At 33.7% G+C, this 115460-nt stretch overlaps 4 protein-coding genes, 2 long non-coding RNA genes and 4 pseudogenes across 8 annotated transcripts; 6 read left to right on the top strand and 4 right to left on the bottom strand.

Annotated features, from left to right (window-relative positions):
• Positions 1-4650: 4650 nt before the first annotated feature.
• LOC124833774 (pumilio homolog 2-like) lies at positions 4651-11819 on the bottom strand. Its single transcript, XM_047308314.2, has 9 exons — positions 10610-11819; positions 7602-9130; positions 7381-7522; positions 7031-7138; positions 6692-6904; positions 6502-6612; positions 5764-5958; positions 5237-5411; positions 4651-5145 (listed from the first exon to the last, which is right to left on the bottom strand). Exons 1-9 carry the CDS (start codon positions 11252-11254, stop codon positions 5108-5110), a joined length of 3156 nt encoding a protein of 1051 aa, XP_047164270.2. The 5' UTR covers positions 11255-11819; the 3' UTR covers positions 4651-5107.
• A 5603-nt stretch (positions 11820-17422) lies between these two features.
• LOC124833775 (pumilio homolog 2-like) lies at positions 17423-24352 on the bottom strand. Its single transcript, XM_047308315.2, has 9 exons — positions 23122-24352; positions 20349-21871; positions 20128-20269; positions 19771-19878; positions 19454-19666; positions 19264-19374; positions 18511-18705; positions 18011-18185; positions 17423-17919 (listed from the first exon to the last, which is right to left on the bottom strand). Exons 1-9 carry the CDS (start codon positions 23758-23760, stop codon positions 17882-17884), a joined length of 3144 nt encoding a protein of 1047 aa, XP_047164271.2. The 5' UTR covers positions 23761-24352; the 3' UTR covers positions 17423-17881.
• Positions 24353-41761: 17409 nt separating this feature from the next.
• Positions 41762-43243, top strand: LOC124844409 (E3 ubiquitin-protein ligase RDUF2 pseudogene; annotated as a pseudogene).
• A 3762-nt stretch (positions 43244-47005) lies between these two features.
• On the top strand, positions 47006-55556 carry LOC148201776 (mediator of RNA polymerase II transcription subunit 4 pseudogene; annotated as a pseudogene). The gene is made up of 2 exons (XR_015784864.1): positions 47006-48537; positions 55125-55556. The product of XR_015784864.1 is annotated as a mediator of RNA polymerase II transcription subunit 4 pseudogene (transcript).
• Positions 55557-59634: 4078 nt separating this feature from the next.
• Positions 59635-63851, top strand: LOC148201775 (TSL-kinase interacting protein 1-like). Its single transcript, XM_088108876.1, has 10 exons — positions 59635-59856; positions 60338-60509; positions 60620-60705; positions 60798-60845; positions 60972-61081; positions 62309-62393; positions 62486-62765; positions 62919-63053; positions 63142-63290; positions 63385-63851. The coding sequence occupies exons 2-10, from the start codon at positions 60380-60382 to the stop codon at positions 63664-63666; spliced, it is 1305 nt and encodes a 434-aa protein (XP_087965002.1). The 5' UTR covers positions 59635-59856; positions 60338-60379; the 3' UTR covers positions 63667-63851.
• A 7283-nt stretch (positions 63852-71134) lies between these two features.
• On the bottom strand, positions 71135-72356 carry LOC148201774 (uncharacterized). Its single transcript, XR_015785148.1, has 2 exons — positions 71946-72356; positions 71135-71844 (listed from the first exon to the last, which is right to left on the bottom strand). It is a non-coding gene; the product is annotated as an uncharacterized LOC148201774 (long non-coding RNA).
• A 1634-nt stretch (positions 72357-73990) lies between these two features.
• Positions 73991-84119, top strand: LOC148201773 (mediator of RNA polymerase II transcription subunit 4 pseudogene; annotated as a pseudogene). The gene is made up of 3 exons (XR_015784863.1): positions 73991-74102; positions 74337-75771; positions 83688-84119. The product of XR_015784863.1 is annotated as a mediator of RNA polymerase II transcription subunit 4 pseudogene (transcript).
• Positions 84120-88195: 4076 nt separating this feature from the next.
• LOC148201772 (TSL-kinase interacting protein 1-like) lies at positions 88196-92410 on the top strand. The gene is made up of 10 exons (XM_088108873.1): positions 88196-88417; positions 88899-89070; positions 89181-89266; positions 89359-89406; positions 89533-89642; positions 90870-90954; positions 91047-91322; positions 91476-91614; positions 91703-91851; positions 91944-92410. The coding sequence occupies exons 2-10, from the start codon at positions 88941-88943 to the stop codon at positions 92223-92225; spliced, it is 1305 nt and encodes a 434-aa protein (XP_087964999.1). The 5' UTR covers positions 88196-88417; positions 88899-88940; the 3' UTR covers positions 92226-92410.
• A 6700-nt stretch (positions 92411-99110) lies between these two features.
• On the bottom strand, positions 99111-100192 carry LOC148201771 (uncharacterized). Its single transcript, XR_015785159.1, has 2 exons — positions 99805-100192; positions 99111-99703 (listed from the first exon to the last, which is right to left on the bottom strand). It is a non-coding gene; the product is annotated as an uncharacterized LOC148201771 (long non-coding RNA).
• Positions 100193-102192: 2000 nt separating this feature from the next.
• Positions 102193-111972, top strand: LOC148201770 (mediator of RNA polymerase II transcription subunit 4 pseudogene; annotated as a pseudogene).
• The last annotated feature ends 3488 nt before the right edge of the window (positions 111973-115460 follow it).

Raw genomic sequence — 115460 nt, 5'->3', positions numbered from 1 at the left:
ATTTAACCTCGCTTCAAATGAAACCACACAAATGAAACCACACACACGTGCCTCCGCCTTCACCAAAGTGCCCTCCTCCTCGTGCTGCCATTGCCACCACTCACAGCCCACGTCATATATAAATAAATAAATAAATAAATATTCTTCATTTCTCCCGTATTTGAAGGCATTGTACTTAACAAAGTTATACACATCAATACGAATGTGTTAATTGAAAAAATTAATATAATATAAACTACAATTCATCCTTCATCTTCGTTTACAACATAATTATAACTTGAATTTATCTTTAAAATTGTAACTTTATATAGTTTTTGATTCCGTTAATCGTAATTTAATGGGGTTAAGAATAAATTAAATCACGCACGTAGTTTAACTTTACGTGCAAGAGTTTGAAATGGCAAGGCGTATTTAATGTAAATCCAAATCCTAAAAGTTATAAATATTAGATTTCAAAATAAATAGAAGTGTAGTGTAGTGTATATTTTAATTATTATTATTATTATGACAAGTTTTTTCCTTAAAAAATTTATATATTCAATGACAATCTGTTTTTTATATTATAAATATATTGACTTTTTTTCTGCAAAATATTTACTTATTTACTTCAAACTTTAAAATTATCTTTTGATTCTAATAAAAGTATTTATTAACATTTATCTAAAGTATAAAGCTAAAATAAAATTAGACCTAATACACTAATTAAAGTTTAGGCATGATGAGATGGACGGTTGGCTTATCCACAACCTTAAATATAGTGACGATAACAAGAAACCGACATTAACTATAAATTTGAAGTGACGGAAATTAAGAAAACACAACTGCGGTATAAAATAATCTCCAGAGGTCTCATTGAAAGAGTATTTTACTTTTTGGCTGTTCTTCAATATAAAGATTATTACATTAATTTTTAATTTGCCTTTTTTAAGATTTTATTTTTTTACATCATTGTAAAATTTCATTACTCACGTTCTAACAGTCGCCTTTTACGTTCAATAGAAAAAGATACTGTTGAAATAAATAAATAAATAATTATAAACTAATATGATATTCCATAAATACAAGTTTATATCACGGTACTGTGAAAGTAGAATTTAGAAAATTTTGAGTTTCTTTTGGTGTATATTAGTATTTTAATAAATAAAGCAGACTAATTTATATTTTTATGTATTAAATTTCCAAATATTTTGAAGATAGTATAACAAAATTAACCTTAGGCTCTTAATTAAACTACTAACCACTTAAGTTTAGTATAGTACCTAGTAAAGGTCGAACGATTAACAATCAGCATCGTTCGGTCCATCTACTCAGTTCAAAGATTGGGTCGTAATTGGGTCAGTACTTAAGCTATTGTTAGATCAACAGTCTAGTAGATGATAAAATAATCAAAGAATATCTAATTAAAGATATTGATAAAGCAGGTTATAAACAACCAACCGGATTTTCAGATAATCTATTTATATTTTATTCTGTTTATATTTTATTGGACTTGTATCAGCTCAGGATCCATCAGGTAAATTATAAATACAAAACCGAAAGCCAAGTATGTTCCGACTCACACTTCTAAATACTCAATAGTGATAATTATTAACTAAATATTCAACTAAGAACCAAAATTCTTCAAATTCACCACAAAATATCTACCAACAAAATATCTACCAAAACAAATTTAAATATTAATCAACGTATTTAAATTATATAGTAACTGCCTAGGATTTTAACAAATAATGTGTCTCCTCAACATGATAACAAGGGCTTTCAATAAATATTTAACATACAAAGTAAATTACTATAATAACTAAATTATTTAATTATGCATCCATGTATTTATGATAATAATGGTAACTAAATTAATGTAATAAATATTTTTATTTTCCTTTTCTTAATAAATAGAAAAGGGCATTTGCGCAGCAAAATTTTGTGCTGTTGGTGAGAGCATGTCACGTCAAGAAAGTAAGTAGGTTTATGAACTTTTTTTTCTTTCATGGCAAATGAGAATGAGAATGCGTAAAGTTTCCAAAAGCGTGGTGGCAAACAGCTGGAAGGGTGATTCAACGGACGGTGTGATTGGTTTCGATTTTTTTTCAGACGTGCTTTTTTCTATAATGAAACTGCGGTGATTGGTTTTATTTTTTCAGAACGCGCTTTTTTCTATGATGAAATGGACCGTGATGATTGAGATTCATGGAACACGACTAGGACAGCCTATGCCGCCTTTTACGCAGAAGGTAACTAGACAAATTCAATCTTGTTAAACCTTACCTATATATATATATATATATATATATATATATATATATATATATATATATATATATATATATATATATATATAATAAATAAATATTTATATAATAAATATTAAAATAGCTATTGCTGTTTAATATTATTTTAAAAAATCCTTTACTTAGTTAGTGTGTATTTTCAAACCATTTAAAGTAAAATTTAAATTCAATTATTCGTTAAAATATTAATATGATATAAATTTAAATGAGTTGTATTAAAATATATATTTTAAAAGATTAATTTTTAAAAAATAATTTTAATTTTATAACTTAAATAAAAAAGAAATATACGAAATTAAATTTTAAATAATTATTTAATAATTAATATTTTTCTTACTAATAAATTTATTTTGATTATTTGTTTTGAAAAAAATATTAAAACAAAAATAATTAATAATTATTATCTAGAAAATAATATAAAAATAATAAGTATAAACGGTATTGTACCATAATATTTATTTTCTTTCCATCAACAAATAAAATATTCATATTTATTATATACAAGTATTAATTAAAAATTTTATTTAGTATTCATTACGAATTTTACATACGAATTGACTTACTTTCTTTCATCACGATGTATGTACTAGTAATTCGATAAGAATATTTAAAGAACTTACTGAATGTTATGTATGAATTATTTTAAAAATAGAATGGTTTTCTTAAGAAAATGCACACTCATACTTTTTAATAATTTATCAGCATCGTTACTCCTTTTATTGTCTAACCTTTATTATTTTTCAATCTAATATCTTTGTATTAATAATACGGGTTAAATATGTTTTTAGTCCCTAAACTATTGGCCGTTTTTGGTTTTCGTCCTTCTTCCAAAGTAAACTCTGGTCCTCATTCTTTTCGAAACGTTCGTTTTAGTCATCGAAAACTAAACACTGTTTAAAATTTTGATCCTCATTTAGCAAGAAATGAGGACTAAAACCAAAATTACGAGGACTAAAACGAACGTTTCGAAAAGAATGGGGACCGAATTGTACCTTACTTTGAAAGAGGGACGAAAACCAGAAACGACCAATAGTTTAGAAACTAAAAACATATTTAACCCTAATAATACATCCAATCGATCTCCTTAATTTTGAAAATACAATTATTTAACTTTTATACTTTAATTTAAAAGCATAACAATATAATTTTTGTGGAATGTTAAAATTATCGTCATTTATTTTAAAACTTAACACTTTTATCAGTTATGCATGTAAAAATTATATTATGTGTAAATAAAGGCGGTTTATATTTGTTCCTTAATCATTGAACGAAAAACATTACTTTTTTACACGTTAACAAATTAAAAGGTTAATTATTAATAGGTTAAATTAAATTAAAATTGTCTTAGCATATTGTAATGAATTTTCAAGACCCTTCTTAGTATAAAATATTATTGCAACAATTTATTTGAGACATTAATTAATATATAAATATTTTGAGGGTGATGAAGGAAATGCGTGGAAAACAATGAGTGGTTAGTCAGTGTGAAAGACTTGCATTATTGTATGCGCAATGCCACCAAGTATGGCCATTATAAAACTAATCAAATCTGAAATAAATAAATAAATAAAAAGTAGTAGATAACGTTGTTTATTTGATGATGCGTGGAAGATGCAACTGCCACAAATAAAAATACCTCGCACATATAATTTCAAATCTTTTACTGAAAGGGAATAGGATACCAACTTTTAATCTCATACCATCAAATATATTCTACTCAAACCAATCTATCTTAAATCTTCCATCAACACAAGATCTACGGTCGAGTACAATCTTCCAAGGTAACCACATCCAACACTTTCTCCACCTACATTATTAATGTATATGGGTTTTACAATCATCATGTTTCAATCTATTTTTACAAAAACTAAAATTAATTTTAATTAACTGTTTTAAATTAAATATCTTGATTACATTTTAAATTTAATTAGATAGCCGAATGAAGGTCAACACAAAATACACTAAACATGCCACGTTCAAACCAAGCAACCTTAAAGTCATACCTTACAATACTTTCGACGTGTTCTTTTAAAACTAAAACTTTATTTAGTTTAGCTCTACGTTTTTTATAGAAAACTTATAACAAAAGAAAGTGAATAAAGACTTGAATTTTATCCTTTGGCTTAAAATCAGCTTAAAAGGGACAAAACTTACGCCAGGAAAGTTGAAAACGAACTTAAAAGTTTTTAAAAGTACATTCGACAATTTTATAATCACTTTGTAGCACTCCTATCATGCGGATGTTTATCCTACTTTTGGAGATCCTTTATGCAAGTGCTCGTTTCTTTTCCCATTTTGGACGTGATTGAGTAAAAACATAAAGAGTGAGGAGTGATCATCGAAATGAGAGGAGAAAAGAGAAAGGTAAAGTTTGAAGAAAAACTATACTCCTTGAAAGGGAAAAGAAAGTGAATAACCATACATAACTAAAAGAGAGAAGGAAAAAAGCTGTCCTCGTCTACACAAGAACAGGTCTCCACATGGCATGATTTTGTACAGTCACGTCAACTTATAAACTACCTCACCATCTTATAATCTTTACACCATAAAAAGGCTTGTATAGTCATAATTTCATTTTATCTCCTCTGCAGGGGCCTCAGGTCATGAGCCTCGTCTCACCTTAAATTCTTTGTATAGACTTAAAGCTACAAAATGTACAGTTCTGCAGTACAACCGACAACTTTATTTCCAACTGGCTACAACCCATCTTCATAGATAGGAACCATAACCTCTTCATTTGGAAAAAGGAACAAGAACAAGAAGCAGCAGCAGCAGCTCACACTAGCCTCAGTTAGCTGTACAATATTATTTTTCTAAGCCACCTAAACAGGTTGGGGAGACTGAGCTGCAATTCTCCTTTCTGCAACAAATTATACACGTAACCTTTCATAAACTATCTAACATTTTGGATGAAACGTAAAATACAAATATACGAAGGAATCACATGGTACCTCCAGCAGCAACAAGTTTCTCTACACGTGCAACGATGTGCTTCCCATAGGTGTACTTCTTCAATGCATTTAAATGAACCTTAATTCGTGAAAGAATCAGTTCGCGCTGCTGATCATCACACGTTTCCAGCACCTTTTGTACAACGTAATTTGCAAACTGATCTTTCATCATGGCCTGTACATAGAACAATATCATTACAATTTTACTGAAAGAATTATTGAGCAGATATAAACTGCCTTGTCCCAGAACAGAAGCAGTTATGTGACCAAAGTCCAAGACTGGAAATGTGAAAACTTTTCTGTTCGATCACATTAAGGAGACGTTGAATAGAAAAAAGGTCTACAGATGTCGTGAGCCAAGTTCATGCAATTGCACTAAAAATCATGAAAATAATTTCTGATCACTTATCATGGTATTGAACCTAAAAGTAGGCTACACTGGCCTAACAGGATGCATTGGCATTGCCTTATAATTTTGCATCAAATAGTGGTAGAGGGATATATAAGAAAGAGAAAGTTCAACAAACCTGAAGAGGCTCATTTTCATCTGTGGAGCCAAGCATCTCGTGTACTAGTAATTGGCGCTCAGAAGGACCTCCAAAGGTCAAACATTTCTCCACAACATTGGACGCAAACTTCTGTTGACTCATCTGAACAATCTTGCCTGCTAATTCCTTTATTATAGAAGAGCGCTCATGAGGCTTCCCATGCTCCAGAACATGCTGTTTTCAGGGAGGGAAGAAATCATAAGCAAGAAATCAACCCATATACATGCTAAATTGTTACACTAGAGAAGAAGTATTATGGACAGAAAGCCTCTATCACATGTGAAAAAGAACCAACCTTCACGGCATTTCAGAAACATAAATAAGCAGGGCAAGAAGCTATTAAATAAAGTCACAGTTTCACAAACAAAGAATTATAAGTGAAAACAATTGTCACTGATGTGTTATTCGAAAAAAATACACATAAAATTAGGTTGATAATCATAAACAAGAAAAAGCAAAAAGTTTCTGGTTAAAAAGGTTCATTGTAAAACCTATTGATCACAACACTGTAGGCAAAGGTAAGAAGCCTGCCCAAGGAAATTACAATTTTTGGGACTACAGTCAAAGGTCATATACTATTTCAACTATCAGACTTGCAGCCAAGGGTCAGAGCATGCTAAAGTAAACCAAACAATCATGAGAGCCATAAAAATACACTTCAAGTAACCATGACAACAAGAAGCCAACCTGTCTAAAAAAAAGAAAAAAAGTATAAACCTGAACAACGTAGTTGCCATACTGGTCCTGAGCTAACATACTAACTGCCCCTAAAATTTCGTCCATAACTTTCTGCTGTGTTGTAGGATCTTTGCAGTGCTCCAGTACTCTCTGTTGCATAAAAGGCATCTTATATGACAAATGATCTTAGATACAAACAAGAGTGACGTAACCAGTGAAGAGGCCTAACCTGTATCACACGGCAACCATATGGATGGGTTGAGAGCGTAACGACTTGATCAAAGAAAGTTGAGACAATAAAATGGATTGCATCTTCAGGGACGCATTCAATACACTTCTGAATGACATGGTTACCATTCTGATCACGTACACAGCGCATGACATTACCATCAAGCTCTTGCACCATCTCTATCTTCTGGTCCAGATCAACAACTTCGATGGCCTAAACAGGGATACATAATTGAACAAACAAAATTGATAATTGAACAAAAACAATTATAACACACTCAGAAAATTAGATAGACAAACATATACGCGTAGACTAAATGCCACCTTTCATTGTCCATACCTTCTGGATGACTCGGCAACCATACATTTGAAGGCTCAGTGTCAGAACATGCCCAAGAAGTTTGTTGGCCAATTCTCTTCTCTGGGCTGCAAGTCCATGCTCAAAAAACTGCAATATAGCATACAGTACTACACTTTTAGTTATGAGAAAAATGCTTAAGAGATTCATTTCCCTCAGCCCATTCATGTATCTAAATGAGTTCTTACATCATAGATACAAAGAAGGTAATCTGAAAAACATTACACTAGGTGTCAGATAGACATCATAAAAACAGCTTTTCTATCATTTACAAACCATTACTCAAAAAACATTCATCAAAGACAATAACAAATTAAAAGATTAACGATTACCTTTTGAACCACATAATTACCAAAGACATCAGTCATCAAAGCAAGGGCATGTGGCATGATTTCCTGATAAACCATGTTTTTTTCTTCAGTATTAGCTGTTTCAAGCTTTTGTTGAATAAATCGGCTCCCATATTGATCAGCACTGTCAATGATAATAGAGCAATCAACATTATTATTTTCGGGATGGAAGCATAAGAATAAGATCAATAGGAAAAAAATACCTGAATTCAACAACGTGACCAGCAATTTCAGAAAGCTCAAAACACTTTGTTTTGTTGCTTTTAAACTCCTCCAACAGAGAAGAAGCAAAACTTTCATCAATGTTCCCAGTATCTACATGCCAAGGTCCCATTACCCCAGCTAAATTCCTCATTCCAGAAGCAAAACGCATATTCAGTTCATTGTGCCTAACAGGACTTCCAGGTCCTACTGGAGAAGTCGACACAACAGAGTTTGCCATTGGACTTCCTGGATAAGACAACCCAACACCATATGCAGGATTTCCATAATAACCATGAGGAGTGGAGCTTCCTGATTTACCACCCAGTGGTACATTGTATTGAGATTTCTGAGGTGAGAGAATAGACCCAAGATAAGCTTTCTGAAGCTCAAGTAAGTTCATGTATGAATTACCTAAGTAGGTCCTGTCGACAGAGGGGTCACTAAGAGCACCAAGTTGTGCTGCATACTCAGATGTTCTCAGGTACTGATAATACATGGGATCAACAAAAGGGGCCTGGAGAGCAGTGCCTGGAATTTGATTTCCCATCCTACCAAGATTGTGCACATCAGATGGAGCAGTAGCTCCAGAAGCCAAACCACTTCCAAGAATTCTCGTGTCCATTCCGGGGACTGCCATTGCCGATGCTGCAGCAACCGTTTCAAACAATGGAGGCAGATTACCAGTGCCCAGTTGATTAGTCATCAAGGATGCCAATGCTGGATTTCCAGCATATCCACTCATACCGTAGTTACTAAATGACGAATTTGTACCATCTAAAGGCTGGTACTGAGGAGGCAAACTACCTCCTCTACTAAAATGGGAGGTAGGTGATCCTTTGAAATATGAGTTATTGGAAGGAACATTAGACTTTTGTAGCTCAACCTGCCTGTCCAAGGATGCATTGTTAGGATTAGGATCAGATACGCTCCTGCTCTTACTTGAATTTTGAAAGTGAGCTGATTCAGATTTCTTTAAATAAGCATGTTGCTTCCCATGATCTTGACCTCCTTGCCTACCAAAAAGATATCTCCGGTGATTATCAACATCTGATTCAACCTGTGATGGCAAATGATTATCACCATCTAACATGTCATCTGCTGACAAATTCATCGCTGACAATGCTGCCATAAGATCTGATGACCCATTGATTCCAGATGAAACACCATCAAATCCATCTGGACTGGAAACACCTCTCTTGTCAGAAGCATTGGCTCTGCCACCACCAATAGGTGTGATGCAGGGACTGGGAGCCCTAGCAACGTGCTGTGGATCAGGAGTAGTGCTTCGCGATAAGGAAGACCCCACTGCAGCAGCATAAGAATATGAAGCTGGCAGACCAGTATTTTGGGAAGCAGATGATCCTTGAACATTCGTTCCTGGCCTTGGTGCATCTGTGGTCGTAGACTCCCGGCGTACGTGAGGCAACTCCGCTTCAGCAGAACTAATGATATCATTGTCATCAAATGCATTACGACTGGCTGGACGAGAAGGAGGGCCCGTAACAGAGGTATTACGTACCAAATCATCCTGCACAGTTACTCTTTTTAAATGACGAGCAGAAGAAAAAAGGATATGAAAATAAAGAAACCCAAGAAAGGGATCATAGAAAATATAATTTAAATTCAATACAGAAATGTCAACAATTGATATTAGCCAGAGAAACAAATATTATTACACAAACTTTTAAAATGCCAAGAAATACAAATAATTATCAGCATATACAAAATAATCAAAGTTATAGCAAAAATCACAGACTACGAGATGAAAATCAACACAAGTCATGTAAATACTCTGGGTACGGGCAGAAGAAAGAAGCATATGAAAATAAAGAAATCCAAGAAAGTGGTCAAAACAAATATAATATGAATTCAATACAGAAATGTCAAGAATTGATATTACCAAGAAAAACAAAAGCTATGACACAAAAACTCTTTAAATGCAAAGGCATGCAAATAATTATCTGAATATAAGATAAATTCAAAGTTATAGCAAAAAAATTCAAAATGCAAGATCAAAATCAACACGAGTCACTAAATACTCTGCATCATATAACGATCTATCAAAATTAATGGGTGTAAGTCAAGCTTGAGCACGAAACTGTAACTGTCAGAGAAAAGAAGGGCTCATAGAACAAAGTTTAGCAACAAAGACTTTCCACAAATTTGGTTGTAACAAAAACAGATATAGGTAATGCAGTTACATAATCTGTTAGCTGCACTAACAGGCTGATGATGAATCCTTTGCAACTGAAAATCTGACTGTCACTTTGATTAAAATCTATTTTAATATATTTTATAGAATTTTAATGGTAATGATGTCATCATGTGATAAACTGGCTGGAGACTGTAAGGTATGTCAACACCGAACATGCTACAGTTGACAATATAGTACTACAGTTTACAGTACAGAGATACACAGTCTATGCAATACAGCATGCCTTATGACATACATGTCCACAGCTGAACATTAGAAAACTAAACACAAATGTGGTTCAAGAGGCTATAATGTGCCTAAAAAATGTATTGGTGAAAGCAACAAGTCAACCAGATGTGGCTAAACAATCAGTTCAAATAATTAGAACCAGTATACAACTAAAAGGATAACAATGATAAAGGATTGTCAGAACTCTGAAATATTTTTTTTTATGAATTCACAGTGTTATGCCGTCATCTTCCATCACAATAAGCACTATAAATAATGAAATAGGAACTAAAATCCAAAGACCGGAGCATGTCATCATTTAGCATTCCCTTCATCAAACTTGGCTTCCCTCAAAAATTACAATCATTAATCAGAACTTGTAAACAATACCACACATCAGAATATAAAAATTTATACTCAGCATAAAATAAACTATCAGAGATTATACCTAACCTCACAACAAGGCATCAATTAATCACATGTCAAAGATGATAACTCAAAATACCAAAATTACAAAATCCAGAAAATAGAAACAGATGCAACACGGAATCAATTAGTCAACCAATGGCAGAAGAAGCAAGCCACCTGGAAAATTTCTGCAAAACTCTTTTGTTTGCTCAGCCCTATTCCAGGCAAACCAATGAGTCCATCACCACCCCACTCTGCAGTACCTCTTGTTTTTTCATTATCCACTTCACTCTCTTGTTTCCTCATGTTAAAACCCGGGGGTGTAGAAAAGAAGGATCTACCACCAGTATCGTCAGCCCTGTTCACTTTCCTCCTATCTCCGATTCCACCCACAACTGACGAACCACCTTTAAGTCTTTGTTGAAACCTCCAATCCTCCTTTGACAGCAAAGGAGGTGGCAGCCTAGGATTCAAATTCACATTGGAGTAATAGTATGTAAGATAAGCTGGATCAGACCTTAGTTCTTCCTCGGAAACAATCCCATTCACATCCTTGGCCCCATGAAACTCCGAAAAGGCACCAGCACCACCAGCAGCACCGGCAACACCAGCACCACCAAACAACCCTCCCACAGCACTTAAAGAACCCTCCACGGTTGGAGGCGCTGATCCACTCCTAAATATATTAAGCTCTCTCTCACGATCATCAGCCTCTTGTCGGCGTTGCTCACGAAGCAACATCCCTATCTCCTTCTCCAGGTCATCTCCAAACGAACCCTCGTTACTACCCAGCATCGGTCTTCTTTCCAATTCAGACAACATTTTTCAAAGTCCCAACATGATCACCAACCTCATCGCACAGCTAAACTATAACACAACCCACCACCAGAAATCAAACCCTAACTTAAGAAAACCCAAAAACTCACACGTTCTCCACCGCATACCGTAAGCCGCCACGCTCCATATTAACAACTTCACACAATTATAACTGTCAGTTACTGGGAAGAAATGGGAAAAAGAAAAAAAATCAAGCTTTCTGTTAAAACTGCACCGAAAGCTGAAACCCAATAATCAAACACAAAAACAGACTGCAAAATTCACTCTATGTTCTCCGTAACTAGTTTCCATAATTATAGACAAGAAATTCCTAAAGGAACATGTTTCCCCAGTGGATAGTATATACAGAAAAGATAAAAGAAAGGTGTGAAAGAACAGGAGAGAATAGATAAGAAGTAGTGGGAAATGGTCCAGTGAGATCAAGAGAGGAAACAGCGAGAGAAATCAATCCGGCGGCTATTGGTTCTTACAAGAACCCTTAGGGTTTTGTTCCATTTAGAGGAGGATTAAATACAGTTGATGATAGGAGCAAAGCAAAGCCAAACCAAACTAAATATTTCTATTTTTTGCTTTTTTGCTTTTGTATTTTAAGTTATAAAGTTTCCATTTATTTGTGAATCTGAGAAATATCCAGAATATAATTTATGTATTTCCTAAACATTAGGGGTAATTGACCAAGTGATAACCGACTAATGCCATTGCCAAAAGAAAGAGAAATGGTGTTTATTTGTTTTTTGCTCCTGTTCCCATACCAGAAGCTTTCACACACTGACACGTTAGTGTATTAGATTCTCTGCATCAGTAAAATATAGCCCAAAATACAGTAAATTTCGAACCACTTACCCCTATTTCTTCACTTCAGTTAAACTCTTTCAATATGTGTTATTAAGAGTAGTATCATCATTTTAATTTTCACATTCTTACTTTCCTCTGTAACATATATTACTTCTAACACTCCTCTTTCCTGCTTTACATGCAATGGAACTAACGACACTGTTTGGTTTTTAAGCATGTTTGAGTCTTCCTACTATATTCCAAACACCTGTTAGTAAGTACTAATAAGTCCAGTTATTGGTTTATCAAACACTTTTGTTCTTCAGATTTACTTTCAAATACTAAATTCATGTACAAATAACCTAGTTTACATCGAAACAGAGGTTACTAAAAGTAGCATTCAGAGTCTTTTCCATGTTATCAAAATGTTACTCACTTTTAGCGGCGGAAAATGCTACATGTATTCTTTTTATTTTTCTTTACTATCTATTCAACAGTTAATAAAAGACTAATATTTTTGTTTTTTTATTCAATGTTTCTTATAAATAAAAATATTATTCTATTAGTGTTGAGTGGTTGTAGAAATAAAAAATAAAATATATTGCTTTTTTTTTTATAGATTTGAGATAAATTGAATGATGAATTTGAGAGGACAGATAGAAAATTGTATGTTTTTAAATGATACATAGATAAAAGTTAAATAATTTAAAGATAAAGTTTGTAAATGATTTTATGAATATGATAGTAAAATAAAATATTTTAATAGATAAAATTTTTAGATTACAATTTTATTCTATAGTTAAAATAATAAAATATTTTATTATCAATATTATTATCACTAATATTATTTTTATTTTTATAATGATTATTATTGATTAATAATGATAATAATAATACTTATTATCATTATTAATTATTAACAGTAATTATAAGTATTGATTTTTTTAATATTTTTTATTTCACAATTAATATTATTTCTATTTATGATCATATTATTATTTTATATTATTATTAAATTAATTATTATTAGTAAGATTATTATTAATAACTATTAACTATTATTAATAATAATAATTATTATTATTATTATGAAAACGCATGTCTATTATTTTTTTATGATAATAAAAAATAATGAAATTATAATTAAAAATATATAAATAACTTTTATATTTTAATCATAGATAATTTTTATTCAATTTAAAAAATTATTAAATCAAAAAGTTAAATTTTAAAAAAGTAAGAGTAAAATTAAAAATAATATGGGAAAAAAAATTAATCTTCTTTGTATAATAATATAGATTATTATTAAAGTTTAAATAATGTCTATTTTACAATTAATATTATTATTATAATTGATAGTAACACATCATAACATACTAGTGCAATTACATTAATCATGAGAAAAAAATGGAAAATTTTATTGAAAAAATCTATGAATTCTTCTGTTTGTTCCTTAAGTTGGTTAACATTTACATTCACATGGTGGAAACTTCTCTTCATATTTAGGGTCAAATTTGATAAATCATATTTTGCACATTTACTTTCACAACTTTCATCCCATGCATTTGTATGGCTTGTACACTCCACTAAATTTGTGAAAGAATTTATGCTTGTGACTACATGGAACCTTCGTACATAAGACATTCATCCTCGTATACATGTCCATGTTGCCTACATAGTTGATATTGATCATATTAAGTTTTTAACAATTTTGTAGAAAAATAGTGTGTCGATCCTATAGTAGTGTGTATTGAAAGAAATATCAACTCTATAATATTGCATGATGCAAGTGATTAGAATACGGTAAGGAAGTGATATCTTATTCGTCATGCATTTAAGCATGTGTTGCATAATATGATGTGACCAATCAATCAATATGCTAGAATATAATTGCATGATATGATGCATTGATCTAAGGACATTTACCCATACATGAGTTCCATTAAGACTCCTAAACAATCCTATTTCATAAAAAATAGTAGTGTAAAGCAAAATCGTGTGGTTCTTACATCTTCTAAACATATAGTATAATTGATGATATTGTTACCTTAAAGTATGGATAAACTTGACTATTCTTTAGGATATATAGATCAATCTCCGTCCATGATGACTGAACTAAAAACTCTTACTCCAACATTAAAACTGTGTTCATCATATTGTGAAAATGTCAACTAACACTTTGTATGGATCGATGAAAAAAAAGTATACACTTTGAGTATTGATGTTATGTCTCATGATGTATAGAAATTTAACAACTTGTTCCTCTACTGTTGATCGAAATGCATCATTAATTAACATAAATACAATAGGCAAATTACTTTTTCAATTCAATAAATACAGGATTTATTATGTGATCCTAATATTTCATAACTATATAACCCCTAATATTCCATAATTCTGCATTCCAATTAAATTCGCACTCCAATTAAGTTCCCGTATCAAAATACAAACATAAACAAATATATAGTGTAATAAATTTGTGAGTCTTTGTCATTATAAGATGTTTAGCTTTCTCCTATCCATCAAATATAAAGTTTAAACTCATACTTGACTCTCTGATAATTATTTATTACCAAAGTATTATTATCACCATAAAATTCACATAAACTAAATTAAGATCTCAACATGACTCTTAATAGTTTTAAATATCTTAAAAATACTCAGAAAACTATTTTTATGCATTTAATATATTTTTACAAATTTATACATTTAATAGAGACACCTAGAAAGCATCTAACAAGGACTTTGAAGAAAAATCAAGAAACCACATTTCCTCTCTTTTTTCAATAGGATTAGCTTCGTGTATACATAATTTTTTTATATAACTTTAAAGATTTATTCCCGTACAAGTTCCATGAAATAAATTTGGGGTTCTAGTAAGTAAATCCATCTTTTGAACTCCATTAATATATTTTTTGTGATGCATTGACATTTAATATATTTCATAATCATATCTCATAAAATAAATTGTTTATCTTATTAAAATTGGTGTCTAAACCATAGATATATGACATATAAGACTTGATACAATAATATTTATTTTACTCCTTTCATTCTTAATTTTTTAAAATGCTTTGATTAGGAGTTTCACTTTCCTCTTTCCTTACTAATCCTTCCTAAAAAAACATAGTAGAGTGAAATAAATAAATTAATTAAAAATCACAATAATTACTTCATATCATAAAATGGAAATATGATACAACACACCCCCTTCACGCCGAGGTATAGACATCTCGTGCGTGATAGTAGAAATTGGGTGGTCCGATAACGGCCCAATAGCGGGTGGAATAGAAGAATAGAATGCACACTTAGAACTCGCTAGGATAGGCTCTAACCATGGCTCTAATACCATGTTAGTAGTGGACTTTAAGCCTAACTCAACCCCAAAAAACCGGCTTGTAAGGTGAGGTTTGCACCTCATTTATATATTATAATTTGGCTTTATCTCTATTCGATGTGGGACTTCCAACACACCCCCTTCATGCCGAGGCATAGACATCTCGTGCGTGATAGTAGAAATTGGGTGGTCCGATAACGGCCCAATAGCGGGTGAAATAGAAGAATAGAATATCCACTTAGAACTCGCTGGGACAGACTCCAACTATGACTCTGATACCACATTAGAAGGTGGGTTTTAAGCCTAACTCAACCCCACAAAATCGGCTTGTAAGGTGAGGTTTGCAAGAAATGGGAGACATTTCAAGAACCAAGAGTAACCTATTGCCCCCAACATGTTTTGGATGTGGTAAAACTGGTCACATCAAGCCTAATTGTCAAATCTTCAAGCTAAAACAAAAATTAAAGGAAAAGAGTGAAGCCATAAGCTCAAGAAGAAAAATAATGCTTACATGTTCTAGGAGGACATGACTTTGAAGAAGAGACAATTTTTTGTCTAATGATTGATGCAGAATCAGAATCTTCTAAGAGCATTGTAAAGCTCTAAAACTATTGATGAAAATAACTATTATTAATTGCTTGATGTATTCAATGAATGAGAAAGCTAGAAAATTGTAATATTCAAATATTAGATATAAAGAGGAAAACAAATGATTGGATCATATATTAAAATAACTGGAGGATGAAATAAAAATTTGAAAACTAACTTAGAAGTTTTAGAAAAACTTCATAAAAACTGTCTTTAATTGTAAGAAAAGTGCACTTAGTTATGGGAATTTCCCAAAATAAATAGAAAGAATTAAGTGGTTGAAAAAATGTGAAACCTGACAATTTTAATGGATTAAATTACTTACATAATCGAGTAATCCTAATTGATTAATCTAGCAAGTTTAAAAAAATATGGCTAATGCATACTTTTTCTTTTACATCTTGTATCTTTCATTTTAACACTTTGAAATTCTAAAATAAATAGAACGTTTTTGAGAGAGTTTTGAGCATTTCATCTTTGCAGAAAATATTTTTATTGAAAAAGATTAGTGGAGTTTTCTTAACTATAAGTTTTGATTGTAATATCTTTATCTTTCATTCTGTATTGTATTTCACCTTTGTGTAAAAGGTTATGGTGATTGTGTGAAGCATCATTTAATTTTTTTGTTTCTTAAATAAAACTTCAAGGTTTTGTTTAGATCTTACTTTTAGATTATGTAAATGTACTTATAATCTAAATTTTTTATTTTAGTGAAATTTTTACCTAAAGCTGATAAAAAAACTAGATATAAATTTGTTAAAATCAAAGTGTAAAAATCTTTATGATATACTCTTTTTTTTATAACAAATTTCCTTTTAGTCTTTTTTTTTATTAATTTGAATCATAATAATCCATCTCATAATAATCTTGTTAATTAATTAAAATAGAATTTTCAAAATTATTTTAAAACATCAAAAGAAACCAGTGGAAAAGAAACAATTCACTCTCTCTTAGCTGTTCCTATTTTCACAAAAAAAGCTTCAGAGAAAATCAACAAGACTTCATTGAGTTTAAGAAAGGTCAACTAAAACAACCAAACACAGTGTATTGGACCGAGTCCGCTATAAAACTCAGATCTCAGTCAGACAAAAGAGTCAGATTTTTAAAACAATATTGAAGGCCATGCTTTAAATGCTTTCAATATTTTTCAATTAAGAAGAAAACCTCATTTGCCAACACCGAAAAAAAGTCAAACTACCATCAAATCTTGATTTCAGTAGATATTTACACCAAAATAATACAAAGCTACAGTTAAACTTTATCATTTCATTTAAAGAGCTTTAAGATGGAGCATATATCTGCACCAGGAACGTTGAAACTCTACAATCATTTTATATCACTCTTTCCTATATGCTTGTCCAACTTTTGGAGAACCATAATGATTTTTAGACGTGATTGATTGAAAACATAAAGAGTAGGAGTGATCATCGAAATGAGAGGAGAAAAAGGAAAGGTAAAGTTTGAAGAAAAACTATACTCCTTGAAAGGGGAAAGAAAGTAAATAACCATACATGACTAAAAGAGTGAGAAGGAAAAAAGCTGTCCTCGTCTACACAAGAACAGGTCTCCACATGGCATGATTTTGTACAGTCACGTCAACTTATAAACTACCTCACCATCTTATAATCTTTACACCATAAAAAGGCTTGTATAGTCATAATTTCATTTTATCTCCTCTGCAGGGGCCTCAGGTCATGAGCCTCGTCTCACCTTAAATTCTTTGTATAGACTTAAAGCTACAAAATGTACAGTTCTGCAGTACAACCGACAACTTTATTTCCAACTGGCTACAACCCATCTTCATAGATAGGAACCATAACCTCTTCATTTGGAAAAAGGAACAAGAACAAGAAGCAGCAACAGCAGCTCACACTAGCCTCAGTTAGCTGTACAATATTAATTTTCTAAGCCACCTAAGCAGGTTGGGGAGACTGAGCTGCAATTCTCCTTTCTGCAACAAATTATACACGTAACCTTTCATAAACTATCTAACATTTTGGATGAAACGTAAAATACAAATACACGAAGGAATCACATGGTACCTCCAGCAGCAACAAGTTTCTCTACACGTGCAACGATGTGCTTCCCATAGGTGTACTTCTTCAATGCATTTAAATGAACCTTAATTCGTGAAAGAATCAGTTCGCGCTGCTGATCATCACACGTTTCCAGCACCTTTTGTACAACGTAATTTGCAAACTGATCTTTCATCATGGCCTGTACATAGAACAATATCATTACAATTTTACTGAAAGAATTATTGAGCAGATATAAACTGCATTGTCCCAGAATAGAAGCAGTTATGTGACTTAAGTTCAAGACTGGAAATGTGAAAACTTTTCTGTTCGATCACATTAAGGAGACGTTGGATAGAAAAAAAGGTCTACAGATGTCGTTAGCCGAGTTCATGCAATTGCATTAGAAATCATGAAAATAATTTCTGATCACTTATCATGGTATTGAACCTAAAAGTAGCATTGCCTTGTAATTATGCATCAAATAGTGGTAGAGGCATATATAAGAAAGAGAAAGTTCAACAAACCTGAAGAGGCTCATTTTCATCTGTGGAGCCAAGCATCTCGTGTACTAGTAATTGGCGCTCAGAAGGACCTCCAAAGGTCAAACATTTCTCCACAACATTGGACGCAAACTTCTGTTGACTCATCTGAACAATCTTGCCTGCTAATTCCTTTATTATAGAAGAACGCTCATGAGGCTTCCCATGCTCCAGAACATGCTGTTTTCAGGGAGGGAAGAAATCATAAGCAAGAAATCAACCCACATACATGCTAAACAGTTACACTAGAGACGAAGTATTATGGACAAAAATCCTCTATCACATGTGAAAAAGAACCAATCTTGACGGCATTTCAGAAACATAAATAAGCAGGGCAGGAAGCTATAAAATAAAGTCAGTTTCAAAAACAAAGAATTATAAGTGAAAACAATTGTCACTGATGTGTTATATGTGTTCGAGAAAAATACACATAAAATTAAGTTGAAAATCATAAACAAGAAAAAACAAAATGTTTCTGGTTAAAAAGGTTCATCGTTAAACCTATTGATCACAACACTGTAGGCAAAGTTAGGAAGCCTGACCAAGGAAATTACAATTTTTGGGACTACAGTCAAAGGTCATTACTATTTCTCTAAAATAAAAGTAAACTATCAGGCTTGCAGCCAAGGGTAAGAGCATGCTAAAGTAAACCAAACAATCATGAGAGCCATAAAAATACACTTCAAGTATCATGACAACAAGAAGCCCAAACTGTCTAAAAAGAAAAAAAGTATAAACCTGAACAACGTAGTTGCCATACTGGTCCTGAGCTAACATACTAACTGCCCCTAAAATTTCATCCATAACTTTCTGCTGTGTTGTAGGATCTTTGCAGTGCTCCAGTACTCTCTGTTGCATAAAAGGCATCTTATATGACAAATGATCTTAGATACAAACAAGAGTGACATAACCAGTGAAGAGGCCTAACCTGTATCACACGGCAACCATATGGATGGGTTGAGAGCGTAACGACTTGATCAAAAAAAGTTGAGACAATAAAATGGATTGCATCTTCAGGGACGCATTCAATACACTTCTGAATGACATGGTTACCATTCTGATCACGTACACAGCGCATGACATTACCATCAAGCTCTTGCACCATCTCTATCTTCTGATCCAGATCAACAACTTCGATGGCCTAAAGAGGGATCGTAATTCAACAAAAACAATTATAACACACTCGGAAAATTAGATAGACAAACATATACACATAGACTAAATGCCACCTTTCATTGTCCATACCTTCTGGATGACTCGGCAACCATACATTTGAAGGCTCAGTGTCAGAACATGCCCAAGAAGTTTGTTGGCCAATTCTCTTCTCTGGGCTGCAAGTCCATGCTCAAAAAACTGCAATATTCCATATGGTACTACACTTTTAGAATAAAAATAGAAAAATGCTTAAGAGATTGATTTCCCTCAGCCCATCCATGTATCTATATATGAGTTCTTACATCAGAGATACAGAGAAGCCAATCTGAAAAACGTTACACTTAGATGTCAAATAGACATCATAAAAACAGCTTTTGAATCAATTACAAACAATTCCTCAAAAAACATTCATCAAAGACAATAACAAATTAAAAGATTAACGATTACCTTTTGAACCACATAATTACCAAAGACATCAGTCATCAAAGCAAGGGCATGTGGCATGATTTCCTGATAAACCATGTTTTTTTCTTCAGTAGTAGCTGTTTCAAGCTTTTGTTGAATAAATCGGCTCCCATATTGATCAGCACTGTCAATGATAATAGAGCTATCAACATTATTATTTTCGGGATGGAAGCATAAGAATAAGATCAATAGGAAAAAAATACCTGAATTCCACAACGTGACCAGCAATTTCAGAAAGCTCAAAACACTTTGTTTTGTTGCTTTTAAACTCCTCCAACAGAGAAGAAGCAAAACTTTCATCAATGTTCCCAGTATCTACATGCCAAGGTCCCATTACCCCAGCTAAATTCCTCATTCCAGAAGCAAAACGCATATTCAGTTCATTGTGCCTAACAGGACTTCCAGGTGCTGCTGGGGAAGTGGATACAACAGAGTTTGCCATTGGACTTCCTGGATAAGACAACCCAACACCATATGCAGGATTTCCATAATAACCATGAGGAGTGGAGCTTCCTGATTTACCACCCAGTGGTACATTGTATTGAGATTTCTGAGGTGAGAGAATAGACCCAAGATAAGCTTTCTGAAGCTCAAGTAAGTTCATGTATGAATTACCTAAGTAGGTCCTGTCGACAGAGGGGTCACTAAGAGCACCAAGTTGTGCTGCATACTCAGATGTTCTCAGGTACTGATGATACATGGGATCAACAAAAGGGGCCTGGAGAGCAGTGCCTGGAATTTGATTTCCCATCCTACCAAGATTGTGCACATCAGATGGAGCAGTAGCTCCAGAAGCCAAACCACTTCCAAGAATTCTTGAGTCCATTCCAGGGGATGCCATTGCTGATGCTGCAGCAACCGTTTCAAACAATGGAGGCAGATTACCAGTGCCCAGTTGATTAGTCATCAAGGATGCCAATGCTGGATTTCCAGCATATCCACTCATACCATAGTTACTAAATGACGAATTTGTACCATCTAAAGGCTGGTACTGAGTAGGTAAACTACCTCCTCTACTAAAATGGGAGGTAGGTGATCCTTTGAAATATGAGTTATTAGAAGGAATATTAGACTTTTGTAGCTCAACCTGCCTGTCCAAGGATGTATTTTTAGGTTCAGATCCGCTCCTGCTCTTACTTGAATTTTGCAAGTGAGCTAATTCAGATTTATTTAAATAAGCATGTTGCTTTCCATGATCTTGACCACCTTGCCTACCAAAAAGATATCTCCGGTGATTATCAACTTCTGATTCAACCTGCGATGGCAAATGATTATCACCATCTAACATGTCATCTGCTGACAAATTCATCACTGACAATGCTGCCATAAGATCTGATGACCCGTTGATTCCAGATGAAACACCATCAAATCCATCTGGACTGGAAACACCTCTCTTATCAGAAGCAATGGCTCTGCCACCACCAATAGGTGTGATGCAGGGACTGGGAGCCCTAGCAACATGCTGTGGATCAGGAGTAGTGCTTCTCGACAAGGAAGACCCCACTGCAGCAGCATAAGAATATGAAGCTGGCAGACCAGTATTTTGGGAAGCAGATGATCCTTGCACATTCGTTCCTGGCCTTGGTGCATCTATGGTCGTAGACTCACGGCGTAAATGAGCCAACTCTGCTTCAGCAGAACTAATGATATCATTGTCATCAAATGCATTACGGCTGGCTGGACGAGAAGGAGGGCCCGTGACAGAGGTATTACCCCCCAAATCATCCTGCACAATAACTGTTTGTAAATGACGAGCAGAAGAAAAATATATATGAAAATAAAGAAACCCAAGAAAGATATCATAGAAAAAATATGCTAAATTCACATCAGAAATGTCAACAATTGCTACAAAATACTTTCAAAATACAAAGGCAAACAAATAATGATTTAGATGTACTTTATGTAGATCAAGCAAAAAACATAGACTGCAAGATTGAAATCAACATGTATTCCACTTCAATACTGTGATATATCACATCGATCAAAAGTACAGGGTGCAAAGCCAATTCAATCTCCAATTGTTAAAAATCTATAGCAATTATGTAAAATATTGTAACTAGTGGAGAAACATAACCCAATACTGAGAGAATGACAGAGAAAAGGAAGGACACCGAGAGAAAATTTAGCCAGGAAGAGTATCTAAAAATTCTGAACATAAAATGAATGGCACACTGTATTCTGAGTATGTAAAGTGAATAGCATAGAAGAGACTGTTGTAACTGAATTACTTCAGTTTAATATATTATATTATAATTTGGTTATAACAGACATGTAGATTATATTTCCTAAAATAACTTAAACTTTAATTCCCATAATGCTATCCAATGATAAATTGAACGGAGACTGGAAGGTACCTGAACCACAAACATGCTAAAATTTACAAATAGTACTACAGTAAGAGTACTGATATGCACTATGTATGCAGTATTACAAAAACTAAAACACAAATTTGTTTCGAATACGTGCCTAAAAGATTTTACGATGAATGTAACAAATCAATTAGATGTAGCAAAACAATCAGTATAAAAATTTAGAGCCAGTATGAAACACAGGATAACTACTACAGGACAATCCTTAAGGATTGACAGAAGTGTATGAAAATAGAAAATAAAAAACTCTGATGAATTCACTGTGTTAAGCTGCCGCCTTCCCATCACAAAAAAGCACTATAAACAACGAATTAGAATCCAAAACTCAAACAGATTCATGACATCATTTAGCATAATTGATCAATACTTCACTTTCCTCAAGAATAACATGAATTAATCAAAACGTTTGAACAATACCACACATCAGAACATGAAAAACACACTTAAAATAAACGACCAAAGATCAGACCCGACCTCACAACATTAGCATAAATTGATCATATTGTCACGGATGAAAGTGAAAATACAAAATGCCAAACCACACAATCCAGGAAAAATAGAAATAGATGCAGCGTGGAGTCAATCAATGGCAGAAGAGGCAATCCACCTGGAAAATTTCTGCAAAGCTCTTTTGTTTGCTCAGCCCTAGTCCAGGCAAACCAATTAGTCCGTCACCACCCCACTCGGCAGTACCTCTTGTTTTTTCATTGTCCACCTCACTCTCTTGTTTCCTCATGTTAAAACCCGGTGGGGTAGAAAACATCGACCTACCACCATTTTCTTCAGTCCTGTTCACTTTCCTTCTATCTCCTATTCCACCAAGAACTGAAGCTCCACCTTTAAGTCTCTGCTGAAACCTCCAATCCTCCTTTGACATCAAAGGAGGTGGCAGCCTAGGATTCAAATTCACATTGGAGTAATAGTATGTAAGATAAGCTGGATCAGACCTAAGCTCTTCCTCAGAAACAATCCCATTAACATCTCTAGTCCCTTGAAACTCAGAAAAGGCACCACTAGCACCAGCAGCGCCACCGCCACCACCAAACAACCCTCCAACAGCACTCAAAGAACCCTCCACAGTTGGAGGCGCTGATCCACTCCTAAAGATATTAAGCTCTCTCTCACGATCATCAGCCTCTTGTCTGCGTTGCTCACGAAGCAACATCCCTATCTCCTTCTCCAGTTCATCTCCAAAAGAACCCTCGTTACTCCCAATCATCGGTCTTCTTTCAAATTCAGACAGCATTTTTCAAAATCCCAATTTGATCACCACTCTCCAATCACCAACCTCATACAGTTAAACCATATCACTACCCACCAGCAGAAATTAAACCCTAACCCGACAAACCCAAAAACTCAACCTTTTCCACCATAAAACGTAAACCTCCACGCCCCATGTTAACAACTTCACAAAAATATAACTGGCAGTTACTGGAAGAAAAAAAAAAATCAAGCTTTCCTCATCGAAGCGATTTCTGAAGCTGAAACAAAACCACCCAAGAATCAAACACAAAACAAGACAGCAAAATTCACTCTATGTTTCCCATAATTAGTTCCCATAATTATAGACAGGAAATTCCTAGGAAGACATGTTTTCTGAGGGATAATATATACAGAAGAATAAAATGAAGGTGGGAAAAACAGGGGGAGAAGGGAGAGAAGGGAGTGAGAAAATGGTGCAGTGAGATCAAAAAAAGAAAACAGTGACAGAGATCAATCCGGCGGCGATTGGTTCTTACAAGAACCCTTAGGGTTTTGTTCCATTTAGAGGCAGATTAAATACAGATGAAGGTAGGAAGCAAACCAAGCTAAACATATTTGGTTTCTACTTTTTTTTTAGCTTATGTTTTTATCTGTGAATCTGAGAAATATCCAAAATATATTTTATGTATTTCCTAAACATTAGGGGTAATTGACCAAGTGATAACCGACTGATGTCATTACAAAGAAAGAGAATTGGAGTTTATTTTCCTTTTTTTGCTGCACTTCCCAAACCAGAAGCTGTCAATGACTGACACGTTATTGTATTAGATTCGCTACATAGTAAAATATAGCCCAAAGTACAGTAAATTTCGCACCACTTACCTTTCTCTCTCTTCAGTTCAGTTAAACTCTTCTTCTATGTCTCTTATTATGAGTAAGAATCATCATTTTAATTTTTGCATTGTTTCTTTTCTCCACTACACAACACACACAGTACTACTTCTTCCAGTTATTGTTAGTTTCTTAGTGGCTCTTGTTATATTCTATTTACTTTTTATTATGATGTACAAATACTGTATCCTGAAATTTAGTGTACATTGTAACAGATTTCCTTAATAGTAGTTTACTTACAACGTTGCTTATGACTCTGATTTTTAGTTTTTTTCTGTCATTACACAGATTATTCTGCAAAGTAGTTCAAAGTATGTTTTTAGAACTAAATAAGGAAATCTGTTTCAAAAACAATGTGTATTAAGATACATAAAAAATAGAGAATTCAGTTTAACATACTCACCATTTAGTTAAGAAAAATCAATATCGTATTAGTTATATTGAAGGGAAAAAAATTTAAGAATATTTTTACTAAATATGTCAGTTTTAAAATAGTAAGGATACGACTAAATGATTCATATTACAAATTTGAAGCAAATGATCTTTTTAAAAGATCATGTAAGATAAATATAATCCTGATGCAAAATATATAATGAGTGTAATCGATTTAACATTTTATATGAGAGACATGTATAATAGATAATTAATAACTATATTTTAAATTTTCTTTTAATAATCCATATTAATTAAACATCTTAGCCAAAATGACAAATTAATTTATATAATTGCTTGTGATGGAACTATGATGTATGAAACAATTTAGTAATTTAAATACTAAATATTATGTCAATTTATTTAAGATTATAAAGGTGTTTTTTTTTTTAATTTAGAATGTTAAGATTATAAACGCATTTAAAAATATTTATAGTATATACTTATTTTTTACAAACATTTAGTAGAGATTTAAACATCTATTACTATCTTATTCACGTGACAGTAAAATTCGCTTCTGGTTTCTACCTGTATAAAATATAAACTTATACCAACAATGTACCTAAATTAAACTTAAATAGATATAACATGCAAAAGTTCTCACTTGTAAATTCCAAATATAACTAAATGGAAAATAATGTTTTAGAGGAAACTAATCAAACTATTTTGTTTCACATTTTTTAATATGAAATACTGCTAGTAAATAACTGGCACATAAATATCACACTTTTTAAATCTGAAATACAGCTAATAAATAACCAAGCCTGGCACGTAAATATCACATTTTTTTAATATGAATGAAATAAAGCTAGTAAATAACCAAGCTTGGCACATGACTAATCAAGATAAATGTGACTCGTGAAAATAAAGACAATTTTAAAGATTTATTAACTATGTTTTCTTTTCTAAATATAAAATTATCAAATTATTAAATTTTAAAATAATGGCAACAAATTACAGTTCTCACAAAATTAAATTAAACATGATAATAAGGAAATTATCTTAAAAATCAAATTAAATATTGTTAACATCCTAAGATACATCAACTCAGGTATACTCTTCTCCTCACACTATAAAGTGATCATTGCAAGAAGAAAACAAGCATAACAAATAATAAAATACATAACATGATAAGATAGCTAAAAAAGAGTAAGTAGCTAAAAAATAGTTATAGATAACATATCATGCTTAAATTCATTTAACTTTTACATTGAATATAACTATAACGATCAAACATTCACACATGTATAATTAAAACTTCTAGACTCGATTTATTTGAATACATGCACTTGAGTAAAAATTGTGAAGTCATGCACCTGTGATGGTATATATTACTCTACCGAGCTACTCTACCGAGTTGTCACATACAAGGTTTTCACATGAGTATGAATGATTATCAGAGTTCAGGATATCTTAACAAAATAAAAAGTCATCCCCTTAAGGCACAACTTAGTGAAACACACATTCAATGGGATTTTCTCCCAAAAATTGTCCTATAGTTCCTTCATTCATACCTTTGTTTCACTTTACAAATCAAATATGACATCAAGATCACAATTGATATCATGAAGTTAAAGATAGCAACAAAGAAAAGATACATAACAGATGGCGCCCAACAACATCAGAGGTACACCCAGAGTTGAGGCTCGAGGGGATTGGCGCCCAGTGACAAAAGTTAGTGCCCAGCGACAAAACACCTGGAACACCTTTGGAAAAAAATTTAAAAATTAACGTCTAGTGATATAGAGTGACACCTAATGACAAATTTAGTGAGCTCAACAAGAATTGAGTCAAAGAACCACTATTAAAGTGACGTCTAACAATGTCATACTACACCCAACACCCTATAGCAAAAATGTTCCAGACATTGAAATTTTTAACTGGCACCCAATGCCTTCTTCTTTCGCTTAGTGCCATGACAAAAACCAAAAATTGAATGTGGATAATTTGGCTTCATCAATTGACTCTAATTGGTATATATACTATTTTCTTTAATTCAAACAAATGTAAACCAACATTTAACTATTTTCAATCAAGTCATTTTTTTCAATTTAGAATCCTCTTACTCAATTTCGATATCAAACCCCAATTCATCAAAAACTCATACATTTTGCACTCAATTAATAGATTATCACATCAATTTTCACATGTCAAACTAGATTAAGCAAAAATTGTATTGTTTAAATTCATTTTAACATTAGCATACAGTAACACAATTAGTCAAAACTCACAAATTTATAGACTAAGGCTAGCTTCCTTTACCTATTCAACTTTTCAACAAGCTTTAAGACACCAAAATTCCTTTCACACCATGATGCCTATCTACATATAGAAATATCACAAAGATGATCAAATCACATAATTGTGATCATTGATTAATAGAGAATCACATAGAATACTGAGAAGTCACATGCAAACCAAGAGTGGCCACATGCAGATAGAAAAAGATTTGGACTGAGAAAAGATGGAAAAATGTTTTACTCAAATGGAGAAACTGGTTGGATGGTTAGGAAGATTTTTCCACTAAGATTATTCTAGCGGTCTCAAATCTTTGAACAGTAAACAAAAGGTAAGACTACTTAGAGAGAAGTCAGATGACTTCAGAAAAATGGATTCTAGAAAGATAATATATTTTTAAGTAATGAAATTCGTTTATAATTTTTTTAATTTATACTTAAACATTTTAATATTAAAATAAATTTCACTATTTTAAAACATTATCAATTCTATAATATCATTTCATAAGTCCTTACAATAATCATATTAGCTTCATCACCTAACTAATAGAAAAATTTAATTACAAATATTTAATTAAAAATATAAATTTATTGAATATTCAAAAGATAAGCAAAATTTATTAGAGACTCAATTGAAAGTTTTCAAAGGTATGAGATACTTAAAACTTAATCAAATAAATTTTTTATTTTTAAAATATAAATTAAGTATGAATTTATCATTTTCCAACTTCAAATGAACATATTGTTTCTACTAAATGGTCTAAACAAAATCATGGCGCGTATGATTTTAAAGTATTATTACATAACATTAGATTTAATTATTTATTTGATAGTGACGTATATAAAATTTATCTTACAATCTTTACATTTAAAAATTGTCTATTTATTTCTTATGTAACATATTTGATTTCATTTAATTCCTATGAATTTCGAATATGGAGATTAATATATAGGTTCAAAATTATAAGTACTAATTTGCAATAGAAATAAATTAATAAAAAAATATTTGAATTTATAGTCATATGTGATAATCATATCACCAAGAGGATTATGTGATTGTCATGGATACAATTATATCCACATACATGGATGTAAGAGGTTGGGAGGCAATGAACATATTCTCTTTTTTAAATAGCTATTGTAAATGATTATATTGTTATCAACAATATTGTATAGATTTTGTGTGCAATGGAACACGTATAACTTTTACTAGTGTATAATTATTCATGTACTATATTATTCAGATTTATTTTGAAAATATGTATCTGAGAATTGTTCATATTATCTGTTATATAAGTATAAAAATGATTAAATTATTTCATTAATACATTTTATATGACAATGTGTAATTTTAACTAACATAAAAAGTAATATATATGGTTAAAACTATCGTTGTCATATCTATGACAGTTATTACTACAACTACAATAAAAAAATGGATATGGTTAGAACTACAGTTGTCATATCTACTGTAGTTATTACTACAATTGTCCTAGAAAGTGATCGGAAAACGTCATAATGACATATTTTAACAATTTTCCTATGTTGGGTTTTTGAAATTAATATGAAAATTGAATTTTCTATAATGGTCGTTCAAGTGACATAAAAAAGCTTTACTTTTTCTAAATGAATTATATTGTGTTAGTTACAATAATATAAAAAATATTTATTGCAACAGTGAATTGGGAATATATTTGACAATAATATATGAATTGCTATAAAATAGATGAAATTATTTATTTTATAGTACTAGGACCATGTGTAAAGATTAACTAATTCTTTGTTATTAGAAGTCATGAAATTGCCAAATGTGATCAACAACTAGTGAACTATAAGACTTGTAGAGTGATTGAATCAAGCCTACCATTAAAGACTATTTTTTATAAAGCACCAATATGGAATGAATGTATTATGAATACTCCAAACAAAAACAAATTAAATTAGGAAATATATGATTTTCTTTATGTAACATAGTATATAATAGAACTCTCATTTGAGTTTTCAACTATTTAACTTTTTTCTATAACTCTCATTTGACAATTAAACTTGGTCCAACTACATTAAATAACTGATCATGCTCGTAGCAAAGGTCTTTTATGTGAAAAGGGAAAGAAAGATTTATCAAATGTAAGATTCCCAGAAATGATGATTTACCATTTGTGCAAAACAACAAAGAAATGTAGCACACTTTATTGTATTTGATCTCTTTTTTTTTCTTTTTCTTTTTTCCATCTAAACAATATTAAAAAGGTAATATTAGTATATAATTACATTTAAAGTTTAACATAATTATAATAGTTAAATAATATTAAGAATATTACATCATAACTTTATAACAATATAAATAATAAATGGAATACCATCTTAATAGGTTCTTAACGATCAAAATAAAACTTTTTTTTATCACAATACATAACTATGAGTTTTAACAATAAATGAAATAAAGATTTTGTATTTTATTTTAGTGAAAAAAAGGTAACATGGAATTTATTTAGAAGAATAAATAAATGATTGTATGTTCAAAAAAAAGTTATCTACTTAGAGATAACATGAATATTTGAAAAATTCATTAGAAAAACATTCTTTACTTCTAATAATGATTAATCAACTCTCAACAAATACAATTTGACTATCATCTCGATAATAACTCTCCAAAAGTATCTCTTTATAACATTTTAATGTAACTTTTTAAGGATAGAAAATGATTGTTTTTAATGATACTATATATAGACCAAACTTAAAATTAATGAATTGGTTATTGGGAAATTATTCACAATGTGTCTGATGTGTAATGCCACGAGGGTTGATGACACTGATGGACTGACATTGAGAGTGAATTTACATTTCATTTGTGGCAAGAGCAGTTAAAACAAATTTGTTTGCAAATTTTCATACATTATTAAAAGAGGAGTGTGGCTGGGTATAGGTTGGAATTCCATTTTTCGACAACCGAGTTCCAAACTTATATTTCTTTTTTAGGTCAGATTTTGGTTTTTGGAGAATCAAATTCTAAATTTAAATTTCGTGAATCTTGGCCGGGTTAGTTGAAACTCGGTTTATAAGAAACCGATTTTCAAACTGAGTTTTTATTTTATTTTTGTTCATTACAAGTAGGAATTCGATTATTAGATAGCCAAATTTTGAGGTGGGGTTCGTAAATCTTGGTCAAGCTACCAAGCTACCAGTAGGAAAACGGTTCCTAGAGACCGAGTTTTAAGTTAGTTTTTGTGTTTTTTTTAATGATTACATGTCTAAATTCAGTATATGCGAAGTCGAATTCTGACATTTTTCTTAAACATTCGCCATCCTATTGCTATGAACTCGATTATCAAGCAATTGATTTCCAAGTTGTTGTTTTTTTCTTTTTTATTTCATTCAAATGAAGAAGGGGAAAGAAAAAGATGTGTGTTTTGTAATGAGAAAATATTTATAGTTTTAAATTTTGATAAATTATTGTTTTCAAATACTTTTTTTGACTTTCTTTTATTAAACAATAAGATATCAGAATAAAAATTAAAAAATGAAAAATACATAAGTACATGAAACAAATAAAAAATTCATTACTATTATTTAAACTATTATAAGTCTGTGATAAAACACAAATACAAATTCTATTATTCTAACTTAAATCATTACAAAGTTGTCATAAAATACAAATACACAAGAAAACATATTACATTAACTTGCTTACAAAACATCCAAAAGATTAACATTAATCTCTCCATCATATTACATTAACTTACTTACAAAACATCCAAAAGATTAACATTAGTCTCTCCATCATCATCACTGATGATGAATCACAAACATAGTTAGACTTCTCAACCTTCATGAAATTCATACAAAAAGATATTGTCTCCCAATGGATCATCACTAAATGTCAGTTAATCACATATTGAACATTTTTCGTCATAACTTAAGAAAACAAAGTCAGAAGCTCATTCTTCAACAAATCAGGGAGGGACATGATATCATAAATGACTTAACTCTGCCTCTCATGGTCCTAACAAAGCAAACATTCCATCTTCAAGATGTATATTAGTATTAGAGGAATTGAAAGCATTTATAATTTTTATCGGGTGAGCATGAGAGTGCTCTAACATTTGTAGATGTTTTAATGACTCAATATGTCAGTAAATGCTACTTGACAACAACTTTGTTGGATAAACGTGTCAAAAACATTTTTTCTTTTAATATAGTTTAATCTGACATTACTTAGGAGATGTTCCAATAATCCAACTTTTCAATGAATGTTCTCACATGCATTCTAACGCAAAGACAATACTTAAACACCTTTATTGGTTAAGTGTCTACTTAGAAATCTTCGACAAAGTGCAACAAGGTGGTTAGTGTACTTATTTCAGTAACAAAACAACTATTTTTATATATATATATATATATATATATATATATATATATATATATATATATATATATATATATATATATATAGACGTATATATTTGTAATAATGAAATTGAAAATGTACAAATGAATAGAAACTTTTTATATTGAATCCAAACAAATTATACATAAAAGATTTGACATAATTGAACATAATATTAAACAAAAAATTTGACTGCTCGAGGACTTAATTCCAACTTATAATGAACAAAAAGAAAATAGAAACTCAACTTGGAAACCTGTTTCTCAAGAATCGAATTTCGACTAGTCCGATTGACAAAATTGAAGTTTGAAATTTAGCTTTCCAAAGACCGAATTCTAACCTGGAACACAAATACAAAGTTGTTTTTCAGATAACCAAATTCCAATATTTGAGAAATTGAAGATCGAAATTTAGCTTTCTAAAAATCAAATTTTGACTTATAAAAAAGCATGCTATCTCAATAAATATGATATACATTATGCTATACAGAGAATTTAAAAAAGGAAACATCAGAAAAAGAAAAAAAGAAAAATCTTCCAATCTCTGTTATTTGACAACACACACCACCACCATCACCTACGGTGACAACGTCCACTACTACCCACCCTCCTCCTGCCTTCCACCACTGACACAGTTCTCCAACCCACCAAATTTCCCCATAATAAATTCGCAAACAGACCATATCATGGACAAAATAAGACAAGAATGACAGAAGACCCACTTAAGTGGGGATTAAGAGTAAACATGTTATAAATCAGGATTAAACCATACTTGGGTCCTGTTTAACTACATCGATAGTGTCAAGCCTGATACTGAGTAGTATAAATCGGTAAATTCCTTAAAGTAAATGTTAGTTTCTAAAATATAAGGAGCATTGACCTCTGAAATTGAACCCAGATTGGTTGAATGTCGAAGTATTTTTACAAGTACCTTATTTCGAACCAACAACTCAGACGATCTCAGTTCAAGAAAACCTCAGTCTGAAAAGATAAAATATAGCACAAAGTTTGAAATATTTATGATGTAATTAAGAATAACGGTAAGAATTCAAAATTTAAAGAGACTTTTATTACATAGCATACTAGTTAGTATACAAAACCTAAATAAACTATCGCTGAAAGAATAATTGGAAAGTGAGTATTGAGTCATTGTGCAAAGTAATTTAGAGAATTTTGTTAGAAAAAATACGTAAAAAGAAAAAGAGTTGGATGTAAGTCATAAGGTCAATTGAGGAATAACATTGGTAAATATGTTAGTCACCAAGACAAAATCTTTAATCTTTCTTTTTTCTCTTTTTACCTAAATTCTTTTACTTTGAAACATTTATAGAAGTGACAAACTAAGTATAAAACTTTTCTAGAAACATAATTTAACCACCGTTCTTAATAGTTTTACCCTAAAAGAAGAGAGTTGAGTGATATAGATGGTTGGAAAATAGTACTATTAAAGAGAAAAAGGAACAACAAAAATTAACTAAGTTAATTTAAAACTGAAAAAAGAATAATTTTGAATTATTTCGTAAACAAAAATGACCCATTTAAACTTTTTTTTTAAAGATTAGATACTAAAGTAAATAAAGCATAAAAATCAATAAACTATAGTTATAAATAAGTCTCTTTTAAATTAAAATATATTAATTGATTTTGTCATTCTATAAGTTCAAATAATGTCATATTAGATATCATTATATGAAATTTGATATATAAGTTATATTAATTCTTCAAAATTTATCAATTATTTGTCATTACATAAAATTTATTAAAAAAAATAAAATATAAAACATACTCATGATAAAAATTACATTTTCAAAATATAGACTAACTATTTCTATTATAAAAAGGTTAAATAAATTCATGAAGATAAATAAATATGTTAATTGATAATCTATAAGTCAAGCAATATAATATTTAAATAAAACGGTAATAATAGATTACTGAGACGAGACCGAGTGCTTTGTTTAAGACAGAGTACTGTAGAAATCGAACACTATTGAACGAGAGCTGGTCTAAGACCGAATACTACTAAACTTAAATAAAATGAAGGAATATATATATATATATATATATATATATATATATATATATATATATATATATATATAATTACGCCGCACTTATTTTTAATGAAAAATAACGATAACATCTACAACTTTAAGTAGTATAGAATACATTAACTAAATTCTTTAAGAAACCTAAAGAAGAACTATACTTAGACCGAACGCTCATTTACATATATCTAATAATATAAAACGATCGTCATTAACTAAATTCTCTCCAGAAGAAGAATTTATTTTAGACGGACGCTCAAAGGAAAACCGAATGGTCAACACTGACTCTTGGTTACAGTTTACATAATTCTACAAAGTATTACAGAATGACTCTCACACAAGATCCCTAAAGCATGAGAATTCAGTTAAGACCATACACTTTCATGAAGAAGCTCGACCACACTTACAGAATTTACTCAGAATACTGCAGTTTGAAGATCAAACCCTATTTCAACTCAGTTCACACCATTTATCAATCATCCATCCACACATCCAAACATGCAGTAACACGAATATTTCATATTCATCAAATAATCAAACAAAGTATCATACAAACATACAACCATTCAAAACAGAATCTTAATCAAATTATATAAGCTTCCCTTACCTCTAAACGTAACCGAACGCTCACAGATGCAGAATATAGCTCACCACTGCCAAAGACCTTAATGTTCGACATTCACACTTTAAGAAACTAAACCAAACTGAAGACCATAAATACTCAGAATAAGATGGTCCACTCATGCAACCAGAAATATGAGTTTGCATGTGAAAAGAAACGAATGTACTAAGGAGAAAGTAACTCACCGGCTTAGAACCACAGCTCAATCGGTTTAAATGAAAGCCCTTGACGCCAGGGAAGTTCAAACGGTGCCTGAGGGGTGATCGGAAGAAGGAAAGATGAGATTTTCTTAGAGAGAAGGTGGAGATGGTAGAGAGAAGGAGGAGATTCAGAAGGTTGAAGATGAATGGTGCATGCAGAGAAGTGACACGAAAATTTGAAAGTTTTAGTTTTACTCCTACCGTCAAAACCGTTCGTCCAATCTGCATCACACACCCGTCTTCCACTTTCTAAATTTCAAACACCCATTTCGCTTACACATATATTTCACTAAGTTGGGATTTTAAGGGTTCTGACAATAGATTATTGGAAAATAGTACTATTAAAGAAAAAAAAGAAAAAAAAATTAACTAAGTTAATTTAAAACTGAAAAAAGAATAATTTTGAATTATTTCTTATATTTAAACTTTTTTCTAAAGATTAGAGACTAAAGTAATAAATCATAAAAATCGATAAACTATAGTTATAAATAAGTCTCTTTTAAATTAAAATATATTAATTGATTTTGTCCTTCTATAAGTTCAAATAATGTATATTAGATATCATCATATGAAATTTGATATATAAGTTATATTAATTCTTCAAAATTTATCAATTATTTGTCATTACATAAAATTTATTAAAAAAAATAAAATATAAAACATACTCATGATAAAAATTACATTTTCAAAATAAAGACTAACTATTTCTATTATAAAAAAGTTAAATAAATGCATGAAGATAAATAAATATGTTAATTGATTTTATCAATCTATAAGTCAAGCAATATAATATTTTTTTCTTTCTTCTGAGTGCTTAATTCTACATATTATTTCAGTTAGTAGTATACAATAGTCTTCCTTCTATTTATATTTTATGTAAATACTTTCAATTTATAATAATCTCTGAATTAAATTTCAGCACATGTTTTTTAAAAATATTAATAATTAAAAATATATATCATAATTTAAACTATTTATTAAAAATTTAAAATATTTATTTATTGTAACTTTTCTAAATAAATTCATATTAGATATCATTTGTGACACTTCAAAATTAGTTTATTATTTATTATCACATAAAAATCTATTAAAATAATAAGAGAAAAATACAAATCATAGAAAACCACACAATAAAAAATCACACTTCACAAAAATATAATCACACTTCATACAAATATATAGACAAATTATACATTTTTAAAAAAAAATGAAATAAATACACGAGTAAAATATTAAATCACTCGTAAGATTCTCTATAAATAAAAATCAAATTAATCAACTTATTAGCATAATAATTTTTTTTATAGAAAATGTAAAAAACTTTTAACTTACAAAATTACAAGTGTGTACAGTGTCACCTTTTTTAAGACTAAAAAATCACGTAATACAAATTTTTTGACAAACTAAAACAAATTACTTTTCCATCAAAAATCTTGAAACCACTATTTTTAAGTGTGCTCCAAATTATAAATTATCCTATAAACTCATCATAATATGTTTGCACAACTAAAGAAAACAAAAAAGTTATTTACATATTTATTTCAATTTTCTCTAAAACTTCCAACACATATTGTCAATATTAATCTTAATCCAATTAACATATAAAAGTTATCATATAACTTCCGTAATTTTGAATATTGAAATTTTTTTACACACCAAAAAATAGACTATACTGTTCATGTTCACATGCTTCTTATTTATTTCCACATCCAACTCCTTATTTCTAACTATACTATATTTTATGCATTGAAACATATATATTTAATACAAATTTAGATATATAAAAATCACTTGCCATGTATAATATATCAGTAAATCACAAATTACAAAATATATTTATTCTGTTCTATTGTTACCAGAACGATTTGAACAAATATACAGAATAGTCCATTACCCGCTATGTTCTACCAATACAAAATCTTGGTAGAGACAAGTATCTCTCTGGCTTTAGTGATTGATGACGTTATTATATTATTATATATTTTAAATCAGTCTTTGAGATTTTCGATAGATTATTTTACGTTTCAATAAAGGCGGAGAAAAATCCAATAATGAATAGTATGAGTACGAGAGACTTAAATATCCATCAAAACAATTCTGATAATGTATTAAACATGTGATGATAGTGAATTTAAGTAAAATTTATTTTAAAAAAAATTGCTTAATGTTTCGGTAGATACTTTTAGGGACCGAGAGACTAACCTGCTGACGCGTCTGGGCCGCTCGCTCGCTTCCAAACTCCTCCTGTTGGCCGATCGGTGTTGGCGCAAACCGATCGGTCTCCTTCTTGACGAGGGGATGTACCTGCAAAAGGTACTCCGACGCCCAAGTTAGGCGTGTGATTTGAAGAGCCTCGGCTCTTGGTTGAATATCTAGTGAATGGTTATCACTATTGAGTATTTTAGAGTAGCGTAGAGTGAATAATGCGTAAGTAGAACGTACCTGGCCTTTGACCCTGGCTTTGTATTTATAATTTACCTCATGGATCCTAAGCTGATATAAGCCCAATAAAATATAAACAGAATAAGATATAAACAGATTACCTGAATATCCGGTTGGTTGTTTGTAACCGCTCGGTTAATATTTTATACTATACATTATGCCCCCCAAGTCCGAGTTAAGCGGTCGGCTTTAGCCGTGGTTAACTATAGGACTGATGAGTTTGAGGGAGGATGCGTTGGCGGAACTGAAAGCGTTTTACCGCTCGACCTTCAATAGTAACCGACCGGAATTTACCGCTCGGTCTTCGACATTTGTCGAGAGGGTTTTACCTCTCGACCTTCTACAGTAACCGAGCGGGATTTACCGCTCGTCCTTCAACAGGAACCGAGAGGAATTTACCTCTCGGTCTTCGACATTTGTCGAGAGGGTTTTGCCTCTCGACCTTCGACATTAACCGAGCGGGATTTACCGCTCGTCCTTCAATAGGAACCGAGAGGAATTTACCTCTCGGTCTTCGACATTTATCGAGAGGGTTTTACCTCTCGACCTTCGACAGTAACCGAGCGGGATTTACCGCTCGTCCTTCAACAGGAACCGAGAGGAATTTACCTCTCGGTCTTCGACATTTAACCGAGCGGGATTTACCGCTCGTCCTTCAACAGGAACCGAGAGGAATTTACCTCTCGGTCTTCGACATTTATCGAGAGGGTTTTACCTCTCGACCTTCGACATAAACCGAGCGGGATTTACCGCTCGTCCTTCAACAGGAACCGAGAGGAATTTACCTCTCGGTCTTCGACATTTATCGAGAGGGTTTTACCTATCGACCTTCGACATTAACCGAGCGGGATTTACCGCTCGTCCTTCAACAGGAACCGAGAGGAATTTACCTCTCGGTCTTCGACATTTATCGAGAGGGTTTTACCTCTCGACCCTCGACATTAACCGAGAGGGATTTACCTCTCGACCTTCAATTTTAACCGAGAGGGATTTACCTCTCGACCTTCGACTTTAACCGAGAGGGATTTACCTCTCGACCTTCGACATTAATCGAGAGGGATTTACCTCTCGACCTTCAATTTTAACCGAGAGGGATTTACCTCTCGACCTTCGACTTTAACCGAGAGGGATTTACTTCTCGACCTTCTACATTACCCGAGAGGGATTTACCTCTCGACCTTCAACTTTAACCGAGAGGGAGTTACCTCTCGACCTTCGACATTAATCGAGAGGGATTTACCTCTCGACCCTCGACATTAACCGAGAGGGATTTACCTCTCGACCTTCGACTTTAACCGAGAGGGATTTACCTCTCGAGCTTCGACATTAATCGAGAGGGATTTACCTCTCGACCCTCGACATTAACCGAGAGGGATTTACCTCTCGACCTTCAATTTTAACCGAGAGGGATTTACCTCTCGACCTTCGACATTAATCGAGAGGGATTTACCTCTCGACCTTCAATTTTAACCGAGAGGGATTTACCTCTCGACCTTCGACTTTAACCGAGAGGGGTTTACCTCTCGACCTTCGACTTTAACCGAGAGGGGTTTACCTCTCGACCTTCGACCTAGGAGTGCTTCCTAGGGAACGGGCTTTACCGTTCGGCTTGGAGAGGGTTTTACCTCTGCTTTGAGCTAGGAGTGTTTCCTAGTGAACGGGATTTACCGTTCGTCTGAGGGTTTTACCTCTCTTCCGAGGGGGATTTACCGCTCGGTCTTCGACCTAGGAGTGCTTCCTAGGGAACGGGCTTTACCGTTCGGCTTTGAGAGGGTTTTACCTCTACTTTGGGCTAGGAGTGTTTCCTAGTGAACGGGATTTACCGTTCGTCGTTGAGAGGGCTTTACCTCTCTCCCGAGGGGGATTTACCGCTCGGTCTTCGACCTAGGAGTGCTTCCTAGGGAACGGGCTTTACCGTTCGACTTTGAGAGGGTTTTACCTCTCTCCCGAGAGGGATTTACCGCTCGGTCTTGGACGATTGTTAATTATGAACTTTGCTGACGAAATTGGCAATCAGTGTTTGCAATAGGAGACTTCCCCTTCGTTAATTGAATTTCATGAAGTCCGTTTATGACTAGATCTTAGTCTGCACTTGCATAGTTGATGGCGTAGATTTTGATATATATTTTTTCAAGATGTTGTCTTGTTAAAATTCTCATGATGATATATATTATGGTATATAACCGTATAATAAATGATTCGGTTACCAGATATTATGAATTGCACCGAAAAAATAATACAGATAATAAACAAGGTATCAAAACCGTCTTGAGATTTTATAATATTGTTGTTGATAGTTATCTCTAACACAACAATTTCTTTGACTATTTTAATCATGCCAGAAAATGTTTCGGTTATAATAATTAAATAACTATATTTATAGTTATATACTATATTATATATCATATATCATATAATATATTATGGATTATACTATATATTTAACATAAAAATAGTTGTTATAATATCTATTATCAATTAGATATTTTATGAAATATTCATATTTCAAAAAATACTTATCTTGTTGACGACGCTTCACGTAGAGATGATGATTCATGTAGAGTGCTTCATAGGGAATGGGCTTTACCGTTCAGCTTTGTTGTTCCTCCATGCTCCTCGTGGTCGCCGTTGGGTTTGACGCTCGGCCCCACGGTGGGCGCCAAAATGTTTCGGTAGATACTTTTAGGGACCGAGAGACTAACCTGCTGACGCGTCTGGGCCGCTCGCTCGCTTCCAAACTCCTCCTGTTGGCCGATCGGTGTTGGCGCAAACCGATCGGTCTCCTTCTTGACGAGGGGATGTACCTGCAAAAGGTACTCCGACGCCCAAGTTAGGCGTGTGATTTGAAGAGCCTCGGCTCTTGGTTGAATATCTAGTGAATGGTTATCACTATTGAGTATTTTAGAGTAGCGTAGAGTGAATAATGCGTAAGTAGAACGTACCTGGCCTTTGACCCTGGCTTTGTATTTATAATTTACCTCATGGATCCTAAGATGATATAAGCCCAATAAAATATAAACAGAATAAGATATAAACAGATTACCTGAATATCCGGTTGGTTGTTTGTAACCGCTCGGTTAATATTTTATACTATACACTTAATAAATTAAAATTCGATCACTTACATATTAATTATGAATTAATCATCCGTGAAAGTGTTGGAAAGTAATAATGAGTAACTGATCCACCATGGTTCATTGCATTGTGTTGTTCCTCCAAGTACACCACGGTCATCTTAAACGCTGATTAATAATCACTGAACATTGCGTTTTGTTGAATCATGTTCCACGGTTTCGTTCAACTCAACTCATACATTTGACTTTTCTTATTCTTTAAATTAAGTATTTTTACGTCAGACGCGATATTAAATCGTCACACCTTATGCCATACGGAATGAAAAAACGATCTAGAATCAGACATGGTCAACCCGTTGTATTCAACACGTGAGTAAAATTCTAAATTCTCAAAATAACTAATTTTAAATCGGTGTGGTTAGTCGTGTTTTGAAGAAGAAAAAAAAGAAAGCAAGAAGGTCAAAAATAAAAGTATTATTTTTTGATGGTTGTAAAAATATTATTACTTTTAAGAAAAATAAAAATGGAAAATAAGTGAAAGGAAAGAAGTAAGAAAACGAAGAAGGGAGCGTGGAAGTGGGGAACATGGAAAATGCGACGGTGGTGGGGCACGATGGTCAATAAGAGAGAGTTGTGTAATGGAAAAGTGTCGACACCAAACCACATCACAAGACACACACACCACAACACAACCTTTTTCCTTTTTTTAAGGCATCTAATCTTATCATAAACCACTCTGCTGCCAACAGTAACACATTTAATAAACACTTTTATTTTATTTTATTAAATGATAATTAATTTCACATTCAAATCAAAATGGGCGTCTCTTCTCTCCCAGTCAACGGTCAATGGTCAACACTCTTATTTCTTGCCCTTCCTTTCCTTCTGCCTCCTTTCCTTCCCCTTTCAGTCCAATTATTTAATATGCTCTGTATATAAACAATTTTTACATATGAACGAAAACAAAATACTTATATTTTTATAATGTCATTCTTATTGTCTCTTTCACACAGTCATTATTATAATTAAAAATACTTATTCTATGTCAATTTCAGAACGCTAAACCATTCTTAATCTTCCTCTGCAAGTCACCAATAACACTAATCTAACAATCTCCTACCTTTCCTAATTTTAGGAAACTATTCTCTCAGGTTCCGTTTAACATTCAAAATCCTTTCCTAGCTGTAATTTTGACTTATTTATAGTTTATTTTAGATTCCAAGAGTCAATGTGGTTTACAATAACCTAATACAGAGTTTAAGAGAATGCCTCAACTTGAATATATTTAAATTTTATTTGTATTCAAATTAAGTGTTACCTTTTTGTCTTAATTTCATCAAACCTTTAAAAAATTTGCTGTTAACAAGTTAATAAACAAATACTACAATCAAAAGTACAGAGTAAAAATAAATATTAAGAAAAAATAAATGAAATATTTTATAAAATTAGTATAGAATTTGAGTAAGTGAGTTAATTTATAAAATGGTAGAGGGATGGAAAATTAGGATTGACTGCCTTATAAGAGAATGAATTGAAGTGCGAAAGAAAATTAGTGTTGGTAGAGTGTAGGAAGAAATAAGTGAATGAAATAATAGTTAAAAAGTTAGAAGAAGTGAGAAGTTTGGATGTATGTTGAGATTAGGTTTTAACGCGTGGGAAATGAAACACGCAAACGTTGCTCGTTTCCTCTGCAGTTCGCATTCACACACGCTCTTCTAATCTCATTTATATTCACGCTCTCCCCTTCAACCCTCCCCAAACGCACTCTTTCTCCTTCTCTCTCTTCCCGTTTCGTCAAAAACATGAATTCCGACACGCAACACGGAACGCCGTCGTATTGGTGCTACAGCTGTACCCGCTTCGTTCATCTCTCGTCGCAGGCCACCATCGCCTGCCCCCACTGCCAGAGTGGCTTCGTCGAAGAGATCCGCGCCGAAGCCTCGCCGCGCCACCGTCTCAGCCCTTTCCCCGACGACCATCTTTCGCTCCGCCGACAGGGATTCCGCCGCCGCCGTCGCGATGCCGCTGGCAACCGCTCCCCCTTTAACCCCGTTATCGTTCTTCGGGGATCCGGCGATGACACCGCCGCCGAACACGAAGGCGCCAGCACCTTTGAGCTCTTCTACGACGACGGTGACGGCACTGGCCTCCGTCCTCTCCCGCCCACCATGTCGGAGTTCCTCCTCGGCTCAGGCTTCGACCGCCTACTCGAGCAGTTCGCGCAGATCGAGATGAACGGCTTCGGCCGCCCGGAGAACCCGCCGGCGTCCAAGGCGGCGATCGAGTCCATGCCGACGGTCGAGATCGGCGAAGCACAGGTCGAGACCGAGGCGCACTGCGCCGTCTGCAAGGAGGCGTTTGAGCTCCACGCGGAGGCGCGTGAGTTACCCTGCAAGCATATTTACCACTCCGATTGCATCCTCCCGTGGCTCTCCATGCGAAACTCGTGTCCGGTGTGCCGCCACGAGCTTCCTTCCGATTTGGAAACTAGGGCTCCGAGTCAGATCGACGAGGAGGCGATAGGGTTGACTATCTGGAGGCTTCCAGGAGGTGGATTCGCCGTGGGTCGATTTTCTGGCGGACGCAGGGCCGGAGAGAATCATTTTCCGGTGGTGTATACGGAGATGGACGGGGGACTGAACACGAACGGAGCTCCGAGGAGGATTTCTCGGTCGGTGAGAAGCAGTAGGGTTAGGGAGAGTCGAGGATTTGGTAGGGTTGTTCGCAGCTTCTTTTCATTCTTTGGAAGGATCGGTTCTAGAAACTCTTCTTCGTCTTTGTCATCTTCTGAACATGGTTCCGTGAGTAGAAGCCGTAGTCGTGTGAGTTCAGTCTTCAGCAGAAGCTCACGGAGACATAGCAGAACTTTTGTTTTGGATGATTAATTGGTGATGGCAATTTTGCAAACAGTAGCAATACTCTTTCAATCGTTTTAACTTTGGGTCATGAGATTCATACTGTACATAGCATGTAACTTGCATCAATAGAAGAAAGTCTAGTTTCCAATACTAGGAAACTAGTATTGGAAATGTGCTATTTTTTTGGTTACGTGGATCAAACATTGTGTGCTATCAAGTTGGCACCAGTGACTCTCTGGCAATGTGAAACATGATTAATGTTTCGTTCCCCGCCGACTGAATTATTTGATTTGTTTATAATATTACGTTAGTCCATTATTTCTGAAGATTCTTTAAGGATTGTGATCTTTAGATGCTTCTTTCAACTTGCAGCCCAGAACCATAATGTTTTTACCAATGTGACCCCTTTTGAATTAATTGGGAATTTGAATGAGAATGGGAGGAGGATGCTGCACAGGAGATGCAATTGGAATGAACAGCATCATCTAAATTATTGTTCTATGTAGCTTTGTAAACCATAATTCATCTGAAATTCTCTAATTTCAAATTTCCAATACCTTGTGCAGCACTTGCCCTTCATATCACCGTGCTACTTGTCAATTGCATGATGAATTAAGAAATAGAGACTGTTCTTTAAATTCTTTTGGTTCCTATGGGTGTGCTCAATTCAGGTGGCTCTGATAATTCGCCCAGATTGTGCCGTGGATTCCACATAATGGGTTCCCTTTTTGATTCATGTGCTTAGATTTTTCAGCCGATGCACTTGCCACGTGTCTAGAATGTAGTGGATAACAGAGCTAGAAAATTCCCAACATCCAACGTTTTGTCTGTCTCCAAAAACTTTCTAGCAAGTCTGAAATTGGTAGACGAAGTTTAAGTACGAAGTTTAAGTAGTTAGCGAGTTTTAACTCGGAAGCAACTTTATGAAGCTATGATCCTTCTTCAACCCCACTGTGAATTAGACTAGGACTGTTATGAAGTTAAACCATGTTAAAGTTAAGGTTTAATAATTTAGGTGAGGATTCAGTTTTCATCGGAAGTCCCAGATCGATTTCTCTGTTTTTTATAGTTCTGAAATTGTTGAATTTATTGAAAAACATTACGTTAAACAATTTACCAACATTAGACCTGACAATTGTATATCATAAACATTACATCTTAACTACAATCAAATTAACTTAAAATAAGTACAGTGAAAAAGATTTACATCCTAACTACAATGAAGTTAACTTAATTAAGTACAATTATGTTAATGACATAGAAAAGAGAAGTCACTCCTATGATAACCTTAATTCATTTTTGAAAAATCTTAACTAATTTTTTCAAATTATTTATAATCGTCCTATCACCTTTTGTTTCTTAAGTCTTAACGAAAATGATATTTCTTTCTTCGCATTTGACAGTGATAATTCTTTTCTCAATCCATCTTTAGTACACCATCTGAAGTAATTACAACCAACATTTTCACTTATACTTTGTAAATAACAACAACGACAACAATTCAAAATTTCAACAATAATCTATTTTCATAAATAATAACACAAATTTCAATATTATACTTTATACTTAGGACAACCTTAAAATTGTTTTCCTCTCTTCTTAATAGTTTTTGCAGTTCTCAAAACTAATTTTTCTCCATAATGACCAAATGGGTGATATGCATAAACTTCTCGATCCTCCACCACGACAATAAGTAGACTAGAATTTTACATCAACCACCCATTACATGTGAAAGACGAACATGAATGACCCACTAACATACCTTAAATACTCCAACCACGACACTGAAATACAACAAAGATCAATAATGTTGAACAAAACCAACAATCATGATGAAGAGTCGAAAAAAAAACAAGAACGAAGACAAAAATGTTGTAGGAAACAAACCACTAATATCAATAACATTAAAGAAGAAAAACAACTAAGTTAAACAATGTTGAAGGAGACAAAGAACACGGAAGAAGAAAAATAGCAACATCAAACATGCCATTTAAGTAGGGCTTCAACAATTTTTTTTTATAATTTTTCTTTTTAAAAATGTTAAATCACACATGTTATTGAAAATATACAACAATTGTTTTTTAATATCATTAAGCTAATTTAATAGGAAGAGTTAATTATTTCAATTTTTCAAAATTAAAAACTCAAGACAAAAAAAAATTAATTTAACCAAAAACTAAAATTAAACCTAACTAAAATTAACAAATTATGAACATGGTATGTCAAACTGAACTCTATTATCAAAATCCAAATTAAATCTATTTTAAATAATTTTAAATTTGTATATTTGAAATAAGAATCATGATTTTAAGCGGGAAAGTAATTGTATTTACAGAACGTTAATCAATTACATTCTTAAAGGAATTAATCATTTACTATAGCCATACTATTATATGCAATATTATACTTTTTTTTTATATTTTCTTTTGTCCCTATATAATTAAACATTCTATTGTAATACTTTTTTATTTGATAAAATATATAGTTGTACGAAATTTTAATCATCAAATGTTTCTTTTTTCCTATGCCATTTATAGACAGTCCAGTCCGAAACGTTTCCGCAGTAAAATAATACTAACCAATTATACTTAAGTAAAATGAATCGCTCACTTTACTAGCATAGCATTAATAATTTTCTTTTTTTGTATAATATATTAAATTAATATAGAGTTTAAGGATATGTTTGATGTCGCATACTTCTTTAAATTCTATTTTTTGTTTTAACTAAAGGCACTGTTTTTTCTTTGTTGTCGTCTATTTCATATTATAAAAAGAAACTGTGTTTAATGTAACATGACAAGATAAAATTATCTCTATCTCTCTCTCTTTATATCTAATTTTATATGTCAACAATGTCAGTAATGAAATGGTGGCAGTGTCGGTGATGATTGTGAGCTTCTATGGTTACATCTTTCTGCATGCGAACAAGGCGTGGCACTGCTACCACAATACCTCTACAGTTTCCAATTCCACGTGTCGTCTTCAAAACTCTACACTTCTCCTCAATTTCCTACCCACCATATACCTAATTTTTCAATTTTAATTTTTTCTTATCTTATATTTTACAATTTAGAGTTAGAAAATTATTTAAACCTAATGAATTATTTAACTTTGACAATATTTTTAACATTATTTATGTATTATTACGTGATTAATTCAAAATTACGTGATAATTAATAATAATAATTATAAACATTAATATAAACCAATCATATAATACATAAATCATATTAAAATTTATCAAAATATATTGTTAAAGAATTATTATGCTAATTAATAATACTTACTTTGCGTAAGAGGAAAAGCAATGTTAATAATTTTGGGAGAAAAAGTATACGTCATATACTATGATTAATTAAAAAGGTAAGTGTTTCAGTAGGGATGTAGGGACCAAGATACGAACCAAATAACTCTGCATTGCTTCTTGTCGATGTTGCTTTCACTATGTTGTATTTCTCTCTCTCTTCTCTGATTCTCGTGAGCAAAGTGGGCTGGGTACCTGCAAAGGCACTCCGACGCTCAAGTCAACAGGGGTGTTGTTCGAATAAGAAAAATCTCAATCAATTTTCTTTTAGGGGAAAAAACGTACCTTTTTTCTGGTGCGCTTTGTATATTTAAATCAGCATAATAAACCGTTTACCTGAAAATCCGGTCAGTTACTGAAGTTGACTGTTTAGAAGTTGTAACCGTCAAATCGTGTGCTGACACCGAGTCAATTACTTCCATGATATATGGCCGTGATTCGCGGCGTTGTTTAGTCAAGGTGTGTAACTGCTTAACCGCTAGATCACGATGTCGCACCCTGTATGTCGATCATCATCCGTGCCGAACTAAGTGGACGACGTGTCGCACGTATGCCTCATGTCGCGACATTACTTATGCGGCTGTCGAGCCTCAAATGGTCGAGAGCGCCACGTGGTCGTATGTTATTACGGTCGGTTATCAAGTGGTCGACCACGCTATGTGGTCGAACGTCATTACGATAACCTTCAGTGGTTTAACTGTTGTCGGGTTATTGGTTGACCAATGGAGGATTAGGTATCCTATAGTACACTATGTGATGTACCTGTGTTCATTAGTTATGATCCCTGTTCCTTATAACTTATGATGCTGTGTTACAGCTGATGCATGAATTTTTCTTTTTTAACATTGAATTGATTATCCTATATTTTGACTGTACTAAAACTTTTTGCAGGTGATGTTTTTTTTATGGATTTTTAGCAAAGGTCAGCATGTAAAACTCCTGTAACTGTCAGAGGATAGTGTCCCGCTTGTGTTTCTGCAGCGAGTAATGCTTTTATGCCCCGTGATTTGGTGAATGGATAAAGTGTTGTGTGGGCCTTGAAGTTACAATACTCTTCAACCTACAGAATAACCTTTCTTCATCCCTTCATAGAAAATTGTTTTCCAGATACACAAGATGATTCAACATCAAATTGTGCAGTCCCCTGCTAGGCTAGGGCTCGCAAACCCTAACTCTCCTTCAATTCCGAACCCTACCCCTCCAAAGCTCCCTCCAACACAGACCCAGCAACCCCAAGACCGCAACTCTTCAACCCCTTCTTCTGCTCTTCTTTCACTCCTCCCACCCCTTCCCAGAGCCCAAGCACTTCTTCTCCAAATGGCTTCCTTAACTTCCAAAATCTTTGAAGTTTCCCCTAACCGGTCTCTTTGGGTCACTGCCTTCCGTGGATCCCTTCCAACTTTCCTCTCGTCTAATTCATCTACCCCTCTTGACTCTTCTCCGTCTACTGTGAAAGAAATAATTTCCCTCTTTACTGTTCTCCAAACCCAAATATTCGAAGCTGTTGCGGAACTCCAAGAGATTCTTGACCTCCAAGATGCCAAGCAGAAGATGGACCGTGAAATTCGTTCCCAAGATTCAATGCTACTAGCATTTTCTAACAAACTCAAAGATGCTGAGTGCTGCCTAGACATACTTGTCGATGATTACTCTGATTATCGCCGCTCCAAGCGATCGAAATCTGGAGATGATGATTCCATGACTTCATCAACTGTCTCTTCTAAGTTGAAGCTGTCAGATATATTATCGTATGCCCACAAGATAAGCTACACCACCTTTGCACCACCGGAATTTGGAGCCGGCCAAGCTCCTCTTCGTGGAGCATTGCCACCTGCACCGCAAGAAGAGCAAATGAGAGCTTCTCAGTTGTATAATTTTGCCGACCTTGATGTTGGATTGCCTAAAGAAGTCGAATCCAAGGAGAAAATTGTTGAAGCTATTGTTGAGCCTCCATCACAGATGGATACTAATGCAGTTCCAAATTTGTCCGCGTTTCAAGGAATGCTGCCTCCAGTGCCACCTGGTTGGAAGCCGGGAATGCCTGTCCAGTTGCCTATTGATTTGCCACTGCCCCCGCCTGGGTGGAAACCAGGAGATCCTGTGCCATTGCCTCCTATGGACTCGCTTCAAATATCGAGATTTGCAGAGCAACAAATGCAACCTCACATTCCTCAGCCCAAACAACCAGAAGTTATTCAAGTGCAGCCAGTTAATTTGGACCTTGGAGGAAGTGACACTAGTGACTATAGTAGTGATGATGCCAGCTCTTATGATGAAGATTGACAAGTTTGTTAAACTGCTCAATCTCCAATTGATAACTGTACAGGTGAGAGATTTTGAGCTTGACTGTTGTATCACTCCCATATGTTATATGTATGTTCTGTCAGTTGTTTCTCAAGAATTTGGTTTTAACATGATGTTTTCAGGATTGACAGGTCGAGAATTAATAAGAACTTTTCATCGCCTTGTTGTTCCTTTTGGTATTTCTGTGTAATTAATATAATCCTCTGCTGAATGCTTAGTGTTTCTGCTTTAGGCTCTAGAGAGCACAAACCATGTCAGTTCTTTGTAACCACGAATATTTCAATAAGCACTGCACCTATATCTTTGCCTATAAAAAAAAAAGCACTGCACGTATACGGTAATGTAAGCTGCTATATAGTACTATGAAAAAGAATATACATTTTATATCAGCCTACTATCTTGTTTTATTAATTTACTTTTTTACCACGACAAATGGATTGCTCATTAAGACATTTTTGTACTAAATTGTGATGAGGCACCGTGTGAACATCTTTTTGTGTAATAAAAATACTTTCTCTATGAAAAGTAACTACTTTGATAAATAAAGCAAATCCTATCTCTAGAATTTGCCACCTTTTACTTGCTCATTCCTCAGTTAACCATTCCTCCTTCATCTATACTAGTCATAAAATTGTATTGAGTTGTAAGTAGTAACCATTTCTCTCTTGTGGATACTTTCATCATCATAGATACTCACCAGTGATTTCAAAACCACCTTTTTCACTCTTCCACCCTCTGAGAATGCAGCACTCAATGAAATTTTTCTACTCACCCATTTTCACACCCTTTATTAGCACTCAGTTCTCTCATTTAAAAATACTCATTAACTTTCTCATCGCTTTCTTATTTTTGGTCCTAGGGTTTGATGATTTTGATTGTGTCTTCTGATTTGTGGAGTATTTTAGTTCTCGTTGATTTTGATGTTCTTCCTTATTGGTATGGAAGGAGTGATAGATGTTAAAAGATACTACGCAATGCTTTTACCTTTAGTTTGTTGTGGATATATTTTGTAGAGGCTTAATCTGTGATTGTTACAGGCTGATATGTTTGATGCTTAATTATAAGTGCCATGTTCATTTAGAAGTGAGTTTGCAGTCACACCTATGAGTGGGAGACGTAACTAGAACAAGCCTTGACACACTCTCACAAACAATGAACAATAGATAATGGCTGAATAAGTCTCCTTTTATTGAAAGAAATAACTGAATCAAAGAAAACAAACAATAACTGGGAGCATAACCTCCTGCAGTCACCTGAGAGCATAACCTCTCTTACAAAACTCACAAATCAAAAGCATGTCCTAAACCATAGCGTCAATGCATTATTTATAATTATTATTTTCCTAGGATATACTTCTAATTACTGTAATTAACTTATACTGAATAATTCCCTAGGATAATGCTCTAATTACCGTAATTAACAATATTTCCTGGAATACTGTTCTAATTACCGTAATTAACAATATTTCCCTAGGATACTGCTATAATTACCGTAATTAACAGTATTTCCCTAGGATATGACTTTATTTACTGCAATTACTAAATATTTCCTGTCCATCCTAACCGCTGCGGCAGTTAGGATGCCTTGCTGCTTCCAATCGTTCGGCCTGGTCGCTCCCCCTTGTCTACCGTTCGGTCCCCTTCTCTCTCTCCTGTACCTCTTCTCTCATATACTTTCCAGCCCCTAACATTACCCATCGCCTGATGATCAACCTTGTCCTCAAGGTTGAAATCTGGATATTGGTCTCTAATGGTCAGGGCATCTTCCCACGTTGCTCCATCCGGCCCCCCTCTTGCCATTCTATTAACACCTGTTGCACCTCGTCCTCCCCTTACTGTACCTGTCTTCTATCCAAAATTTTGATCGGCCAGAAAGACGGTCCCTCCACCTGCAAATCTATTGGCAATTCCTTCTCCACACTTCTTTCCCCCACTGCCTTCTTCAATTGGGATACATGGAAAACTGGATGTATCCGTGCGGTATCTGGTAGTTGTAGCTTAAAAGCCACTTCTCAGATCTTCTGTGTGACTTGGAAAGGTCCAAAGTACCGAGCGGCTAACTTAGGATGCAGTCTGGACGGCATCGAGGTCTGCCTGTGTGGTCTGATCTTCAAGTACACCCAATCTCCCACCTCCACATTTGCTGGTCTCCTTGCTTTATCGGCCTGCTTCACCATCATTTCCTGAGCCCTGACTAAATGAAATTTCAGCTGTTTTAGCGCTTCGTCCCTTGTTTGCAACTCCTGGCCGACGACTTCCACTAAGGTCTCCCTTGGTATAAACCTGTGCAAAGAAGGGGGAGATCTCCCATACACTGTTTCAAACGGAGTACACCCCGCCGCTTCTTGGTAGCTAGTACTGTACCAATACTCAGCCCATAGTAATACTGAACTCCATCCCTTTGGTTGTTTTGAGCAAAAACATCTCAGGTAACCCTCCAATACCCTGTTCAACACCTCGGTCTGCCCATCTGATTCAGGATGATAAGCTGTGCTCATCTTCCAGAAGATACTTAAAAACAATGGATCCCTGTCACTAACGATAGATATTGGTACCCCATGCAGTCGAACAATCTCCTTAATAAACACTTCAGCTATGGTGCGGGCGGAATAAGGATGTTTCAGGGGTACAAAATGTCCATATTTGCTGAGACGGTCTACCACTACCAATACTGCATCATACCCGTGGGATTTAGGCAACTTCACTATAAAATCCATACTTATTTCCTCCCAAATGGCGTTGGGTATGGGAAAAGGCTGCAGCAACCCCTGTGGAGAGGATGACAGATATTTCTGTTGTTGGCATACCAGGTAGCTCGCAACAAATTCAGTCACTGCTTTCTTCATTCCTATCCAATAAAGTGATTGCGCCACCTTACGATAAGTCTGATAAACCCCTGAATGCCCTCCTGTCTGAGTCATGTGAAACTCTGCGATCAGCTTAGGTACCCAGGCCGATTGAGCTGAAATCACAAGTCTTCCTTTATAGTGCAATCGGTCATGCTCCAAAGTAAAAGATGGATGCGAGTTAGGGTCCTTTTTCAGGTCTTCTATTACCTTCTTTAATTACCGTAATTAACAATATTTCCTGGAATACTGTTCTAATTACTGTAATTAACAATATTTCCCTAGGATACTGCTCTAATTATCGTAATTAACAATATTTCCCTAGGATATGACTTTATTTACTATAATTACTAAATATTTCCCGCCCATCCTAACTGTTGCGGCAGTTAGGATGCCTCGCTGCTTCCAATCGTTCGGCCTGGGCGCTCTCCTCGTCTACCGTTGGTCGTTCTCCCTCGTCTACCGTTCGGCCAACTCGCTCCCCCTCGTCTACTGTTTGGCCAACTCGCTCCCCGCCTTCTACCGTTCAGCCTGGTTGCTCCCCCTCATCTACCGTTCGGCCAACTAGCTCCCCGCCTTCTACTGTTCGGCTTGGTCGCTCCCCCTCATCTACCGTTTGGCCTGGTTGCTCCCCTTGTCTACCGTTCGGTCCCCTTCTCTCTCTCCTATACCTCCTTCTCTCATATACTTTCCAACCCCTAACAACACCATTAAGAATTAATGTATTGTAGAGCGAGTCTCAGTATCAATTATTTAGGATATTGTTTTTCCTTGCACATCGGTCTAATTTGCAGCATTTTTTGTTTGAATGATGTTTACCAAACACTGCTCAATTAGGACATTCTTCATATTATTGTTGAGACACTGCCATTGAAATTGAAGTTAACCAAGCATTCCCTTTTTGTCTTGCTCTACTAGTGCTAAGTGGTGGTGACTTAACGTGCTAGTTGCTTTATTCACAAGTCTTTTATGGTTGAGATTTAAAGTTTATCAGTCTTTGACGTTTATTATGTTTTGGCTCTATTCTTTTGCGGGGAAGGCTGGAACTATATTCAAGTTAAATAATATCCCACTTAACATGCTAGTTGCTAAGTATTGTTTTGCTTATCTCTAATGATTTGAAGAAATCTTAAAAGGAAACTAGCGTACAAAGCAACACGATGTTGATTTATAATGTCTGTGTTTCTGTCTTTGTAGTACAGAATGGAAAATATCTGTCATCACTTTTGATTTAAATAACCTTAAAATTTCCTCTTCTCCTGATGCCTTCTTGATTGAGTGGCTGTTTACAATTATTTGCAGAATACTATTTCTGCATTGAGTTTTTTTTAATAATAGTGTTGGTGATCTTACATCAACCAAAGATATGGTCAAATTATAATACATAAGGGGGTATAAAAGTCACTTTGCAATCCAATTTTCTAATATTGAGTTAGATTTTAAATTCACTTTCTGAGATGATATCAAAACTTGTCCTAATAATAAGGTTTGTTGGGCATAGCATGTCACTAATATCTACTCCTGTGCTTGAGATGCCTGATCCTTAGTGTAAAGTGTGTTGGAGATCTCACATTTGACTATATATATATATATATATATTATATGACCAAATTATAATACAAAAGTAGAGAGAAACTCTAACAAAAGAACTCAAACAGCTCAAAGAATAAGGTGAAGAAACTTTGAATATCTGAAGTTACCTCTTTATTGAAAAGAAAAGCAAGCTTCTCGTTTCACTTTAGACATTTAGTCAAGAAAATACGGTTAATATGTCCAAAACTCCATTGAAAAGAAAAACATGTAAAGTACATACATACTCAAGTAAGCTTCTCTTTTCACACTAGACATTTAGTCAAGTAAATACGGTTAATATGTCCAAAACTCTCCCAATTCTAAAATATATGGCCTGTTTTTATAGGTATTACATCAACCTTTTAAAAAGCTCTCAGCTACCCTGTGTACAAACAATTAGAAGCTTCACCCTTTCCTCAGTTACCCTTTCCTTTTTCTATAATAAACCTGCGGAGGTTTTCTTCTTTGGGATAACCGGAAATCATTCCCGGGGCACCTATATCATTCCCAACAGCGAATGAATATGATACATGGATTGAGATTTTAATTAATTAGTGTACTCTACAGTGTAAGACAAAGGAAGAGACATGCCTGTATACTTGTTTTTGTCAGTGTCTCTTTTTATTTGATACAATAGCCTCCATCTCCTTGGTAGAGATCTATACCATCCTTCATCTCTTTTTATATTAGGGTAGATGAGAAGCGATGGTAAATATTTTTTAAAGGCTAATTTAATTTAATAATCGTAAATGAAAAAGTGTACATGTTCAGATGTCTTGGTATATTGTTGTGTGGCCATATTTAGTTATTTTCATCCTTTGTTAAGTAATGAGAAAATATATGAATCCATGAGATGTTGCAGTGGATCGATCTGAGCGATAATATAAATGTCAAAACAACAACCTGTTAGGGGCAGCATCTTCCTGTACCTCCATATTTTTTTTTCCAGCACACCTATATAAACGAATTCCATTTTGCCCTTTTTGGATTGTGCAATCTGGAAGTCATTTATTTCCTTTAAAACAACTTTCAGATCACACAATTTGCAAGCCAAAAATGACTTCTAATTGTGCAATCCGGAAGTCAAATGACTTTTGAATTATGCAATTCGGAAGCTTTTGTTTTTTCTTAACCATTTTTTACTTTTGGATTGTGCAATCCTGATAAAGAGTGTAACGGCAAGTTTCTTTTATATGGGGTGCACGAATAAACACATGGAGGTGTAGGGTGAAACTACCCTGTTAACTAGTACTTCTAACCAAATCAAGTTCAGATTTCAGATCCTTGAGCAACATATTGCTTTTATGTCCTGGACTTTTGTTTTCCTTTAGGCAGGACCAGCACAACTACCCGGTGGCAGTGACAGTTTCACGTATGAAAAAACATGCCCTATTTGTTCTGCAATGAATGTTCTCTCAAGCACTAGCTAGCGAATGCAAACCCAATTTCTTTGATCCTAAGGTCCCTGCCCCGTATAATAACGCTAGCTAGCCAATGCAAACTCCAACCCAAACGCTATTCTAAGATTCTATACCTTTCATCAAAATCATGTGTGATACATGTATTATGTGTGTATATACGTATGCCTATGTATTATGTTTGTGTACTAGTATCTGCCTACTATGTATGTGAGGGAGAAACGTGTCTATCATGGATGTTAGGTGAGGGCATACTCGTGGGTTGGGAGGGTGAAAGCTGAGAAAATCCAGTTCAGACTGAGATCTAAATGATGATCCTGGTGGGATCGTCTTTCGTGGTGATTGTCTTATTGGTACGGAAATGAGAGGAAAAGGGGATAAGGCTTGTAGGGAAAGAATGCCTTGTAATTTTGTGTTACAATAGTATGGTCCTTCACAAAAACCCACAGTAACTCTAACTGTCCAATTCCTTGTGGTAATTTCTACAAGACTACAAACAGTTTGTATCAGTTGCTTACCTCCTCCACTTCTCTCCCTCGTAAAACTACCCTTTTTTGTTGCTAAAATCAAGGTGAAGCTTGATTTCAGATTGTGGATTCCTCTGTATTTATGAAATAAAGCAGTTATATGTCTAGGGCATAGTGATAAGGTCGCACTGCGGGCAGTTGGTTTTGTTTTCCATCTTAATTTCCATGCTGACATGCTTATATTTTTTTTTTTCTGGTATCTCTTGATTTCCATGCTGACATTCTTGTATTTGTTTTTTGTTTTCAGGTATCTCATTGATCATGGATCAGATATATCTTGAAAATGTATGGGTAGTTCTTTAATTTCAATTCTATGCCCCCATGTTTGTATTAAATCTGTTGTGTAAGACAATGATTAAATTTTATTTTTTCTGGTGGGTACACTGGAATGTGCTTTGCAGTCTTGTTGAGGGAATTGAGAAGGTATTTAGTGAGAAATTTTAGGAAATTGGTTTCAAGTCTATTTAAGAGAATATAGGAGAATATTTAAAGAGTTTTTGGATAATTAGAATTCAGAAGCAGAGTTAAGGATTTTTATGATGCATTTTGTGTAATCAAATCCTTGGAGGTTGGCATTGTATGATTTGGATTTCAACCTTATGTTACATATGCATTTCAAACGATGGAACCTCATTTATGAAATTCGAAGAAAAAGTTGCACAGCAGAAAATTTCATTTATGCTCATTCTTTAACTTTTACTTAAAGTTTATCAAGAGCAGTTCAACATTAAAATTTAGGATAAATAGTCAGTTTTGTCATTGTGACGTGCTATCAATTCTGTCTTTGCATGTACACAAACTATACCATCGCTTGGGAATGAAAAATAGTACTCTCGTATATGTGGGTTACTTACAGTAATTTAATTAACATGGCTAAGTAAAAGTTGACTTGTTATTTAACTTTTTTTAAGACTCAGGATATAACGTTATGTTATTTTTAATTTAGTTTTCTATTTCAATTTATTGTTATTAATTTCTAATTTAGTGATATGCTATATATAGATTACCAGCAAAAAATTACTATCTCTCTTTTTGCTTACATTTCTTATTTTTCACGTTTTCCATCTCTATCTTGTACAATTTGTAATTGTAATTCATCTTTACTTTCGTTTTCATCATTTGCACGAGCTTCATGGTATAAAATTTAATTATGTAGACTAAAATGCAAGTAATAGAATAAGATTTTAAATTTTATGAGTTGTAAAAGTAGTTTTTAAACTTTTTATACATGTTATATTTGAGTAAAAGATTTGACTTGAAACTTTATTGAATCTTGTTAGCAATGTCTTGCATTTAATCAAGCAAACAAAACATGCTACTATGAGATTTGGTATAGTTCTTTCAAATGTTTTATTTGAACAAAATGCATGATACATTTGTAGAACTAACAAAATCACTTCGCTTTCACATTTTTATTTTATCAAATTAATCAAGACAATACAGCGAAGAAGATCTATCTAGTCAATAAGCCATCATGTTTCCATACTTATACTTTTACTTATTTACGTTCTTAACATGAGCATACGTTTAATTTGAAATATACTTTTATTCTAACATGATATTAAAAAACAGATTTTATAACATGCATTTAATTTTGTGTTTTTAATTTTTAAATGAAGAATTTTGTACGTATTTTTTGAATGCAGCGGCTAAAAACATTTAATTTTAATTTGACATTTAAAAGCATAATTTATAGTTAACATTTTATTTTTATTTTTAGTTTTTTTAACATATTCACAATTTTAAAAATATTTAAATACATTGAATTCGAGTTATGTATTTAAAAAAAAGGTTTGGATGAGACTGTTGAAATTTAGTGTTTTTTTTTTCATTTAAATAAACAATGTCAATTACCACCAAATGCAAAAAAATGTTTAAATATGAAATAATTGTAAATAATTCAAAAATTCTGCATCACTGATTTTTTTTAGTTATTATTGGTTCATATTATTTTTCAATGAAAGTTGGTCAAGTTTTTTAAATTTATATTTACAAAAAAATTTCTTGAACTGTGATTGTTTTAAGTTGACATCAATTAAGGTTATTTTTATGATGTTGATGATTAAGCGATTTTTTTTCTCAACTTTTTGATGAATATATGTTGAAAATTCCGCAGATTATAATAGTAAGAAACAATCCATGATTAAAATTTTTCAAGTTAACATTAGAAAAAAAAATCCTGCCAAACTATTGATAAATAATAAAATATGTGTCAACAATAAAAAATATCATCATATACATCCACATAAAAATAGTCACAATAGATGTCAATAGAAAAAAAAATCTAATTCACATATAAAAAAAAGTCTTATCAATATTGGTGGAAAAAATTCTAACCAATGGAAGAAGAAATAACAATAGTTTATAACAAAATAAAAAAAAAAATCATTCAAACAATTTAAATCACAAGGTAACTTCTATTAACATCTACAAAACAATCATAGTTGACAAATTAAAAAGTAGTCATATCAACAATGTTTTAGTCTCAATTAAGCTAATAATATCCCAACCAAAATCGAGTCAAAGAAATATATGAAGAGAAAATCATCAATATGCAAATATGAAGAATATTCTTACTTTATAAGGGAAATTTAAAATTATTTAATTTTAAATAATTCAGATATTTTAATGAAATTCTATCCAAACAACATATTTTGTAATAAAAAATTTAAATTTTCTATAAAGTTTAATTACATTCTTAAAACTTTTTATCCACACACTATAAAGATATTTCAAAATGTTACTAAACTTAAAAAAAAACAATAACATTTGATCAAACGAAAAATTAACATAGTAAATGAAGTGAAATGGAGAATCTTTTAAGACCAATACAATGGTTTTTCAGTGGATATGGAGACTAATTTTTTTTTTGTAGATATTTTGTTTGAGGCTTCAAAAATAATTTGGTGAATGTAAAGTTGAATCGAGTTGAATTGAAGATTTTTTGACAGTATTTTATGGACTTTTGAGAAATAAAAGATTGAAATAGTAATAAAATTTATTTATTTTTTAAATAATTTCAAGGACAAACTGAATATCCATTTATGAAAAACCTTACTAATAAATGAATTAGATGATGGGCAGTGCTTTGTTGTGATTATGGTTAGGAGGAGAGAAATGAATGCTGGGTAGTTTGATTCCTTTTCTAATTCGTGAGTTTGTAAAATGATGCGAGAAAGGAAGGAAAATAAATAAAGTTGTGTAAGATAATGATTTTCCCTTTTTTACTACTCACTACTATTCGCCTCTAGGTTATCCCTATCAAACATATTAGAACTACTTGAAGATATATCGAATACTAGTCGACACTAAGACATTGAAGACTCTTGAAATATATATCGACAATAGAGAAAAAAATGCTAGAGTAAGTGATCAAATTGTAGAGACTCTTTGTCTCTCACCTCTTCAATCCTAACTATCAAATCTCCACAAATCTAACGTCAAAGGTCATAACTTTTTACTTTCCAAAAATGTCCCATTAACTTCGGCATCCTTAATAACTACAAACTCAAGTCTTTTTATCATTATGCTTCTTGAGGCTAGGGGACTACTATACTTATAGGACGACAACAACCAAAGGATCATAACGACACTATAAAGATTTTAACATATAGCATATAAAGCTTAGGGAACTGATGTAGTACATTTTTTCGACTACACCTTAGCCACCTAGAAAGAGATGTACTTGGCGTACATGTATGCAGACTTGGATGATAACATATTTGCAAAGACAACGTCTAGGTGACCAGATCATTAATAGAAGTCAAAGCTAATTAATTAAAGAACATATCTAAAGTATAATTATCACGATGATAAAAGTTAATTAAGGTAATTAAGCTTATGAACTAAGATTCATTCAAGGGATAACCCATAATCATAATATAAAAAACACAATACTCGTGATAAATTAATTACATTTATTATTGAAAGTCAAAGTGTCTTCTACAAACACAATCTCTTTTCATATGAGAGAGCACAATATTTACAAAATTATCGACTTTTTTAAAGTTTAAAGGTAAAAGTATAAGAAAATAAGAGTTTTTAAATATCTTTACAACATATAATGTTATAGCAATACAATTAACTTTTATAGTATTTTAATGTTTTAAAACAATTCAATTCATAATTAAGTATTTTAATCTAATCTAAAGTGACAACATTGATCCAGTGACAACTAACAATAAGCATATATGACCACAACAAAGGTTACATTACTTCTTTTTAAATTTGTGAGAAAAATAATTGATAGTTAACGTGATTAGAGAACCCTGATCCAACATGACAAAAGTATTAATAAATTTTAACTTAGTCTTAAAGGAATAAACACCTAAAATATACTAATTAAAGAGTTTAAAATTTTTGAAAAAATAATAAAAGATTAATTAATGACTTGTCGAAATTTAAATAAAAATGTTAAGAACACATTTTTATAAGCATATTACTAACATAACCCTATAAGACTAACAAAATAAGAATACATTTTTTAATAGTGTATATAACATTACAATACACAATTTTATATTGTTATGTATACAACAATTATGACTTTTCAACATTTGTATATTGTTATCACATATTTTTGACCTAGAATAAGTTGTAAAATTATTTCATAAACTATATGCAATGGTTTTTTTTCTCTACTAATATTATCAATAACTTAGAGTTATTTAATATTATTTAAAAGTCATCAAAATTTCAAAATTCTTATAAGGGACCATAGTGTAATAAAAAGGGAATAAAGGACTATTGGTAATATTTTCTTAAAAAAATTGCAAGACTGGAAACGAAGCGTTTAGATTTAGAAGAACAGAAGATTCAGCTTCGTCGATCTTGTTTCTTCTATCATCATTCGACATCGCGTTAGGGTTTGCAGATTTTCAATTTCCCTTCGATTCGCTACCCTCCACCCTCAGCATCTCGCAATTCCCTCGTTGTTCCGTTTGGGAGACTCATTAAATCGAGAGATATCGGCTCACAAGGTAAAATATTTCGTTCCTTGTGCTTCAATTTGATTATGGTCCTCGTGTTACATACTCGATTCCTGTTCGGCAGTTTTACGTAATTTGAATAAAATGTTATTTACGCATCATTTAAATGTCTGCTGATGATATCTGTCTGGAAAACTAATTGAAGTGTGAATTATTATTTTTTTGGTGCTTTTAACCTGCATTGTGCGTTATGATATGTATCTTTATTCAATAATTGTGATCCATTTTCCTCATAACTTATGATCCTGCGTTGAAGTTGAGGCATGATTTTGGTACTTTATAATTTTAATTTCAATGAAATTGAATGATATGGTAAATTTGAATAAGAAATCGAACTTTGTTAGATACATTATGAATATGGGCTTGGACCCATCCCTATGTAATGCTTTTGTATGTATATATGTTCCTCAGTTGTGCTAATTGAAATACAAGAGGATTGTATCACGTAAATGTATACCATTTCTCTCTTCAGACTACAACATAAGAAAGACGAGCATGTAAACAAAGGAAAAAAATGGAGGCTGAGGCGCAAATCTCTCACGATTCAAATACTCAATTTCAGCCAGAGCCTGTTGTCTCAGTTCAAAAAGGGGATCCTGGTGTTTCCTCATCTGTGGCAAATGCTGTTATCCCTCAGCAGCCAGGTCTGTTCTCTGCATCATTCCTATTTTTAATTTACTGAGCAGTTGAGTTTGATACGTGTAGTTATTGAGATGGGAAGCTAAAAGATTAATTTGTTTGGTGTCATATATAGCTACAAAAAAACCAACCAGGCAGTGGGCAGCATGGACTCGACAAGAGGAGGAGAGTTTCTTCACTGCATTGCGACAAGTTGGGAAGGTACGTCATCTTTGGCGTTATTATTTAAACTTTACTAGGCTTGTTTCACATGGTATCATAATGATTGCTGATTGAAATATTATTGTTTATAGAATTTTGAGAAAATCACTTCCCGTGTACAAAGTAAAAACAAAGATCAGGTATCCGTTACAACTCCATGTGGCTTCTTATCCCTTTGCATTTTCCCATTCATTATGTTTAGTTTATTGTGAACAATATTGTTTTAATTTTCTCACTCTTCTCTATGTGTGGGGGTTTACTTGCAGGTCAGGCATTATTACTATCGGCTTGTGAGGCGGATGAACAAACTTCTTGGTCCAGGACTATGTTTGGATGCCAAAAACTCTAAAGATACTAATGCTGCAATGCTTCGCTGGTAATAATTTACTTGGAGTGGTTGTTCGTTAAATGGCTTTATATACATGTATGTGCACGTGTGTGTAAGACTAGAATATTTGTCCACCAAGAAGTTATTTCTATTAAATATTTCAAGGGCTTATGATGGAGAATGGTGAAGAACTGGAGTTCAGTTGATTTTATTGTATATATATAGGAAAATAATGGAAAGAACAGGTTGATAATGGGAGCGGAACATGCCCTGGTACTGAAATGTGTCAAGCCTAGACCATAAGGGTAAACACTTTTGGTAGTAGGAAAATATTAAGGGGTGAAATTCTTCACTAACGTGCTTAAAATTACACAACTTCCCTGCTTAAAGACCCTTTTTAATTTGAGATTAGACTGGACTGTTTAATAACTTGGTGAATGATAGTTGATTTTGAGACTGAAATTGTCTGGATCCATTATCTAGTTTTTTACCCTCCTCATAGTGTCTCCTGTAAATATACAAAATTTAAATGATGAGAGATTATTACATTTTTGCGTACCCTTTGTTTTCTTGTGTTCAACTCTTCTCAAGTGACTGAAAGGTATATTAGGAATGTAACCACTAAGACATCCTGTGCTTTGGAAATATGGGAATGTTAAAAAAGTAAATACCTTGAAAGATAACTAGTTGGATTTCTGATTTGAGTTTTACTTTTATATACTAAGTGAAAAGAGTTTTACAGCTCCAATGATGTATTGTCACATCACTTAATACTTGTTAGCTGCATGAGATGTCAAACTTGTTAAATGTTATGGAAGTCTATAAAAATTTGGAATTAACCATAGAAATCAATGAGACTAAGCTTCATGCAAGAGGTATCCCTCTGCTTAATGATAAAATTGTAGAGGCATGTTGGAAAAAGAAATAACGAGGGGAATTAGAGGGCTTTCCACTTTCCCTTTCCTGTTGTTTTCATCCCTTTTTTCTCTCCTAACCTCCTAGCCACCTAACCAATTCCTTATCTTTCCTGTTGTTTTCATCCTTTTTTCCTCTTGGTTCTCTTGCCAACATGTAGTCAGCTGGCTATATTTTGAATCCTCTTGTCAACTTACAATCCCCTCACTGATTCTGTTAGAACGAGTCAATTGCTCCATTGACAGTGCATGCTATAGTTTTATCATATTATTGTAATATCCTGAATAAGAGTAGGGGATATACTACTATTTTTGTGAGAGTTTTCAGCGTTAAATCTTCTCACTTTTACCTGTGACGCAGGTGGTCTTTATTGGAAAAGTATAGCTGCAAAGCCTCAAAGCTTCACCTGAAGCCCCGGAGATTTAAAATATTTTTAGAAGCCTTGGTTAGTGAAAGCTATTTATATTTTTCAGGGAAGTTCTGATTTTTAATATCTTCTGTATGTTCTGGAGCTGATATATATTTTTTGTCTCAAAGGAGCATCAACTATTGAAGGACCGAAAGAAGAATGTAAGGAAGCGACCCCTGCAGGGGGGGAATTGTCTTCCTCCTGTGCCTACCACAGTCTCAAATCAGGGTAGAGCATCAGGAAACGAGGCCCGTGCAGTTAAACTGGTTCTTGTTGATAGTCAAAATATTTTAAAATTGGGACCTTCAAAATCATCAATGAAGCGCAATATAAACATGGGTGTTAGCCGGAGTAACACTAAGGGAGATTCAAATACCATGAAATCGACAAGGCAACGAAAGAAATCTGGTGATTATTTTTCGGTTCCCTTCAAGATATTTTTTACCTGTTTTCTGTTTTGAATTAGTTTTCCTTCATGACTATTGGATAGTTTATATTTAAAGTCATAAATCATAATTTTACTTCCTTTACAATAAAAAAAATGTTCTCTGTCTCTCTCAGGTATGATTTCAACTGCTGCATATCGAAAATGGGAGAAGGCTGCAATTGCAGGCGTTTCTTTAGTTGCAGATGCTGCGGAGCATTTGGAGCGAGCTGCAACTGTTAGAGAGATTGAACAAGACCAGGAGAATCCAGGTAGCTATCACACTTTTTTTAATCTTATCCTTGCTTCATCAAGGGCTTCCTCAGATCTTCTGTAACTTCACTCTGATTTTAATTCCAGGAGAAAACTGTTCTGATCCAACTGATTATGTCCTGCCATCTTTACCCTCATGTCCGCAAAATCAATTTGTTGATAACAATGTGAATAGTATGAAACTTAAGCTCCAGTTATTCCCAATCGATGAACCCACTCGAAGAGCATTGGAAGTGGTGAGTATAAAGAAAACCAATGTCCATCTTACTGTAGCAATGTGACAGAGCTTTTGGAAACTATTATATATATATATGTTTCTTTTCCTTTTAGGATAAGCATAATCCTCACCTGGAGCTTACACTTAGTACTCGAAAGAAGATATCCTCAATTTTGGAACATCTAAACCGTAAATGGGGTCATTCTAGCATAGCAGTTGGAGAATTAATGCTTTTTCCTTATGGTGTTCAAAGGGAAAATTTGTTTAATTATCAGAGATGGTCCCAGGAATCTACTCTGAGTGCAGCTGATATTTATGCAATGATTGGAAGTCCACCCATATTTCGTTTAAGGTACCTCTTTTATCTTGCCCTCTTGCTTTATTGTCATATTTGAAGTTCATAAGTAGAGACATGTGAGACAGATGATTTGATTGTAATGTTAGCAATATAATTGATAGATAAAAGAAAATGTGAAAATCCATTTGTTATACAAATGAGCTAAATGTTTTGAGGAATCTTTACTTACAATAAATGCTATAAATGGAAAGCCAACTGAGTTACTTCACCTTCTTTATTCAAGACAGTTTTTTTTAAGTATTTATTGAGTGTTTTTAGTCGTTGTGGGATTTTGAGAACATTCATGACAAAAGAAAACAGCATGGAAGGTTCGTGGATCTATTTTATTAAAATGCATGGGATTGACTAAAAATAGGATATTTAGAATATAATTTGAATATATTCAATTCCTAGCTTTTGATTCGTTGGTTGTAATATATAGACAAAATTGTGATCAAATTTTTCACGTGCAAAACTTGACATACTTATAAAAGTGTAAATGTGACTAATGTTTCTAGAAAAAATAAGTCATTTCCTCTTTCTTCACTTTGAGAAACCCATAGCCTATACTTTAGTCAGCTTATGCAACAAAACACAGACTCTCTGACAGGTATTTCAACACCTGATATCCAAAATATAGGATAATGGGACATACTCAGACATATACGTACATCAATTAGAGAAAAAAATATCACCAACATGGCAAATATTTTAAATTGGTTATCACTATTTAATTTTTTACCTTCCCGTGATATGCACCTGACAAGATTACTAAGGCATTTTTTTAGTGTAGTTTGATTCTGCTTCGTCCTATGATAATGAACCTAAAAAGAACAGGGACATTAATTTTTTTTATTTTGTATTATATTTTATTTGGGTTTTCTAAATGTTTAGAATATCTAGTGAGAAATGCTGGGCATAAGTTGTTTTTTGTAATCGTGTTGAAATCTTACCTGACATTCCTGACACCTTAAGCCGGGTAGTATATATAATATGATAGTATTAAAGAGAGAGAAAATGAGTCGATTTTCAAATTATAATGAATTAATTTTTACCAATCAAAAAATAGTTTAGACTAACTCGGAAAACTGTACAAAAGATGGGATTATGAGATGACGGTGAGAAACATAATATTATGAAAACTAGAAAGGAATAGTTATGAGAAAGAATCGTTTTCAGAACAAAATCGCGAGCACAAATTTTTCCATGGCTGAGCATAGGAACACATGGGCAAGAAAATGAATGGTCTATCTAGCTCTCACATGTTTCTACAAATATTATATATTCAAAGGGAATTTTGTATATTTAAAAATAAAGACTATAATATATTTAACTTATTCTTTTAATATTAAAATTCTTAATTTTTTAAAAAGGTTTTTAAACAATGTTCTTATATGAAGCCAAATAGACAAGGCCAAAGTGCGTCTAAGCCTAAGTTTAGATTGCGCAAACTATACTATAGGATGCAAGTGTTCGTAACCGCAATTCGTACCATTTTCTCCCTAAGAATTAATAGAACCATAATTACTAGTTATTGTAGGTAATTAAATGAACAATTATTTACCAATAAAAATTTTCGTACACCATCATTAATTTCGTCTAAAAAAATTTTACACGCATTTTTCCCTTATAGAAAGTATAATTCAGGTGTTAGGTATCAAAATAGTTGAAAGAATAAAAATAAAGAAAAAAAAAATATCATTGGAGCAAAAATATGAACATCAACATCATATTTATAGTGTCTTGAATGATATTTTACTTTTAGAAGAGACCTAATTACAATCCACTAAGTTTGAAACTATGTTTATGATACTAATATGAATCACACGTTAATATTCATTTAGTATAACTAATTGATCTATGTGATATACTGATTAATACATGCAATATCTAATCTCCTTACATAATATATCATCAAAACCGACAAACATAATTATAAACAAAAAGTTAAAATATCTTAAAAAAATTAATTTATACTTCTCGTTAACTACATAGTATAGGAAAATGGAAAATGGTATGTGGACAACCATTTTTTCACAACAATTTCACAACGCTGCATGTTTTCTATGTATTAGCTAATTAAACTGAGATCTTCAGAACTTTCGTTCCCAATGAAACAGATAAAAGAATATTTTAGGATTTTCCACGGACTTTCATTTCCACGGTTTTTAAAAAATATTTATTTTAAGTCAAATCAATAAATATACAACACGTGACGTTGTCAAAAGTGTTAAAAAATAGTTGTTGGAATATCGCGATCCTAGGAAAATATAGTAGTTAATGTTGTTACTATAATCTCATGCTTTTTACTCAAATAAATTTATGTTACGTTTGAAAACAATAATACGAAGAAAGTTTTATGACTATTTGTTTCAGTAGGGGTGTGGAGGCCAAGATACGAACCTAACAACCTTGCTCTGTTCCTTCTCTGTGCTGCTTTCACTATGTTCTCTTTCTCTCTTTCTTCTCTGATCCTCTGAGTAAGGTGGGCTGGGTACCTGCAAAGGCACTCCGACGCTCAAGTCAACAGGGGTGTTGTTAGAATAAGAAAATCTTTCTTAATTTTCTCTTAGGGGAAAAACGTACCTTTTTTCTCATCTGCTCTGTGTATTTAAAACAGTAAAATAAACCGTTACCTGACAATCCGGTCAGTTATCGAAGTTGACTGTCTAGAAGTTGTAACTGCTAGATCGTGTGTTGATACTGAGTCAATTACTTCCGTGATTCGCGGCGTTGGTTAGCTAACTATGTGTAACGTGTGTAACCGCTTATCTGTAACCGCACTTTATGATATCGCGCCCTGTATGTCGATCGTCCTATGTGTCGACATGACTAGGCGACTTGTCGTGTGTCGTGTGAACGTTACCTGTCGCGACATTACTGTTTATTTGTCGAGGATCGAGTGGTCGACGACACCATGTGGTCGTATGTCATTACAACTGTCGAGCACCTTGTGGTCGACAACACCGTATGGTCCTATAATATCATTAGATTACACTAATCGGTCGTTGAAGGATTGAGCCTCCTATAGTACATGCCCCCCAAGTCCGAGTAAGCGGATGATAGAATTACGAAGGACTTTCGAGTGTTATTGGAGGAAACGAGGTGACGTGGAGAAAACGAAGAGACGTGGAGGAAACAAGGAGGCGTATGTGACAGCTGTGCGCGGTGTTACGAAATTTAGGGTTTTCCCGCTCTCTTAGGGAAATGATGAGACACAAATTAGTAGCCGTTAGATTAAAATGAATCCTACGGCGTCTGACGATTAAACGTTTTGGCTTCTTCAACACGATTCAGAAGAGGGTTATTCACTTTTGCAGAAGAGCAGACACTGAGAGTGTATACTGCGAGCGAGATTGTTTCTTCTTCAGTTTCATTGCCTTCGTTACTACGAGAATCCACCAGGTAACCCTAAAATCTCTTTCGTCTTAGTGTACTTACTGTTGATAATGGAAGGAAGGGGGCAGGATATCGGTGGCGATATGCCGGGGCCGTCATCTACGGCGGAATGTCCCGAGGTTACCACTATACCTCATGGGGAAGAGGCTTTTGTAGACTGACCAGGCGACCATTCTTCCTGCCAAGTCTGGTTTGCGGAGGATCTTGGCTATGGGATGATCTGTGCGGACTACCACCTGATGGCTCTGGAAGTACGGGCGAAGTCGTCTAGAGGCAGTGAGAAGGGCCAATGCGAACTTCTCAATTCGAGAATATCGCTCCTCTGCCCCTTGCAATGTACGACTGGTAAAATATATTAACTTGAGGGAGGGTGCTTCCTGTACCAAGGCTGCACTAACGACATGCTGGGAAGCTGAGATATACAGCTGCAAGTCGGATCCCTCGTCCGGTCGAGCCATAACTGGAGGACTGGTTAGGACGTGTTTGACAGTGTTGAATGCAGTCTCACAATCATTGTCCCAGTGTTGCAGTAGGGGTGTGGAGACCAAGATACGAACCTAACAAACTTGCTCTGTTTCTTCCTTGTACCGCTTTCACTGTGTTGTTCTTTCTCTCTCTCTTCTCTGATCCTTTGGATAAGGCGGGCTGGGTACCTGCAAAGGCACTCCGACGCTCAAGTCAACAAGGGTGTTGTTAGAATAAGAAAAATCTTTCTTAATTTTCTCTTAGGGGAAAAACGTACCTTTTTTCTGGTGTGCTTTGTATATTTAAATCAGCATAATAAAACCGTTTACCTGAATATCCGGTCAGTTACTGAAGTTGATTGTTTAGAAGTTGTAACCGTCAACTCGTGTGTTGACACTGAGTCAAATACTTCCATGATATATAGCCGTGATTCGCGGCGTTATTTAGTCAAGGTGTGTAACTGCTTAACCGTTAGATCATGATGTCGCGTCTTGTATGTCGATCATCATCCGTGTCGACCTAAGTGGATGACGTGTCGCACGTATGCCTCATGTCGCGACATTACTTAAGCGGCTGTCGAGCCTCAAATGGTCGAGAGCGCCACGTGATCCAAGTGGTCGACCACGCTATGTGGTCGAACGTCATTACGGTAACCTTCAGTTGTTTAATTGTTCTCGGGTTATTGGTTAACCGTTGGAGGGTTAGGTATCCTACAGTACAAATTCTAAAACTATTATTTATATTTTAATTGAAGAAAAAATTATTTAACGGATTTGGCACATCCGTTGAGTTTCTTTTTTTTTTAATTTTTAGTTTTTTAATTTCTTGTATTTTAAATTAATATATAAATATTATTTAATTTTTTTAAAATTATTACTTAATTATTTATAAATTAATTTTATTTTATTTAAATAAAATAATTATTATTAATTTAATTTATGTATTATTATTTAAATAATAATTAAAATATTTTTTATACATATATATTAAAACGGATGTGACGACATCTTTGAATTTTTCTTTTTAAGTTTTTAGTTTTTTTAATTTTTTTATTTTAAATTGATATATAAATATTATTTAATTATTTTAAAATTATTACTTAATTATTTGTAAATTAATTTTATTTAATTTAATAAAATAATTATTATTAATTTTAATTTATTTATTACTATTTAAATAATAATTAAAATATTTTATATATATATATATTAAAATTCGTTGAATTTTTTTTTTAAGTTTTTCGTTTTTTTATTTTTTTATTTTAAATTAATATATAAATATTATTTAATTATTTTAAAATTATTACTTAATTATTTATGAATTAATTTTATTTTATTTAATAAAATAATTATTATTAATTTTAATTTATTTATTATTATTATTTAAATAATAATTAAAAAAAATTATACATATATATATTAAAACGGATGTGTCACATCACAGATTTGACGACATCTGTTGAATTTTTCTTTTAAGTTTTTAATTTTTTATATTTTAAATTAATATAGAAATATTATTTAATTTTTTTAAAATTATTATTTAATTATTTATAAATTAATTTTATTTTATTTAATAAAATAATTATTATTAATTTAATTTATATATTATTATTTAAATAATAAATAAAAAACTTTTTAAAAGTCTATTAAACGGATGTGCCACATCCGTTGAAGTTTTTTTTAAAATAAAAATAATAAAGTAAAATATAAAATATGTAAACGGATGTCAACATCCGTTGAAAGTGAAACGAATGTTGACATCCGTTTTATAGAAGGGCAAATTAGGTATAGGGTGGTGCAGGGAGCGGTTGGTGGTGGTGGAGGGAGCAACTCTCTTTGGGCAAATAATACCTGAATAAATAACATAACAATTAAGAAGGTAAGTTCGTTTTTATTGAACCTGTGACAGTTTAAGGTCCATGAAATAACTAATAAATACAAGGTTACCCCATAAAAGTAAGGATGTTTTACAGAATTCTAATACTCAATTGTGAGAAAAAGTTCATTAAGCAATGTCTAACTTGAACGTCGCAGTGTCTTTTGCAAGTACCTTCCCTCAGTCTAAAGTCGAAGTGTGTGGAATAGGTGTCCTAGAGATCAGAAGACAGGAAGGCTACAACGAAAAGGTATCTTCCCCCAACCTGAAGTCGAAGTGTGCGGAGTAAGTGTCCCAAAAATTAGGAAACATGAAAGCTACAACGGTGAGGTATATCTTTCAACCGTATACAAATATATACATAAACACTAACCTAAGAGATGTACTAATTAAAAATACCTTATGCTTAAATAATTCGGATTCAATTGGTTAAGTAATTAGTGTTATAATATTTTACATTATAAAATATATCTATATGTTTATTTTATTGTGTTTCACAAAATGTTTTTATTTCACATTTACCACAAAGTTATTGTAAAACTCATGTCTATATCATTAGTCTCTTAACCATATCATTAGTCTCTTAACCATACTAACACATCACTATGTCAACTCATTTGTTTGTAAAATGTATTTTGACATTGATTTAAATTATAAGTTAGAAATGCATAATGGAAGCAACTAAATGTCACATGCATGAGTTAAAACTTAAATCAATATGTAAGGTTAGATACAACATATAACCAATTTTACATCTACAATTTTACATCAATTTTATTTTTAAATGATATGAAAAGACATATCAACATTGAATATTTTTGTGTCATTTTAGTGTCATACATCAATAGCAATACTAATTGATATTATACAACTTACTTTTTACATTGGTTAAAATTTGATGTTAAAAAATTATTTATTTTCTACATCAATAACATCTACGATTAATTCTTAAACTCATATAAAATGTTAAAAATAACTTATATTAAATGTTTTTTAATATTTGAAAAATTATGTTAATTTAATAAAACCGTGTTTACAATATGTTGATATGATAAATATTTATTTTAATATGATTATACTTTTGTAAAAGAGTGAAAATATTTAAAAAAATTCAAATAATTTAGATATTCTTATATATTTCTATTTGGCCCAATAGGTATATTAAAAAGTATAGTTGAATAAGACCGTTTAAGTCTCTTTATTATAGAACTGTTCAAATCTATATTTATTTGAGTTATATTAACCTATTATAATTAAATCTTGAATAGTTTGGTATGTTGATTATTATTTACTATTTTGTTATTGTTTATTATAGTGTTATTATATGCGTCAGATAAATATTATTCTAATAAAAACATAGGCCGATGACCTATATTGATTATATAAATACACATAGTATTTCTAACGAAATAGTCCCTCTTTCATAAACATTAATACACACAACTTATATAAATACTAGTACAAAAATGAGTTTTGACGGTATTTTCAACCCAAAATATGTCCATTTTCGAACGTCCTTGTACTTGTAGGAGAGCGCTAAAGTTTGTAGGATCATTGAAAATGGCAATGCAAAAAATTTAACATCTGAAAGTACATGCACATTTCTTTAACGTCATTTGACATTAGACATTTTAGATGTTAATTGTTGTCAGAAATGGTTAATTCGGATGTCAAATTAGTCAAATGACATCAAAAAATGCATTTTTTGACATCATTCCTTGGTGTTTTTTTATAAGTAATTCATTTTTACAGTTTTACCAAACTTGAAAGTAGAAAACCAGCAAATGTAGTCCATTTTGGCATTTCATATATCAAAAACTTATTTTCAAATTTGTATGAACTAGTCAAAACTATAAACTAAAGTTATCACAAGTAAAAACTTGAAAAAAAAAACCATGAGAATGTGGCTAATAGATATTTGTATTCACCATCACTCATAGAATGAAAAAAGAGTTGTCATTTTGTGCATTATTATCCGACAACCCCTGCACTCTCTATGACTTACCATCACCACTCGTTTTGTTCGCCACTATCTCATATTTCCCACCACCACCACCTTCTTCATCCTCTTCGTGCTTTTCGGCCGCACGATCAGTGGCGCCACCGTGCTTTCCAGCTTCACCGTCGTCACCACGCCCTCTACCTTACTCTTCTCCCTGTACAACGCGTCCAGCTGGTGGAAATAAGGGCACGTTTTCGAATCTTCCAGTCTCCGTTTGTTGCTTTCCTTCACTTTCTTGAAGTACTTGTTAATGTTCTCCCACTTCTCTTTGTTTCAGTTGTATCGAGCTTCCTCATCGAGGACGAGATCTCCTCCCATAGAGAACCTTTTGGTCCGTTTTCTTAGTACTCTGCATCCAGGTTCGTTTAGAGCGGCAGAAGGCGGCCAACTCGGTGAGGAATGAGGCCAGCTTTCCTTATTCTGATTTGAAGAAGAAACCCTAAAAAGGGATCCTTATTATGATTTGAAAAAACAAAACCCTAAAAGGGATTTGGGCTAGGCCCAACAGATTGAACAATAATTGAAAAGTTAGAAAAACAAAATTAAAAGATAAAATTGTAATTTAATTTTTTTAAGGGGTAACAGATACATCTTACTTGCGTGTACTAAATACCCGTAACGAATTTTATCCACGGATACCCGCGAGTACGGTTTTATTTTGCCATCCTTAGCTACACTGCTCTCATTCATTCTCCTTCAACTACACTCATTCAATTTTCTCTTTCATTCTTCAGAGGACGCTGCTTTCACCCTCTCTACTCCACCAAGATCTTTTTCCCATCATCACTTTCTTTCTTGACTTTTACCTAGTAGTTCTTATCATGCCTTTTATTGTTCAGTAAACTAATAGTAGAAGCAGAAAAAAAATCCGCTTTTGAATTCGAAGCCGCCAAACAGAGTTTCCTCGCTATTCCTGATGCACATGCCCAAAATGAATCCTAAAGTTTTGTTGTTTTATTATTTATTTTTGGAATTATATTGATAGTTTTTTTTTTAATCTTATGTTTATTTGACGTTAGTGTAAATAATATTACAAAAATATTAAAATTAAAAATAAATTCATTTTACTAAAATAAAATTTTGTACAATATTAAAATTAATTTTAATAATTAATGTTAAATTTTTACTCTTTATAAATATTTTTACAATTAAATATAACATTAATTATTATCATTCTATATTACTTTAATAATTAGAGATATTTTGATAATCTTCAAATTTTATCAATTAAACAATTTCTTTTATCCTTTACATTAATCAAATTTTGCACCAATTTTCATAAACTTTAATCGAACTTATGTGATCAAAATCCAAAGAAGAAAACAAGTTGAATTAAGTATGTGACATTTTTCTATCAAATTTAAAAGGAATCGATCACATAATAATATAAGTACTAGTTTATGTTCTGTTATTAAAAATTAAGTTATTTTATCATTTTAAAAACATGTTTACATAAATGTTAAATATATCGTATATTTTATTTTATTAAGTAATAGTTTAAACAAAATAAGCCAAAATTTAAATCAGAAAGGAAAGGCAAAATTACATCTATTTTAGCTTAACTTATTATACTTGTTGTTTCGGTATGAGGTATGGGGACCAAGATATCAACCTAACAATTCTGGATTCTTTCTTCTGATGAGACCATCTCCATGCTATCTTGCCTTTGACGTTGTTGATCCTTCGAGGAAAGTGGGCTGGGCACCTGAAAAAGGCACTCCGACGCTCAAGTTAGATCAGAACTCTCTCTGTCTATGTTTTTCTTAACTAAAAAATGAATGGAATCCTTCTTACCGCCTCCGTCCCTTTACCCATTACCTGGATCTATGGAAGTGGGCCGTAAGTGAGTGGTGGGTCCCTCCACTTCTAGTGCTTGCCGTTACTTTTTACCTGGATCTATTGGAAGTGGGCAGCAAACGTGAGTGGTAGGTCCCTCCACCTCTAGTGCTTTAGCCATTATTAGGACCTTTATCATTGCCTGGATCAATTATTTCCCTGATTCGTGGTCTTTGATTAAGACAGTGTCTTTTTGTTCGTATCTGGTAAACCGCTTGACCTTTGTGGGGGAATTTTATGTCGCGACATCAGACCATAAGTGGTCTATCGCCAAATGATCGACATCGAATCGTGAACAGTTGATCCTCAGTGGTCGATATCAAATGGTCGATCGTTTAGTAATTGTCGATCATCAGATGATCGAAATATAAATATACTAATGTCAGTGGAAGTCGACAGTTGCCAAGTGCTCGACGTTAAATCGTAAACGGTCGACCATCAATGGTCGACATACTAGTGCTCGACATCAGTTCAGATGTGTGTTGGTGAACAGTGGTCGACATTAAGCGGTTGATCGTCAAGTGGTCGACATCAGTTCAGATGTGTGTTGGTGAATAGTGGGTATCCTATGGTACATTTCCAAATTCACTTTTATTTATTTCTAAATACATTCAAACAAACAATAATTATTTCAGCCTCAAATCCCTCAAATATCCATCTACTCACCCTTCCCCACCAATTTTCATAAATTTTATTTCCAAATTCACTTTTATTTATTTCTAAATACATTCAAACAAACAATAATTATTTCAGCCTCAAATCCCTCAAATATCCATCCACTTACCCTCCCCCAATTCCTCTCCCTTGAGTGAACACACCCTTACGATTTGCAGAATTTCAATTTCCCTTCGCTTTGCTACCCTGCACGCTTAGGTTATCGTCATTTCTCCATTGTTCCCTTTCCGTCACTCATCAAGGTAGAAGAGTCGTACTCTGATTGCCATGATATCTTTGTGGGAAACTAATTGGAGAGATTGAATGAGTTCTGCTGTGCCTATATCATGTGTTGCTATGTGATGTACCTGTGTTCATTAGTTATGATCCCTGTTCCTTATAACTTATGATGCTGTGTTACAGCTGATGCATGAATTTTTCTTTTTTAACATTGAATTGATTATCCTATATTTTGACTGTACTAAAACTTTTTGCAGGTGATGTTTTTTTTATGGATTTTTAGCAAAGGTCAGCATGTAAAACTCCTGTAACTGTCAGAGGATAGTGTCCCGCTTGTGTTTCTGCAGCGAGTAATGCTTTTATGCCCCGTGATTTGGTGAATGGATAAAGTGTTGTGTGGGCCTTGAAGTTACAATACTCTTCAACCTACAGAATAACCTTTCTTCATCCCTTCATAGAAAATTGTTTTCCAGATACACAAGATGATTCAACATCAAATTGTGCAGTCCCCTGCTAGGTTAGGGCTCGCAAACCCTAACTCTCCTTCAATTCCGAACCCTACCCCTCCAAAGCTCCCTCCAACACAGACCCAGCAACCCCAAGACCGCAACTCTTCAACCCCTTCTTCTGCTCTTCTTTCACTCCTCCCACCCCTTCCCAGAGCCCAAGCACTTCTTCTCCAAATGGCTTCCTTAACTTCCAAAATCTTTGAAGTTTCCCCTAACCGGTCTCTTTGGGTCACTGCCTTCCGTGGATCCCTTCCAACTTTCCTCTCGTTTAATTCATCTACCCCTCTTGACTCTTCTCCGTCTACTGTGAAAGAAATAATTTCCCTCTTTAATGTTCTCCAAACCCAAATATTCGAAGCTGTTGCGGAACTCCAAGAGATTCTTGACCTCCAAGATGCCAAGCAGAAGATGGACCGTGAAATTCGTTCCCAAGATTCAATGCTACTAGCATTTTCTAACAAACTCAAAGATGCTGAGTGCTGCCTAGACATACTTGTCGATGATTACTCTGATTATCGCCGCTCCAAGCGATCGAAATCTGGAGATGATGATTCCATGACTTCATCAACTGTCTCTTCTCAGTTGAAGCTGTCAGATATATTATCGTATGCCCACAAGATAAGCTACACCACCTTTGCACCACCGGAATTTGGAGCCGGCCAAGCTCCTCTTCGTGGAGCATTGCCACCTGCACCGCAAGAAGAGCAAATGAGAGCTTCTCAGTTGTATAATTTTGCCGACCTTGATGTTGGATTGCCTAAAGAAGTCGAATCCAAGGAGAAAATTGTTGAAGCTATTGTTGAGCCTCCATCACAGATGGATACTAATGCAGTTCCAAATTTGTCCACGTTTCAAGGAATGCTGCCTCCAGTGCCACCTGGTTGGAAGCCGGGAATGCCTGTCCAGTTGCCTATTTATTTGCCACTGCCCCCGCCTGGGTGGAAACCAGGAGATCCTGTGCCATTGCCTCCTATGGACTCGCTTCAAATACCGAGATTTGCAGAGCAACAAATGCAACCTCACATTCCTCAGCCCAAACAACCAGAAGTTATTCAAGTGCAGCCAGTTAATTTGGACCTTGGAGGAAGTGACACTAGTGACTATAGTAGTGATGATGCCAGCTCTTATGATGAAGATTGACAAGTTTGTTAAACTGCTCAATCTCCAATTGATAACTGTACAGGTGAGAGATTTTGAGCTTGACTGTTGTATCACTCCCATATGTTATATGTATGTTCTGTCAGTTGTTTCTCAAGAATTTGGTTTTAACATGATGTTTTCAGGATTGACAGGTCGAGAATTAATAAGAACTTTTCATCGCCTTGTTGTTCCTTTTGGTATTTCTGTGTAATTAATATAATCCTCTGCTGAATGCTTAGTGTTTCTGCTTTAGGCTCTAGAGAGCACAAACCATGTCAGTTCTTTGTAACCACGAATATTTCAATAAGCACTGCACCTATATCTTTGCCTATAAAAAAAAAAGCACTGCACGTATACGGTAATGTAAGCTGCTATATAGTACTATGAAAAAGAATATACATTTTATATCAGCCTACTATCTTGTTTTATTAATTTACTTTTTTACCACGACAAATGGATTGCTCATTAAGACATTTTTGTACTAAATTGTGATGAGGCACCGTGTGAACATCTTTTTGTGTAATAAAAATACTTTCTCTATGAAAAGTAACTACTTTGATAAATAAAGCAAATCCTATCTCTAGAATTTGCCACCTTTTACTTGCTCATTCCTCAGTTAACCATTCCTCCTTCATCTATACTAGTCATAAAATTGTATTGAGTTGTAAGTAGTAACCATTTCTCTCTTGTGGATACTTTCATCATCATAGATACTCACCAGTGATTTCAAAACCACCTTTTTCACTCTTCCACCCTCTGAGAATGCAGCACTCAATGAAATTTTTCTACTCACCCATTTTCACACCCTTTATTAGCACTCAGTTCTCACATTTAAAAATACTCATTAACTTTCTCATCGCTTTCTTATTTTTGGTCCTAGGGTTTGATGATTTTGATTGTGTCTTCTGATTTGTGGAGTATTTTAGTTCTCGTTGATTTTGATGTTCTTCCTTATTGGTATGGAAGGAGTGATAGATGTTAAAAGATACTACGCAATGCTTTTACCTTTAGTTTGTTGTGGATATATTTTGTAGAGGCTTAATCTGTGATTGTTACAGGCTGATATGTTTGATGCTTAATTATAAGTGCCATGTTCATTTAGAAGTGAGTTTGCAGTCACACCTATGAGTGGGAGACGTAACTAGAACAAGCCTTGACACACTCTCACAAACAATGAACAATAGATAATGGCTGAATAAGTCTCCTTTTATTGAAAGAAATAACTGAATCAAAGAAAACAAACAATAACTGGGAGCATAACCTCCTGCAGTCACCTGAGAGCATAACCTCTCTTACAAAACTCACAAATCAAAAGCATGTCCTAAACCATAGCGTCAATGAATTATTTATAATTATTATTTTCCTAGGATATACTTCTAATTACTGTAATTAACTTATACTGAATAATTCCCTAGGATAATGCTCTAATTACCGTAATTAACAATATTTCCTGGAATACTGTTCTAATTACCGTAATTAACAATATTTCCCTAGGATACTGCTATAATTACCGTAATTAACAATATTTCCCTAGGATATGACTTTATTTACTACAATTACTAAATATTTCCTGTCCATCCTAACCGCTGCGGCAGTTAGGATGCCTTGCTGCTTCCAATCGTTCGGCCTGGTCGCTCCCCCTTGTCTACCGTTCGGTCCCCTTCTCTCTCTCTCCTGTACCTCTTCTCTCATATACTTTCCAGCCCCTAACATTACCGATCGCCTGATGATCAACCTTGTCCTCAAGGTTGAAATCTGGATATTGGTCTCTAATGGTCAGGGCATCTTCCCACGTTGCTCCATCCGGCCCCCCTCTTGCCATTCTATTAACACCTGTTGCACCTCGTCCTCCCCTTACTGTACCTGTCTTCTATCCAAAATTTTGATCGGCCAGAAAGACGGTCCCTCCACCTGCAAATCTATTGGCAATTCCTTCTCCACACTTCTTTCCCCCACTGCCTTCTTCAATTGGGATACATGGAAAACTGGATGTATCCGTGCGGTATCTGGTAGTTGTAGCTTAAAAGCCACTTCTCAGATCTTCTGTGTGACTTGGAAAGGTCCAAAGTACCGAGCGGCTAACTTAGGATGCAGTCTGGACGGCATCGAGGTCTGCCTGTGTGGTCTGATCTTCAAGTACACCCAATCTCCCACCTCCACATTTGCTGGTCTCCTTGCTTTATCGGCCTGCTTCACCATCATTTCCTGAGCCCTGGCTAAATGAAATTTCAGCTGTTTTAGCGCTTCGTCCCTTGTTTGCAACTCCTGGCCGACGACTTCCACTAAGGTCTCCCTTGGTATAAACCTGTGCAAAGAAGGGGGAGATCTCCCATACACTGTTTCAAACGGAGTACACCCCGCCGCTTCTTGGTAGCTAGTACTGTACCAATACTCAGCCCATAGTAATACTGAACTCCATCCCTTTGGTTGTTTTGAGCAAAAACATCTCAGGTAACCCTCCAATACCCTGTTCAACACCTCGGTCTGCCCATCTGATTCAGGATGATAAGCTGTGCTCATCTTCCAGAAGATACTTAAAAACAATGGATCCCTGTCACTAACGATAGATATTGGTACCCCATGCAGTCGAACAATCTCCTTAATAAACACTTCAGCTATGGTGCGGGCGGAATAAGGATGTTTTAGGGGTACAAAATGTCCATATTTGCTGAGACGGTCTACCACTACCAATACTGCATCATACCCGTGGGATTTAGGCAACTTCACTATAAAATCCATACTTATTTCCTCCCAAATGGCGTTGGGTATGGGAAAAGGCTGCAGCAACCCCTGTGGAGAGGATGACAGATATTTCTGTTGTTGGCATACCAGGTAGCTCGCAACAAATTCAGTCACTGCTTTCTTCATTCCTATCCAATAAAGTGATTGCGCCACCTTACGATAAGTCTGATAAACCCCTGAATGCCCTCCTGTCTGAGTCATGTGAAACTCTGCGATCAGCTTAGGTACCCAGGCCGATTGAGCTGAAATCACAAGTCTTCCTTTATAGTGCAATCGGTCATGCTCCAAAGTAAAAGATGGATGCGAGTTAGCGTCCTTTTTCAGGTCTTCTATTACCTTCTTTAATTACCGTAATTAACAATATTTCCTGGAATACTGTTCTAATTACTGTAATTAACAATATTTCCCTAGGATACTGCTCTAATTATCGTAATTAACAATATTTCCCTAGGATATGACTTTATTTACTATAATTACTAAATATTTCCCGCCCATCCTAACTGTTGCGGCAGTTAGGATGCCTCGCTGCTTCCAATCGTTCGGCCTGGGCGCTCTCCTCGTCTACCGTTGGTCGTTCTCCCTCGTCTACCGTTCGGCCAACTCGCTCCCCCTCGTCTACTGTTTGGCCAACTCGCTCCCCGCCTTCTACCGTTCAGCCTGGTTGCTCCCCCTCATCTACCGTTCGGCCAACTAGCTCCCCGCCTTCTACTGTTCGGCTTGGTCGCTCCCCCTCATCTACCGTTTGGCCTGGTTGCTCCCCTTGTCTACCGTTCGGTCCCCTTCTCTCTCTCCTATACCTCCTTCTCTCATATACTTTCCAACCCCTAACAACACCATTAAGAATTAATGTATTGTAGAGCGAGTCTCAGTATCAATTATTTAGGATATTGTTTTTCCTTGCACATCGGTCTAATTTGCAGCATTTTTTGTTTGAATGATGTTTACCAAACACTGCTCAATTAGGACATTCTTCATATTATTGTTGAGACACTGCCATTGAAATTGAAGTTAACCAAGCATTCCCTTTTTGTCTTGCTCTACTAGTGCTAAGTGGTGGTGACTTAACGTGCTAGTTGCTTTATTCACAAGTCTTTTATGGTTGAGATTTAAAGTTTATCAGTCTTTGACGTTTATTATGTTTTGGCTCTATTCTTTTGCGGGGAAGGCTGGAACTATATTCAAGTTAAATAATATCCCACTTAACATGCTAGTTGCTAAGTATTGTTTTGCTTATCTCTAATGATTTGAAGAAATCTTAAAAGGAAACTAGCGTACAAAGCAACACGATGTTGATTTATAATGTCTGTGTTTCTGTCTTTGTAGTACAGAATGGAAAATATCTGTCATCACTTTTGATTTAAATAACCTTAAAATTTCCTCTTCTCCTGATGCCTTCTTGATTGAGTGGCTGTTTACAATTATTTGCAGAATACTATTTCTGCATTGAGTTTTTTTTAATAATAGTGTTGGTGATCTTACATCAACCAAAGATATGGTCAAATTATAATACATAAGGGGGTATAAAAGTCACTTTGCAATCCAATTTTCTAATATTGAGTTAGATTTTAAATTCACTTTCTGAGATGATATCAAAACTTGTCCTAATAATAAGGTTTGTTGGGCATAGCATGTCACTAATATCTACTCCTGTGCTTGAGATGCCTGATCCTTAGTGTAAAGTGTGTTGGAGATCTCACATTTGACTATATATATATATATATATATATATTATATGACCAAATTATAATACAAAAGTAGAGAGAAACTCTAACAAAAGAACTCAAACAGCTCAAAGAATAAGGTGAAGAAACTTTGAATATCTGAAGTTACCTCTTTATTGAAAAGAAAAGCAAGCTTCTCGTTTCACTTTAGACATTTAGTCAAGAAAATACGGTTAATATGTCCAAAACTCCATTGAAAAGAAAAACATGTAAAGTACATACATACTCAAGTAAGCTTCTCTTTTCACACTAGACATTTAGTCAAGTAAATACGGTTAATATGTCCAAAACTCTCCCAATTCTAAAATATATGGCCTGTTTTTATAGGTATTACATCAACCTTTTAAAAAGCTCTCAGCTACCCTGTGTACAAACAATTAGAAGCTTCACCCTTTCCTCAGTTACCCTTTCCTTTTTCTATAATAAACCTGCGGAGGTTTTCTTCTTTGGGATAACCGGAAATCATTCCCGGGGCACCTATATCATTCCCAACAGCGAATGAATATGATACATGGATTGAGATTTTAATTAATTAGTGTACTCTACAGTGTAAGACAAAGGAAGAGACATGCCTGTATACTTGTTTTTGTCAGTGTCTCTTTTTATTTGATAGAATAGCCTCCATCTCCTTGGTAGAGATCTATACCATCCTTCATCTCTTTTTATATTAGGGTAGATGAGAAGCGATGGTTGATGGACAAATTTGTAAGCACCAAAATATGATGTCACAAACTTGTTTCACAATCGGCAAGTATGACCGAATCGTTTCAAGTAATAAACTTGGTAAGACCAAGTATCGTTCTCCCAAAGGACTCACGGCCTAGTTTAGTTATGTGATTTGTTGATTAGCTAAGACTTAAGAACGAAATATTTGGGTTTAAAATGCAAGACAGAAAATAAACATGTATGCATGGGTTTTGATCAATGGCAAAGACAAAAGATAAACACTTTCAATGGAATATATGAATGAATATGTTGTTGGGGGTCAATTTCATCTCATCCACTCTCATATATTTTAGGAATTCAACATTCAAATCATCATTGTTAATGCCACTCTCTAATGTACCATTCTAGATGGCTTCTCCCTAATCAAATAGTTCATACAATTCCTAGCATTCCTAATGATTAGTTCATGAGTGCAGGAGCTTAAAGGCAACCAATATAATATTGTCAGTATAATATTGGGAGAAATTCCCCGGATCTAGATTTCCCCGTACGTGTCCGTATCAACAAAACCAATAATCATGCATTAGAATGAGTTAAACAATGCAAGCATTGAGCAAAGAGGAAAAACCCTAACTAATGATGAAAGAAAGCATATGTCTTAATTCAAAGATGTACTCAACAAATCCATATATGAGAGCTTCAAGAGATTACTTTGATTCCCCAACAAACATACAAGGTTTAGTTCACCATATTCATGGTGAACCTAGATGAATAACAATGAAAGTATGAAAGAATAAACCCAATAAAGTGGAAGAGGTAGCCTGAGCATCCAAGATCCTCCTTCAAAGGGGTGAAAGAGAGAGTGTTTGCCTCGTTTCTGCCAAAGATCCCTAACTAAAGGACGTGCAAGCCCTTATATACTAATCTAGAGTTACAAAAGATTACAAAAGCCCAAGCCCAAAAAGTGCCGCTCAGCGCCATTTACCGCTCAGCGGTGGTTACGCGTCTTCTTTCTTCCCCTCAGCGGCCATTTGCCCCTCAGCGGTTCCAACGCCACCTCTTGAGTGCCGCTCAGCGGTAGTTTGCCGCTGAGCGGTGCCTTCGACTTCTCTTTTTGCACTCTTTCTTGTCTTTTCTAATGTCCTCTCTCTCATTCTTCACTTCTTTCACCAAATTCACCTCAAAACCTGCACAAAAACACTCAAATCAAGCATAAACCTGTCCAGCTCTCTTATTTCTGAAAATATAAACAAAATGCATGATTTCAAGCTAGTTTCTAAGTCTAAAGGTTGCTTTTAGTATCACTTTTAAGCATGAAAATAACAGTTTTTCAACTGTTATCAATGGTAAATATTTTTTAAAGGCTAATTTAATTTAATAATCGTAAATGAAAAAGTGTACATGTTCAGATGTCTTGGTATATTGTTGTGTGGCCATATTTAGTTATTTTCATCCTTTGTTAAGTAATGAGAAAATATATGAATCCATGAGATGTTGCAGTGGATCGATCTGAGCGATAATATAAATGTCAAAACAACAACCTGTTAGGGGCAGCATCTTCCTGTACCTCCATATTTTTTTTTCCAGCACACCTATATAAACGAATTCCATTTTGCCCTTTTTGGATTGTGCAATCTGGAAGTCATTTATTTCCTTTAAAACAACTTTCAGATCACACAATTTGCAAGCCAAAAATGACTTCTAATTGTGCAATCCGGAAGTCAAATGACTTTTGAATTATGCAATTCGGAAGCTTTTGTTTTTTCTTAACCATTTTTTACTTTTGGATTGTGCAATCCTGATAAAGAGTGTAACGGCAAGTTTCTTTTATATGGGGTGCACGAATAAACACATGGAGGTGTAGGGTGAAACTACCCTGTTAACTAGTACTTCTAACCAAATCAAGTTCAGATTTCAGATCCTTGAGCAACATATTGCTTTTATGTCCTGGACTTTTGTTTTCCTTTAGGCAGGACCAGCACAACTACCCGGTGGCAGTGACAGTTTCACGTATGAAAAAACATGCCCTATTTGTTCTGCAATGAATGTTCTCTCAAGCACTAGCTAGCGAATGCAAACCCAATTTCTTTGATCCTAAGGTCCCTGCCCCGTATAATAACGCTAGCTAGCCAATGCAAACTCCAACCCAAACGCTATTCTAAGATTCTATACCTTTCATCAAAATCATGTGTGATACATGTATTATGTGTGTATATACGTATGCCTATGTATTATGTTTGTGTACTAGTATCTGCCTACTATGTATGTGAGGGAGAAACGTGTCTATCATGGATGTTAGGTGAGGGCATACTCGTGGGTTGGGAGGGTGAAAGCTGAGAAAATCCAGTTCAGACTGAGATCTAAATGATGATCCTGGTGGGATCGTCTTTCGTGGTGATTGTCTTATTGGTACGGAAATGAGAGGAAAAGGGGATAAGGCTTGTAGGGAAAGAATGCCTTGTAATTTTGTGTTACAATAGTATGGTCCTTCACAAAAACCCACAGTAACTCTAACTGTCCAATTCCTTGTGGTAATTTCTACAAGACTACAAACAGTTTGTATCAGTTGCTTACCTCCTCCACTTCTCTCCCTCGTAAAACTACCCTTTTTTGTTGCTAAAATCAAGGTGAAGCTTGATTTCAGATTGTGGATTCCTCTGTATTTATGAAATAAAGCAGTTATATGTCTAGGGCATAGTGATAAGGTCGCACTGCGGGCAGTTGGTTTTGTTTTCCATCTTAATTTCCATGCTGACATGCTTATATTTTTTTTTTTCTGGTATCTCTTGATTTCCATGCTGACATTCTTGTATTTGTTTTTTGTTTTCAGGTATCTCATTGATCATGGATCAGATATATCTTGAAAATGTATGGGTAGTTCTTTAATTTCAATTCTATGCCCCCATGTTTGTATTAAATCTGTTGTGTAAGACAATGATTAAATTTTATTTTTTCTGGTGGGTACACTGGAATGTGCTTTGCAGTCTTGTTGAGGGAATTGAGAAGGTATTTAGTGAGAAATTTTAGGAAATTGGTTTCAAGTCTATTTAAGAGAATATAGGAGAATATTTAAAGAGTTTTTGGATAATTAGAATTCAGAAGCAGAGTTAAGGATTTTTATGATGCATTTTGTGTAATCAAATCCTTGGAGGTTGGCATTGTATGATTTGGATTTCAACCTTATGTTACATATGCATTTCAAACGATGGAACCTCATTTATGAAATTCGAAGAAAAAGTTGCACAGCAGAAAATTTCATTTATGCTCATTCTTTAACTTTTACTTAAAGTTTATCAAGAGCAGTTCAACATTAAAATTTAGGATAAATAGTCAGTTTTGTCATTGTGACGTGCTATCAATTCTGTCTTTGCATGTACACAAACTATACCATCGCTTGGGAATGAAAAATAGTACTCTCGTATATGTGGGTTACTTACAGTAATTTAATTAACATGGCTAAGTAAAAGTTGACTTGTTATTTAACTTTTTTTAAGACTCAGGATATAACGTTATGTTATTTTTAATTTAGTTTTCTATTTCAATTTATTGTTATTAATTTCTAATTTAGTGATATGCTATATATAGATTACCAGCAAAAAATTACTATCTCTCTTTTTGCTTACATTTCTTATTTTTCACGTTTTCCATCTCTATCTTGTACAATTTGTAATTGTAATTCATCTTTACTTTCGTTTTCATCATTTGCACGAGCTTCATGGTATAAAATTTAATTATGTAGACTAAAATGCAAGTAATAGAATAAGATTTTAAATTTTATGAGTTGTAAAAGTAGTTTTTAAACTTTTTATACATGTTATATTTGAGTAAAAGATTTGACTTGAAACTTTATTGAATCTTGTTAGCAATGTCTTGCATTTAATCAAGCAAACAAAACATGCTACTATGAGATTTGGTATAGTTCTTTCAAATGTTTTATTTGAACAAAATGCATGATACATTTGTAGAACTAACAAAATCACTTCGTTTTCACATTTTTATTTTATCAAATTAATCAAGACAATACAGCGAAGAAGATCTATCTAGTCAATAAGCCATCATGTTTCCATACTTATACTTTTACTTATTTACGTTCTTAACATGAGCATACGTTTAATTTGAAATATACTTTTATTCTAACATGATATTAAAAAACAGATTTTATAACATGCATTTAATTTTGTGTTTTTAATTTTTAAATGAAGAATTTTGTACGTATTTTTTGAATGCAGCGGCTAAAAACATTTAATTTTAATTTGACATTTAAAAGCATAATTTATAGTTAACATTTTATTTTTATTTTTAGTTTTTTTAACATATTCACAATTTTAAAAATATTTAAATACATTGAATTCGAGTTATGTATTTAAAAAAAAGGTTTGGATGAGACTGTTGAAATTTAGTGTTTTTTTTTTCATTTAAATAAACAATGTCAATTACCACCAAATGCAAAAAAATGTTTAAATATGAAATAATTGTAAATAATTCAAAAATTCTGCATCACTGATTTTTTTTAGTTATTATTGGTTCATATTATTTTTCAATGAAAGTTGGTCAAGTTTTTTAAATTTATATTTACAAAAAAATTTCTTGAACTGTGATTGTTTTAAGTTGACATCAATTAAGGTTATTTTTATGATGTTGATGATTAAGCGATTTTTTTTCTCAACTTTTTGATGAATATATGTTGAAAATTCCGCAGATTATAATAGTAAGAAACAATCCATGATTAAAATTTTTCAAGTTAACATTAGAAAAAAAAATCCTGCCAAACTATTGATAAATAATAAAATATGTGTCAACAATAAAAAATATCATCATATACATCCACATAAAAATAGTCACAATAGATGTCAATAGAAAAAAAAATCTAATTCACATATAAAAAAAAGTCTTATCAATATTGGTGGAAAAAATTCTAACCAATGGAAGAAGAAATATCAATAGTTTATAACAAAATAAAAAAAAATCATTCAAACAATTTAAATCACAAGGTAACTTCTATTAACATCTACAAAACAATCATAGTTGACAAATTAAAAAGTAGTCATATCAACAATGTTTTAGTCTCAATTAAGCTAATAATATCCCAACCAAAATCGAGTCAAAGAAATATATGAAGAGAAAATCATCAATATGCAAATATGAAGAATATTCTTACTTTATAAGGGAAATTTAAAATTATTTAATTTTAAATAATTCAGATATTTTAATGAAATTCTATCCAAACAACATATCTTGTAATAAAAAATTTAAATTTTCTATAAAGTTTAATTACATTCTTAAAACTTTTTATCCACACACTATAAAGATATTTCAAAATGTTACTAAACTTAAAAAAAAACAATAACATTTGATCAAACGAAAAATTAACATAGTAAATGAAGTGAAATGGAGAATCTTTTAAGACCAATACAATGGTTTTTCAGTGGATATGGAGACTAATTTTTTTTTTGTAGATATTTTGTTTGAGGCTTCAAAAATAATTTGGTGAATGTAAAGTTGAATCGAGTTGAATTGAAGATTTTTTGACAGTATTTTATGGACTTTTGAGAAATAAAAGATTGAAATAGTAATAAAATTTATTTATTTTTTAAATAATTTCAAGGACAAACTGAATATCCATTTATGAAAAACCTTACTAATAAATGAATTAGATGATGGGCAGTGCTTTGTTGTGATTATGGTTAGGAGGAGAGAAATGAATGCTGGGTAGTTTGATTCCTTTTCTAATTCGTGAGTTTGTAAAATGATGCGAGAAAGGAAGGAAAATAAATAAAGTTGTGTAAGATAATGATTTTCCCTTTTTTACTACTCACTACTATTCGCCTCTAGGTTATCCCTATCAAACATATTAGAACTACTTGAAGATATATCGAATACTAGTCGACACTAAGACATTGAAGACTCTTGAAATATATATCGACAATAGAGAAAAAAATGCTAGAGTAAGTGATCAAATTGTAGAGACTCTTTGTCTCTCACCTCTTCAATCCTAACTATCAAATCTCCACAAATCTAACGTCAAAGGTCATAACTTTTTACTTTCCAAAAATGTCCCATTAACTTCGGCATCCTTAATAACTACAAACTCAAGTCTTTTTATCATTATGCTTCTTGAGGCTAGGGGACTACTATACTTATAGGACGACAACAACCAAAGGATCATAACGACACTATAAAGATTTTAACATATAACATATAAAGCTTAGGGAACTGATGTAGTACATTTTTTCGACTACACCTTAGCCACCTAGAAAGAGATGTACTTGGCCTACATGTATGCAGACTTGGATGATAACATATTTGCAAAGACAACGTCTAGGTGACCAGATCATTAATAGAAGTCAAAGCTAATTAATTAAAGAACATATCTAAAGTATAATTATCACGATGATAAAAGTTAATTAAGGTAATTAAGCTTATGAACTAAGATTCATTCAAGGGATAACCCATAATCATAATATAAAAAACACAATACTCGTGATAAATTAATTACATTTATTATTGAAAGTCAAAGTGTCTTCTACAAACACAATCTCTTTTCATATGAGAGAGCACAATATTTACAAAATTATCGACTTTTTTAAAGTTTAAAGGTAAAAGTATAAGAAAATAAGAGTTTTTAAATATCTTTACAACATATAATGTTATAGCAATACAATTAACTTTTATAGTATTTTAATGTTTTAAAACAATTCAATTCATAATTAAGTATTTTAATCTAATCTAAAGTGACAACATTGATCCAGTGACAACTAACAATAAGCATATATGACCACAACAAAGGTTACATTACTTCTTTTTAAATTTGTGAGAAAAATAATTGATAGTTAACGTGATTAGAGAACCCTGATCCAATATGACAAAAGTATTAATAAATTTTAACTTAGTCTTAAAGGAATAAACACCTAAAATATACTAATTAAAGAGTTTAAAATTTTTGAAAAAATAATAAAAGATTAATTAATGACTTGTCGAAATTTAAATAAAAATGTTAAGAACACATTTTTATAAGCATATTACTAACATAACCCTATAAGACTAACAAAATAAGAATACATTTTTTAATAGTGTATATAACATTACAATACACAATTTTATATTGTTATGTATACAACAATTATGACTTTTCAACATTTGTATATTGTTATCACATATTTTTGACCTAGAATAAGTTGTAAAATTATTTCATAAACTATATGCAATGGTTTTTTTTCTCTACTAATATTATCAATAACTTAGAGTTATTTAATATTATTTAAAAGTCATCAAAATTTCAAAATTCTTATAAGGGACCATAGTGTAATAAAAAGGGAATAAAGGACTATTGGTAATATTTTCTTAAAAAAATTGCAAGACTGGAAACGAAGCGTTTAGATTTAGAAGAACAGAAGATTCAGCTTCGTCGATCTTGTTTCTTCTATCATCATTCGACATCGCGTTAGGGTTTGCAGATTTTCAATTTCCCTTCGATTCGCTACCCTCCACCCTCAGCATCTCGCAATTCCCTCGTTGTTCCGTTTGGGAGACTCATTAAATCGAGAGATATCGGCTCACAAGGTAAAATATTTCGTTCCTTGTGCTTCAATTTGATTATGGTCCTCGTGTTACATACTCGATTCCTGTTCGGCAGTTTTACGTAATTTGAATAAAATGTTATTTACGCATCATTTAAATGTCTGCTGATGATATCTGTCTGGAAAACTAATTGAAGTGTGAATTATTATCTTTTTGGTGCTTTTAACCTGCATTGTGCGTTATGATATGTATCTTTATTCAATAATTGTGATCCATTTTCCTCATAACTTATGATCCTGCGTTGAAGTTGAGGCATGATTTTGGTACTTTATAATTTTAATTTCAATGAAATTGAATGATATGGTAAATTTGAATAAGAAATCGAACTTTGTTAGATACATTATGAATATGGGCTTGGACCCATCCCTATGTAATGCTTTTGTATGTATATATGTTCCTCAGTTGTGCTAATTGAAATACAAGAGGATTGTATCACGTAAATGTATACCATTTCTCTCTTCAGACTACAACATAAGAAAGACGAGCATGTAAACAAAGGAAAAAAATGGAGGCTGAGGCGCAAATCTCTCACGATTCAAATACTCAATTTCAGCCAGAGCCTGTTGTCTCAGTTCAAAAAGGGGATCCTGGTGTTTCCTCATCTGTGGCAAATGCTGTTATCCCTCAGCAGCCAGGTCTGTTCTGTGCATCATTCCTATTTTTAATTTACTGAGCAGTTGAGTTTGATACGTGTAGTTATTGAGATGGGAAGCTAAAAGATTAATTTGTTTGGTGTCATATATAGCTACAAAAAAACCAACCAGGCAGTGGGCAGCATGGACTCGACAAGAGGAGGAGAGTTTCTTCACTGCATTGCGACAAGTTGGGAAGGTACGTCATCTTTGGCGTTATTATTTAAACTTTACTAGGCTTGTTTCACATGGTATCATAATGATTGCTGATTGAAATATTATTGTTTATAGAATTTTGAGAAAATCACTTCCCGTGTACAAAGTAAAAACAAAGATCAGGTATCCGTTACAACTCCATGTGGCTTCTTATCCCTTTGCATTTTCCCATTCATTATGTTTAGTTTATTGTGAACAATATTGTTTTAATTTTCTCACTCTTCTCTATGTGTGGGGGTTTACTTGCAGGTCAGGCATTATTACTATCAGCTTGTGAGGCGGATGAACAAACTTCTTGGTCCAGGACTATGTTTGGATGCCAAAAACTCTAAAGATACTAATGCTGCAATGCTTCGCTGGTAATAATTTACTTGGAGTGGTTGTTCGTTAAATGGCTTTATATACATGTATGTGCACGTGTGTGTAAGACTAGAATATTTGTCCACCAAGAAGTTATTTCTATTAAATATTTCAAGGGCTTATGATGGAGAATGGTGAAGAACTGGAGTTCAGTTGATTTTATTGTATATATATAGGAAAATAATGGAAAGAACAGGTTGATAATGGGAGCGGAACATGCCCTGGTACTGAAATGTGTCAAGCCTAGACCATAAGGGTAAACACTTTTGGTAGTAGGAAAATATTAAGGGGTGAAATTCTTCACTAACGTGCTTAAAATTACACAACTTCCCTGCTTAAAGACCCTTTTTAATTTGAGATTAGACTGGACTGTTTAATAACTTGGTGAATGATAGTTGATTTTGAGACTGAAATTGTCTGGATCCATTATCTAGTTTTTTACCCTCCTCATAGTGTCTCCTGTAAATATACAAAATTTAAATGATGAGAGATTATTACATTTTTGCGTACCCTTTGTTTTCTTGTGTTCAACTCTTCTCAAGTGACTGAAAGGTATATTAGGAATGTAACCACTAAGACATCCTGTGCTTTGGAAATATGGGAATGTTAAAAAAGTAAATACCTTGAAAGATAACTAGTTGGATTTCTGATTTGAGTTTTACTTTTATATACTAAGTGAAAAGAGTTTTACAGCTCCAATGATGTATTGTCACATCACTTAATACTTGTTAGCTGCATGAGATGTCAAACTTGTTAAATGTTATGGAAGTCTATAAAAATTTGGAATTAACCATAGAAATCAATGAGACTAAGCTTCATGCAAGAGGTATCCCTCTGCTTAATGATAAAATTGTAGAGGCATGTTGGAAAAAGAAATAACGAGGGGAATTAGAGGGCTTTCCACTTTCCCTTTCCTGTTGTTTTCATCCCTTTTTTCTCTCCTAACCTCCTAGCCACCTAACCAATTCCTTATCTTTCCTGTTGTTTTCATCCTTTTTTCCTCTTGGTTCTCTTGCCAACATGTAGTCAGCTGGCTATATTTTGAATCCTCTTGTCAACTTACAATCCCCTCACTGATTCTGTTAGAACGAGTCAATTGCTCCATTGACAGTGCATGCTATAGTTTTATCATATTATTGTAATATCCTGAATAAGAGTAGGGGATATACTACTATTTTTGTGAGAGTTTTCAGCGTTAAATCTTCTCACTTTTACCTGTGACGCAGGTGGTCTTTATTGGAAAAGTATAGCTGCAAAGCCTCAAAGCTTCACCTGAAGCCCCGGAGATTTAAAATATTTTTAGAAGCCTTGGTTAGTGAAAGCTATTTATATTTTTCAGGGAAGTTCTGATTTTTAATATCTTCTGTATGTTCTGGAGCTGATATATATTTTTTGTCTCAAAGGAGCATCAACTATTGAAGGACCGAAAGAAGAATGTAAGGAAGCGACCCCTGCAGGGGGGGAATTGTCTTCCTCCTGTGCCTACCACAGTCTCAAATCAGGGTAGAGCATCAGGAAACGAGGCCCGTGCAGTTAAACTGGTTCTTGTTGATAGTCAAAATATTTTAAAATTGGGACCTTCAAAATCATCAATGAAGCGCAATATAAACGTGGGTGTTAGCCGGAGTAACACTAAGGGAGATTCAAATACCATGAAATCGACAAGGCAACGAAAGAAATCTGGTGATTATTTTTCGGTTCCCTTCAAGATATTTTTTACCTGTTTTCTGTTTTGAATTAGTTTTCCTTCATGACTATTGGATAGTTTATATTTAAAGTCATAAATCATAATTTTACTTCCTTTACAATAAAAAAAATGTTCTCTGTCTCTCTCGGGTATGATTTCAACTGCTGCATATCGAAAATGGGAGAAGGCTGCAATTGCAGGCGTTTCTTTAGTTGCAGATGCTGCGGAGCATTTGGAGCGAGCTGCAACTGTTAGAGAGATTGAACAAGACCAGGAGAATCCAGGTAGCTATCACACTTTTTTTAATCTTATCCTTGCTTCATCAAGGGCTTCCTCAGATCTTCTGTAACTTCACTCTGATTTTAATTCCAGGAGAAAAGTGTTCTGATCCAACTGATTATGTCCTGCCATCTTTACCCTCATGTCCGCAAAATCAATTTGTTGATAACAATGTGAATAGTATGAAACTTAAGCTCCAGTTATTCCCAATCGATGAACCCACTCGAAGAGCATTGGAAGTGGTGAGTATAAAGAAAACCAATGTCCATCTTACTGTAGCAATGTGACAGAGCTTTTGGAAACTATTATATATATATGTTTCTTTTCCTTTTAGGATAAGCATAATCCTCACCTGGAGCTTACACTTAGTACTCGAAAGAAGATATCCTCAATTTTGGAACATCTAAACCGTAAATGGGGTCATTCTAGCATAGCAGTTGGAGAATTAATGCTTTTTCCTTATGGTGTTCAAAGGGAAAATTTGTTTAATTATCAGAGATGGTCCCAGGAATCTACTCTGAGTGCAGCTGATATTTATGCAATGATTGGAAGTCCACCCATATTTCGTTTAAGGTACCTCTTTTATCTTGCCCTCTTGCTTTATTGTCATATTTGAAGTTCATAAGTAGAGACATGTGAGACAGATGATTTGATTGCAATGTTAGCAATATAATTGATAGATAAAAGAAAATGTGAAAATCCATTTGTTATACAAATGAGCTAAATGTTTTGAGGAATCTTTACTTACAATAAATGCTATAAATGGAAAGCCAACTGAGTTACTTCACCTTCTTTATTCAAGACAGTTTTTTTTAAGTATTTATTGAGTGTTTTTAGTCGTTGTGGGATTTTGAGAACATTCATGACAAAAGAAAACAGCATGGAAGGTTCGTGGATCTATTTTATTAAAATGCATGGGATTGACTAAAAATAGGATATTTAGAATATAATTTGAATATATTCAATTCCTAGCTTTTGATTCGTTGGTTGTAATATATAGACAAAATTGTGATCAAATTTTTCACGTGCAAAACTTGACATACTTATAAAAGTGTAAATGTGACTAATGTTTCTAGAAAAAATAAGTCATTTCCTCTTTCTTCACTTTGAGAAACCCATAGCCTATACTTTAGTCAGCTTATGCAACAAAACACAGACTCTCTGACAGGTATTTCAACACCTGATATCCAAAATATAGGATAATGGGACATACTCAGACATATACGTACATCAATTAGAGAAAAAAATATCACCAACATGGCAAATATTTTAAATTGGTTATCACTATTTAATTTTTTACCTTCCCGTGATATGCACCTGACAAGATTACTAAGGCATTTTTTTAGTGTAGTTTGATTCTGCTTCATCCTATGATAATGAACCTAAAAAGAACAGGGACATTAATTTTTTTATTTTGTATTATATTTTATTTGGGTTTTCTAAATGTTTAGAATATCTAGTGAGAAATGCTGGGCATAAGTTGTTTTTTGTAATCGTGTTGAAATCTTACCTGACATTCCTGACACCTTAAGCCGGGTAGTATATATAATATGATAGTATTAAAGAGAGAGAAAATGAGTCGATTTTCAAATTATAATGAATTAATTTTTACCAATCAAAAAATAGTTTAGACTAACTCGGAAAACTGTACAAAAGATGGGATTATGAGATGACGGTGAGAAACATAATATTATGAAAACTAGAAAGGAATAGTTATGAGAAAGAATCGTTTTCAGAACAAAATCACGAGCACAAATTTTTCCATGGCTGAGCATAGGAACACATGGGCAAGAAAATGAATGGTCTATCTAGCTCTCACATGTTTCTACAAATATTATATATTCAAAGGGAATTTTGTATATTTAAAAATAAAGACTATAATATATTTAACTTATTCTTTTAATATTAAAATTCTTAATTTTTTAAAAAGGTTTTTAAAAAATGTTCTTATATGAAGCCAAATAGACAAGGCCAAAGTGCGTCTAAGCCTAAGTTTAGATTGCGCAAACTATACTATAGGATGCAAGTGTTCGTAACCGCAATTCGTACCATTTTCTCCCTAAGAATTAATAGAACCATAATTACTAGTTATTGTAGGTAATTAAATGAACAATTATTTACCAATAAAAATTTTCGTACACCATCATTAATTTCGTCTAAAAAAATTTTACACGCATTTTTCCCTTATAGAAAGTATAATTCAGGTGTTAGGTATCAAAATAGTTGAAAGAATAAAAATAAAGAAAAAAAAAATATCATTGGAGCAAAAATATGAACATCAACATCATATTTATAGTGTCTTGAATGATATTTTACTTTTAGAAGAGACCTAATTACAATCCACTAAGTTTGAAACTATGTTTATGATACTAATATGAATCACACGTTAATATTCATTTAGTATAACTAATTGATCTATGTGATATACTGATTAATACATGCAATATCCAATCTCCTTACATAATATATCATCAAAACCGACAAACATAATTATAAACAAAAAGTTAAAATATCTTAAAAAAATTAATTTATACTTCTCGTTAACTACATAGTATAGGAAAATGGAAAATGGTATGTGGACAACCATTTTTTCACAACAATTTCACAACGCTGCATGTTTTCTATGTATTAGCTAATTAAACTGAGATCTTCAGAACTTTCGTTCCCAATGAAACAGATAAAAGAATATTTTAGGATTTTCCACGGACTTTCATTTCCACGGTTTTTAAAAAATATTTATTTTAAGTCAAATCAATAAATATACAACACGTGACGTTGTCAAAAGTGTTAAAAAATAGTTGTTGGAATATCGCGATCCTAGGAAAATATAGTAGTTAATGTTGTTACTATAATCTCATGCTTTTTACTCAAATAAATTTATGTTACGTTTGAAAACAATAATACGAAGAAAGTTTTATGACTATTTGTTTCAGTAGGGGTGTGGAGGCCAAGATACGAACCTAACAACCTTGCTCTGTTCCTTCTCTGTGCTGCTTTCACTATGTTCTCTTTCTCTCTTTCTTCTCTGATCCTCTGAGTAAGGTGGGCTGGGTACCTGCAAAGGCACTCCGACGCTCAAGTCAACAGGGGTGTTGTTAGAATAAGAAAATCTTTCTTAATTTTCTCTTAGGGGAAAAACGTACCTTTTTTCTCATCTGCTCTGTGTATTTAAAACAGTAAAATAAACCGTTACCTGACAATCCGGTCAGTTATCGAAGTTGACTGTCTAGAAGTTGTAACTGCTAGATCGTGTGTTGATACTGAGTCAATTACTTCCGTGATTCGCGGCGTTGGTTAGCTAACTATGTGTAACGTGTGTAACCGCTTATCTGTAACCGCACTTTATGATATCGCGCCCTGTATGTCGATCGTCCTATGTGTCGACATGACTAGGCGACTTGTCGTGTGTCGTGTGAACGTTACCTGTCGCGACATTACTGTTTATTTGTCGAGGATCGAGTGGTCGACGACACCATGTGGTCGTATGTCATTACAACTGTCGAGCACCTTGTGGTCGACAACACCGTATGGTCCTATAATATCATTAGATTACACTAATCGGTCGTTGAAGGATTGAGCCTCCTATAGTACATGCCCCCCAAGTCCGAGTAAGCGGATGATAGAATTACGAAGGACTTTCGAGTGTTATTGGAGGAAACGAGGTGACGTGGAGAAAACGAAGAGACGTGGAGGAAACAAGGAGGCGTATGTGACAGCTGTGCGCGGCGTTACGAAATTTAGGGTTTTCCCGCTCTCTTAGGGAAATGATGAGACACAAATTAGTAGCCGTTAGATTAAAATGAATCCTACGGCGTCTGACGATTAAACGTTTTGGCTTCTTCAACACGATTCAGAAGAGGGTTATTCACTTTTGCAAAAGAGCAGACACTGAGAGTGTATACTGCGAGCGAGATTGTTTCTTCTTCAGTTTCATTGCCTTCGTTACTACGAGAATCCACCAGGTAACCCTAAAATCTCTTTCGTCTTAGTGTACTTACTGTTGATAATGGAAGGAAGGGGGCAGGATATCGGTGGCGATATGCCGGGGCCGTCATCTACGGCGGAATGTCCCGAGGTTACCACTATACCTCATGGGGAAGAGGCTTTTGTAGACTGACCAGGCGACCATTCTTCCTGCCAAGTCTGGTTTGCGGAGGATCTTGGCTATGGGATGATCTGTGCGGACTACCACCTGATGGCTCTGGAAGTACGGGCGAAGTCGTCTAGAGGCAGTGAGAAGGGCCAATGCGAACTTCTCAATTCGAGAATATCGCTCCTCTGCCCCTTGCAATGTACGACTGGTAAAATATATTAACTTGAGGGAGGGTGCTTCCTGTACCAAGGCTGCACTAACGACATGCTGGGAAGCTGAGATATACAGCTGCAAGTCGGATCCCTCGTCCGGTCGAGCCATAACTGGAGGACTGGTTAGGACGTGTTTGACAGTGTTGAATGCAGTCTCACAATCATTGTCCCAGTGTTGCAGTAGGGGTGTGGAGACCAAGATACGAACCTAACAAACTTGCTCTGTTTCTTCCTTGTACCGCTTTCACTGTGTTGTTCTTTCTCTCTCTCTTCTCTGATCCTTTGGATAAGGCGGGCTGGGTACCTGCAAAGGCACTCCGACGCTCAAGTCAACAAGGGTGTTGTTAGAATAAGAAAAATCTTTCTTAATTTTCTCTTAGGGGAAAAACGTACCTTTTTTCTGGTGTGCTTTGTATATTTAAATCAGCATAATAAAACCGTTTACCTGAATATCCGGTCAGTTACTGAAGTTGATTGTTTAGAAGTTGTAACCGTCAACTCGTGTGTTGACACTGAGTCAAATACTTCCATGATATATAGCCGTGATTCGCGGCGTTATTTAGTCAAGGTGTGTAACTGCTTAACCGTTAGATCATGATGTCGCGTCTTGTATGTCGATCATCATCCGTGTCGACCTAAGTGGATGACGTGTCGCACTGAGTCAAATACTTTCGTTGTTTTATTTTTTTATTTTAAATTAATATATAAATATTATTTAATTATTTTAAAATTATTACTTAATTATTTATGAATTAATTTTATTTTATTTAATAAAATAATTATTATTAATTTTAATTTATTTATTATTATTATTTAAATAATAATTAAAAAAAAGTATACATATATATATTAAAACGGATGTGTCACATCTACATCTGTTGAATTTTTCTTTTAAGTTTTTAATTTTTTATATTTTAAATTAATATAGAAATATTATTTAATTTTTTTAAAATTATTATTTAATTATTTATAAATTAATTTTATTTTATTTAATAAAATAATTATTATTAATTTAATTTATATATTATTATTTAAATAATAAATAAAAAACTTTTTAAAAGTCTATTAAACGGATGTGCCACATCCGTTGAAGTTTTTTTTTAAATAAAAATAATAAAGTAAAATATAAAATATGTAAACGGATGTCAACATCCGTTGAAAGTGAAACGAATGTTGACATCCGTTTTATAGAAGGGCAAATTAGGTATAGGGTGGTGCAGGGAGCGGTTGGTGGTGGTGGAGGGAGCAACTCTCTTTGGGCAAATAATACCTGAATAAATAACATAACAATTAAGAAGGTAAGTTCGTTTTTATTGAACCTGTGACAGTTTAAGGTTCATGAAATAACTAATAAATACAAGGTTACCCCATAAAAGTAAGGATGTTTTACAGAATTCTAATACTCAATTGTGAGAAAAAGTTCATTAAGCAATGTCTAACTTGAACGTCGCAGTGTCTTGCAAGTACCTTCCCTCAGTCTAAAGTCGAAGTGTGTGGAATAGGTGTCCTAGAGATCAGAAGACAGGAAGGCTACAACGAAAAGGTATCTTCCCCCAACCTGAAGTCGAAGTGTGCGGAGTAAGTGTCCCAAAAATTAGGAAACATGAAAGCTACAACGGTGAGGTATATCTTTCAACCGTATACAAATATATACATAAACACTAACCTAAGAGATGTACTAATTAAAAATACCTTATGCTTAAATAATTCGGATTCAATTGGTTAAGTAATTAGTGTTATAATATTTTACATTATAAAATATATCTATATGTTTATTTTATTGTGTTTCACAAAATGTTTTTATTTCACATTTACCACAAAGTTATTGTAAAACTCATGTCTATATCATTAGTCTCTTAACCATATCATTAGTCTCTTAACCATACTAACACATCACTATGTCAACTCATTTGTTTGTAAAATGTATTTTGACATTGATTTAAATTATAAGTTAGAAATGCATAATGGAAGCAACTAAATGTCACATGCATGAGTTAAAACTTAAATCAATATGTAAGGTTAGATACAACATATAACCAATTTTACATCTACAATTTTACATCAATTTTATTTTTAAATGATATGAAAAGACATATCAACATTGAATATTTTTGTGTCATTTTAGTGTCATACATCAATAGCAATACTAATTGATATTATACAACTTACTTTTTACATTGGTTAAAATTTGATGTTAAAAAATTATTTATTTTCTACATCAATAACATCTACGATTAATTCTTAAACTCATATAAAATGTTAAAAATAACTTATATTAAATGTTTTTTAATATTTGAAAAATTATGTTAATTTAATAAAACCGTGTTTACAATATGTTGATATGATAAATATTTATTTTAATATGATTATACTTTTGTAAAAGAGTGAAAATATTTAAAAAAATTCAAATAATTTAGATATTCTTATATATTTCTATTTGGCCCAATAGGTATATTAAAAAGTATAGTTGAATAAGACCGTTTAAGTCTCTTTATTATAGAACTGTTCAAATCTATATTTATTTGAGTTATATTAACCTATTATAATTAAATCTTGAATAGTTTGGTATGTTGATTATTATTTACTATTTTGTTATTGTTTATTATAGTGTTATTATATGCGTCAGATAAATATTATTCTAATAAAAACATAGGCCGATGACCTATATTGATTATATAAATACACATAGTATTTCTAACGAAATAGTCACTCTTTCATAAACATTAATACACACAACTTATATAAATACTAGTACAAAAATGAGTTTTGACGGTATTTTCAACCCAAAATATGTCCATTTTCGAACGTCCTTGTACTTGTAGGAGAGCGCTAAAGTTTGTAGGATCATTGAAAATGGCAATGCAAAAAATTTAACATCTGAAAGTACATGTACATTTCTTTAACGTCATTTGACATTAGACATTTTAGATGTTAATTGTTGTCAGAAATGGTTAATTCGGATGTCAAATTAGTCAAATGACATCAAAAAATGCATTTTTTGACATCATTCCTTGGTGTTTTTTTATAAGTAATTCATTTTTACAGTTTTACCAAACTTGAAAGTAGAAAACCAGCAAATGTAGTCCATTTTGGCATTTCATATATCAAAAACTTATTTTCAAATTTGTATGAACTAGTCAAAACTATAAACTAAATTATCACAAGTAAAAACTTGAAAAAAAAAACCATGAGAATGTGGCTAATAGATATTTGTATTCACCATCACTCATAGAATGAAAAAAGAGTTGTCATTTTGTGCATTATTATCCGACAACCCCTGCACTCTCTATGACTTACCATCACCACTCGTTTTGTTCGCCACTATCTCATATTTCCCACCACCACCACCTTCTTCATCCTCTTCGTGCTTTTCGGCCGCACGATCAGTGGCGCCACCGTGCTTTCCAGCTTCACCGTCGTCACCACGCCCTCTACCTTACTCTTCTCCCTGTACAACGCGTCCAGCTGGTGGAAATAAGGGCACGTTTTCGAATCTTCCAGTCTCCGTTTGTTGCTTTCCTTCACTTTCTTGAAGTACTTGTTAATGTTCTCCCACTTCTCTTTGTTTCAGTTGTATCGAGCTTCCTCATCGAGGACGAGATCTCCTCCCATAGAGAACCTTTTGGTCCGTTTTCTTAGTACTCTGCATCCAGGTTCGTTTAGAGCGGCAGAAGGCGGCCAACTCGGTGAGGAATGAGGCCAGCTTTCCTTATTCTGATTTGAAGAAGAAACCCTAAAAAGGGATCCTTATTATGATTTGAAAAAACAAAACCCTAAAAGGGATTTGGGCTAGGCCCAACAGATTGAACAATAATTGAAAAGTTAGAAAAACAAAATTAAAAGATAAAATTGTAATTTAATTTTTTTAAGGGGTAACAGATACATCTTACTTGCGTGTACTAAATACCCGTAACGAATTTTATCCACGGATACCCGCGAGTACGGTTTTATTTTGCCATCCTTAGCTACACTGCTCTCATTCATTCTCCTTCAACTACACTCATTCAATTTTCTCTTTCATTCTTCAGAGGACGCTGCTTTCACCCTCTCTACTCCACCAAGATCTTTTTCCCATCATCACTTTCTTTCTTGACTTTTACCTAGTAGTTCTTATCATGCCTTTTATTGTTCAATAAACTAATAGTAGAAGCAGAAAAAAAATCCGCTTTTGAATTCGAAGCCGCCAAACAGAGTTTCCTCGCTATTCCTGATGCACATGCCCAAAATGAATCCTAAAGTTTTGTTGTTTTATTATTTATTTTTGGAATTATATTGATAGTTTTTTTTTAATCTTATGGTTATTTGACGTTAGTGTAAATAATATTACAAAAATATTAAAATTAAAAATAAATTCATTTTACTAAAATAAAATTTTGTACAATATTAAAATTAATTTTAATAATTAATGTTAAATTTTTACTCTTTATAAATATTTTTACAATTAAATATAACATTAATTATTATCATTCTATATTACTTTAATAATTAGAGATATTTTGATAATCTTCAAATTTTATCAATTAAACAATTTCTTTTATCCTTTACATTAATCAAATTTTGCACCAATTTTCATAAACTTTAATCGAACTTATGTGATCAAAATCCAAAGAACAAACAAGTTGAATTAAGTATGTGACATTTTTCTATCAAATTTAAAAGGAATCGATCACATAATAATATAAGTACTAGTTTATGTTCTGTTATTAAAAATTAAGTTATTTTATCATTTTAAAAACATGTTTACATAAATGTTAAATATATCGTATATTTTATTTTATTAAGTAATAGTTTAAACAAAATAAGCCAAAATTTAAATCAGAAAGGAAAGGCAAAATTACATCTATTTTAGCTTAACTTATTATACTTGTTGTTTCGGTATGAGGTATGGGGACCAAGATATCAACCTAACAATTCTGGATTCTTTCTTCTGATGAGACCATCTCCATGCTATCTTGCCTTTGACGTTGTTGATCCTTCGAGGAAAGTGGGCTGGGCACCTGAAAAAGGCACTCCGACGCTCAAGTTAGATCAGAACTCTCTCTGTCTATGTTTTTCTTAACTAAAAAATGAATGGAATCCTTCTTACCGCCTCCGTCCCTTTACCCATTACCTGGATCTATGGAAGTGGGCCGTAAGTGAGTGGTGGGTCCCTCCACTTCTAGTGCTTGCCGTTACTTTTTACCTGGATCTATTGGAAGTGGGCAGCAAACGTGAGTGGTAGGTCCCTCCACCTCTAGTGCTTTAGCCATTATTAGGACCTTTATCATTGCCTGGATCAATTATTTCCCTGATTCGTGGTCTTTGATTAAGACAGTGTCTTTTTGTTCGTATCTGGTAAACCGCTTGACCTTTGTGGGGGAATTTTATGTCGCGACATCAGACCATAAGTGGTCTATCGCCAAATGATCGACATCGAATCGTGAACAGTTGATCCTCAGTGGTCGATATCAAACGGTCGATCGTTTAGTAATTGTCGATCATCAGATGATCGAAATATAAATATACTAATGTCAGTGGAAGTCGACAGTTGCCAAGTGCTCGACGTTAAATCGTAAACGGTCGACCATCAATGGTCGACATACTAGTGCTCGACATCAGTTCAGATGTGTGTTGGTGAACAGTGGTCGACATTAAGCGGTTGATCGTCAAGTGGTCGACATCAGTTCAGATGTGTGTTGGTGAATAGTGGGTATCCTATGGTACATTTCCAAATTCACTTTTATTTATTTCTAAATACATTCAAACAAACAATAATTATTTCAGCCTCAAATCCCTCAAATATCCATCTACTCACCCTTCCCCACCAATTTTCATAAATTTTATTTCCAAATTCACTTTTATTTATTTCTAAATACATTCAAACAAACAATAATTATTTCAGCCTCAAATCCCTCAAATATCCATCCACTTACCCTCCCCCAATTCCTCTCCCTTGAGTGAACACACCCTTACGATTTGCAGAATTTCAATTTCCCTTCGCTTTGCTACCCTGCACGCTTAGGTTATCGTCATTTCTCCATTGTTCCCTTTCCGTCACTCATCAAGGTAGAAGAGTCGTACTCTGATTGCCATGATATCTTTGTGGGAAACTAATTGGAGAGATTGAATGAGTTCTGCTGTGCCTATATCATGTGTTGCTATGTGATGTACCTGTGTTCATTAGTTATGATCCCTGTTCCTTATAACTTATGATGCTGTGTTACAGCTGATGCATGAATTTTTTTTTTTAACATTGAATTGATTATCCTATATTTTGACTGTACTAAAACTTTTTGCAGGTGATGTTTTTTTTATGGATTTTTAGCAAAGGTCAGCATGTAAAACTCCTGTAACTGTCAGAGGATAGTGTCCCGCTTGTGTTTCTGCAGCGAGTAATGCTTTTATGCCCCGTGATTTGGTGAATGGATAAAGTGTTGTGTGGGCCTTGAAGTTACAATACTCTTCAACCTACAGAATAACCTTTCTTCATCCCTTCATAGAAAATTGTTTTCCAGATACACAAGATGATTCAACATCAAATTGTGCAGTCCCCTGCTAGGCTAGGGCTCGCAAACCCTAACTCTCCTTCAATTCCGAACCCTACCCCTCCAAAGCTCCCTCCAACACAGACCCAGCAACCCCAAGACCGCAACTCTTCAACCCCTTCTTCTGCTCTTCTTTCACTCCTCCCACCCCTTCCCAGAGCCCAAGCACTTCTTCTCCAAATGGCTTCCTTAACTTCCAAAATCTTTGAAGTTTCCCCTAACCGGTCTCTTTGGGTCACTGCCTTCCGTGGATCCCTTCCAACTTTCCTCTCGTTTAATTCATCTACCCCTCTTGACTCTTCTCCGTCTACTGTGAAAGAAATAATTTCCCTCTTTAATGTTCTCCAAACCCAAATATTCGAAGCTGTTGCAGAACTCCAAGAGATTCTTGACCTCCAAGATGCCAAGCAGAAGATGGACCGTGAAATTCGTTCCCAAGATTCAATGCTACTAGCATTTTCTAACAAACTCAAAGATGCTGAGTGCTGCCTAGACATACTTGTCGATGATTACTCTGATTATCGCCGCTCCAAGCGATCGAAATCTGGAGATGATGATTCCATGACTTCATCAACTGTCTCTTCTCAGTTGAAGCTGTCAGATATATTATCGTATGCCCACAAGATAAGCTACACCACCTTTGCACCACCGGAATTTGGAGCCGGCCAAGCTCCTCTTCGTGGAGCATTGCCACCTGCACCGCAAGAAGAGCAAATGAGAGCTTCTCAGTTGTATAATTTTGCCGACCTTGATGTTGGATTGCCTAAAGAAGTCGAATCCAAGGAGAAAATTGTTGAAGCTATTGTTGAGCCTCCATCACAGATGGATACTAATGCAGTTCCAAATTTGTCCGCGTTTCAAGGAATGCTGCCTCCAGTGCCACCTGGTTGGAAGCCGGGAATGCCTGTCCAGTTGCCTATTTATTTGCCACTGCCCCCGCCTGGGTGGAAACCAGGAGATCCTGTGCCATTGCCTCCTATGGACTCGCTTCAAATACCGAGATTTGCAGAGCAACAAATGCAACCTCACATTCCTCAGCCCAAACAACCAGAAGTTATTCAAGTGCAGCCAGTTAATTTGGACCTTGGAGGAAGTGACACTAGTGACTATAGTAGTGATGATGCCAGCTCTTATGATGAAGATTGACAAGTTTGTTAAACTGCTCAATCTCCAATTGATAACTGTACAGGTGAGAGATTTTGAGCTTGACTGTTGTATCACTCCCATATGTTATATGTATGTTCTGTCAGTTGTTTCTCAAGAATTTGGTTTTAACATGATGTTTTCAGGATTGACAGGTCGAGAATTAATAAGAACTTTTCATCGCCTTGTTGTTCCTTTTGGTATTTCTGTGTAATTAATATAATCCTCTGCTGAATGCTTAGTGTTTCTGCTTTAGGCTCTAGAGAGCACAAACCATGTCAGTTCTTTGTAACCACGAATATTTCAATAAGCACTGCACCTATATCTTTGCCTATAAAAAAAAAAGCACTGCACGTATACGGTAATGTAAGCTGCTATATAGTACTATGAAAAAGAATATACATTTTATATCAGCCTACTATCTTGTTTTATTAATTTACTTTTTTACCACGACAAATGGATTGCTCATTAAGACATTTTTGTACTAAATTGTGATGAGGCACCGTGTGAACATCTTTTTGTGTAATAAAAATACTTTCTCTATGAAAAGTAACTACTTTGATAAATAAAGCAAATCCTATCTCTAGAATTTGCCACCTTTTACTTGCTCATTCCTCAGTTAACCATTCCTCCTTCATCTATACTAGTCATAAAATTGTATTGAGTTGTAAGTAGTAACCATTTCTCTCTTGTGGATACTTTCATCATCATAGATACTCACCAGTGATTTCAAAACCACCTTTTTCACTCTTCCACCCTCTGAGAATGCAGCACTCAATGAAATTTTTCTACTCACCCATTTTCACACCCTTTATTAGCACTCAGTTCTCACATTTAAAAATACTCATTAACTTTCTCATCGCTTTCTTATTTTTGGTCCTAGGGTTTGATGATTTTGATTGTGTCTTCTGATTTGTGGAGTATTTTAGTTCTCGTTGATTTTGATGTTCTTCCTTATTGGTATGGAAGGAGTGATAGATGTTAAAAGATACTACGCAATGCTTTTACCTTTAGTTTGTTGTGGATATATTTTGTAGAGGCTTAATCTGTGATTGTTACAGGCTGATATGTTTGATGCTTAATTATAAGTGCCATGTTCATTTAGAAGTGAGTTTGCAGTCACACCTATGAGTGGGAGACGTAACTAGAACAAGCCTTGACACACTCTCACAAACAATGAACAATAGATAATGGCTGAATAAGTCTCCTTTTATTGAAAGAAATAACTGAATCAAAGAAAACAAACAATAACTGGGAGCATAACCTCCTGCAGTCACCTGAGAGCATAACCTCTCTTACAAAACTCACAAATCAAAAGCATGTCCTAAACCATAGCGTCAATGAATTATTTATAATTATTATTTTCCTAGGATATACTTCTAATTACTGTAATTAACTTATACTGAATAATTCCCTAGGATAATGCTCTAATTACCGTAATTAACAATATTTCCTGGAATACTGTTCTAATTACCGTAATTAACAATATTTCCCTAGGATACTGCTATAATTACCGTAATTAACAATATTTCCCTAGGATATGACTTTATTTACTACAATTACTAAATATTTCCTGTCCATCCTAACCGCTGCGGCAGTTAGGATGCCTTGCTGCTTCCAATCGTTCGGCCTGGTCGCTCCCCCTTGTCTACCGTTCGGTCCCCTTCTCTCTCTCTCCTGTACCTCTTCTCTCATATACTTTCCAGCCCCTAACATTACCGATCGCCTGATGATCAACCTTGTCCTCAAGGTTGAAATCTGGATATTGGTCTCTAATGGTCAGGGCATCTTCCCACGTTGCTCCATCCGGCCCCCCTCTTGCCATTCTATTAACACCTGTTGCACCTCGTCCTCCCCTTACTGTACCTGTCTTCTATCCAAAATTTTGATCGGCCAGAAAGACGGTCCCTCCACCTGCAAATCTATTGGCAATTCCTTCTCCACACTTCTTTCCCCCACTGCCTTCTTCAATTGGGATACATGGAAAACTGGATGTATCCGTGCGGTATCTGGTAGTTGTAGCTTAAAAGCCACTTCTCAGATCTTCTGTGTGACTTGGAAAGGTCCAAAGTACCGAGCGGCTAACTTAGGATGCAGTCTGGACGGCATCGAGGTCTGCCTGTGTGGTCTGATCTTCAAGTACACCCAATCTCCCACCTCCACATTTGCTGGTCTCCTTGCTTTATCGGCCTGCTTCACCATCATTTCCTGAGCCCTGGCTAAATGAAATTTCAGCTGTTTTAGCGCTTCGTCCCTTGTTTGCAACTCCTGGCCGACGACTTCCACTAAGGTCTCCCTTGGTATAAACCTGTGCAAAGAAGGGGGAGATCTCCCATACACTGTTTCAAACGGAGTACACCCCGCCGCTTCTTGGTAGCTAGTACTGTACCAATACTCAGCCCATAGTAATACTGAACTCCATCCCTTTGGTTGTTTTGAGCAAAAACATCTCAGGTAACCCTCCAATACCCTGTTCAACACCTCGGTCTGCCCATCTGATTCAGGATGATAAGCTGTGCTCATCTTCCAGAAGATACTTAAAAACAATGGATCCCTGTCACTAACGATAGATATTGGTACCCCATGCAGTCGAACAATCTCCTTAATAAACACTTCAGCTATGGTGCGGGCGGAATAAGGATGTTTTAGGGGTACAAAATGTCCATATTTGCTGAGACGGTCTACCACTACCAATACTGCATCATACCCGTGGGATTTAGGCAACTTCACTATAAAATCCATACTTATTTCCTCCCAAATGGCGTTGGGTATGGGAAAAGGCTGCAGCAACCCCTGTGGAGAGGATGACAGATATTTCTGTTGTTGGCATACCAGGTAGCTCGCAACAAATTCAGTCACTGCTTTCTTCATTCCTATCCAATAAAGTGATTGCGCCACCTTACGATAAGTCTGATAAACCCCTGAATGCCCTCCTGTCTGAGTCATGTGAAACTCTGCGATCAGCTTAGGTACCCAGGCCGATTGAGCTGAAATCACAAGTCTTCCTTTATAGTGCAATCGGTCATGCTCCAAAGTAAAAGATGGATGCGAGTTAGCGTCCTTTTTCAGGTCTTCTATTACCTTCTTTAATTACCGTAATTAACAATATTTCCTGGAATACTGTTCTAATTACTGTAATTAACAATATTTCCCTAGGATACTGCTCTAATTATCGTAATTAACAATATTTCCCTAGGATATGACTTTATTTACTATAATTACTAAATATTTCCCGCCCATCCTAACTGTTGCGGCAGTTAGGATGCCTCGCTGCTTCCAATCGTTCGGCCTGGGCGCTCTCCTCGTCTACCGTTGGTCGTTCTCCCTCGTCTACCGTTCGGCCAACTCGCTCCCCCTCGTCTACTGTTTGGCCAACTCGCTCCCCGCCTTCTACCGTTCAGCCTGGTTGCTCCCCCTCATCTACCGTTCGGCCAACTAGCTCCCCGCCTTCTACTGTTCGGCTTGGTCGCTCCCCCTCATCTACCGTTTGGCCTGGTTGCTCCCCTTGTCTACCGTTCGGTCCCCTTCTCTCTCTCCTATACCTCCTTCTCTCATATACTTTCCAACCCCTAACAACACCATTAAGAATTAATGTATTGTAGAGCGAGTCTCAGTATCAATTATTTAGGATATTGTTTTTCCTTGCACATCGGTCTAATTTGCAGCATTTTTTGTTTGAATGATGTTTACCAAACACTGCTCAATTAGGACATTCTTCATATTATTGTTGAGACACTGCCATTGAAATTGAAGTTAACCAAGCATTCCCTTTTTGTCTTGCTCTACTAGTGCTAAGTGGTGGTGACTTAACGTGCTAGTTGCTTTATTCACAAGTCTTTTATGGTTGAGATTTAAAGTTTATCAGTCTTTGACGTTTATTATGTTTTGGCTCTATTCTTTTGCGGGGAAGGCTGGAACTATATTCAAGTTAAATAATATCCCACTTAACATGCTAGTTGCTAAGTATTGTTTTGCTTATCTCTAATGATTTGAAGAAATCTTAAAAGGAAACTAGCGTACAAAGCAACACGATGTTGATTTATAATGTCTGTGTTTCTGTCTTTGTAGTACAGAATGGAAAATATCTGTCATCACTTTTGATTTAAATAACCTTAAAATTTCCTCTTCTCCTGATGCCTTCTTGATTGAGTGGCTGTTTACAATTATTTGCAGAATACTATTTCTGCATTGAGTTTTTTTTTAATAGTGTTGGTGATCTTACATCAACCAAAGATATGGTCAAATTATAATACATAAGGGGGTATAAAAGTCACTTTGCAATCCAATTTTCTAATATTGAGTTAGATTTTAAATTCACTTTCTGAGATGATATCAAAACTTGTCCTAATAATAAGGTTTGTTGGGCATAGCATGTCACTAATATCTACTCCTGTGCTTGAGATGCCTGATCCTTAGTGTAAAGTGTGTTGGAGATCTCACATTTGACTATATATATATATATATATATATATTATATGACCAAATTATAATACAAAAGTAGAGAGAAACTCTAACAAAAGAACTCAAACAGCTCAAAGAATAAGGTGAAGAAACTTTGAATATCTGAAGTTACCTCTTTATTGAAAAGAAAAGCAAGCTTCTCGTTTCACTTTAGACATTTAGTCAAGAAAATACGGTTAATATGTCCAAAACTCCATTGAAAAGAAAAACATGTAAAGTACATACATACTCAAGTAAGCTTCTCTTTTCACACTAGACATTTAGTCAAGTAAATACGGTTAATATGTCCAAAACTCTCCCAATTCTAAAATATATGGCCTGTTTTTATAGGTATTACATCAACCTTTTAAAAAGCTCTCAGCTACCCTGTGTACAAACAATTAGAAGCTTCACCCTTTCCTCAGTTACCCTTTCCTTTTTCTATAATAAACCTGCGGAGGTTTTCTTCTTTGGGATAACCGGAAATCATTCCCGGGGCACCTATATCATTCCCAACAGCGAATGAATATGATACATGGATTGAGATTTTAATTAATTAGTGTACTCTACAGTGTAAGACAAAGGAAGAGACATGCCTGTATACTTGTTTTTGTCAGTGTCTCTTTTTATTTGATAGAATAGCCTCCATCTCCTTGGTAGAGATCTATACCATCCTTCATCTCTTTTTATATTAGGGTAGATGAGAAGCGATGGTTGATGGACAAATTTGTAAGCACCAAAATATGATGTCACAAACTTGTTTCACAATCGGCAAGTATGACCGAATCGTTTCAAGTAATAAACTTGGTAAGACCAAGTATCGTTCTCCCAAAGGACTCACGGCCTAGTTTAGTTATGTGATTTGTTGATTAGCTAAGACTTAAGAACGAAATATTTGGGTTTAAAATGCAAGACAGAAAATAAACATGTATGCATGGGTTTTGATCAATGGCAAAGACAAAAGATAAACACTTTCAATGGAATATATGAATGAATATGTTGTTGGGGGTCAATTTCATCTCATCCACTCTCATATATTTTAGGAATTCAACATTCAAATCATCATTGTTAATGCCACTCTCTAATGTACCATTCTAGATGGCTTCTCCCTAATCAAATAGTTCATACAATTCCTAGCATTCCTAATGATTAGTTCATGAGTGCAGGAGCTTAAAGGCAACCAATATAATATTGTCAGTATAATATTGGGAGAAATTCCCCGGATCTAGATTTCCCCGTACGTGTCCGTATCAACAAAACCAATAATCATGCATTAGAATGAGTTAAACAATGCAAGCATTGAGCAAAGAGGAAAAACCCTAACTAATGATGAAAGAAAGCATATGTCTTAATTCAAAGATGTACTCAACAAATCCATATATGAGAGCTTCAAGAGATTACTTTGATTCCCCAACAAACATACAAGGTTTAGTTCACCATATTCATGGTGAACCTAGATGAATAACAATGAAAGTATGAAAGAATAAACCCAATAAAGTGGAAGAGGTAGCCTGAGCATCCAAGATCCTCCTTCAAAGGGGTGAAAGAGAGAGTGTTTGCCTCGTTTCTGCCAAAGATCCCTAACTAAAGGACGTGCAAGCCCTTATATACTAATCTAGAGTTACAAAAGATTACAAAAGCCCAAGCCCAAAAAGTGCCGCTCAGCGCCATTTACCGCTCAGCGGTGGTTACGCGTCTTCTTTCTTCCCCTCAGCGGCCATTTGCCCCTCAGCGGTTCCAACGCCACCTCTTGAGTGCCGCTCAGCGGTAGTTTGCCGCTGAGCGGTGCCTTCGACTTCTCTTTTTGCACTCTTTCTTGTCTTTTCTAATGTCCTCTCTCTCATTCTTCACTTCTTTCACCAAATTCACCTCAAAACCTGCACAAAAACACTCAAATCAAGCATAAACCTGTCCAGCTCTCTTATTTCTGAAAATATAAACAAAATGCATGATTTCAAGCTAGTTTCTAAGTCTAAAGGTTGCTTTTAGTATCACTTTTAAGCATGAAAATAACAGTTTTTCAACTGTTATCAATGGTAAATATTTTTTAAAGGCTAATTTAATTTAATAATCGTAAATGAAAAAGTGTACATGTTCAGATGTCTTGGTATATTGTTGTGTGGCCATATTTAGTTATTTTCATCCTTTGTTAAGTAATGAGAAAATATATGAATCCATGAGATGTTGCAGTGGATCGATCTGAGCGATAATATAAATGTCAAAACAACAACCTGTTAGGGGCAGCATCTTCCTGTACCTCCATATTTTTTTTTTCCAGCACACCTATATAAACGAATTCCATTTTGCCCTTTTTGGATTGTGCAATCTGGAAGTCATTTATTTCCTTTAAAACAACTTTCAGATCACACAATTTGCAAGCCAAAAATGACTTCTAATTGTGCAATCCGGAAGTCAAATGACTTTTGAATTATGCAATTCGGAAGCTTTTGTTTTTTCTTAACCATTTTTTACTTTTGGATTGTGCAATCCTGATAAAGAGTGTAACGGCAAGTTTCTTTTATATGGGGTGCACGAATAAACACATGGAGGTGTAGGGTGAAACTACCCTGTTAACTAGTACTTCTAACCAAATCAAGTTCAGATTTCAGATCCTTGAGCAACATATTGCTTTTATGTCCTGGACTTTTGTTTTCCTTTAGGCAGGACCAGCACAACTACCCGGTGGCAGTGACAGTTTCACGTATGAAAAAACATGCCCTATTTGTTCTGCAATGAATGTTCTCTCAAGCACTAGCTAGCGAATGCAAACCCAATTTCTTTGATCCTAAGGTCCCTGCCCCGTATAATAACGCTAGCTAGCCAATGCAAACTCCAACCCAAACGCTATTCTAAGATTCTATACCTTTCATCAAAATCATGTGTGATACATGTATTATGTGTGTATATACGTATGCCTATGTATTATGTTTGTGTACTAGTATCTGCCTACTATGTATGTGAGGGAGAAACGTGTCTATCATGGATGTTAGGTGAGGGCATACTCGTGGGTTGGGAGGGTGAAAGCTGAGAAAATCCAGTTCAGACTGAGATCTAAATGATGATCCTGGTGGGATCGTCTTTCGTGGTGATTGTCTTATTGGTACGGAAATGAGAGGAAAAGGGGATAAGGCTTGTAGGGAAAGAATGCCTTGTAATTTTGTGTTACAATAGTATGGTCCTTCACAAAAACCCACAGTAACTCTAACTGTCCAATTCCTTGTGGTAATTTCTACAAGACTACAAACAGTTTGTATCAGTTGCTTACCTCCTCCACTTCTCTCCCTCGTAAAACTACCCTTTTTTGTTGCTAAAATCAAGGTGAAGCTGATTTCAGATTGTGGATTCCTCTGTATTTATGAAATAAAGCAGTTATATGTCTAGGGCATAGTGATAAGGTCGCACTGCGGGCAGTTGGTTTTGTTTTCCATCTTAATTTCCATGCTGACATGCTTATATTTTTTTTTTCTGGTATCTCTTGATTTCCATGCTGACATTCTTGTATTTGTTTTTTGTTTTCAGGTATCTCATTGATCATGGATCAGATATATCTTGAAAATGTATGGGTAGTTCTTTAATTTCAATTCTATGCCCCCATGTTTGTATTAAATCTGTTGTGTAAGACAATGATTAAATTTTATTTTTTCTGGTGGGTACACTGGAATGTGCTTTGCAGTCTTGTTGAGGGAATTGAGAAGGTATTTAGTGAGAAATTTTAGGAAATTGGTTTCAAGTCTATTTAAGAGAATATAGGAGAATATTTAAAGAGTTTTTGGATAATTAGAATTCAGAAGCAGAGTTAAGGATTTTTATGATGCATTTTGTGTAATCAAATCCTTGGAGGTTGGCATTGTATGATTTGGATTTCAACCTTATGTTACATATGCATTTCAAACGATGGAACCTCATTTATGAAATTCGAAGAAAAAGTTGCACAGCAGAAAATTTCATTTATGCTCATTCTTTAACTTTTACTTAAAGTTTATCAAGAGCAGTTCAACATTAAAATTTAGGATAAATAGTCAGTTTTGTCATTGTGACGTGCTATCAATTCTGTCTTTGCATGTACACAAACTATACCATCGCTTGGGAATGAAAAATAGTACTCTCGTATATGTGGGTTACTTACAGTAATTTAATTAACATGGCTAAGTAAAAGTTGACTTGTTATTTAACTTTTTTTAAGACTCAGGATATAACGTTATGTTATTTTTAATTTAGTTTTCTATTTCAATTTATTGTTATTAATTTCTAATTTAGTGATATGCTATATATAGATTACCAGCAAAAAATTACTATCTCTCTTTTTGCTTACATTTCTTATTTTTCACGTTTTCCATCTCTATCTTGTACAATTTGTAATTGTAATTCATCTTTACTTTCGTTTTCATCATTTGCACGAGCTTCATGGTATAAAATTTAATTATGTAGACTAAAATGCAAGTAATAGAATAAGATTTTAAATTTATGAGTTGTAAAAGTAGTTTTTAAACTTTTTATACATGTTATATTTGAGTAAAAGATTTGACTTGAAACTTTATTGAATCTTGTTAGCAATGTCTTGCATTTAATCAAGCAAACAAAACATGCTACTATGAGATTTGGTATAGTTCTTTCAAATGTTTTATTTGAACAAAATGCATGATACATTTGTAGAACTAACAAAATCACTTCGCTTTCACATTTTTATTTTATCAAATTAATCAAGACAATACAGCGAAGAAGATCTATCTAGTCAATAAGCCATCATGTTTCCATACTTATACTTTTACTTATTTACGTTCTTAACATGAGCATACGTTTAATTTGAAATATACTTTTATTCTAACATGATATTAAAAAACAGATTTTATAACATGCATTTAATTTTGTGTTTTTAATTTTTAAATGAAGAATTTTGTACGTATTTTTTGAATGCAGCGGCTAAAAACATTTAATTTTAATTTGACATTTAAAAGCATAATTTATAGTTAACATTTTATTTTTATTTTTAGTTTTTTTAACATATTCACAATTTTAAAAATATTTAAATACATTGAATTCGAGTTATGTATTTAAAAAAAAGGTTTGGATGAGACTGTTGAAATTTAGTGTTTTTTTTTTCATTTAAATAAACAATGTCAATTACCACCAAATGCAAAAAAATGTTTAAATATGAAATAATTGTAAATAATTCAAAAATTCTGCATCACTGATTTTTTTTAGTTATTATTGGTTCATATTATTTTTCAATGAAAGTTGGTCAAGTTTTTTAAATTTATATTTACAAAAAAATTTCTTGAACTGTGATTGTTTTAAGTTGACATCAATTAAGGTTATTTTTATGATGTTGATGATTAAGCGATTTTTTTTCTCAACTTTTTGATGAATATATGTTGAAAATTCCGCAGATTATAATAGTAAGAAACAATCCATGATTAAAATTTTTCAAGTTAACATTAGAAAAAAAAATCCTGCCAAACTATTGATAAATAATAAAATATGTGTCAACAATAAAAAAATATCATCATATACATCCACATAAAAATAGTCACAATAGATGTCAATAGAAAAAAAAATCTAATTCACATATAAAAAAAAGTCTTATCAATATTGGTGGAAAAAATTCTAACCAATGGAAGAAGAAATATCAATAGTTTATAACAAAATAAAAAAAAATCATTCAAACAATTTAAATCACAAGGTAACTTCTATTAACATCTACAAAACAATCATAGTTGACAAATTAAAAAGTAGTCATATCAACAATGTTTTAGTCTCAATTAAGCTAATAATATCCCAACCAAAATCGAGTCAAAGAAATATATGAAGAGAAAATCATCAATATGCAAATATGAAGAATATTCTTACTTTATAAGGGAAATTTAAAATTATTTAATTTTAAATAATTCAGATATTTTAATGAAATTCTATCCAAACAACATATTTTGTAATAAAAAATTTAAATTTTCTATAAAGTTTAATTACATTCTTAAAACTTTTTATCCACACACTATAAAGATATTTCAAAATGTTACTAAACTTAAAAAAAAACAATAACATTTGATCAAACGAAAAATTAACATAGTAAATGAAGTGAAATGGAGAATCTTTTAAGACCAATACAATGGTTTTTCAGTGGATATGGAGACTAATTTTTTTTTTGTAGATATTTTGTTTGAGGCTTCAAAAATAATTTGGTGAATGTAAAGTTGAATCGAGTTGAATTGAAGATTTTTTGACAGTATTTTATGGACTTTTGAGAAATAAAAGATTGAAATAGTAATAAAATTTATTTATTTTTTAAATAATTTCAAGGACAAACTGAATATCCATTTATGAAAAACCTTACTAATAAATGAATTAGATGATGGGCAGTGCTTTGTTGTGATTATGGTTAGGAGGAGAGAAATGAATGCTGGGTAGTTTGATTCCTTTTCTAATTCGTGAGTTTGTAAAATGATGCGAGAAAGGAAGGAAAATAAATAAAGTTGTGTAAGATAATGATTTTCCCTTTTTTACTACTCACTACTATTCGCCTCTAGGTTATCCCTATCAAACATATTAGAACTACTTGAAGATATATCGAATACTAGTCGACACTAAGACATTGAAGACTCTTGAAATATATATCGACAATAGAGAAAAAAATGCTAGAGTAAGTGATCAAATTGTAGAGACTCTTTGTCTCTCACCTCTTCAATCCTAACTATCAAATCTCCACAAATCTAACGTCAAAGGTCATAACTTTTTACTTTCCAAAAATGTCCCATTAACTTCGGCATCCTTAATAACTACAAACTCAAGTCTTTTTATCATTATGCTTCTTGAGGCTAGGGGACTACTATACTTATAGGACGACAACAACCAAAGGATCATAACGACACTATAAAGATTTTAACATATAACATATAAAGCTTAGGGAACTGATGTAGTACATTTTTTCGACTACACCTTAGCCACCTAGAAAGAGATGTACTTGGCCTACATGTATGCAGACTTGGATGATAACATATTTGCAAAGACAACGTCTAGGTGACCAGATCATTAATAGAAGTCAAAGCTAATTAATTAAAGAACATATCTAAAGTATAATTATCACGATGATAAAAGTTAATTAAGGTAATTAAGCTTATGAACTAAGATTCATTCAAGGGATAACCCATAATCATAATATAAAAAACACAATACTCGTGATAAATTAATTACATTTATTATTGAAAGTCAAAGTGTCTTCTACAAACACAATCTCTTTTCATATGAGAGAGCACAATATTTACAAAATTATCGACTTTTTTAAAGTTTAAAGGTAAAAGTATAAGAAAATAAGAGTTTTTAAATATCTTTACAACATATAATGTTATAGCAATACAATTAACTTTTATAGTATTTTAATGTTTTAAAACAATTCAATTCATAATTAAGTATTTTAATCTAATCTAAAGTGACAACATTGATCCAGT

Source organism: Vigna umbellata, chromosome 3 (assembly GCF_029865625.1).
Source record: "Vigna umbellata cultivar VRB3 chromosome 3, Vumbellata_1.0, whole genome shotgun sequence".
NCBI lineage: Eukaryota > Viridiplantae > Streptophyta > Magnoliopsida > Fabales > Fabaceae > Vigna > Vigna umbellata.
This window is presented reverse-complemented; position numbering and strand designations above follow the sequence as displayed.

Coding starts and splice junctions, on each gene's coding strand:
- LOC148201775 (XM_088108876.1), top strand. CDS start 60,380: ATGGAGGCTGAGGCGCAAATCTCTCACGATTCAAATACTCAATTTCAG. Junction 61,082..62,308: donor AATGCTGCAATGCTTCGCTG/GTAATAATTTAC, acceptor CCTGTGACGCAG/GTGGTCTTTATTGGAAAAGT. Junction 63,291..63,384: donor CTCGAAGAGCATTGGAAGTG/GTGAGTATAAAG, acceptor TTTTCCTTTTAG/GATAAGCATAATCCTCACCT.
- LOC124833775 (XM_047308315.2), bottom strand. CDS start 23,760: ATGCTGTCTGAATTTGAAAGAAGACCGATGATTGGGAGTAACGAGGGT. Junction 21,872..23,121: donor GCTTTGCAGAAATTTTCCAG/GTGGATTGCCTC, acceptor GTTATTGTGCAG/GATGATTTGGGGGGTAATAC. Junction 20,270..20,348: donor GGTCACGTTGTGGAATTCAG/GTATTTTTTTCC, acceptor TATCATTGACAG/TGCTGATCAATATGGGAGCC.
- LOC148201772 (XM_088108873.1), top strand. CDS start 88,941: ATGGAGGCTGAGGCGCAAATCTCTCACGATTCAAATACTCAATTTCAG. Junction 90,955..91,046: donor AAATATTTTTAGAAGCCTTG/GTTAGTGAAAGC, acceptor TTTGTCTCAAAG/GAGCATCAACTATTGAAGGA. Junction 91,323..91,475: donor CGACAAGGCAACGAAAGAAA/TCTGGTGATTAT, acceptor TCTCTGTCTCTC/TCGGGTATGATTTCAACTGC.
- LOC124833774 (XM_047308314.2), bottom strand. CDS start 11,254: ATGTTGTCTGAATTGGAAAGAAGACCGATGCTGGGTAGTAACGAGGGT. Junction 7,139..7,380: donor GTAATTATGTGGTTCAAAAG/GTAATCGTTAAT, acceptor GCTATATTGCAG/TTTTTTGAGCATGGACTTGC. Junction 5,412..5,763: donor ATGAAAATGAGCCTCTTCAG/GTTTGTTGAACT, acceptor TTCTATGTACAG/GCCATGATGAAAGATCAGTT.